This window comes from Nycticebus coucang, chromosome 10, assembly GCF_027406575.1.
Source record: "Nycticebus coucang isolate mNycCou1 chromosome 10, mNycCou1.pri, whole genome shotgun sequence".
Classification (NCBI taxonomy): Eukaryota; Metazoa; Chordata; class Mammalia; order Primates; family Lorisidae; genus Nycticebus; species Nycticebus coucang.
The window spans coordinates 114,419,055-114,554,719 of record NC_069789.1 but is presented as its reverse complement, the minus strand read 5'-3'; the positions used below and the strand labels follow the sequence as shown (position 1 = coordinate 114,554,719).

The 135,665-nt window shown below is 49.3% G+C and overlaps 5 protein-coding genes and 1 pseudogene across 14 annotated transcripts; 2 read left to right on the top strand and 4 right to left on the bottom strand.

Annotated features, from left to right (window-relative positions):
* Positions 1-30,066: 30,066 nt before the first annotated feature.
* SYT3 (synaptotagmin 3) lies at positions 30,067-45,883 on the bottom strand. Of its 4 annotated transcripts, none has more exons than XM_053607962.1 (11): positions 45,789-45,883; positions 45,025-45,156; positions 43,303-43,730; positions 39,276-39,798; positions 37,561-37,948; positions 37,201-37,419; positions 34,167-34,287; positions 33,818-33,989; positions 33,606-33,738; positions 30,812-30,880; positions 30,067-30,567 (listed from the first exon to the last, which is right to left on the bottom strand). In XM_053607962.1, the coding sequence occupies exons 3-10, from the start codon at positions 43,451-43,453 to the stop codon at positions 30,815-30,817; spliced, it is 1,773 nt and encodes a 590-aa protein (XP_053463937.1). In that variant the 5' UTR covers positions 43,454-43,730; positions 45,025-45,156; positions 45,789-45,883; the 3' UTR covers positions 30,067-30,567; positions 30,812-30,814. The 4 variants fall into 4 exon arrangements, with proteins under 4 accessions (XP_053463937.1, XP_053463936.1, XP_053463934.1 ...); XM_053607961.1 differs by having other exon boundaries at positions 43,303-43,473; XM_053607959.1 differs by lacking the exon at positions 45,789-45,883 and having other exon boundaries at positions 45,025-45,276.
* Positions 45,884-47,577: 1,694 nt separating this feature from the next.
* Positions 47,578-48,058, bottom strand: LOC128597485 (60S ribosomal protein L29-like; annotated as a pseudogene).
* A 5,062-nt stretch (positions 48,059-53,120) lies between these two features.
* On the bottom strand, positions 53,121-54,446 carry LOC128596242 (39S ribosomal protein L43, mitochondrial-like). The gene has a single exon (XM_053605861.1). The coding sequence runs from the start codon at positions 54,416-54,418 to the stop codon at positions 53,954-53,956; it is 465 nt and encodes a 154-aa protein (XP_053461836.1). The 5' UTR covers positions 54,419-54,446; the 3' UTR covers positions 53,121-53,953.
* A 1,440-nt stretch (positions 54,447-55,886) lies between these two features.
* C10H19orf81 (chromosome 10 C19orf81 homolog) lies at positions 55,887-64,188 on the top strand. The gene is made up of 5 exons (XM_053606822.1): positions 55,887-55,953; positions 60,530-60,602; positions 60,707-60,827; positions 62,968-63,107; positions 63,824-64,188. The coding sequence occupies exons 1-5, from the start codon at positions 55,887-55,889 to the stop codon at positions 64,017-64,019; spliced, it is 597 nt and encodes a 198-aa protein (XP_053462797.1). The 3' UTR covers positions 64,020-64,188.
* SHANK1 (SH3 and multiple ankyrin repeat domains 1) lies at positions 61,875-116,149 on the bottom strand. 7 transcript variants are annotated; one of them, XM_053606814.1, is made up of 25 exons: positions 115,752-116,149; positions 113,058-113,355; positions 112,620-112,823; positions 112,019-112,090; positions 110,826-110,934; positions 110,438-110,589; positions 107,779-107,946; positions 107,250-107,366; positions 101,129-101,206; positions 100,820-100,886; positions 100,210-100,540; positions 99,242-99,435; positions 95,711-95,824; positions 95,468-95,546; positions 94,982-95,008; positions 87,441-87,523; positions 87,086-87,210; positions 86,463-86,598; positions 86,133-86,213; positions 85,593-85,616; positions 85,332-85,400; positions 84,844-84,962; positions 75,178-75,274; positions 69,803-72,908; positions 64,595-67,514 (listed from the first exon to the last, which is right to left on the bottom strand). In XM_053606814.1, the coding sequence occupies exons 2-25, from the start codon at positions 113,310-113,312 to the stop codon at positions 66,797-66,799; spliced, it is 6,525 nt and encodes a 2,174-aa protein (XP_053462789.1). In that variant the 5' UTR covers positions 113,313-113,355; positions 115,752-116,149; the 3' UTR covers positions 64,595-66,796. The 7 variants fall into 7 exon arrangements, with proteins under 7 accessions (XP_053462792.1, XP_053462789.1, XP_053462790.1 ...); XM_053606815.1 differs by having other exon boundaries at positions 95,468-95,543; XM_053606820.1 differs by lacking the exon at positions 64,595-67,514 and adding an exon at positions 67,909-67,989.
* Positions 116,150-119,565: 3,416 nt separating this feature from the next.
* On the top strand, positions 119,566-121,830 carry CLEC11A (C-type lectin domain containing 11A). The gene is made up of 4 exons (XM_053606821.1): positions 119,566-119,896; positions 120,067-120,250; positions 120,526-120,717; positions 121,153-121,830. The coding sequence occupies exons 1-4, from the start codon at positions 119,750-119,752 to the stop codon at positions 121,596-121,598; spliced, it is 969 nt and encodes a 322-aa protein (XP_053462796.1). The 5' UTR covers positions 119,566-119,749; the 3' UTR covers positions 121,599-121,830.
* The last annotated feature ends 13,835 nt before the right edge of the window (positions 121,831-135,665 follow it).

The window sequence follows — 135,665 nt, the reverse complement described above, 5'->3', positions numbered from 1 at the left end:
GCACCTCTAGTCCCAGCTACTCAGGAGGCTGAGGCAAGAGAATCTCCTAAGCTCAGGTGTTTGGAGGTTGCTGTGAGCTGTGTGACACCACGGCACTCTACCAAGGGCGATAAAGTGAGAGTCTGTTTCTACAAAAAAAAAAAGAAGAAGAAGAAGAAGAAAAGAAAAGAAAAGAAAACCAAAGGGAAATTGTACATTTCCTTTAGGATGACATTTCAGAGGTTAACTTAAAAATCAGATTTCTCTGCTTTAAACTAACTAAACAACAACAACAGTGTGTTCACTGGTTGTCTTCTGATCAGAAGTTCTCGTTGGCAGTTAAGTATACTTTTTTTTTTTTTTTTTGCCGTTTTGGCCGGGGCTGGGTTTGAACCCTCCACCTCCGGCATATGGGGGCGGTGCCCTACTCCTTTGAGCCACAGGCACCACCCAGTTAAGTATACTTTTGGTATACTTTTGATAAATAAAATATGGAGCCAGTGCAGTGGCTCATACCTGTAATCCTCGCGTGCTGGGAGGCTGAGGCAGGTTCATTGCTTGAGCTCAGGAGTTCAAGGCCAAGCAAGAGTAAGATCTTGTCTGTACTAAAAATAGAAAAAGTAGCTGGGTGTTGTGGCAGGCACTTGTGGTTCCAGCTACTTGGGAGGCTGAGCTTAACTCAACTTAATGTTTAGTTTGCTCAGAAAAATCCCTCAAAGTGGGAATGCTGGGCACAATGGCTAAAGGAATCCCCACCACCTGTGTGTGCACATTACATTGCTAAGCCCTAGACCTGATCCCCAATTCTGACCATCAATATGTGCTATGATCTGAATGTGTCCCCCAAATTCATATGTTGGAATATAATTGACAGTAATAGTATGAAGAGGTGGGCTCTGTATGGAGTAATTAAGTCATGAGGGCAGCTACCCTTGTGCGTGGGATTACTGACTTTATAAAAGAGGCTGTTTGGTCCTTCTGTCATGTGAGGACAGTCTGTTGATACCTTGATCTTGGATTTCCAAGCCTTCAGAACTGTGAGAAAGAAATTTCTATTGTTTATAAATTCTCTGGTCTAAGGCATTGTGTTACAGCAGCCTGAATGGACTAAGACACTGTGCTGCTGCTGCTTCTTTTTTTTTTTTTGAGACAGAGTCTTAGTTTGTTGCCCTCTGTAGAGTGCTATGGCATCATAGTTCACAGCAATCTCAACTCTTGGGTTCAAGAGATCCCCTTGTGGCTCGGAGCCTGTGGCTCAAGCAGCTAAGGTGCCAGCCACATACACCTGAGCTGGCGGGTTCGAATCCAGCCCGGGCCCGCCAAACAACAATGATGGCTGCAACCAAAAAATAGCCAGGCGTTGTGGCGGGTGCCTATAGTCCCAGCTACTTGGGAGGCGGAGGCAGGAGAATCGCTTGAGCCCAGGAGTTGGAGGTTGCTTTGAGCTGTGATGCCACAGCACTCTACCCAGGGCGACAGCTTGAGGCTCTGTCTCAAAAAAAAAAAAAAAAAAAGAGAGAGATCCCCTTGCCTCCCAAGTAACTGGGATTATAGGTGCCAACCACAATGCCCAGCTATTTTTAGAGATGGGGTCTTGCTCTTGCTCAGTCTAGTAGTGAACTCCTGAGTTCAAGCAATCCACCTACCTTGGTCTCCCAGAGCATCAAGATTAAAGGCATGAGCCACCACCCCCAGCCTGACACTCATGCTTCTAATCCAAATCCTACCTAGCTATCAGGAGAGACAGGAAACCACTAAAAGGGGGAACACAGAGCTGGACACTCAGTTTTCACATCAAGGTAACTTTCATGTTGCCTGCTAGTCAGGTGTCTAAACCATCTGTATTGATCCTGAGTCAGTGTGACAGACTGCATTTCCTGGGAATGACTGCAATACTAGCCCTAATCCCACACACTCTTCTTGCAACAGGATACCTCAATGTGCATGCCTCTGGAAAGTGAGCGGGCTTCTGTGACTTTTTCAACCAATAGCCTGTAGCTTCCAAGTCTTTAGGTCATAAAAGAGATGCAGCTTCTGTTTTATTTGCTGGAATATTAGCTCTTAACCCTTTGGAAGCTATGTGAGCCACCTGATTGCAATGAGGCTGCCAAGCTGGGAGGAAGCTCAGACTACCCCATGTAGAGAGACCCTGAGAGAGGCGTTGAGACTCCATGGACAGAGAAGGCAGCTTGGCCAGCACACAGCTGCTCTTGCTCCCCCTACAGCAACCCTAGACACTATCTCACTGCATCCTCTTTAGAGAACCAGAGCCAGAACTGCCCCACTGAGTGCATTCCAAGTTGTTGACTCACAGAAATCTTAGATGAATAAAATAATTTTGTTACTTGGAGCCACTAAGTATTGGGGTGATTTGTTGGTCAGCATTAGATAACTGCAGCAGTCAGCAACACAGAACACTAGGGCTCAAGTTCTTCACCAGATAAGATACTCTCAATCCATCTACTTCCACCAGCTGTTGAAAGTTTGGCTGAAATAAGCATGCATGCCCATCCTGATCTTTGTTTCTAGATGTTAGTGCCCACTAAAAGGAACCAGACTCCTTGGAAAAATGGCTGCTTTCAGGTTTGGGGAAGGGCAAGTATAAAGTAAGCCTGGGCGAATTTTTTGTGCCAAAAAGGCAAGGCAGTGTTCAAAAATGAATAAGGTCATGTTAAAAGAACACAGGAGCCAGTCTGAAGGGGCTACTGCTGGCCAAAGTTGGGACAATCTGATCATAAAAAAAAAAAAGACTGTATGAATGGTGACACATTTTGTTTGTATGTAAAACATGCATAGGTGTGTATGTATGTGTAAAAATATATACCACATAAATGGACACGATAGACATAATGATATATGACAGAATGACAGTCGCTATTTGGAACCCCCAAATTCATCTCTGCAATGACCTCTGGTTACTCATATGTTGCCAAAGTCTCACCCTATCGGTTTCTAATTATAAGGGGAAAATACGCCTTTATATTGGTCACCATCTTAACAAAGTGATGAAACTTAACATCATCAATATGGGACAACCTGGCTTTATATGCCTCCTGATGTGATGCAATGTACAAAACACAGCATCACTTAGGAAGTTTTCGCACCAATAAAGTTTAAGGCGAATTAAGGCTTAAGACTCCTGGTTCCCAAACTGCATGCTGAGACACTGGAGGGGAACTATAGCAAATTTACAGCAAGGCTACCACAGTGCTGTGCTGGTAAATGTTAAACAATCAGTTCTCCGGAAAAAGTTGTCATTGAATTCTGTAATATCAACATTCAGCAGAGAAGACAGCCATTGTTCTTCCATCTTGGAAAGCCAGTATACAGCTCACACTGGGTATAGGATTTCTAAAATTTTCAAGTGAAACACAGTGATACTTGATAGCGATCAGATACCACTGTAACCTTCTAGCGCAGGGTAGTTCACAGTTTAACATTCAGTTGTGCTACGTTTGGGGGACGATACTATTTTTGTGAATCTGAATTTTTGGCAGTTCTGTCATTAAAAGCAAGCACTGCCCATTTATGGAGTAGGAGATGAAGGTGGTGGCATCCAATATGATTCTGAAGTTTCAGAGATTACACAAGGGCCCCGCTGGTGCACATACCCCATTAGTAAGCAATCAGTGACATTTAAGAATGAAATAAAATATTGTTTTCCTTCAACTTACGAGTTGTTACGACATAATACTTCTTAAGTCACACAGACCTAGCTACTTAATAACTGAAGCCATTAAGTATTTCTTTTTAGCCTAGGGACACCATAAAATAATTACACTAAAGGCACTGTGATCTGTGAACGTGGGGAACCTCTGCACTTGACCTTATCTCCATCCACAGGAACTAGGACAGAGAAACAAGTTAAAAGACACCATGGAGAAACAATCGGGCAAATCCAGAGCGTGAGGCATTCTAGGAGACAACAATAAGACGGGGCTCTTCAAATAGTCGATGTGGGGAAGGGGTGTTGGATAAGAGCCGTACAAGAAGTGTAAAAAAGAGAAAAAGTTGGAATGGTTGCTGTAGATTAAAAGAGACTAAGGCGATGTAACAGTCACATGCAATGCATGAGCCTTGCATGTGTCCTGATTAGGAACATTTTTTAAAAGTCCTAAAGATAATCTCTGGACAATTGGGATTATGTGAATTTGGACTTGATCTCAGAAACTTTAATAAATATTCATTTTCTTAGCTGTGATGTGATGTAATATTGTGGTCATGCAGAATGCTCTTATTCTTGGGAGAGTCAGGCTGAAGCACTTACGCCTGCAACTTACTTTCAAGCAAATATCAACAATGACTGAATCTAAATCAATGGGTATATGGATGCTCATTAATTTTTTTCAACTTTCTGTATATTTAACATTTTTCATAAAAAATATCGGGAGGAGTAGCTGAGAGAAGTGACATCTAGGGCAGGTTGTCATTTGCAATGAAGCCCCCTTCCTTCTGCACAGACCTTTCTCCCTGTCTTAAATTGGCATTTAAGGTTATTCTAGTATCACCCATCTAAAAGATCACCATCCCCAGCATGTCCTCCTCTGACACATCTCCCTGAAGCCACCACCCTGTTCTCTTACTCTCCTCAGCAAAACTTTTGAAAGGCTCATTATCTCCTCTCTTCAAAAACCAGCTGGGCTTCTGCCTCCCCCGCACCTCTCAGCTGACCTTGTCAAGGCCACTGGTGACCTCCATACTGAAAATCCAGTCGCCACTTCTCCATACTCATCCCACTTTCATTCAGTAGCACTCAACATATGCCTCCTTGACCTATTTCTTGTCTTGGCTTCAGTGATTCTGAACCTTCTTGGTGGTCGCCAATGGTGGAGTTACCTTGACCTACTTGACTGAGTCTTCTCAGACTCCTTAGCAGGTCTCTTCTTCTCTTGGTCCCTAAATGTGTGAGGGAGCCACAAGGCCCAAGCCCTCTTTGCGCTCTGCTCTCTGTCCCTGGGTGATCTCACCTGGTTCTGTGCTTTCCACTCAGGCAGCTCGTGACTCCTCTACGTGGGATTCCAGCCTTGACCTTCACACTGAGCTCTACCTACAGGCATATTAAGTGGCTACTCGACACCTCCACTTCTCCGGTGGAACACGGTCCAATGGGGACTTCAACTCCCACCCCACTGCCCACACACACCTGCTTTGCTTCCAGTCTTCCTTATCTCAACAAACTGTACCACTGTCCACTCAGTTGCTGAGGAAAGGGTGTGGAAATAGTTCTTGAGGGCACTCTTGTCCTAACCCTCCATATCCAATTATCCAGTCCTATGGGTAAACCTCCAAAATACATTTCTTTTCTTTTTTGAGACAGAGTCTCACTATGTTGCCCTTGGTGGAGTGCTGTGGCATCACAGCTCACAGCAACCTCAAACTCTTGGGCTTAAGTGAATCACTTGCTTCAGTCTCCCAAGTAGCTGGGACTACAGGCACCCTCCACAACGCCCAGCTATTTTTTTTTTTTTTTTTGGTTGAGATTGTCATTGTTGCTTGGCAGGCCCAGGCTGGGTTCGAACCCCCCGGCTCTGATGTATGTGGCTGGCGCCCTAGATGCTGGGCTACAAGCACTGAGCCATCAAAAATACGTTTTAATCACTCCCTTCTTTCCATCCTTTCTGCCACCATCCTGTCTCCTGTGGCCAGCTGAAGGCGTCTCCCCAGCCTTATTACTTTTGCTCTTCCCTTCCTACAGTCCATTCTCCACAGACTAACAAGAGTGAACTTGTTGAAAAGTAGGTCAGATCATGTTAACCCCTAAATTAAAACCCTCTGAGGACTAGCCACCATACCTGGAGTGAAAGCCACACTCTTTACTCCTATAAGGCCCTACGTGGTCTGGGCCCTGACACTGCCCCACTCTCATCTCTTGCCTCTCTGTCCTCTACTCACCATGCTCCAGCTTCTTCCACTACAGGGAGCTCATTCCCACTACCAGCTACTCTCTGCCCGAAGTGCTCATCACCCAGACCTTCACGTGCTCATCACCCAGACCTTCATATGCTGGCTTCTTGTTTTTAGATCTCATATCACCTCCTCAATGGAGCCTTTCTTGTCCTATTTGTGGTCCCTGTCTGTAACACTACAGTGCTCTATTTTCTTCACAGCCCTCATTGATAACTGAAATTGTCTTATTTGTTTCTCTACTACTCACTGACAGTCTTCAAACTCCGTAAAAACAAAGACCTGGTCTATTCTCAGTGATGACTACATTCCCAGTGTCTAGAAAATGCCAGGCAAATCGCATATTTTCATTAAATTTGTTGGGTTCATCCAGTTTTCTATGCACTTTAAGTGCTCTTCTTGAAATAGAATCATCGCTCAACATAACAAAACAGCAATTGTTTTTGTTGGTCTACTATGCAGTAGAGGAGCACTTGAGTTATCTATTGCCCTACCAACAATCCTGAGAGGAAGGTGCTATTATCCTCCTCATTTTACAGAGAAGACTCAACTTCAAAGAAGTAAAGTACTCATAGGAGGCCACACAGTAAGGAAGTGTTAGAGTTTGGATTCCGAAACTGCTCTATTTGATGACAAAGCACATGCTCTTTCTACTCTGCCACACTGGGACTAATTGAATCATAAGGATTTTTTCATTATGAACTTAATAAATTAGGAACTCCTGCTTATGGCCGTGATGGAGTAACTGGTACCAGATGTATCCTCCTGCAATAAATTGTAAACTTGGACAAAATAGAGGAGGCCACTGTTTTCAGGCATTGAAGAGGACTACGATCCTTGAGAGAAAGAAAATGCCAAAGGCAAGCCCTTCTGTTTTCCCAGGCTTCTGACCCAGAGCACCGTCCCGGCCAAGGTACAGGGCCATGGAGGTGAATGAAGCAGAGCCAAACCAAGAAGGCAGAGAGAGGGTTCATGGGGCTGCTGAAATGGCTGGGATTAGAGGGACAAGATAGGGGAGAAGAGGGGACTTCTCCCCTAGGCACCCAATAGTCTGTGCAGGGGTTCACCCCGGGTCCTTCTCTGGGGACTGGGTTGTCTGCAGAAGGCAAGACTCTACAAGGAGGTGCAGTAGGGATCAGCTGCTGCAGCATGATTTTTCAACTGTTGTGCCATGAAAGGATCTTAGGTGTGTCGCGAAAAATTTAAAAGATCATTGATTAAATTATTTTTGGAAGAACTTCAAAGCCCAGTAAGTATATTCTCTCTCTCTCTTTTTTTTTTTTTTGAGACAGAATCTCACTATGTGGCCCTCGGTAGAATGCCATGGTGTCACAGCTCACAGCAACCTCAAACCCTTGGGCTTAAGCAATTCTTTTGCCTCAGCCTCCCAAGTAGCTGGGTCTATAGGAGCCCGCCACATCGCCCGAATATTTTTGTTGTTGTTGTTGCTGTTGTCATTGTTGTTTCGCTGGCCTGGAGCAGGTTAGAATCTGCCACCCTTGGTGTACGTGGCTGGTGCCATAACCACTGTGCTATGGGCGCCGAGCCTATATTCTCTTTTTTTTTGATAATTTAAGTGTGCTACAAAAGTTTAACTATAGGTTCAAGTGTGCTGTGAGATAAAAAAGGTTGAAAAACCCTGCGCTACAGGGATGAGAGCTGGAGAGAAAATAAAGAGGTCAGCAGTGCCAGGAGATGGAAGTTAAGGTCCCAGCCTAGTCAGGGCCTCATTAAGCTCCCTGGCATTCCTCTGAAAACCTAGAAAGGCCATGCTTCAGCAGTAAGGCACACACCCCATAGGGCCACCTCCTGGGACTAAGAACAGAACTGAAATAGGCCTATCCGAATGATAAGTAAAAACCAAGCCTGAGAGGATCCAAAATGTCTTCTGGCAACTGCCTTCGAGGACAAACTCATCACTTTTTAAGGGGAGAGAGCACAACCCAGGTTCCACGGTACGCACCATTCACAATGTTCAACATGCAACTTAAAAAACACAAGCCTGTGAGACACAGAAAAATGTGCCCCAAAACACAGACAAAAAATGCAGTCAATAGAAACAGAACTGGAGATAACCCAGATGTTGGAACTGGGAGACAAGAACTTTAAATAGCTGTTATACATATGTTTGAGAACTTAAAGAAAAAGATGGTACAGTGAGTGAAAGATGGAAAATCTCAGCAGAGATACGGAAACTATAAAAAGAATCAAAGGGAAATTGTAGACCTTACACAAACGCAGAAAATAGAGGAGGAAGAAACACTTCCAAAATCATTTTACAAGGCAGCATAATCCTGAAAGCGAAACCTGACATTATAAGAAAATTATAGACCTATATCCCTTATGATCACAGATGGAAAAATATTTAATAAAATATTAGAAAATCAAAATAGTAATATATGAAAAGGTTAATACATCATAAGCAAGTGGGATTTAGATCGGGAAAGCTAGATTTGTTTAACATTCAAAAAGCAGTGAATGTGGCCGGGTGTGGTGTCTCATGCCTGTAATCCCAGCATGTTGGGAGGCTAAGGCAAGAGGATTGCTTGAGCCCAGGAGTTTGAGACCAGCCTGAGCAACACAGCAAACCCTTCTTTCTACAAACAGTAGAAAAATTAGCTAGGCATGGTGGCGAATGCTTGCCATTCCAGCTACTTAGGTAGCTGAGGCAGGAAGATCACTTGAGCCTAGGAGTTTGAGGGTTTAGTGAGTGACTGCACTCTAGCCTGGGCAATAGAACGAGACTCTGTCTCCAAAACAAAGAAACAAAAAACTCTAGTGAATGTGACAATAAAGGAAAAAGTTCTACCATTATCTCAATAGATACAGACAAAAACTGTGAAATGTTCTTTATTCACAGATAGCCTATATGTGGAAAACCCTAAGGAATTTAGAAAAACAATTTCTAAAACAAATATGTGAATTTATCTTGCAGTGTTGCAAGGTAAAAGTTTAATATAATAATTTTTAAATCATGTTTTTATACCACAGAGCAAAACAAAATATTTATTTATTTATTTATTTATTTAAGACGGTCTCTCTATGTCGCCCTTGATAGAGTGCCGTGGTGTCACAGCTCTTAGCAACCTTAACCTCTCAGGCTTAAGCGATTCTCTTGCCTCAGCCTCCTAAGTTGCTGGGACTACAGGTGCCACCACAATGCCCGGCTATTTGTTGTTGTTGTTGTTATTTTTGTTTTAGCAGGCCTTGGCTGGGTTAGAACCCACCAGCCCTAATGTATGTGGCCAGTGCCCTAACCATGGAGCTACAGGCACTGAGTTGAAAAACAAAAATTTTAAATTCCACTTAAAAGAGTATCAGAGGTCCAGGAGCAGAGGCTCACACCTATAATCCTAGCACTCTGGGAGGCCAAGTCAGGTGAATTGCTTGGCTCAGGAGTTCAAGACTGGCCTGAGTTAGAGCAAGACCCCGTCTCTAAAAACAGCCAGGCGTTGTGGCAGGCACCCATCGTCCCAGCTATTTGGGAGGCTGAGGCGAGAGGATCACTTGAGCCCAAGAGTTTTTGAGGTTGCTGTGAGCTATGGTACTATGGCACTTTACCGAGGGTGACAAAGTGAAACTCTGTCTCAAAAAAAAATATATATATATATATATAAATAAAAAATAAGAGTATTAAACATATAAATTCATAGGAATAACTTAAAAGATATGTAAGACTTCTTTGCTGAATAGTATACAACATTGCTGAAGGAATAAATAGGAAGCTATATTGTGTTTATGAATTAGAAGACTCAATATTGTTAAGATGTCATTTCTCTCCAAATTGATCTATAGATTCAATGCAATGTCAATCAGAATTCCAATGGGCTCTTTGTAGAAAGTGGCAAGTTTGACCTAAAAGTTACGTGGAAATGTACATTATCTTGAATAGCCAAAACAATCTTGAAAAAGAAAAACAAAGTTGGAGGACTCCAACTATCGAATTTCAAACTTACCATAAAACTACAGTAATCAAAACAGTGAGGTTTTGACATAAGAATACACAGTTAAGAGCAGAATAGAGACTCCTTGTACAGTGTGTTTGTAATCAAATGATTTTCAACAAAGAAGTCAGCAATTCATTGCAGAGAAAGGAATGCTTGGAACAAGTAGCAAATATATGGAAAATAATTACCTTCAACCCCTACCTCAGATCATACACAAAAATTAATTAAAAATTGTGGGGGCCAGGTGACTCACACCTGTAATCCTAGCACTGTCAGAGGCTGAGGTGGGTGAATTGCCTGAGCCAGAGTGAGACCTTGTCTCTAAAAATAGCCGGGCATTGTGGTGGACGCCTGTACTCCCAGCTACTTAGGAGGCTGAGACAAGAGAATTGCTTAAGCCCAGAAGTTGGAGGTTGCTGTGAGCTGTGATGTCACAGCACTCTACCTGGGGCGACAGCTTGAGGCTCTGTCTCAAAAAAAAAAAAAAAAGAACACCATTAAGTAAATGAAAGGGCAAGCTATAGACCTTTTGTATTTGCAATACAAAAATCTGATAAAGAAATGAATCTGGACTATATAAAGAACTTCAACAATAAAAGATGAACAAACCAAAAGAAATAAGGGCAAAATACTAGACATTTATCAAAGAAAGATATACAACTGGACAATAAGCACATGAAAAAATATTCAACATTATTATCCATCAGAGAAATGCAAATTAAGTAACATAATCAAGTGCCATTTTATATTAACTAGAATGGCTAAGATTAAAAAGATGGACCATACCAAATATTGGTGAGGATATGGTGCAGCCAGAATGCCCATATATTGCTGGTGGTGATATACAATGACATAGCCACTTGGAAAATAGTTTAGTTGTTTCTTTTACCCCCCCAACACGAAAACACATATCCACAAAATATTAGTCTAGGAATGTTCATAGCATTCTTGTTCATAATAGCCAAAACCTAGAGACCACCCAGGTGTCCATCAGTGGGAGAATGGACAAACTAATTGTAGCATATTGATACAAGAGAATGCAATAAAAGCAATAAAAAGAATGAACTACTGGCACACACAACAGTATGGATGAATATAACAGACATTATTAAGAAAATAAAAAGACAAAAGATTGTGAACAACATTCACATTACATATACAATCATCCCTCAATATCCATTGAAGATTGGTTCCAGGGCCCTACAGATACCAAAATCCACGGATGCCCAAGTCTCTTTATAAAAAATGACACAATATTTGTATGTATCCCACACACATCCTCCTGTATACTTTAAGTCATTTCTAGATTACTTATAATACCCCATACAATGTAAATGTTATATAAATAGTTGTTACACTGTATTTCTAAAAATTCATATTATTTTGTTGTTATACTGTTACGTTTTATTGTCTTTTTCCCTTCAATATTTTCAACCCATTGTTGGTTGAGTCCAGAGATGTAGAACCCGCAGATATGGAGGGCTGACTGTATTTGACAAAAGAATCAAAAGCAAAAAGTCTAAAGAAAATCTGCAGATCAAAAACAGAAAGGACAAACAACCTGTTAAAAAATAGGCAAAAGATATGAACAGACATGTCACAAAAAGGATATATGAACAGTTAGTAAGCATGTGAAACAACATTCACCATCATTAATCATCAGGAAAATGCAAGTTAAAACCACAAGAGATAGCAAATCATACCAACTAGAATGGCTGAAATTAAGACCATAACAACAAATGTTGATGAGGATGTGGAGAAACTAGAACTTTCATTCATTGCTTGTAGGAATGTAAAATTGTATGACCACTTTGGAAAAGGCTGGCATTTTCTGGCAAAGTTAAATATAATCTACACTATGACCTAGTAATTATATTCTTAGGTATTTACCTAAGAATATTTACTCTTATGTATTAAATGTACATATGTCTTCATCAAAAGACATCAGTAAGAAAGTAAAAAGGCAAGCCATAGAAAGGAGTATATGCTTATACAAAATATGTAAATAATTCCTTCTAATCAACAAGAAATATCAGACAAACCAATAGAAAATGGACAAGCTCTGTATGCGGCTGGTAGGAACACTGGTATAACTGCTCTGGAAAATAGCTTGGCAGTATCCCTTAGAGCTGAATATATCTGTGACTCCTAGATATATACCCATTGGAAATGCATACATATTCACCCAAAGACATAGACAAGGCCTTTCAGAGCACAGTTCGTAATAGCCCAAATCTGAAAACAACCCAAATGTATATCAACAATATAAAGAATGAGTAAATTGCAGTACGTTCATGAAATGGCATACCACACAGCAGTAAGAATGAATGATCTGCAGTCACATGCAACAACATGGATGGATCTCACAGACATAGTGAGTGGAAAAAGTCAATCACAAAACTAATCTGCAGGACTGAAGTTATAATGGGACGGTGAGCTCCCTTAAAGAGGGTGGTCGGAAGTAAGCATGAGAGAGCTTCTGGGAGGCTGGAAATGTTCTGTTTCTTGACATGGCTGCCGACATGTTTACTTTATAAAAATTTATTGAACTGGACACTTATAATTTGTGTATTTTTCTCTGTGTACATATATTGTAAAGTTTTTACTTTTTTAAAGTAAAGTAATTCATGATTGCATTTTCTATAGCTGCTATCACAAATCATCACAAACTCAGTGGTTTAAAACAACATGGATATGGTCCTTTTTTATTTTATTTATTTATTTGAGACAGGGTCTCACTCTGTTGCCCTGGGTAGAGTGCAGTGGTGTCCTAGCTCATAGCAACCTCAAACTCTTGGGTTTGAGCAGTTGTCGGGCCTCAGCCTCCCAAGGATTTATGGTCTTATACACATTGTTCTGGAGGTCAGAAGCCCAAAATCAGTCTTAATGGGCTAAAGTCCAAGTTCTTTCTGGAAGTTTTAGGGGAGAATCCATCCCTTTGTCTTGTCCAGCTTTTAGAGGCTTCCTGAATTCCTTGGCCTGTGGTCCCATATCCCAATCTCTGCTCACATGGCTTTCTCTGACTCTGATACTCCCATCTCATGATTATATTGGGCCCACCTTCACAACGCAAGACAACTCCCCATTTCAAGATCCTTAAACTCAGTCACATCTGTAGTCTCTTTTGCCATGTAAGATAACATATTTATAAGTCCCAGGGATTAGGACCTGGGCATCTTTATTCTGTCTGCCACAATGATTGCAAAAGAATAGGTGGAAGACAGAGAAAGGTAGGGAAAAAATGTCTATACTCTCACTTTCCAAATACAATCACGCCTCGACAGTTTGGTACATTTCCACTTAGTCTTCAAAAGCATAGCTAGATCCATACTTCATACAAAATGTTTGCATTTTGCTTTTTGTTCATTGAACATTACCTAAATATTCCCATGCTAATATATATACTGTTCAAAATGTCGTTTTAAATGGCTATGTAATATTCTATTCAGTGGATGTAAGATAGTTAACTATTCCCTTCTAGTTGGATACTCTGGCAATTTCATTGAAAAAAGCTATTGTAAATAACATTATGATGAACCTCTTTGTATATAAGTCTCTGTTTGACTGTTAGGTGGATTCTCAGGCATAGGAATCCACTGCATGTAAGGACATGAACATTTATCCTGTATTTGACACCTTCTACCAAATTGCTTTCCAAAAGGGTGGTAGCAATTTACATTCTGACAACTGTGTATCAGCATAAATGGCTGTTTTGTGGTGCCGCTCACTGCGTTCAGTAGAACCTTAAAACATTTGTTGCTCATTTGCTGGGCAGAGGAAAGAATCACTGAATTGTTTTAATGCTATGCCCTTGGGCTTTATGAAAAGGAACTAAGTAAAACTGTAAATGTGAAAATCACTTTAGCTTTAGCTGAAAAGTTTTGTTAATGACCCAGTAATTCAACTCCTAGGAACTTGTACCACATATTAAGGAAATAATCAGAGAATCAGATAAAAATACACACACAAAGGTATATATCAGAGAATAATTTATTATAGCCAAATTTGAAGAGTATGAGTGATTTTGGGGATCATGCTTTATCTACATTCTGCTTTCATTTCTCATCACCATAACCCTATTTATTAATCATTCATTCATCTCATATTTGTGCTGAGCTCCGTGCTTGTTGCTGGGAAATATAGTGATGGGTGAAACAGTGGTGAACATCAAGGCTGCCCTTGGGAAGGTTTATGAAGAAGTCTCCTAGACTGATCTACCTCAATTTTCCCATCTTTAAAATAGGGTAGTTGGGGGCAGTGCCTGTGGCTCAGTGGGTAGGGTGCTGGCCCCATATACCAAGGGTGGCAGGGTTGAACCCGGCCCTGGCCAAATTGCAACAGAAAAAATAGCTGGGTGTTGTGGAGGGTGCCTGTAGTCCCAGCTACTTGGGAGGCTGAGGTAAGAGAATCGCCTAAGCCCAGGAGTTGGAGGTTGCTGTGAGCTGTGACATTAGGGCACTGTACCGAGGGTGATAAAGTGAGACTGTCTCTAAAAAAAAAAAAAAAAAATAGGGTAGTTGGGGCCAGGTGCGGTGGCTCATGCCTATAATCCTAGCACTCTGTGAGGCCAAGGCAGGTGGATTGCCTGAACTCATAGGTTTGAGATCAGCCTGAGCCAGAGCGAGAACTTGTCTGAAAATAGCCCGGCATTGTGGCAGGAGCCTGTAGTCCCAGCTACTTGGGAGGCAAGAGGATTGCTTGAGTCCAAGAGTTTGAGGTTGCTGTGAGCTATGACACCAAAGCACTCTACCGAGGGCCACGTAGTGAGACTCTACCCCCCCCCCAAAAAAGGGTAGTTGGAATAGCTAGATTTAGTGCCCTTTCAAATCCAACTCATAAGTCTCCAGTTAATCTACTTATTAATCCCCTTGCTAGACTGAAATCTCCTTGAGGGAGTATAGTAGAACTCCATTGTCTTATTGGCCTAGCATGTCTTTCTTCCTCTTTCTGGTAATGGCACTGTAATTCTCCTCTGGGAAACTCTCCTTGTTCTCCTTTCATTCTGTGTAATTTTGGTGGGGTTATCTTGGGGAAAGTTCATGACCCAGGCCTGGTAATGAATTCTCCTGGACAATGACAATAGTTGACTTAATACTGGGGTTGGTTAGCTGGCAGAAGTGCAACCTGGAGCTGGCAGTCACCCTCGCGCTACACTCAGGGATACTGCTCACATTTGGGAAAGTCATGCTCTGCACAAATTCGGCCTGTGCTCCTTTTGCCAAACCATATAACCTGGATGCAGAACTATACCAGCCAGATGGAAAATTTAACCACCCAGTGTTAGTGATTGGGGACCCAAAGGTCTCTTTTCTTTGTAATTTGCCCATAAGGCCTGGTGACCCTGCCATAGTTGGGAAGAGGCTGCCTGAGAATGAAAGCAACATAGAGGGTTGCCAGGGAGAGACATGGTCCTGAGAGCGTCTCAGGCCTGATCCAGGCATTTCTGATGCTGACCTCAGTCCCGAACTTTTTAATTCTATGAGACAAGAAATACGTAGTCTCTCTCCTTTATTTGCTTAAACCAGTTTGCACTGGGGTTCTGTTACTTGCAAGTTTAACAGAAGTGACTGATACTGTTAGAAACTGCCTGCCAACTCTTGCTATCTTCTCATACTGCTCGGCACACTCTCGTCTCTCCTCTATGGGTGTCGGTACTTAACTCTAAAATGAAAGGATTGAATCAGCAGGGCTTCGTATTTCCACACTGACTGTATACACGTGATTTTAGAGGAAGCTCGCTACGTGAAGAAAGGAAAGCAGAGTTTACTGATACCATTCTACAGTTTAGATAATGGCAATTGGAAGAGGTTAAGTGATTTATCCAAAGTGACATAAAACAAGCATGTGGAGCTGCATCTTGGGCTATGTGGCTCTAGGTCCTATGCTGCATTTACAGACAGGGACTGTGTAGAGGAAGCTGTGTTAAAAATCACAGGAAGTGGCAGGGGTAACTGGTGCAGGCTCTTCTACCTGGTGCTTTTTCCTCTACATTGTGCTGACTCTTGAATGATAGTAGCTATAAGAGCATTTTTTGGGGGGGGGGAATCAGTGTTATTTCCCCCACAGGATTGACAAAAACTATGTAGTGTATTAAGTGTGTGGGGAAGCAGGTCTGCTGTTCCATCACTGGCACAAGTGAAAGCTGGTATGCCTATCAGTGCCTGCACACCCCTGCCAAGGCCCCATGGTAGGTGTAAGTATTTCCTTTCCCCTTCACTCTGTGCATTGTCAAATCACTTGCTTTGGCAAATGGCATGTAGATGGAAACAATAGTGTGTGGATTCTGAATCTAGGTTCTAAGAGGCCTTGTATATTGCCTCTGCTATCACCTTGAGAAGCTCTCCACAGTACCTGACCCTTCCACAGCCTAGGCCCCAGAATGAGACAGCTGGAGCAGACCAGAGCCAGCGAGACCGGCAGCCTTAGACAAGCCAGGCTAGATCAATAACACACAATTATTGCTAGAAGTTGCAGAGTTTTGGGGTATTTGTTAATATAACAATGATTGACAGTTTACAGAAAGTGTTTGTTAAGATTAAAATGAAAGTACATAACCTGACAACTCCACCTCTCTTTATGGACGTTAAGGAAATAGATATGTACCCATGGAAACATGTATAAATATGTTCATAGCAACTTTGTAAGAGCAAAGAAACCAAGAGTAAGCCCAGTGTCCAGCAATAGGAGAGTGGACGAAGAAATCCTGAGTTTTATGGAATACCACTGCAGCTCTTAAAAGGAATGGGACAGAGCTCTTTAAATAAATCTGGATAGATTTCCAAGACATACTGTTGAGTTAAAAAAACTGCAGAACAATATGTACTGTATGATCCCATTTATGTTAAAACACACTCACATGCTTGCTCAAAACAGAACTACTCATTTACTATACACTACTATGCATATACCATATTATCACACATACACACAATGAGACAAAGGTCTGGAAAGATTAACCATAAACTGATAACATGGAAGAGATACAGACTGGAAAGAGGTGATCAAAGGGAGCTTTAGCTTTATCTGTAACACTTTTTTAAGAGGCAAAGACAATCTATCCATACTTTACTTGTGCATTCACTAAGCCAAAGCCTAATCCAGAACAAGTCCTTAACTCTTTTCAATTCTATGAAGACTGAGAAAGGTGAGGAAGCTGCAGAAGAAAAGTTGGAAGCTATAGAGGCTGGTTCCTGAGGTTTAAGGAAAGAAGCCACATCCATAACATAAAATGCAAGGTGAAGCATCAAAGCTGCAGCGAGTTATCCAAAAGATCTAACTAAGGGAATGGATGAAGGAGGCTACACTACACAACAGATTTTCAACATAGATGAAACAGACTTATATTGGAAGAAGATGACAGTAGGTAGGACTTTTAATAAAGAGGTGCAAGGCAAGAACTGAGTTAAGGACCCAACTCCATGAAAGGAACAGGATTAGCTAAAAATATGATAATAATTAGTCACTATCCATTATCGCTACTCTGGAATCACACAGTGGATAGTTATAAAGACTCTTAACTCTCTCCATAGATAACATTATTCTTCTGAAACCTAAATGTAATTTGTGAGCTATCTTCAAGGTCCTATATTCCAGTAGATTGGCTGACCTCCCCAGACCAGTGAGCCATACTAAGAAACTGATTCAACTGGAATTGTGACCCCAGGAACTGAATTCTAAACTCCTACAATTTTACACTGAACCTAGCTAATTAGCAGACCTAATTGCCTAATCCTTGGCCCACCAAACTATCCTTAAAAACCCTGTCTCCCAAATTCTTGGAGGGGACAATATGAGAAATTCCTCCTATCTTTCTACTTAGTGCTATACTGAATTAAACTCTTTCTTTGCTGTAAACCCTGCTGTCTCAGCGTATTGGACTCCTCTTGGGCAGCAGGCAAACAAATGTGGTTGGGTGGCAACAACAGCTGGTGAGAAGTCAATGGTTGGCTTCAAAGCTTCAAAGGACAGGCTGACTCTCTTGTTAGAGGTAATGCAGCTCGTGACTTTAAGTTGAAGCCAATGCCCATTTACCATCACCCAAACCCTAGAGCCCTTAAGAATTATGCAAAATCTACTCAGCCTGTTCTCTATAAATGGAACAAAGTCTGGATAACAGCTCATGTTTTACTGAAAAAAAAAAAAAAAAATTTTTTTTTTTTTTTTGAGACAGAGTCTTACTCTGCGGCCCAGGCTACAGTGCCATGGTACCAGCCTAGTTCACAGCAATCTTAAACTCCTGGGTTCAAGCCATCCTCTTGCTTTAGCCTTTGTAGTAGCTGAGATTACAGGTGCCCACCACATGCCCGGCTAGTTCTTCTATTTTTGGTAGAGATGGGGGTCTCACTCTTGCTCAGGCTAGTCTTGAACTGAGCTCAAGCAATCCACTTGCCTTGGCCTCCCAGAATGCTAGGATTACAGACATGAGCCACCACGCCTGGCCTGATTTACTGAATATTTTAAGCCCACTGTTGAGACCTATGGCTCAGAAGAAAAGATTCCTTTCAAAATATTACTGCTCATTGACAATGTACCTACTTATTCAACAGTTCTGATGGAAATGTACAATATTAATGTTATTTTCATGCCTGCTAACACAACATCTGTTCTGCAATCCATGGATCAGGGAGCAATTTCATCTTTTAAGTCTTATTATTTAAGAAATACATTTTATAAAGCTATAGTTGCCATTGATAGTGATTCCTCTGGTGGATCTGGGCAAAGTAAATTGAAAACCTTCTGGAAAGGATTCACCATTCTAGATGCCATTAAGAACATTCATAATACTGGCTCGGTGCCTGTAGCACAGTGGTTATGGCGCCAGCCACATACACCGAGGGTGGTGGGTTAGAACCCGGCCTGGGCCAGCTAAACAACAATAACAACTGCAACAAAGAATAGCCAGGTGTTTTGGCGGGCACGTGTAGTCCCAGCCACTTGGGAGGCTGAGGCAAGATAATCGCTTAAGCCCAAGAGTTTGAGGTTGCTGTGAGCTGTGTGATGCCATGGCACTTTATTGAGGGCAACATAGTAAGACTCTGTCTCAAAAAAAGAACATTCAGAATTCATAGGAGGAGGTCAAAATATCAAATTAACAGGAATTTGGAAGAAATTGATTCCAACCCTCATGGACAACTTTGAGGGGTTCAAGACTTCAGTTGACGAAGTAACTGCAGATGTGGTAGTAATAGCAAGAGAACTAGAATTAGAAGTGGAGCCTAAATATGTGACTGGACTGCAGGAATCTCATGATAAAATGTGAATGGATAAGGAGTTGCTTCTTATGGATGAGCAAAGTGAGTGGTTTCTTGAGATGAAATCTATCTACTCCTGGTCTTGAACTCCTGAGCTCAAGCAATCCTCTTGCCTTAGCCTCCCAGAGTGCTAGGATTATAGGTATGAGCCACCACACTTGGCTCCTATGTACTAGTTTTTAAGAAATAAATTGTATTTTAGTAATTGTCCCAGAAAGTAAAACTTTCAAACTGTCTTAATGAAGCCTAAAATAAGCCAATATCTTTACTAACCTCTTAGACAATACAAGGACTTTAGAATCCTTTAACTCTACATAACTCTTCCTAACATATATTTTTATTGTCATATGATTACATTCTACCTTTCTTTAACAGTATGTCCTCATTATTGTTCTTGTTTTGCACAGCCAAAATTCATCTCAACTTGTTAATATATCTATTACTTTCTTTGTTTTTTATTTTTTAATTGCATCTCAGATATTACATCTGGGAGTACTTTTTTTTCACCTAAATTATATCCTCTAAAATATTTAAGGTAAATTCTCATTTTGTTTATTGCAAAATGTATTTTTACATTATTCTTGAAATATATTTTTCAATGAACATAAAATTGACAGTTATTTCCTATCAGCACATTGATTTATTTTGGCTTCCATTGTTACCACTGAGAATCCAGTTGTTATTCAAACTATTGATCTTTTGAAGGACATCTGTCTTTTTTCTTTAACTGCTATTGGAATGTTTTCTTTGCCTTTGGTGTTCTGTAAACATACACTGATGTTTCTTTTCTAAGTATAGCTTTCATTACCATACATGTGACTCATTAGTTTCGTTGAATCTTTGAATTAGATTCTATTATCGCTTTATGAAAAATCCACCAATATGTCTTTACACATTCCTTTTGCCATATTCTCATTCTCCCTTCTTGTTTTTTGTTTGTTTGTTTTTTAAGAGACAAGGTCTCACTCTATCACCCAGGCTGGAGTGCATTAATTCCTACTGATGGAAATTACCTAAAGTCCATGTGGGGCCCTGGCTTCCCAGGAGAAAGAATTCAAGAGTGAGCCAATAGTATAAAGCAAAAGCAAGTTTTATTTAGGAAATATAAATGACCCACTCCCCAGACAGAGTAAAGGCTAGTTCTCCTTGCTAAGAGAATAGGACCTTTGGTTTTTTAATTTTTTTTTTTTTTTGAGACTGAGTCTCAAGCTGTGGCCCTGGGTAGAGTACTGTTGCATCACAGCTCACAGCAACCTCAAACCCTTCGGTTTAAGTGAGTCTTTTGCCTCATCCTCCCAAGTAGCTGGGACTACAGGCGCCCCCCACAACACCTGGCTATTTTTGTTGTTGTTGCAGTTGTCATTGTTGTTTTAGCTGGCCCAGGCAGGGTTCCAACCCTGGCGGTGTATGTGGCCAGTGCCCTATCCACTGAGCTACAAGCACCACGCATTTTTAATTTTTTTTTAATTTTAGCAATGGCTTAATCATAAACTGTGCAGAAGAATAGTTACATTTTTTTCTTGATTTACTGAAACTGGGAAACCCCCACCTTTTTTTTTTTTTTTTAACTTTCTAAAGTCCCTCACAGGACTGTCAAGGTGTCAGTGAGTGTTTCTTTTAGCATGCTAATATATTATAGCAAGGTTAAGCAGTGGCAAATTTCCTTGCTATCTTGGTTTTGACCTGTCTTAACTTGTTCTGTCACCACATCCTGTCTTTGATCGGTATGGTTTAGGGTTTTTTTTTTTTGTTGTTGTTTGTTTTTTACTCTCTGTTGGCTGGTGCCTGTCAGTTTCCTAACACATGGAATCATGGATCATGGCTCTGCAGCCTTTAACTACTAGGCTCAAGCAATTCTTCTGCCTCAGCCTCTTGAGTAGCTAGGACTACAGGCGTGTGCTTCTGTGCCCAGCTAACTTTTTAATTATTTTGTAGTGATGGGGGTCTTGCTGTTGCCCAGGGTGGTCTCAAACTCCAGCGCTGAAGTGTTTCTCCTGCCTTGACCTCCCAAAGTGCTCGGATTATAGGCAGGAACCATCATGCCCAGCCATTCTCCCCTCTTTATGGGACTCAGAATAAATATAGAGAAAACCCTCTCAACTCTATTCTCCATGTCACTTAAGTTCTTTACATGTTTTCTGCCTTGTCTCTTCATGATGAATTATGAATAATTTCTATTGATGTATTTCCATTGATGTACTATTTATTTAGCTATTGCTTTTATTTTTAATTCTATTCACCAAATTTTTCATTCCTAGAACTTTTGTCATTTTCAAAGCATCTAGATAAAGTTTCTTAGCCTCTGCAAAACAATGAAAATCTTATATGATATATAAACAAAGCATCCTGTTTTATATTCACCTCAAATTCTAATATCACAAGTACTAGTGGGAATGTTTTTGGAATCTTTTGCTAGTTATTACTCCTGGCACTTGGTGTCCTTGGTTATATCTAACTGTGTACTATCCCCTTTCCTTAAAAACAAAAATATGTTTATAAGAATAATTTCGGGCCTTTAATAAAGGTTCTTTTTACCATAGAGAATTGTGTGTGTATGTGCTATTGTCAAGAGCTTAGAAACACTTTCAGCCTGAGACTTTAAATTCACAACTTGAGGTCTTTTGAACCATGCAACTAATAGGCTGCAAATTCACAAACAAGAGCCAATTACTTCTAGTTTCCCTTACCCTGAAGGTATAGTTATTGCTTTCCCAGTTTAATATGGACTCTTCAACTTGGGTGGGCCATGAGCTTTTATTTTTATTCTCTTCATCTAAGAAGCCATCCAAATAAAAATCCAAATTTGCCAGGATTGTAAAATTCTCTCAAGGTAGAAGTACTCTGATTACATCTCTGAGTTCTTGATTTCCCATTAGTTACAGCCTGATAAATCTTGGGAGCTTTTAGTGCTTTTTTTGGTTCAATTTCAAAAATTTATTTCTACAGACAGGGTCTCTCCATGTTGTTCAGGCTGGAGTGTTGTGGCCATTCACAGGCACAATCATAACGCATCACGGCCTCAAGCTCCTGGGCTCCTGCAATTTTCCTGCTTCAACATCCGAAGTAGCTCGGACTACAGGCATCGGCCACTGTGCCCAGCCAAGGCTTTTAAGATGAAAAAAAATCACCTAGCATTTTTAGTTCTTTCAGGGGGAATGTTGGTCTGAATAATGCAGCTTGGCATCATCAGCAACCTCAGTTTCTCTGTCCTCTCAGCTTTGCTTAATTTTTCTTTTTAGCAATTATCACTACTTGACATTATATATTTATTTGTCCACCAACTAGGTTGAGAGCTGTGTGGGCACATGTACTTTTATTTGTTCACTGCTGTCTCCTCGGCACTCAGAATAGTGTCTGGAACATGGTGAATACTCAATATTTATTGAATGAATGAATGAAAGAAGAGTTGTTTTGCAGACCTCTTTGTGCTGTGGCTACAGTGGGCCAAAGAGAGAGGACTGGGGGATTCACAAATCTAGAAACTCACTTCTAAATCAAGGTTACAACTTACCAAAGTGGCATAAAAAAGACCTTCAAGCGTTCTTGGTTGTCAGTACTTGTCAGGATCAAGCGTAAGGCTGAGTGGGGAGACTTGGTATCTGTAGGTTTTAGTGTCTCTTTTACTCTCTTTGGGTCTTTCTTTACTTCATCCATCTTTGCTTTCGTTGGTCATCCTCACCTCTCACCTAGTCGCTGGTGACTTTGACCTTCTCATTTCCTCCCTCTTTGCTGTCTCTGTTCATCTCTGTGCCTCTGTCTCTGTCTTAGTATCCTTATCCTTCTCTGGGGTGTGTTGGTCATATTCTCCCTGTTTCTATCCTCCTCTGTAAGGTGAGCAATTCCAGCTCAAAATTCCAGTTTTTGACACTGCTTGAACCCCAACTCTCTAGATTTATCTCCAGGATGTCTGCAAAGCCAACCTCTATGGCTACACCCCCACCCATCTGGAGAGGGAAACAGTGCCTTTCTGTTTCTCTCTCCACTTTTTGTCACCGTCCCTTCTGTCACCCTCATCTCTGCCTCCATTTCTTCATCCCTCTCTGTGTCATTGAATGCGCTCTATTATTCTCACCCTGGTACTGTAACCATGATTGCCCTGTACTCTGGGTGTGTGCACACTGTTGCTTTTCCCTTTCGATCTGTCTCCCTCCCTCTGGCTCCTGATTCCTTGTCTCTTCCCTCTGTGAATCTTCCACTTCTGACCCTCACTCTGCTTGTTTCCTTTATTTCTGTCATGGTTCTCTCTGTCTCTCCCCTCCATCTCTCTCTCTACCATTTTCTATCCTTTCTCTGTCCCCTGTGTATTGGTCCACTTCCTATCTAATATTGTTTTCTGAATTTCTGACACTGGTGCCTTTATGTCTGCCCCCTCTTTCTGAATTTGTTCTCTTTGCCTCAGTCACTGTTGCCTCTAACTTTGTCTCTGGCACCTTCTCTATTTTCCTCTCCTCTTCTTTCCTTTCTTTCTGTTTCTTGTTTTTGAGACAGAGTCTCACTCAGTTGTCCTGGGTAGAGTGCTCACAGCAACCTCAAACTCTTGGGTTTAAGTGATTCTCTTGCCTCAGCCTCCCGAGTAGCTGGGACTACAGGCGCCCACCACAAGCCCAGCTATTTTTTTTTCAAAGACAGGACCTCACTCTGGCTTAGGCTGGTCTCAAACTCCTGAGCTCAGGCAATCCGCCTGCCTCAGCCTCCCAGAGTGCTAGGATTACAGACGTGAGCTACCATGCCATGCCCTACTTTTCCTTGTATTACATTTATCTGTTATCTCTCTTCTCTGTCACTGTCCTCTGTATCTTTATGGCCTCTGAGTCTCTGTCATGTTTTCTATATCTGCCACTGACCCCTTTATCTTGCTGAGCTCTATTCTTTTGGTCTGTCCTTTCTGTCACTGTCCTATCTCTGTCTCCATGACACAGTCTTTTCTGTCTGGATTACTGTACTCTTTGTCTCAGCCACCCCCCCGTTTCTGTCTCCATCTCCTCTCAACTTTTACCCCTATTTATCTTCTCCCCTTTGCCTCTGTCTCTAACCTCTCTGTCATTGTTTTCACTTCTGACACTGTCCTCTCTGTTGTTGTCTCTCTGTACTGTCTCTGTCTTCACTACCCCTGTCCACTGGGGCCCTACAACGGTGCCCGCGGGCTCATTTGCTGTCCCCTCTGTCCCTCTGACAAGCCCCTTCTGTGTTTGGGATCACCGTCTCTCCAGCGTTCCCCTCCTCTTGTCGTGATTTTCCTTTCACTTTCTGCTTCTCCTTCATCGAGGCTTTCCTTCCACCTGAATCGTCTCCTGTTCTTGTGACTTGCCACAGTGGGAGCGGGAGGTGTCTCTGACCCCTGGAGTTGTTTCTGGATGTTTTCCAAGGGGCTGCAACCTCTCAGGCCTTTTCTGAAAAAGAGGGGTTTACAGTAAGATTCGTCAGTCAAGTCAGTCCACCTGACGGACCCGGTCCAGCCTTGAGCCTCACGCCTCGCCTCATGCTCTTTCCCGCCCTTTATCTCTTCCCTTGAACTTAAAAAAAAAAGGGAAAAAACACCAGCGCATGCGCACCAACCGCCACTCTGGAAAAGGTGGGCACGACTCGCTTGCTTACACGCTCCGGCAGCCGGCTCGGCAACTAGGGACGTCACAGAGGCTTGGCCCCGTCTTATTGGCTGCCTTCAACCGGCGCGCGCTTGCTGGAGTAGATGGCCACGTGTTGTCAAGCGCCAGGTGGCGCTCGGCGCTGGAGCTCGCAGATCCTGGAAATCCCTTAGAGGGCCTTGTGTAGTCATGGCAACTCTGCCCTACCTACTTGGATACCTGAGCTATTTCGTTGGATCCACTAATCTGATTGGATATCTGTCGAACTAATGCTTGTTATCTGATTAGATAGCAGAGAGTTTGGCTCTTCCTTTCCTCTAGCATTTCTGTCTCCCGGCCAGATTTCTTCCGCAAGCGCTGGCAATACCGAGATGGAAAGTGAATCTAGTCGCCAGGTGGCGTGAGGAGTGTTAAACTTGGCGCCGGAATGCTGCGGACTAGCTTGGGTCTCAGACGCTCGCTCCCTTTCTTCTCGCCAGAGGCCGCCACAGAATGCTGTGCCCTCGGCGGCCCTGGGGACTGATGACATTAAAAGCCATCCTCTTTTGATTGGCTTACCCCTCTCCCTGCAATAGCAAAGTCAGAAAGGGAGACCTTGAGAGTTTTATCCCAGGAAGAAAGAAACTGTGTGTCCGGGAATTATGACAGTGTACGCCAACACTTCAATAAGCAAAGAGGATTTGCCTTTTTAAAAAAATCTCTTGTACTCTCCAAAACTATGCCCAAATGAGCAAATCGTTATTAGAAGGGACATTTAGTGCAGCTTGGATCTATAAAATGGACACCTGTTGTTTTTGGCTGCCTGAAATGTGTTGTCTATGATTTTGTTTTTCACTAATAGACTTCGGTTTTGGTCCCGCGAGGTGGCTCACGCCTGTAATCCCAGCACTCTGGGAGGCTGAGGCAGGTGGATCGCTTGAGCTTAGGACTTCAAGACCAGCCTGAGCAAGAGTGAGCTCCATCACCAGCTACATGGGAGGCTGTGGCGAGAAGGTCGCTTCAGCCCAAGAGTTTGAGGTTGCTGTGAGCTATGATGCCATGGCACTCTACCAAGGGTGACAAAGTGAGACTGTCTCAAAAAGAAAAGAAAAAAGTACAGAAGAGTTGCTGTATAAGCCATCATAAGCCCCCCTTTTCCCCATTGTTAACATCCTGAATTACTGTGGTACATTCATTACAATTACTAAGCCAATATGGATGCTTGTTAAAGTCTGTGGTTTTGATAAGGGTTCACTCTTTGTACATTATACAAACTACAGTTTTTCTAAAAAGTAGACTTTATGTTTTACAGCAGTTTTAAGTTCACAGAAAAAATGAGGGGAAAGTAAAGACATTTTCCATATATGCCCTGCCCTCACAAATGAACATCCTTCCCTGTTAACTCCACCCACCATGCTGGTGTGTTTCTTACTATTGACAAACCTACCTTGAGACATCATTATTATCCAAAGACTGTAGTTTACATTAGAGTTCTATTTTGGTGTTGTATAGGCTGTGGGTTTGGACAAATTTATAATTACATGTACCCACAATTATAATCTCATATAGAATAGGTTCATCGTCCTAAAAATCATCTGGGCTCCATTGATTCATTCTTTCCTCTTCCCAAATCCCTGCCAACTACTGATCTTTTTTACTATCTCTATAATTTTGCCTTTTTCAGAATGTCATACAGTTGGAATCATACCATGTGTACCTTGTCATATTAGCTTCTTTCACTTAGTAATATACATTTTAGGTTCCTTCATGTCTTTTCATGGTTTGATAGCTCATTTCTTTTTATCACTGAATAATGTTCCATGATATGAATGTACCAAAGTTTTTTCAATTCCTGAGGACATCATGGTTACTTTCAAATTTTGGCAGTTATAAATAGAACTACTATAAATATTCGTGTTCAGGTTTGTGTGGACGTTAATCTCCCAACTCACTTGGGTAAATACCAAAGAGTGTATGACTACCGCACTATATGGAAGGTATGATCTTGAATAAATAGGGCTAGGCTGTGAGCCATCTAACCTCTACCTCATGAACACAAACATTGATTATGGATGGGTTGTAATGTAAATGTTAAAGCTTTAACAATAAAAATTCTGGAACACTGGTTCTCAACCTGAGGGTCGTGACCCACAGGAACTGTATTAAAGGGCCACTGCATTAGGAAGGTTGAGAACCACTGCTCTAGAAGAAAACATTGTAGATTATCTTGAGAACCTTCAGGGTAAGAAAAGACTTCTTAAACAAGAAATAGAAGACAACTGTAAGGGAAAATATTAATAAATAAATTCATCAAAAATGTCATTAAAAGAATGAAAAGATAAGCCACAGGAAGGGAGAATAATATGTAGTCTAACAAAGGACTCACAGGGGGATTACATAAAGAACCACTAGTCAATTTGAAAAGGCAGAAAACCTAATAGAAAAATGGACAACTGGCTGGGCATGGTGGCTCACGCCTGTAGTACCAGTGCTGTGGGAGTCTGAAGCAGGTGGATTTCCTGAGCTTGGAGGTTCGAGACCAGTATGAGCAGGAGTGAGCCAGATGAAACCCCATCTGAATCACTAAAAGAAGAATGGAAAAAAAAGAAAATTAAAAAAAAAAAACTTCAAACTAAGAAGAGTAAAAGCCAGCTAAAATTGAAAGCAAAATTTTTTTAAAAATTAAAAAAAAAAAAGAAAGAAAAATGGACAACTGATGGGCCAGGTACAGTGGCTTACACCTGTAACCCTAGCACTCTGAGAGGCCCAGGCAGGTGGATTGCTTGAGCTTAGGAGTTCGAGACCAGCCTGAGCAAAAGCAAGACCCGGTCTCTACTAAAAGGAGAAAAAAAAAAAAAACTGATGTAAGAGGATCGCTTAAGCCCAAGTTGGAGGGTGCTGTGAGCTATGACACTATAGCACTCTACCCCAGGGCAACAGCTTAAGATTCTGTCTCAAAAAAAAAAAAAAAAAAGGACAAATGATGTGAATTTATATTTCACAAAAGATATCCAAATGGCCAATAAATATTTTTAAAAATGTCACATTTCATTAGCCATTGGGGGAAGAGTAAATTAAAATCATAATAAAACACTGTCCCCCAACCCCTGCCACCAGAATTACTAAAATTAAAAGCCCAACAATACCAAATATTGGTGAGTAACTGAAATCTCAGAGACTGTTGGTGGGGGGTATAAATGGACACAATGACTTAGGAAAACTATTTGGCAGTGTCTATTAGAGTGGAATATACATACATCCTGGCACCCAACAGTTATACTTCTAGGCTTATACCCAACAGAAATGCCTACATATGTTCACCAAATGCAGTGTTCCTAGCAGCACTACAAGTGATAACATCAAACCAGAAACCACCTGAATGTTGGTCAACAGCAGAATAGATGAATAAACTATGATATATTCCTAAAATAAACTCTTATATAGCAATAAAAATGAACAACCCATAGCAACCAGCAACAATGTGGATGAATTCCACAGACACATGCTGAATGAAGGAAGCCAGACACACAAGTCTACCACTGTAGGATTCCATTCAGTGAAGTTCAAAAACAAGGCAAACTGCCTTATGGTGTCAGATATCAGGAAAGTAGTTAGTTTTCAAGTGAAGGAGTGACCACCAAGGAGCACGAGGGGTCTGGGGAGCTGGTCATGATCTAGTCCACGACCTAGGTTCGTTGTACTTCTCTGTGCCACAAAAAAAGGCAATTTTATGTCACTTGCAGGTTGAAGAGTCCTGACAAAACAGTAAATGATCATACTATTTTGTTCCTAACGCTGCCAATACCTTCACTGCAGATTTCTGGGCTCCAGGAATGTGAAAGAATAAATGTCTGTGTTTTCAGCCCGCCAGTCTGTGGCAGCCCTAGCAAACCAATACAGCTATTGTGCCCATTTTCGGGTAGGAGTATTTTTTTTTAATGGTGCGTATGGAAATGTAGGTGTGAATTAATGCAAAGAGCAGAATGTAGAGGACACCTGCTACTTTGAGGGACTGCCCCTTGCCCCACTGCCGTGTGATCTTTGTGACTGTTAATCAAGGGGCTTTATGTTCTCTACTAAAAATGTCATGACTCGCAGGAGCTGAATTCACCGTTCAGCAAAAAGGGATGAGTTGTGGTGGGGGTGCGTCTGGGCCAATCCTGGGCAAGATAGGCAGGGGAGGAGGAGTCAGCAAGCATGCTAGCGGAACTGGACGCAATGATTGGCTTGAGGCGGCCATCCGAGGCTTGAGCAGGACCAATCAGGCTGAGGGAGAGGGCATGCATCCTCATTTTGCTTAATCTGAAGTTATCTGCTCTGAACGCAAATACGAGTCCTGTTAATTTTTTGCAGTTGCTGCAGATCCTGCTAATTCCCCACCCAACCGTCGTTCCCCTCTCTGTACTTCCTTGTGGCAAAGCCTGCACCTCAAGATAGGGACTATAAATGACAGATTGCCTTGTAACTCGGGATGGCCATAGAACTAGGTTCTAGCAAGAGAATAAGGGGAATGCTTCTGGGGAGGAAAAAGAGGAACATATAAGGGGAGGCCTATCCTGCCACTGTGTGAAAACATAATGATCCGTGCTGCTTCAGACAGTTTGTACTCAGGAGGAGAAGGAAAACCCAATCTCAGAGATGCCAACCTATTGAGTAGCAGAGTGATTTTTTATGTGAATACAAGAAATCGCTATCATTTAAGCTCTTTCAATTGGGAATTGTTTTCTGCAGCCTAAGGCATCATTATAGATACAGCATTATAAGCTTGGAGCTCTGATTTTACTACTTCATTACCATTTCATTACCATAGCAAAGACCCACCTGAGAATGAAGTTAATAAAGAGAAAAGCAGAAATGAAAGAGTCACTAGAACACCTGCATCTAAAATCCTACTGTGTTCTCAAAGTGTACAGAGTTCTGTCAATCGTGTTTGTGGCTTTGGGTTGCATTTTGTGTCCTATAAACACAATGGTTCTGGCTAACATAATTTGTAGAAACTAAGGCTCAGAGAGATTAAGTTGTCCAAGCTGGGGGTGGTGGCTCATACCTATAATCCTAGCACTCTGGGAGGCCAGGGCAAGAGAATCATTTGAGCTCAGGAATTCAAGACCAGCCTGGACAAGAGTGAGACCTTGTCTCTACAAAAAGTAGAGAAATTAGCTAGGTATCATGGCAGGCGCCTGTAGTCCCAGCTACTCAAGAGACTGAGGCATGGGGATCACTTGAGCCTAGGAATTTGAGGTTGCAGTGAACTCTGATGACGCTACTGCATTCTAGTCAGGGTGACAGAGTCAGATTCGGTCTCAAAAAAAAAAAAAAATTATGTCTCCCAGCCAGTGAATGAAACACAGATTTGTCTGAACACAGAGCCAGCATGTCTCAATCCAACTTCCCAGTCTCAGAGAGGACAGGAGCCCCAGCTGGAGTGAGACCCACAGAGTGTGTTTATTCTGGCATTGATAGTAGCAGCAGTGGGGAGATTGGCCAGACGCAGGGTGGGGTGAACAGAATGGGTGGACACAGGTGTGTGTGTGTCTGAGGGAACACAGAGGATTGGCCCATTGATATTCAAGGAGAGAACCAGGGTCAGGACACCAAGTCTTAGACAAACAGCAAAGAGAGACAGACAGAGGGTTTGGGGGCAGGGGTCCCCCAGACATGCATGGCCCCTCACCTTGAGGGGGAGCCCCAGGGAAGAGAAGACAGACACAGTGGAGGCTGAATGCCCCCCACCCTGAAACAGGGCACTGGGCCCACCTGCCTCCCACACTCTTGTCCCTGGGGTAGGAAGGGCAGGCCCAGGGCTGCCCCGCACCAGCAGCTCGGACATTATGGCTTCGAGGAGGTGAATTCACGGTGCAGGCAGGAAAGGATGGGGTCCTGAGGGGACCTGGTCCAATCCTCGGCCTAGGCCAGACCTGTCTGATGGGACAGGGAAGAAGGGGTCATCAACAGCAAAGAGCAGAGCAGGGCCATGACCTGCTGTAGCAGCATCACACCCAGAGACCTGGCAATCTTGGGTCCCAGCCCCTTCTCCCCCAGCTCTGGGAGTCCAAGTCCCCAGCCCCTCCTTCCTCAGACCCAGGGGTCCCAGCCCCCAGCCCCTCCTCCCTCAGACCTAGTGGTCTGGGCCAACAGCCCCTCCCTTCTGGTCTGGGTTCCTCACCCCTCACTCTGAGTTCTCTTTTTCTGATAGTCCTTTGCTGCCTTTTGTGAAGCTGGTCAAAGTCTTTTCCTGCAGGGAAAAACCCAAAAGGTTCAGGAGTCAGGGGCAGAGGAAAAACAACTGTTAATATCCAAGAAGAAGAGATGTCAATCCTATCTCATTATTTACAATGCTCTTTTTCACTTGGCTCTGACATGACGGGGCAAATGGTATTACAATCCCATTCTGCAGATGGGGAAATTGAAGCACAAGAAAGCGAAGTGTCTGCAAATGTGAGGAGAGATGAGGAGGCAGGGGATGAGTGGAGCTGACCCTGCATAGCCAAGGAGGAGCAGGCACTCTGTCCTGGGAGCAATGGAAAGCCATGGGAAGGTGGCGAGCAAGGGAGGGGCCAGGGCAGCTTGGATGTAGAAGGACCCTCTGGAGCCATGCAGCAATATGTGCTGAATTCGTGGACAGGGCCTGGACTCTACCCAGCTTCTCTCTATGCCTCCAATATTGCCCAGCGTGGGAGTTGGTGCACCACAAAGTCCTGGACAAGTTTGTGGAATGAATGAGTGAATGATTTAGGAGCAGAGTGCTGGAAAGAGGGAGTGGCCTCCATCTTCTCTACCCAATTAAAGTCACAGTCCTTTCCAATCTCAAATCTGAGCTCTGTGCCCAGCTGTTGAAGTTCTTATCACCACTGGAAAAATGTCCAAAGCAGGGGCTAGATGCAGGGGAGGTGAAATTTTCACTTCAGTACTAAATTTAACAGTGTGCTCCAAACTCATCAGTAAAGATAAAAGAATATTTTAGTGCAATATTTTTTAAAAACAAAAATAAGTGCAAAAAGATTTCTATGATGAACAAAACATCAAATTTTAAATACAGGCAAGTCTCATGCCTTATCAAACTGGCAAGGATTGTTAGTCCAAAAGGAAAGGATGTGCCCTTATTTACATGTTTTTAGGGGTTTTTTTTGTTTGTTTGTTTTGTTTTTTTTGAGACAGAGCCTCAAGCTGTCGCCCTAGGTAGAGTGCTGTGGCATCACAGCTCACAGCAACCTCCAACTCCTGGGCTCAAGCGATTCTCCTGCCTCCACCTCCCAAGTAGCTGGGACTACAGGTGCCTGCTACAATACCTGGCTATTTTTTGGTTGCAGCCATCGTTGTTTGGCAGGCCCCGGCTGGGTTCGAACCTGCCCGCTCAGCTGTACGTGGCTGGTGCCTTAGCTGCTTGAGGCACAGGTGCTGAGCCATTTTTAGGTATTTTTTAATGGTTAAAATTTTTTGAGTGTTAAACAGCTGAAAAATACTGGAAAAATGAAGACTAAGTGTATTTAAAATCACAGCATTAGTCCTTTATTTATACCTTAAACAGAATTTAGTATAAATTTGCTTTCTTGGTTTTTATTTTTATTTTTATTTTTTTGAGACAGAGTCTCACTTTGTCACCCTTGGTAGAGTGCTGTGGCATCATAGCTCACAATAACCTCAAACTCTTGGGCTCAAGCGATTCTCTTGCCTCAGCCTCGTGAGTAGCTGGGACTATAGGTGCGTGCCACAACAACAATCTATTTTTAGAGACAGAGTCTTGCTCTGGCTCAGGCTGGTCTCAAACCGGTGAGGTCAGGCAATCCACCCACCTCCTAGAGTGCCAGGATTACAGGTGTGAGCCATTGAGCCTGGCTACTTTCTTGGTTTTTAATAAAAGCAAATTCATCTTTAATATTTTCCAAGTCTACTTCTTTGCACTTCTTGTTTTCTCACGAGAGAATGACCATGTTCGGTGATTTCTCTTGACGAATTTTATTTTATTATTATCTTTTTTGGGAGACAGAGTCTCACTTTGTCACCCTCGGTAGAGTACTGTGCCGTCACAGCTCACAGCAACCTCCAGCTCTTGGACTTAGGCGATTCTCTTGTGTCAGCCCCCAAGCAGCTAGGACCACAGGTGCCCACCACAATGCCCTGCTATTTTTTGGTTGCATTTGGCCGGGGCCGGGTTTGAACCCACCACCCTTGGTATATGGAGCTGGCGCCCTACTCAGTGAGCCACAGGTGCCGCCCTCTTGACAAATTTTAAATAGTTATGATCATATGACCCTCCACTTCTTCCCTCTGTCTCCTGGCTTTGCCCATGTTGTCCCGTAAGCCCAGTCCTCAACCTTCAGGCCTCTGCTCAAATGTCACCTCCTCAGAGAGGGCCTCCCTGATGCCATCATCTTTAAAGGGCACCCTCCAAAACCCCATCCAGATTCCCTCTACTTCCCAGACTCCGAAACTTTCTGGACCACAACCTACAGGGAAAAACAAGCTGACACTATGATCTTTACAATGGGTGCAGCATTATGAAATTTTCTGTTCTTTTTAATTTTAACTTTATTATTTTCTTCTTACATTTTAAAAATTTGCTGATGTCCACTCAATATACTATTATCAACTAATTTTCACAGCCTGCTCAAAACAAACCAACAAAAAAACAAACAAAAAAAATCCCTTGCTTCATCTTACCACCCAGTTTCCCCCTCTTTATTTTGGACTTGGCATGGAGGGTAATCACAGCAGTAGTGTACCGTTTCACTAACACTTAACTCACTGAATCTCACGTTTGTCCTCACGTACATGCTATCGACCTCCTCATTTCCCAGGAAAACAAGACTCAGAGAGGGTATGCAACCGTGCTCTACATCGCACAGCTAAAATTGGTGGACCGGTATTCGAACCCAGGGCGTCTGACTCCCAGCCCAGACCCCATGCGCTGCACGAATGAAGGAGCCGAGAGGGCGCAGCGTGGGGGGCGCCCCACTCACCTCCACCAGCTGATGCCAGTGCTCCACGGGCTTGCGGGGATTGGCCAGCATTTCCGCCCAGTGCTCGCGGCCATGGGGATCTGCGGCGTCTGGGCCCACGCGACAAACACCGATCACTTCATTGTGCCCGATGCTGGGGGTTAGGGGCAGTGAGCACCAGGGCAGCGAGACCCCCACCTCCCTGCGTCCCCCACCCGGGCCGCGCCCCTCACCAGTCGTAGTCAACCACCGCGATGCTGAGCCCCACGTTTTCCACGCTCTCTGGGGCGACGTCGAACACCAGCGCCTCGTTGTACGTGGGGTTCAGCGTGTTCTTCTTGATGGATGTTTTCCGCTTCTTCAGACGCCGCCCCTCGCTGATCAGAGAGGCCTTCACGTAGGGGTCTGAGGGCAGAAATTAAGTATTGAACAGCAACTCGACTTGGTAAGACCCAAGAGTCTTGGCCTCCAGCTCCTTTGCCCTCAGGCCGGGGTCAGGTCCCCAGCCCCTCCTTCCTCAGACCCGGGACGCAGGACCCCAGCCCCTCCTCCCTCAGTTCCCACTGCCAACCGGGGCCTCACCTGAGAAGCCAGTGAGGTCCATCGCTTTGAGGTTAGAGGCTTTGATGATGGTCACGGTGAGGCGCCCAGCCGTGGGGAGGTAGCAGAGTGAGAAATTGAGTTCCCCAAGATCTGCCTTTTCCTGCAGTTGGGAAAAGGGTTTCAGAGATATCTTGCCTCAGTCTCTCCTCATCTCTTCCTGATTCTTCTGTCTTTCTGAGCCTCCAACTCTCTACAGCTCAGATTTCTGATCCACTTAAAAATCTGACTCTGGGCCAAGGCCTGGTGACTCCCTGGTCACAGCTGCCCATGACCATGAAAGCCTATTTGTTCTGCAAGGAAGCCTGGAAGAGGCATGAGTTAGGGGGAGAGAGAGGGAGACAGCGGGAGAAACAAGAACACAGTGAGGAACAGACAGAGATAGAGGCCAAAATGCTGAGAGATACAGTTGCAAAGACAGACCCACAGAGTTCTAAAGGAAGAGTGACAGAAACCCAGAGAGAGAAGGAGGTATAGACCCAGAGAGAGTGGGGGTGGGACAGTGATCCGGAGATAGAGAGGGACAGAGATCCAGAAAGTGAAGGAGACCCAAAGAGAGACAGAGGGATAGAGACCTAAAGAGAAGGAGGAGAGTGTGACTCAGAGAGAGGAGAACAGAGACCTGAGGTTGAAGGACAGACATGGAGGCAAGTATGAACACTCAGAGAGAGTGACAGACCCAGACTAAGAGTGTAGGGGCAAAGATCCAAAGAGTGACAGAGAAATACAACCTAAATGGAGACCCCCCCCACTCCCTAAAGAGACAAAGAGTGAGAAGAGGCCAGGCACAGTGGCTCATGCCTATAACCCTAGCACTCTAGGAGGCTGAGGCGGGTAAACTGCATGAGCTCAGGAGTTTGAGACCAGTCTGAGCAAGAGTGAGACCCCATCTCTATTAAAAATAGAAAAACTTTAACAATATAAAAAAAAATAAAAATAGAAAAACTAGCTCAGTGTGGTGGTGGGCACCTATAGCTCTAGCTACTCAGAGGGCTGAGGCAAGAGGATTGCTCAAGCTCTGGAGTTTAAGGTTGCTGTGAGCTATGATGCCATAGCACTCTACCCCAGGGTGACAGAGTGAGACTCTGTCTCAGAAAAACAAACAAACAAACAACAACAAAAACTGAAAAGAAAAACAGAAGTCAGCCTTAGAGAGGGTAGGAGATACACCAAGACCCAAAATGAGGTTTCCAGAGAGACAGATACTTTCAGACCAACACATACAGATAGACTTGGAGCAGTGGCTGGAGCTTGCCAGGAGCTGTGACCTCTCCTGTCTAGCCCTGCAGCCTCTCAACCACACTGACCCAGGTCCCTGGATACCGCACTCACTTCCATCAGGACTTTGCCCAGGCTGTTTCCTCTGCTTCAAACACCCTTCCCTCCCCACCTCTGGGCTCCTCCTTGGCCTTCATGCCTGTGCTTCCTTATCACCTTGTTCCCCAAACTCCTTGCACCCCTGCAGCCCTGAAAAGATGCTCCTCCTATTCCCCCATAACACTGGCTCCTGACATCAATAGTGTGACAACCTAGACTTGGAGCTCCTGAGGGCAATCTGGGAGCCCTAGGTCCTGATCCTGAAAACACAGTGGTTGAATGAATGAATGAATGATTAGGGCCACAAGTGATGAGATGGATGCAGGGAGAGGGCTTATGCATGGGGCTGCCATGGACAGTGACCAGCAGTGGGGTTGGTGGGGCAGACAGGGATCCTGGGGACAGGGATCCTAGAACTAGGCACATAGATCCCAGAGGCAGACTTAGGGGACCGAACAAGCAGGGGAGAGCCTGTGAAGGGACTGTAGGAAGAGCTACAGGCCCCTGCCCAAATGTGCCATCAGGGAAACAGAAGGTTGGAGAGGTATGGACCTTGAGGGTGGCCATTAGGTAGGCAGAGCTGGGCCTCTCTTGATGTAAGGACAGCTCCCCACCCCCATGGCCACCCTACATTGGCAGGGAACTGGAATGCTGGGTAAACCACAGATTGGAGTTAGGTGTCTGAGGCTTGGAAGGTGAAAGGGTTCAGGGCACCCAACAGAGACCTACGAATGGGGCTGGGGGAAGGACCAAGCATACAGGAGAGTGAGGTGCCAGGGGCGGGGTTGTTGGGAACAGGAAGGGAGCATTGGGACATCAAGGTCTCAGGCCCTACAGTCTAGATGCTGGGAGAATTTCCAAGTGTCAGGATATTGGGGGTCCAGTATGTCTGAGGCCTGGGAAATCAGACCATCATGATGCAGGTGGGGGCCATGAAGAAAGAGGAGGTCAGGATATAACAGAGTTAGAAGGCCAGGGATTTGAAATATTAAGGAGTTCAGAGATTAGAGAGGGATTGGGGCTTCTGGAAGTCTGGAAACTGGGAAGTCAGTAGGTTAGAAGGAGAAGGAAGTTGGAAAAAACAAAAGTCCAGGAACTCTGGGGTCAGGAAGTTGAAGGGTCAGAAATCTGGGGTCAAAGGATAGAAGTTATCAGATATCTAAGTGGGTGAGAAATTGAGAAATCTGAGATCCAGGCACGATCCCAATGTTTGATGAATTTGGAGAAGATATGGAGGCCATTCTGTCATTCTCTGTTCTTGCATGTTTGCAATATTCCCAAAGACAGCGCATTTAAAAGAAAATCTGGGCACAAGAAATCAGAAGGTTGGGCTGGGTGCAGTGGCTCATGCCTGTAATCCTAGCATTCTGGGAGGCTGAGGTGGGCAGACTGCTTGAGCTCACGGGTTCGAGACCAGCTGGAGCAAAAGCAGGATCTCATCTCTACTAAAAATAGAAAAACTGAGGCAAGAGGATCGCTTGAGCCCAAGAGTTGGAGGTTGCTGTGAGCTATGATGCTATAGCACTCTATCCAGGGCAACAGCTTGTGACTCTGTCTCAAAAAAAAAAAAAAAAAAGAAAAGAAAAAGAAATCAGAAGGTTTATGAAGTCTCAGGGAAAGGAGGCTGCAAACCAAGGGGTTTCAGTCCCCCAAGAATGGGGAAGCTGGGGAGGGAAAGAAAGAGGATGGGGCCACTGACCGAGCCACCCTCCATGATGTCCCTCCAGAGTGGGCGGTCGGGGGGCTGCTCTGCCAGCTCCAGGAGGTTATCCAGCACCACCTGGCCGATGAGGTCATGCCGTGAGAAGCGGTCAAAGTCATAGACACTGAAGTGCAATTTGCGCTGGGCCAACTCTGCCAGGGGCACCGAGAATTGAAATGTCTCATTGAAGACAGGATTCAGGGTCTTCCTGTGCACCTGGCGGGAGGGGCGAGACAGGGAGACAGACACCATGCCCATCAGCCCCTGCTCCCAGGACCCAGGAATCCCAGCCCCTCTTCCCCCAGCCCCTCCTCCCTCAGATGCAGGGGGCCAGATGTCCAGCCTGCCACTCCAGACCTTGGTCTGAAACTTTTTCTTGCGGTCTGGAAGCAGGTAGATCTTGACATAGGGGTCTGAGAAGCCATTGGAGTCCTTAGCGGGGAGGTCCAGGGCCTGCAGGATCCGCACCACCAGCTGGTCAGAGCCATAGAGGTATCGCAGGGCGAAGCTGATGCGGCCACAGGGGGCCCCTGCACCCGCCTCTCCAGCGCCCGGGGCCCCTCCTCCCCGCCGACCACCAGGTCCAGTCCCCTGGTACAGCTCTGGCTTAATCTGCCCGATGAGTTTGGCTTTTTCCTCGCCTCCTGGCAGGGGTAAGGGTAGGGCGGGTGGCCGCTCCTCACTGCTTGGGTCCGCTTGGGAGGTCAGAGTCTGCTGGGTGAGGGGCCGGGGCAGGGCTGGGTACCTGGAGTGGATGGGGGAGATCAAGGTAGGGTCAGTGGCTCCTGACTTTGAGTGCATCCAAAGACATGGGAGATTCCTTCCTGCCTTTTCCTTAATCCTCCAGCCAGGTGGCCACAAACCCCTGGTTTGCTCACTGTGACCTTGAGCAAGCCACTTGTACTTTCTGAGCCTCAGTTTCCTCATTTGTATTCGGAAGGTATCCCCATTTCTAAGCTAGCTCTAGCCCAGACTCAAAGCTAATGCACCAGCTTCCAGAAGCCTCCTCTGGACCTCAAACAGATGACCCAGAATAATTTCTCCATGGACCACTGAGGCCTAACAACTCAGACCCTCTTCAAATGCCCTTCTGCCCTTCTCTAAATCTTCATAACCCCCTCTCCTCTCTGCACCCACTGTGCCAGCTCAGGCCTTGCCCTTTCCTATCTGGACTCTCTCAGGGCCTAGTCTCTCCCTCTATTCCATACCCACACCACCCCAGAGAGCTCCTTCTATCCCTAGAGCTGACCCTACTTTTCTCCTGCTCACAAGTCTCCTGTGGTTCCCTAGTACCCCACAGACCAAGTCCTAGCCCCTCAGCCTGGTGCTGAGGGCCTTGCATAGTCTGGTATCTGCAGCCACATCACCCAAGTTTTCTTTTTTCAAACTTATTCTGCCTTGGTGATTCCTGGCTGCTCCCATGCTGTGCTAGGATCTTCCTCCCCTCCCACCTTTGCACAAGATGTTCCTTCACCAGGAATGCCCAGGCCATACTCCTGCTGCTGGGCCTGTCTAACTCTTCCTCATCCTACAGAGAGCCTTCAGCCTCCTCCCAGACAGGGATCAGAGCCTCCTTGGGACCCCCCTGTGTAGTCCCCTGAGCTGCTTTACTGCCTCCTCCAGACTGTGAGTGACATCAGGGCAGAGTCCAGTGTTTTCCCAATATCCAGCTTAGGCCTAGTTCATGTTAGATGCTCAATATATGTGTGCAGAATAAGGGAAAATGAACGAATGAACTCCAGGTCCCACTACTAATCCTGGCTTAGATGAAAGAGATGAACAGCCTTATGCCTTAGGGACTTGAGAAGCCAACCATCATTCTCCTCCACTTTCCTGAACCTGGAGTCCTGCCTGAACCCTCCTCCTTACTCTGGACCCAAGAATCCAGGCCTCCAGTTCCCTCCTTTGGGTCTAAGGAGTGTGGGGCCCCAGCCTTCTGTTTCCCCAGGATCCAGAAGTCAATATCCTAGTCCCCCTTTTAACCTCAGAACTCACAGAAGCTATATGGGAAAAAGACACAGAGGAGGAGCAGAAGTTCAAGAGGGCACCCTCAGTCCAGCCGCCTTTCTCACCTGGTGGTGGGTGCCAGGCTTGTGACCTGCTGATGCGACTGGGCACTGGGCAAGCCCCCACCACTGGGGGGCAGTAGGAGTAGCCCTGAGCCTGCCCCACCCTCAGAGGGCAGCTCGGGGGATGTCTGGCTCGGTTTGACCCCAGCGGCTACTGCAGCTGCAGCCTCTGGATATGAGTCCATGTCCAAGTAGGAGGGTTCAGGAGTGTCAGAGCCCCCCAGACTGCCTGGTTCCAGCAGCTCAGCAAAGGGTGGATGGTGGGCAGTGTGGGCATGGTGGTGTGGGCCACCCAACAGAGGATGGCCACCGAGGCCAGCCCCCAGGTGGTGCCCGCTGCCGCCTACCAGGCCTGCTAGCCCGACCCCAGGGCCTAGGTCTTTGCGCAGGGGGCCACCGCCCACTGCTGAGCCTCCCTTGTCCCGCCAGGGCACCCAGCACAACTTCCAGGACACGAAGAGGGAGACACCCAGAAGGACAATGCCACAGAATGTCACGATGACCGACAGCAGGCTCACGGAGATGTCTGGAGAGAGTGAGGACAGAGGTAGGGGTCAGGCTGAGGTCAGAGTATCCTTCCTCTACTGTCCAAAAAAACTAGCAATTAGTATTTGCCATATGTTTTCCCAACCACTTTACCACTATTGCTTAATTTACACATCACAATTCTGCAAGGTATTTCTATATAACCATTTTTAAATTTTGAAATAGAGTCTTCTTCTGTCACCCTGGGGTTGAGTGCCATGGCATCATCATAGCTCACAGAAACCTCAAACTTCTGGACTCAAGCCTCTTGCCTCAGCCTCCCAAGTAAACTGGGATTATAGGTGCCCACCACAACACTTGGCTAATTTTTCTATTTTCGGTAGAGATGGGGTCTCACTCTTGCTTAGGCTGGTCTTCAACTTGCTGAGCTCAGGTGATCCACCCACCTCAGCCTCCCAGAGTGCTAGGATTCTAGGTGTAAGCCACCATGCCTGGCCTATATAACCATTTTAAAGATGAGGAAACAGACGCAGAGGGGTTGAGTGATTTATATAAGGTTTCAAAGGTAGTAAAAGATAGATCTGAGATTTCAATCTCACAGTCTGTCTCCAGATTTTATTTTCTTAATCGCTACCCTATGCTGTCTCCTATAAGAGGACACACCATCTGAAGTAGGACTGAGATCTCCCAAAATGCTCAGACATGATCAAGAAAGCTCACAACACAGTTAGGTAGGTCAAGGTTCAAATCACAGTTTGCTATGTGGTCTTGGAAACACATCTTAACCATTCTGAACCTCAAACTCCATATTTGCCAAATAGAAACAACCAATACTGCCCCTTATCAGAGTTTGAAGATACCACATGAGTTTGACAACATGATTAACCCTGTTTTCCATGGAAAAAAAAATCTGAAATCAACAAAGTCACGTGCCTAAAGTCTCACAGCTGGTAGGTGGTGGAGTCAGGATTTGAGCCTGCATTCACTGTTATACTATCATACCTCAAAACTTCTCAATTAATGACAGTTCAAGCATGACTTTTTATTAGAATAATAAACTATATTGCTACACTACCAGGTGCATCCAGCACCATGACCACCACAGCTACATACTCTGAGTGCAAAATACATGCTGATAAACCGTGTAGAGAAAGCCAAGTACAGCCTAGTTCTAACAACAAACAGTTTTTGGTGTATTCAGTCATTTGTACCAGGAATTGTTTTTTTTTGGAAAAGACCCACAAGGAAAGGAGAATTTATTTTGCAACGACAGAGAAAGTGAACAGTGGATTATGGTGGGAAAGCAGGTACTAAGCCATTGCTAGCATGCACAGTGGATGGAATGTCCTGTTACATTAGGGACACTTAGCAGGAAAGGGATGCCTCTGGCCCTGTACTGCCCAGTGAAGCTAAAGGAATGGCTGATGTACATCCTTATGACACTGTGTAATCTAGGGATGGTGTATCCCATTTTATAGGTGAGAAAACTGAAACTCTGAAAGTGACCCTGCAGGGCCATATATGAGAACCATGAATTTCCTACTGGCTCCTCCTCAGGATGTTCCTTTTTTTTTGGCTTTTTAAAATTATTATTAAATCATAGCTGTGTACATTAATGCAATCATGGGGCACCATACACTGATTTTATAGACCGTTTGACACATTTTCATCACACTGGTTAACATAACCTTCCTGGCATTTTCTTAGTTATTGTGTTAAGACGTTTATATTCTACATTTACTAAGTTTCACATGCACCCTTGTAAGATGCACCGCAGGTGTAATCCCACCAATCACCCTCCCTCTGACCATCCTCCCCCCTCCCAGGATGTTCCTTTTTAAGTGACCAACACCTGCTGAAAATTCTGGAAGTGTGTTAGAAGCCAGAGTTATGGACTTTATTAGCCTCCTGAACATGGGAGGAATTGAGAAAATGGGGTTTCTTGGGAGAAAAATTAAATGTATGCTTTCCCCCACTGCTAGCTTGACCCAGATCCTGTCCAGGTCAAAACACAAATCCTCCAGCATGGACTAAGGAACTATTTGGATTTGGAGAAGTGGTGTAGTTGTGCAGTAAAAGGTTCACTTTGCCCAAAATAAGGTCTGGGCCTCAATCAGCTCCTAGGAGGGAACCTCTAAGCCCTTGGAATATTCCACCTGATAAGTGTCTTTGTTTACCTGGGGCCTTGGACCATGCTGTGGACCATAGTCTGTGCTAACAATGTGATTTATGGCCTTCGGTCATTAACTTGACTTCTGGAGGGGCTGGAGACTGAGGTGAGCCACATGGGCAATCAGCCATGCCTACATGACCAATTCCCAATAAAAACACTGGACACCAAGGCTCAGGTGAGCTTCCTAGGTAGGCAATACTCTGTTCATGCTGTCATACATCATTGTGGAGAAAATGAAGCACTGTCCATGTAACTCCACTGAGAAAGGACAACTGAAAGCTTGTGCCTGGCCTCTCCTGAACTCTGCCCTGTGTGCCTCTTCCCTTTGCTGATTTTAGCCTAGATCCTTTCACTGTGATAAACCATAACCATGAGTATTATAGCTTTGCTGAGCTCTGGGAGTCCTAGCAAATCATTGAACCTCAGAGTGGTCTTGTGGATCCCTCTCCCAAGCTATAGTTCTATGCTAGACTATCCAGAATCAAATTCGGGCTCTGATACCTACAGGCTGTGAGACTCTGAGCTAGTGACTGCAGGTCTCTGGACCTCACCCCTCATTACTGTCACCTGGACATCCTACACACAACATGGCGTGCGCTGCCCTGGTGCTCGGCAAGGGTGACTGTTGTAGTGTCCAAGCTCATGCTTCCTCCAGTTAGCATTTCCTTGTCTGGACAGTAGCACTCATAATATTTCCTAGTTCTTAGAACAATGCTGCTTCCCAGCTGTATGACCTTGGACAAATCACTTCACCCTTCTAAGCCTCAGTTTCCCCTGTTGAAAATGGGGATTATATGTACCATAAAGAGATACTGTGAATAGTCAATGAAATATGCAAAGGACCTCACATGTTCTCTGTACCAGAGTTGGTACTTAACAAATAAATCCCAATATTCATCGAATGACCACCATGTACCCAATGTTGTTCTAGGCACTTCATATACGTTAAATCATTTAAGTCTCTTGTCTGCCCTTTGAGGTAGTCACTTTTATTAGCCCCATTTTCCAGATGAGGAAACTGAGGCACAGAAAAAGTCACTTACCTAAAGCCATCCAGTTAGGGGGAGGTGGAATTTGAACCCAAATCAGACAGTCTGACTCAAGAGTCTGAGATTCTAACCTTCTGTGAGGTGCACAAAGATATCTGAAGGGGATATTTGGTGGTAGTCGTTGGGAGAGAGGCCCACAGGGTAAAACTCAAAAAGTCAGAGGTCAAGTGGGCCACACAACTCCTTTTCCTTGAATCAGAGGTTTTAGGGAGGGGAGCAGCAGCAGGCAGCATGGAGGAAAGACTCTAAGATAGATGGGCCCCAAGGGAATAGTGGCTATAGTGCAGGCAGGAGGCTGGCCAAGACAGCTAGGGGTACTGACCTGCATCTGGACCCCGGGGATAGCCTCGGATTCGCAGATCATTGAACTCCTGGCATCTGTCATTGGTGTCAGCATCTCGGACCCGTGCACAGAGGTCTGAAACCAGGATTAGTGCCCGTCGGCAGAGATCATCCTCGTAGTCTCCTGACATGGTGGCTGTCCTGCCTAGTCCTGTGTGCAGGAAGGTTGGGGCAAGGGTGCAGATAGGGAACAGAGTGGGGGACAGGGTGGGCAAGGTGAGAGATAAGGGCAGAAAGAGAAAGAGAGTGAAGGAAGGATGGGCAAAGGGGACAGAGATTGGGGGAGATGGATTAAAGACAGAGATTAGAGGAAGAAGGTCAATGGGACAAGTAAAGGGAGGTATAGACAAGGAAAAAGAAATTAGGAACAGACAGACAAAAGGATAGGCAAGAAGACAGTAACAGGGACTGGACAAAACAAGGGGACAGAGATAGTATGAATGGAGAAGAGGACACAGAATAGGGACAAATGGACAAGAGAGAGGAGGAAAAGGCTGGGAAGACCAGCCAAGGGGCCAAGAGTCAGGATACACAAATAAGGGGACAAACAGAAGACACAGAGATCAGGGGTGCAGATGAAGGGACAGAAGTTAGGGATGAACTAACTAAGTGATAGCCGTTCATCATTTATTCATTCATACAACAAATATTCACTGAGCGCCAACTATACACTAGGCATGGTGCTGGCTGTTACAGATCCAGCAGGAAACAAAGTACTGGAGTTCCCTGACTTCCTGGTGTCAAAATTCAACAAGAGGAAACAATGAGTAAACAAGTAAACAAAGATACATAAACAAGATACTCTCAGACTGGGACAAGCATTCTACCAGACACAGCTGGAGGATGTGCCACAAAGGAATGGGGATGGGGACAGTCAGAGAGGGCTCCTGAGGTCTGAAGGAAGAGGCAGAGCCAGCCCTGGACAGTGGGCAGTGGTAACTGTGGGCAGTGTAAAAACATTTTAAGCAGCAGGAACAGGGCTTTAGGGTGAGAAAGCACTCGGAGGGTCCAAGGAAGAGGAAAGAGGCCAGACTAGAGTAGACACAGGGAGGACCAGAAGAGAGGATGGATACAGGTAGAGAGATAAGAAATGGATATATGTGGTGGTAGCTGGGACAGGATGGAGATGCAGAGATGGGGACCAAGTCGAGGGAGGGAGAGATGTGGGGAGAAGAGACAGATAAGGAGAAGGGCAAACTGAGGCCCAGAAGAGGTGAACAGGCAGACAGACAGAAAGTCCAGATTGAGACTTTGGATGGACAAGTGATCAAGAATGAGCTGGTGTGTAATTCCTGGGGGCTAGAGAGATGGCATACAGCGGAGCAGTAAGGAGGGGCAGAAATATCTTTGAGAGAGAAGCAGTGGGAGGGGAAGGTGGATGAGGTGCATAAATAAAGGACAGGCAGAGAGATAATGCCTGGAAATCACAAACAGACAAAAGACGAGAAGAGGGCTGGGCAGACAGACGTGGGTCCAGAAGGGAAGATTGGATGGAGAACATTAATGAGAAGGGGCCAGGAGAGAGAGGTGGATGTGGGGAGAGAGGGAATTAGTGACACATGGCTTGGAGCCAGGCATCAAGATGGGTGGATAGGGGGATGCCAGGGAATTAGGAAGAGACAGAACAAGGTTCACAGATGGACAGGTGTCGTGGGAGTGCTGCAGAAGGCCAAGACTCCGAGACAGGAATGGTCAGACTCACCTGCGCTTATCCCTGCTGTGTCCTGGGTGGCAGCCGAGGCGGCGGCGGGCGGCAGCCCATGGGGGTTGGTAGAGCGGACAAGGGGCTGCGGACCGGTCCCCACGCGCCGGGTGGTGAAAGGAGGTGTCTGATCTGGAGGCCGAGGCCAGCATGAAAAGCTCAGCCTAAACTTCACATCTTGCCCTATTTGGGCCAGCTGCCAGACCCCAGGCCACCCCCAGGAGGGGCCGGCCACCCCCTCCCACCTCTGGGGCCCCAGCTCCAGTTAAGAGCTTGGAGACTACAATTCCCGTCAGGCCTCATGCTCGCGCTGCTGCCACTTTACAGACCCGGCGCTGCAGCGGCTGCTGGGACTTGAAGTTCTTAATGCCTCTCCAGGCTGCAGAGAGGATGGGAATTTTTTTTTTTTGGATGTGGGGGGGTTTAAGATGCTGGGGTCCCAAGACACTGCAGGGGAGGGGAACGACGTCCAGGACCCCGAAAGGCCACGGAGTTCTGTATTTAGGGACCATGGAATGGGTAAAGGATCCCCATACCCTGGGGATCGGTAGGCGAGGGGTGGGGTCCGCCCAAGTGTTTCGAGACCCCCTTCCGGGGCTACGTGCCCTCCCCCCGGTGTGGCCGGCGAGCAATGCAGCACTCCGGTTCCCTGGCCCGAGTCCTCGTGCCATTGCATCTACCCCCGCCCCCACCCGCCGGGGCAGTCCCCCGGGATCGGGCTGGGGCGGGGGCTGTGGCTGGGGCAAGGGGAGGAGCAGACTCACCCGCAGCAGCCGCCGCCGCTGCCGCCGCAGCTCCGCGCGCCAGCCGCGGTGCCGGCTCGGCTCCTCCCCCCGGCTCCTGTCGCAGGTCTGCGGCTCCTCCCTCCGCACCCGTTCCCTCCTCCCCTTCCAACCAGTGTCCGGAAAGCCAGAATCCGCGGCGGCAGCTAGGAAGGAGGAAGATTTCTCTCAGCCAAGGTGTCAGAGACCCAGTGCACTCCCACATGGGGGGATCCAGAGATCTGGGATCATGACGCGTTCCTCCCCCAGGGTTCAGGGACTCGGTCCTCCGGCCATCTCTCAGACGTAGAAGTCGGAGACCCCAGTACCCTCTTCCTAGTACACAGGACTTCAGGTCCTCCCGTTTGAGCAGTTCTGAGGGCTGGTGGTAGGAGGGTAGATCAAGACTCGGGAGTCAGAGGTACAGAGTCACAGCTAGAAGAGGTACAAGCAGGGACCTGGGTTTGAATCTTTCCTGGACCAGCTCCTGCCTGTATGATTGTATACCTCTTGCTCTGAGCCCCAGTTTCCTCATCAGCAAAATAAAGACAATAAACTCATTTCCTAAGGGATCCACGGTTTGTTAAACCAGTCAATATCGACAAAGCATTGGCACCAAGTAGGTGCTTAATGAATATTTCTTAAAAGCAGCAAGTAACAGTTTCTGATCTATTAATAGCAGGTAATGATAATGCCACTATAAGTAGCAATGTGCCAAGTGATTTGAAAGCACTTTTAATTTTCACTTTGGCCCTATGGCTGCAATTATGTTATTCCCATTTCACAGAGGAGATAGCCAAGGCCCATGGAAGTTAGTTAAATCCCTTGGGTAAGGTCTAGATCTACATAGCTATAACCCCAGAGCTGAGAGGTGGCTTGGAGGCCTTTCAATCTCCCTCAGTACTGATGCTCAACCAGTGACACCCAAATAAATACACTGTGGTTTCTAAGTGAAAAAAAAAAAAAAAAGAATTGGTTCTTCTGCAAACACAACTTTAAGACAAATCTAGGTTGTCTCTCTAACTGGATTACCCTCCACGCATCTATTACTGCCTGTGTGTACCTTTTGCAGTCATCATCATACTACAGAATCCCCCAGAATTCTAGGTGTTCCAACCTCTTGTCTTCTTGAATTCTTTCAGATGGATTTGCATTTGCACCCAAGGAAGCTTGCTTGGGTGTACATCTATAAGTGGTGCATGCAGGTCCCAGATACCCACTCTCAAAGTTAGAAACTTGCACCCAGCTAAGACTGCCCAGAGTCCACAGGCAGCTATGTCCCACAGGGAGAGACATAGCGTGATGCACACATTCAGAGATGTGTAATGCATATGGGCTTGCCAAACTGCCATGACACATTTCCAAAGAGATGCTCAGATTTTGAGGCTGCTCAGGCACTGGAAGGCAGCTGCCATGCACTGGCATCTGTGCGACGTTGGGAGCAGCACACCAGGATTCATCTCCCAGTGCTGCTCTCCCTCACAGTGCAACCTTGGTGGATTCTCTATGCCTCAGTTCCCCTCTGTGTAAGTGAGGATAGTAGTAATTTCTTAAAAGTCAGGTTCTGTTTCATTGAGTTATTTTGAAGGTGAAATTCACAGGAGGAGCTTAGGAAAAAATGGTTAGTTTTTAATGTTGTCATAACTAAAAATTACATGCATTTGCTCATTTAAACTTTTTTTTTTCTGCCCCAAGTTTATTTGTACAAATAGCACAGGAGGACCCCAGCCCCATATAGACAGAAGCCTAGAGGTCACACCAGTCCTTTTGTCCTCATGGCAGACAGATGCCTCTACTCTGGAGCCTTCACGGGGGCCTGGGCACCTTTGGGAGCCTGAACTGGAACTGAAGCTGGAGCTGCAGATGAAGCAGCAGATTGGGCCTTCGTTTGATCCTTGGCCTTGGCCTTTGGCCAGCAGAGCCCGAGACCCTTGGTAATGCGTGCACGAGCACGCTTCCCAAGCTTGGGGTGGGCGATGTAGGAAAGTCGACTGAGTTCATGGCTGGCACCCTTTGGAATCTTGGTCTTAACCTCCTTGAGCTTTACAAGGGCCTTTATAGGTTCAGCACGTGTACTCACAGCCTTGGCATTGTTGGCCTGCATCTTCTTCAGGCCCTTCTTGTTTGTGCTTCTTGGCAAAGTGCATGTTCCTCAGGAACTTGGGATCTACCCCCTTAAGAGATTCATATCTTTGTGATCAGGGTTTCTTGATGCCATTTCTGTGCCACTTTCGAGACTGGTTGTGTGTGGTGTGGTTCTTGGACTTGGCCATGTCTGCACCACGACTCGTGACGGCCAAAGCGCCTACGACTGGACCTCATTTAAACTTTAACTCCATTTGACAAGTGAGAAAATTGAGGCTTCAGTGAGGGGATGTGCTGTGCCAAAGGCCACCCATCTGGGAAACATTAAAGTGAAGACTAAAAACCACGTGGATCTGAATCTAGAGCTCTGGTTTTAGCCACTATGTTTGCATCTAGATGTTTGAGGACCTTGCATGACATCACTGCTAGAAGCATGAGATAATATACAGAGACAGGGAACCAGGAAACAGAGATAGTCCTTCATATTCATTCAATTCAATTCATGCAGTCATTTGAGAAATAGTTTCTGAGTACCTACCGTGTGCAGGGCATTTTCTAGACACCAGGGATTCAGCTAGGAACAAAACTGACAAAAATGTTAGCCTTGCGAGGGTTCATGGTCCCGTGAAACAGAGAGACAATAATCTAATAACTGACATACTGTGATCTTCAAACTAGAACCAATACTGTGAGGGCAAGTCCAGTGTGCTCTGTGTTTCAGGAAAAGGTCAGGGCTTTCTTCCCTAAGTGGCCTTTGAGCTGAGCTCAGAAAGGTGAATACAAATAAGCCAGATGAAGACAGGGGAGAGGCGAGGAAGTGTTCCAGAGAGAAGAGCTCCAGTAGTACCTGAGGGCAAGAGGGAGTTTGGCACACTGAGGACTACTGAGTGCACAAGCTCCATGCAGGTGGCACTTTGTTTTGTTCATTGTTGTGTCCCAGTTGCCTGACACAGTGACTGGCACATGGTATGCACTCAATAAATGTTGTGCTGTTGGCTCAGCACCCATAGCTCAGCATCTAGGGCGCCAGCCACATACACTGGAGCTGGCAGGTTGGAACCCAGCCCGGGCCTGCCAAACAACAATGAGAACTACAACCAAAAAATAGCCGGGCATTGTGGTGGGAGCCTGTAATCCCAGCTACTTGGGAGACTGAGGCAAGACAATTGCTTAAGCCCAAGAGTTTGAAGTTGCTGTGAGCTATGATGCCACAGCACTCTACCAAGGGCAACATAGTGAGACTCTGTCTCAAAATAACAACAACAAAAAGGGCCGGGCATGGTGGCTCATGCTTGTGATCCTAGCATTCTGGGAGGCTGACGCGGGTGGATTGCTTGAGACTAGCCTGAGCAAAAGTGAGACTCCGTCTCTACTAAAAAAAAAAAAAAGAAAAAACTGAGGCAAGAGGATCACTTGAGCCTGAGTTGGAGGTTGTTGTGAGCTATGACGCTACGGCAGTCTACCCAGGGTGACAGCTTGAGACTCTGTCTCAAAAAAATTTTAAAATAAATATTGGGTTGTTGAATGAATGAGTGAACAAGTGGATGGATAAATGAAGGAATGTATGGATTTATAGATGTACTGATGGGTGGCTGGATGATTGGATGGACACTGGAGGGACAGGTGAAGTGTTGGATGGATAGATCACTTGTCCAGATAGATGGATAAGTGAACGCAGAGATGAATAGTTGGATGGAGGATGGCTGGATGGATAAGTGAGTAAATTAATGAGGTTTCGCAAATACCTACAGATTCACAACAAATATGTCTGGAAGTAGATGCGGACACACATTGGTGACATGCACACACATGTGTAAACACAGATTCATTTGTTCTCCTGGTGCTCCCCTGGAGAAAGCAAACACTGAGCAGAGAGGGAGGTCATAGTGGCCAGGAGCTACGTGGACAGGGAGGTGGGAAGGCAAGCTCTCCAGCCAGGGCTACAACCAGCCCCAATGCCACCGCAGTGCTGACATTATTTCCAGAATTGCAGGGAGATGCTGATTCAGTGCTGTGTGTCCCACGCTGGGTGCCAGGCCACGAAGCGGGAAAGGGATGGCCCAGAGAGATGAAATGAGTGGCAGGGAGAGGCATGTAGGCATAGGAAGAGAGCCAGGCAAAGAGATAGAGAAACCGAAACCCAGAGAGACCGACAGATGGGGACGTATAGTGATGGAGACAGAGATGAGAGAGAAGAGAGAAAGAGAGGGAAAGAGAGATGGAGACACAGAGACACAGAGAAAGGTACGGAAGAGATTGGTCACGTTTGGGGTGGTATGACTATAGACGAGAGGTTTAGAGATGCAGAGACTGAGAGACACAGAAAGGCAGAGATGTGCGATGCGGTGGGTCAAATTCAGACACAAAGAGATGAAGGAGGATTCCAGAGACAGGTAGAGAGAAAGAAAGAAAGATAAAGACACACAGAGCAATGGAGGCGCCAACGGTGACATCCAGACCCAGACCCCAGAGGAAAGGAAAGGGGGGGAGGCAAGTGAGAGGAAAGGAGGGGAGAGGAGAGGCAGAGAAGGAGAAAAAAGACACCCAAAGGGAGAACTCCAGAAGCAGCAGCCAGAGCTAGATTCAGAGACAGAGTATTGGGAAAGGGACAAGCATCGGGTGAGTGCCTCCTCTGTGCATGGCTCAGGTCTAGGGGTGTTGCTGCACCTTGCTTCATTTAAGCACCAATAACCTGTGAAAGTAGCATTGAGGAGGACAAGAGATGAAGAAATCAATGCTCAGAGAGGGGAAGATATTTGCCCAATGTTGCACAGTCTGAGAGCAGCATTCAATGCTGGTCTTTTCGACTCCCGAGCCCACGTTCACTCCTTTCTTCTTTCCTTCCTTCCTTCCTTCCTTCCTTCCTTCCTTCCTTCCTTCCTTCCTTCCTTCCTTCCTTCCTTCCTTCCTTCCTTCCTTCCTTTCTTTTTTGAGACAGAGCCTCAAGCTATCACCCTGGATAGAGTGTGGTGGCATCACAGCTCACAGCAACCTCCAACTCCTGGGTTTAAGCGATTCTCTTGTATCAGCCTCCCAAGTAGCTGGAACTACAGGTGCCCGCCACAATGCCTGGCTATTTTTTGGTTGTAGTTGTCATTGTTTGTCAGGCGCAGGCCAGATTCCAACCTGCCAGCTGTGGTGTATGTGGCTGGCAACTTAGCCACTTGAGCCATAGACACTGAGCCCCGTGTTCACTTCTTCACCCTGTGTTGCTTCATGAGGACATGGAGTGACAGCACAGATTGGATTAGGGACTGCTGAATGTGGGTCGCATAAATAAAGGGAAATAATCAATTATTTATTCACTCAACTCACATCTTCTGAACTTTGCAGAGGTCTGGCCCTGTGGAGGGTGATGCTGGAGAACCAGAAATGAGTCAGGGAACAAAGTCCTGAGCAAGATAGATGAGTGACAGTGTTCAGAGACCTAGAAAGGGAGCAGATAAAGAACAAGCAGAGGGAGGAGACAGAAAACAGAACAGATAGTGGGAGAAGTCAGAGAAGGCTTCTTGGAGGAGGAGGCATTTGAGCTTCCTATTAAAGGCTGAGGGCATTTGGGCATGGGGAAAGGGGGAGGTTAGAAGAGGATTATAGGCATAAGGCACAGTGTGTAGAAAGAGTGGAGACAGAAATGGGGTGAGATGTGTGAGGGGGATTAATTAAATAAAACAATTAATACAATGTGCCTGGAGAATGTTTGAAGAAGTGAGGTGAGAGAGGAAAGTAGGACTAGATCATGCAGGTCTTGAATGCCCCGCTGGGGGCTGAAAAGTTATCCAAAGGCACTAGGGAGCCATGGGAGGGCTGTGAGTAGGGGATAGACACGTCAGCTCCAGGTACAGAAACACCCTTCTGCAGCCTCGCCTATAGGGAAAGGAATGAGGACAAGAGACCGGAAGACGAAAGGAGAAGGAGCAGCTTGGGGCAAGGGTCCCCAAAGAGAAGACAACATCTGAATGGCTGCCAGGAGCACGGGAATGGAGGGAAGAGACAGCAGCAGAGAAACATGAGAGGCAGAAGGGATAGAGTTTGAGCCTGGTGGGCTGTGCGGGCTAGGTGTGCCCGTGCTCATGGCAAGCAGAGGTATCACCTATCTACAGATATGGGAGTGGCAACCGGAAATGGAGAAGGACAGCTTGATGGGTGAGAAAGAGATGTGAAGATGCAGGGAGTGAGGGCTGCAGAAGAACTAACTGAGGGAGACTATTTAAGTCTGGACTGTTTTAATTGCGAATGACAGATACTCAAATTGAATTGATCTAAGCATGCGAGGAAATGTATTAGGTGGATAAGGACGCCGGGCACAGCTGCATGTTACTGCCCAAGCAGGTTTGCTGCTCACTCCCAAGAGGGAGCCAACACACTGAGACAGCAGGTGTTACAGCAGAGAAAGAGTTTAGTATCACAGGGCACCTTCTCACTCTGACCTGTAAACAAACAAACAAACACGAAATAGTTAAACACACACACACACACACACACACACACACACACGAAGTGAGGAAATGAGAGGGATTTCTCCCTGAAAATTTACGGGCCAAGGTTTTTAAAGACAGTTTGTTAGACAAAGGACTAGGAAATTGGGTCTGCTGATGGGCTGGGGATGAATTCACAGGGTTAGGAAGTAGAAATTGTTTTCTTGTGCTGAGTTAGTTACCAGTCAGAGGGTTGCAAGATTAGTTGAGTCAGTTAGTTGGTGTGGGTCACTAGTTGGGTCAGTTGGTCCACTGGAATGCAAGATGTGGAAGATATCTCAAAGACCAGCCTTAGGTTTCACCAGGGTGATATTACCTTATGAGAGCAATGAAGAAAACTAAAAATCTTTATGACCATCAGCAATGTGACTCTTGAGTAGTAAGCAATTATAGAAAAACAACCTAGGAAACAATGAATGATTCTTTGTATATATATATTTAAACTATGCCTATACTTTTATAGAGTTAGGCCTCTACTACAGTTCCCACCTTATGGCGTTTTATTAATTTTATAAAGGGCAGGTTCAGATTCAGGTGTTCAAATCATCAGCAGGAATCTGTCTGTATCTTTGGGCTCTGCTTCCTTCATGGCATCTTTGCTCTCAGGCAAGTTCTCTCCCTGCATGGTGACATGGCGGCCCCTGGCATCTCCAACCTTGGCTCTGGACAGCCTAGCAACTTCAGTGGAAAAAGAGAGATCATCTTTTCTAACAAGGCCAGGAAAAGTCCAAGAGTTGACTCAAGATTGAGTCTTTTTTTTTTTTTCATACAAGAGTTTATAGATTTTTTACTTCCTGACTCTTATTTCTTCCCCACCCATCCCTTTTTAAAACTAAGCTTAGAACATAATCATTTCTCTCTTCTCCTTCTCTTCTTCAAGAAGCTTTTCAGAGCACCCACCCACTAGCCCAAAGGAAAACACGGATTCATTTCTGTACAAAGAGGTGCCTAGAGAAGGGGAGTTCTGCAGCCGGATCAGGGAAAGCTTATTACCAGGGATGTGTTCTGAGAATCATTCCCTCCAGGGGTCAGGCCTATATCAATCATATGGCTGTTGATATTAACCATCCCAAAGGGATGTTATATATTCTACTAGTCTTAGAATAATGAAAAATGGCTCTTATGCTTAGAATATGCACGTTTTGAAATAAGACATCAAGCATGACTGCAGGTCAAGTTTGTTAACCTAAGTTTTCTAATCTGTACACAGTCACACAAAATGAATAGCACAATGCCAGGCTCACAGCACAGAACTAGCTCTCTCCAGCTCAATGGTTGTAGCAGCAAAACCAGCAGAGATTTTTCAAAAGCCAGCCCTGACACTCCTTATTGTGTTTTGAGATCACTATTATTAATTTGGATTTCAGAAAACAAATCCTTGAAGGTTCTCTCAGCTCATGTTTCAGAGATGTCACTGGTTAAGAAGTAGAAGTGGGCCCTGGAAAGAAAACAGGCAGCTCTTCTTTAATCCAAACAATACCTCTGGTGTCAACTTCTCTTTTGTCTGCCTAGGGTTGGAATCCCAAAGAGGAAGAATCAGCTCTACTGAAATAAAGGTCCATAGCCTGGGGCTGTAGGTGGTGGGACAACTCTTCACTGTGCTTGCACCTATTCTGAGGCAGGATCCGGGACCTCTCGGGGGCGTAGCCCGCCAAACGTGGTCGATTTGTTGGTGAAGGGGTGCCACTGGCCCTGGATGCTAGGGTTGTCTGTGTGGAAGGGCTTGCGGATGCGGATCACCTCCAAGCCGGACTGGTTGGCCAGCTTCTGCACGAGCGTCACGATCTCCTCCACCGACTTGCAGTGGATGCTCTCCTCGCGCACAGCCCCGTTAAGGTATTCTGCCACTACTCGGGGCACGCAGCAGGGCCGCGTGTTCACATATATCACGACTCCAGGGTTCCGTCGGGCAAAGTCGGTCACCTCCTGTTCCACGAACTCCCTGGCACCGCGGGACGAGGCCCCGTCGCGGCTGAGGGTGAAGCAGAGACGCTGCAGTTGCTGCACGTAGCGACCCAGTCCGTTGTGGAGGACACTGGCCAAGAAGCGACTCGGAGTCCCGCGTCCAGTCATAACTACAGATCAGAAGCTGCGGACCCAAGACAAGATTGAGTCTTAAGCTCGGCCTGAACAAATCATTGAGGTAATCAAAGTGCTACTACCTAGAAAGCAGGGAACTGATGCTTAGCAAGCAGAAACAATAGTCAATGGGCAGCTCTTGCAGCTCAGTGGGTAGGGTGCCGGCCACATATACACCCAGGCTGGCGGGTTCAAACCCGCCAGGGCCAGCTAAACAACAATCACAACTGTAACAAAAAAAAAAATAGCTGGGCATTGTGGCGGGAGCCTGTAATCCCAGCTACTTGGGAGGCTGAGGCAAGAGAATCGCTTAAGCCCAAGAGTTCGAGGTTGCTGTGAGCTGTGATGCCATGGCACTCTACCAAGGGTGACATGGTGAGACTCTGTCTCAAAAAAAAAAAAGAAAGAAAGAAAGAAAAGGAAAAGAAATGATAGTCAAGGTAGAGACTGTCTGGATATGAACAGAAAAGGAGAGGAATACAAGTAATTGTGTCCAATTAATACTTGTAATCTCTGATACAAGTAACAGAGACAGAGACCGGGAGGACAGATGAAATAACTAAAGAAAAGTCCAGATTTCTCTCCCACAGTTTCTGCTATCTCTGCAGACACAGAGAAAAGGATGCCTAATGGGCATCTTTGTGGCTAGACCCCTCTGCTCTAGCACTTAAGCCCCAGGAGCTCACAGATCCAAAAGCCTAGGCCTCCAGTCCCTCCTTTCTCAGACCCAGGAGTCCAGGCCCCAGCCCCTCCCCCCTCTCTAGAGGTACCATGGCAACAGACCCCCAACCCACTGTCCCCTCCCCCCTAGAGAATCTAGTTTCTGTTTGAATCTCACCTGTGTCAGACCAGTTACTGGGTGAGGCAGGGATGAGCAGAGGGCAAGTGGGAATAGAAAGCCGATGACCAAGGGGAGGAGGCCCAGGAGGGTAGCAGAGGCAGCTATGAGAGGAGAGAGGTGGAACAAGGAGATTGGGTAGAGAAGGGGAGAGAGATGGAAAGTGAGAGGGATGGTTAGAGAGAGGCTGAAAACTATACAGAGAGGGAAGAACAGGGTGCTGGGGAGATGCTGGGGAAACCGATAGAAAAGACTGGAGAGAAGGAGGGAGGGAAGAGAGAAGTGGGGGGAAATAGGGCAGAGAAATCAAGCAAACAAGGGGAGGAGAGTTGGGGAGAGAGGGAGGAAGAGAGTTGGAGAGAGAGGTATGGGGAAAGGGACTTCAGGAGGCCAGGAGAGATAAGGGACAAAACAGAGAAATGGGAAGGAAGGAATTGGGGCATAGAGAATATTCTTGAAGTTAGGGGAACCCGTGTTTCCTTGTGGTCTCATCCTGCCAGTTCGGTATTTTTTCCTCGGGCCTTCAAAGAGAAGCAGAAGGAGGGGAGAAGGAGCTGGGGTGGGTGGTCCTGTCAGAGCCCTTCTTCCCACCGTCCTGAGACATCCCCCACCCACCTTCCCAGGATGCAGCCAGAGATGGAGCCCCTATGCTCCCCCACCGTGGGCAACTCCAGCGTACACAGGGAGGCAGGTACTGAGTGGTCTGAGGAGGGACGGGAGGATTCCTTTCATCTAGGCATTGTGTGGTAGCCCCGGCTCACCGTGCGCCCTTAAGTGAGTCACTGGCATTCTAAAGTGAGAGCCACTCCAGACTCCTAGTCACCAGATTCCGGACATTGGCCCTTTGGATTTCATACTACATTTCCCATGAACTTCTGCAGTTCCTTGGCCAATACTTTGGACCCAGAACTGTATTTCCCATGAACCTTTGGGGCTTTACCAACTTCTCTGCAGCCATTATTCCCCAGCACTAGACCCCTTCACTCTCCTTGTCTCCCACACTAAGCTCAGCCTCTTTCCCCTAAGTTGCTCTCCTCTTTCCAGTTTTTCATTTCCAAATGACCCTACTGCTAACCCAGTCACTGGGCCAAACCTCGGGTGCCACCCCTCTACTACAGTCTTCCTCACAGCCCATTACTCCCCATCTTCCTGCCCTTGACTCTCTCTGCCCTGTTTCTTCCTCTTGTCCCCACAGCCCTGGCTCAGATCTTGTCTCCTTCCATAAAGACCCTCTCCTCACCTCCTCCCTGGTTTCTAGTTTCTCCCCCTAGCCCATCCCAGCTCCTGGCTGTCCCTTGCTCATTGCTACCCCTGGCTTCCCATCATCCCCAGTGAAAGGGGTTACACAGTGTACCCAGAAATGAGACCAGGAGAGGTTCAGGCCAAGTTTAATGAAAGGGGACTAAGATTTGCCTGGGCAAAGGTGGCAGCTGCACCGAGAGTGGTTTGGGGCTTGTTTTTATACTGGGAGCTGGGGGAGGAAGATTCCACAGGTTGCTGGAAGGCTTTAGTGGGCTAGGATCTTTCTGGCAAACTCTTGGGGTGGGGCCAGGGAAGCCTGTTGTTCTGGGAGGGGAGGAGGGGGAAGTGTTTTGGCCCTTATCACCCAGGATAAAGTCCAGCCCCTCAGCCTGGGTTTTGAGGCCCTGTATGGTCTGAGGTCTGCTGACAGCCTCAGGCTTCTGTCAGCATTGCATCCTTGCACTCTGGGTTTAGCACAGTTCATTCATTCATTCACTCATTCACTCATCATTTATGGAGTAGTATCTGGGTAAGGATGAATGTGGCTGCAGGCAATAGAAAATTGAACTTAGTGTGAAGGGTAGGAATGTTATTATCTCACCCTCAAAGAAACCCAGAACTGCGTGTCGGGAGGTTGGATTTAGTTGAGTCAGCAGCCAACAGTGTAATTGAGGACCCAGTTTCTTTCAATCTCTCAGCTTTTGGGTGTGGGATATGTCACTGATGCACAACTTGCTTACCTCATGGTCACAAGATGGTTGCCACAGTTCCAGGCATCACCTTGAGAGCCCCCAAATGACCTCTCCTCACATATCATTGGCTAGCACTCAGTTACCTGCTCATTTTTACCACAATCCCTGGCAAGAATGGTATTATCATGATTATGGTTGCACTTCAGGTGGAAATGTTTAAAAGAAAAAAAAGAAATCAACCTACACCTAACTCTACCTCAGACTCAGTGTGTGTGTGTGTGTGTGTATATATTTTTTTTTTTTTGCAGTTTCTGGCTGGGGCTGGGTTTGAACCCACCACCTCCAGCATATGGGGCCGGCATCCTACTCCTTTGAGCCACAGGCGCCGCCCAGCATATTTTTAAAGAGACAGGATCTTGTTCTGTCACCTAGGTTGGAGTGCAGTGTCACAGTCATAGCTTACTGCAGCCTCAAATTCCTGGGCTCAAATGATCCTCCTGCGTCAGTCTCTTGAATAGCTAGAATTGCAGGTGCACACCATCACACCTGGCTAGTTTAAAAAAAAAATTATTTTAGAAATGGGTTCTTGTTAATTTGCCCAAGTTGGTCTCAAATTCCTGGATTCAAAATGATCCTTTCATGTTGGCTTCCCAAAGTTCTGGGATCATAGTTATGAGCCACCATGCCCCGCCTGCATTTTCTGAATGCTGGCCAGGTGGTTCTGCTGAATAGCAAGAGTTGGGAGACATTGGTTTAAACTGGATGACATCCCTGAGGAAACCAGGGATAAAGGAACCTTCCCTGAATCTCATATGTGAAGAATGGACCCTCTTAAAATAGGGGAAGAAGGTTGGGACTGGCTGTTGGGGTCTCCTGTCTGGATGTGTGATATAAGTACCTGCTCTGTGCCAGGTGCTATGCTAGGCATAGCAAATGTCCTGGTGGTGGCAAAATGGACATTGTTTCTCTGCCCTCAGGACTCTCTTTTAGTGCTTTTAGAGACATGTTTCCTTGGGAGACCCTGCCCCACACCATCTCTTACCTAGGCTGATAAATATAATTTATGTATATGAGGTCAAACAACTAAGTTTGTGAACTTGCTTGAGAAAAAGTGCTACATATCTCATTGCTGGATATCACTATGGTCACTTTCAAAGTACTCCCCTTGGCCATCTGGTGACATTCAGCAATGCGGTATGTAGTACTTATTCTAGTATGAGTTCTCAAACTAATTGTCAGACCTCGTACAATGACATCTCTAATGGCCATTCCAGAAAAAAGAGTTCCAAAATTGCTTTGAAAGGACAAACTAGGCACTGGCATCAGTGCGTAGCTTCCCAAGGGGAGTACTTCCAAGGTGAGTGTATTATTGTTGAATACAATGAGGTAGCTCTTTTTCTAGGATGAGTTCGCAAACTTAATTGCCCAACCTCTTAGCTCTAGAAAAGTTGAGCAGAAATGAGTTTCTCAGTTTGGCGGGTTTTGTAAATTAACATTCATTCATTTCAATTTTGCTGTTTTCTTTGTAGCATTTTGGAACCAATGACATTTGTATTATTAGTTTGCAAACTTCATCACAGATCATTAGAAAGCCCTGTGGCATACCAAGCATTTTGCCCAGTGCCTAATGGAAGAAATGGCCCAGCCTGTTCTCAGGCAGGAAAAACAGACATGAAACACACCACCTCACAAATAATTAATCACCTACAATTGCAATAAGTGCTCCTTAAGGTCTTGGGGCTGGAAAGAATTTTAAGAAGTTCCTGTAGATGACCTGCTTAAAGACCTTGGCCCATGCTGGCCCCTCCTCATGAAACATCCTTCTTCCTGTCACCTCTTTATTTGGAAAACTCTTTCTTATCCTGTGAGAACAACACCTCCAGGGAGTCTTTCCTGATTGCCTACAGACTGAGCTTCCCCTCCATCTTGTGACAGCTCTACTGAAGTACATACTGCCCTTGATGATGACTGCCTTCCCCACTAGACTGGGAGTCTTGGAGGGGAGAGGAAGGTTTGATTCATCTTTTGGTCTCCAGCATTCTTCAGGGCACACAGGAAGCCTCTGAGATGCCTGTTAAAAGTTTGAAATTGTGTTTACCAGTTGTTCAATAAGAACTCATTTTAAAATGTATGCTTTTATTAATTCACTTACACATATACATTTAAACAAGTGTATTAAAATTACTGCTATAACCTAGAAATATTTATTTCTGGTGTCAGCTCTGAGTCAGGAGGGGATTTTGGCCGTTTAGGGAGTTGGGACAATGTCTGTTGTTTTGTTATGTTTGTTATGTTAATGTATGATTCGGCAGTGGTCTGTTTTTTTGTTTTTTATAAGTCCATCGTGATCACCGAATGGCCTTACCTGATGTTGGTTTTATGGGAAATTGTTTCTATTTAGCAGGAGAGCACCGAGCCCTGGCTGCCAGGGGACGCTTTCCTCTCTTTCTGCTGCTGTAACAAAGAGACTCCAAAACACAATAATGTAAAGAAGACAGAAGTTTATTTGTCTTTTGTGTAATGAATGGGATGGAAGTGTGTGGGTTGATGGGACGCTTTGGCTCCACGAGAGATTTAGGGACACGGGTTGCACTCACATTGTTGCTTACCATACTGCAGTACACTTAAAGCTACATCCACATTCCATTCCAAAGTTAAGGGTAAAATGCCCAAGACAAGCAATTTTCTTTTAAGCAAATGACTCTAAAGTCGCACCTCTCAGTCCTGCTAACACTGTATTGGTGACAGTTTTGTCACATGATCACACCTAGCTGCAAGGGAGGCTGGGAACTGTTGTCTGTAGCTGTGTGATGAGGAGTAGGAAAAAACTTTCAGGATTGTAAAGCAACCAGCAGTTGGCCATAAAAGAAATATCAATTAGATGGCAATGTCAAGAAGGGACTAGATTTGAGAACTGCTATCCAATCAGGAGGCTGTTTCTGAGATTGTTGGAAAAACTGTAAATTGGATTTAAATGTTGTCACTAGGCTGAAGTGACACTGCTATAGTGAAGAAGCAAGGTGACTACAAGATGAAACAAACAGGAGCAAGTCCCTTCTGATTCCTCTCACCTAGTGGGCTCCCTCTGGGTCCTGCTTTGGGCAGGGCCTAATGGGAACCCAGATGTCAAAGCAGAAATATGTTTAGAGACCCAGTCCAGGCACCACAGAGCCAGGATAGATGGGTGGAGTTTGGAGCTGAGGAATAATATCTCAATAACTGGCATATGGTCTATTCTGGTGGTGGCATAGACAGCACTTGGTGATGCCCATTTAAGCAGAATTATGACTGAGGAGGACTTGGGGCAGCTGACACTGGGTTCTCTGCCCCCAGGAGCCCTCCTTGCAGACCTGGAGACCCCAGAGGAGATGCAGGCCCGGAGCCTGGGAAGGACTGTCAAATCCTCGTGAGTGGCCCCAGGCCCCATGACTTCTGACCTCAGCTCCCACAAATGTGATGGCAGTGACCCCTGAACTCACCCAGGTCCCTGCCTGCTCACTCTCTCCCCAGGAAGCAGTACCTGCGGCAGGTCATTGCAGAGTATGAGGCGCTGGACCGAGACCTCCCATGCATCCGGAAGTTCCCCACACCACCCACTGCCCAGCCCCTCTGCCTCTGCATGGAAACCTCGGTGAGTACCCTTTGCCCCAGTTGCCCTAGGCCCTTGGTTTCTGCACAGTTTGGGTGAGGTGGTGGAAAGGCCACAGACTCAGAGCAAGGTGGCTGGGGTTTAAATCTAGGCCCTGTGGCTTACCAGCTGTGGGCTTGACACCAGGACAGTTTGCTGAAAACTGATCATGAGTTTGTCAAAGGATCAGTTGTTAAATTTATCACTGTTCATTTCAGAGAGAAGACTCGGGGGCAGAAACAGGGTCAGGGATGAGGGGAGACTGAGGACAAAAGGAGTCCTAATAATCTATCAACTATGAAATCCTATACAGTTTACAAATTAAAGAAAAAGGTCATAAGAAAATGCCCACATTTTTGATATGTTCAGCAAATTGGTCATTCAGTTTATGAATACCTCAACAATCCCTGCCCTCGGCTGGGTACGTGGCTCATGCCTGTAATCCTACTACTCTGGGAGGCCAAGGTGGGTAGATTTCCTGAGCTCACAGGTTTGAGACCAGCCTGAGCCAAATTGAGACCCCATCTCTAAAAATAGCTGGGCGTTGTGGAGGGCGCCTGTAATCCCAGCTACCTGGGAGGCTGAGGCAAGAGAATTACTTAAGCCTAAGAGTCTGAGGTTGCTGTGAGCTGTGAGCCACAGCACTTTACCAAGGGTGACAAAGTGAGACTCTGTCTCAAAAAACAAAACAAAGCAAAAACCCATGCCCTCAGTTCAAAGAGATACTTCAGCATCCCAAGTGCCTGACAATTAAATGAGAAGGGCTGGGCGGCGCCTGTGGCTCAGTCAGTAAGGCGCCGGCCCCATATACCGAGGGTGGCGGGTTCAAACCCGGCCCGGCCGAACTGCAACCAAAAAATAGCCAGGCGTTGTGGCGGGCGCCTGTAGTCCCAGCTACTCGGGAGGCTGGGGCAAGAGAATCACTTAAGCCCCAGGAGTTGGAGGTTGCTGTGAGCTGTGTGAGGCCACGGCACTCTACCAAGGGCGATAAAGTGAGACTCTGTCTCTACAAAAAAAAAAAAAAAAAAATTCCTAAATGAGAAGGGCTGATGTTAATGGATGCACCTCTTCCAGCAGCCCTCTCAGCTTACCTGTGTGACCTCCACATGAGTGTGTGTGTGTGGGGGGATCACTGTCCTCATTCTTCAGGATCAATCCCTACGCAAAACCCTTCTTTGTAGCTTTGAGAAAACGACTCTCCAGCCTTCCCCCTTACTCCACCAGAGGTGAGCCTTTCTGGAGGTGACCAATGTCATTTCATTTTAGTTCCTCAGCAATTTTATATGCTATGACAACTGTGTATCACCTTCCACATGGTAACCTTGTGCTGAAACTGTGGTTAGCAATCACTACATATTTCTGAATGGTAAATAGATTGACAAGAAATCACCCCCCATGATCTTTATCTTTTGGCATATGAACATTCTTTAAAACGCTTATATCAATATAAAAGGGAAAGTGTACAACTTAAATCCTGGCAGAAAGCTTCAAGAGCTTTTAGCACCACGTACTACAAGTGGCTGGGAAAGTTTTTGGTAGGTTGGTAAAGTTGGCCAAATTGGTGAATCATTCAGCCAACTGTTCATTGACTTTCGGCAAACTAGCTTGGTGAAAGTCAATTTTTGGCCAGGGGTGGTGGCTCACGCCTGTAATCCTAGCACTCTGGGAGGCCGAGGCCGGTGGATGGCTTGAGCTTGGGAGTTGGAGACCAGCCTAAGCAAGAGGGAGACACCATCTCTAAAAAATAGCCGGGCATTGGTGGCAGGCGCCTGTTGTCCCAGCTACTTGGGAGGCTGAGGCAAGAGTATCCCTTAAGCCCAAGAGTTTGAGGTTGCTGTGAGTTATGATGCCACAGCGCTCTACCAGGGGGCAAAAAAGTGACACTCTATCTCAAAAAAAAAAAAAAAAAAGCTGATTTTTTGGGAGAATGACCTGGAATGACGTAGATTCTTTTCCACCTGAGAGATACCTGTCGTCCCTCTTTAACGAGAGCAAAGGAACCCTGGGATCAGGTGGGATCCCTACCCTGCAAATGCCACCTGTGAATCTGGAAAGTTCTGTAGGTGGGGTCTAGGGTCTAGACTTCTGAAGCCAGAAGGAACCAGGGCCTCATGGGCTTAAGTTCTCTCTTCAACACCTCTAGCCCGAGGAGGATTTTACCCACTTGGAGGTGCTGAAGGCGCTGGAGGTTGAGTTACCCGGGGCCATGGAGAGCGGGTTTGTGAGCAGCATCCGCTTTGAGAACATGAACGTCATCTGTGGGACTGCAGGTCGCCGGGACAGGTGAGCCTGCGGCGGGGGCGGGGCCTGGAGTGACTGGGACCGGCCGGGCTGAGGGGGAGCGCGGCGAGGGGCGGGGCCAGGGCGACTGGGAGGGGCTAAGCGGTGGTGAGCGCGGCGAGGGGAGGGGCCTGGGATGATCAGGTAAGAAAAAGTTGGCTGTAAGGACGCTGAAGGGTGATGCGGTGGTGAATCTGCGGGGCCAAGAGTGATCCCAGTGAGGGGCAGGGGTGGATAAGATCAGAGAGAGGGCAGCATCTAGATTGAATGGGTACCCGGACTTTGAGCGACCCAGGTAGTGACGGGGATAGACAAGTCCGACGTGAGGAGTTTGAACCTGGAAAGGCAACTCTGAGAGGGCAGAGTGGACTGAGCACATAGTAAGCGCAAGGGTAACCAGATGCGATAGGTCGCGAGAAGCCTAGGTAGGAGAGTGGCCTGAAGTGGCCAGGTGAGTGTGGGCCCAAGAGCGGTGGTTTGAGATGAAGCCTCGACGGATGGTGATTAGGAGGGAGAACCAGATTGAGAAGACGGAGCCTAGAATGACTCAGGTGAGGGCACAGGGTTCGGGTTGACCTCGGTGAGAGGGTCGGGCTGGAGTTTAGGGGCTGTTGAACTGGAGGTAAAGAACAAGGCCCAGGTAGGGACTCTTTGACAATCAAAGGCTGGCTAAGACCATCAAGGAGTTCCCCTTTCGTCTCCGCCCCGCACATTTGCAGGTGGCTCATCATGGTAGCGGATTTCCAGACTCGCTCCCGTCTGCTGCGCTCGGGTCTCAGTCCCCGAGGGCTTCCGCACCAGCTGGTGCGCCACGACGAATTGCTGCTGGGCGATTACCGCCTTCATCTGCGCCGCTCCCTGGTCCGGCGGCGCATGCTCGAGGCCCTGGGGGCGGAGCCAACCCAAGAGGCCTAACCCATGGGGGCGGGCCCCGGCTGCGCTTGCGCACTGCTCAGCAGGTTCGGGCATCTACCCAGAGCCCGGAAGAGAAGTGGGCGTTGCCTCCCCAGGAAGGAGGCGGGGCCGGCTCGAGGGGGTGGATACTGTGAGTTTAATTATAAAGAATGACCTGGTACAAAAGCCATTTCTCTCTGCAAAATCTTGGTGGGGAGTCAGGGGGAGGGAGGTGCTGGGGGGTAGGAATGAACCCCCATATTGTAATCCCGCCTCCCTAATCTTCCTTCAGTCCCTGCAAGTGGACGCCTGTGTCCCAGTTCCTTGAAGAATGAACTGAGGCCCACGAAAGGGAAGACTTGGGCACCGAGGCTTTCAACGCTTTGCGGAGCCCTGTATCAAGGAGAACCAGACATCCTCATCCGCCCCCCTCCTCTTCCTCCTCCCACCCCCCTTGGAAGACAATTCTCGAGCTTTTATTTCAGGTTTTTTTTCTGGGTTTTGTTGTGTGTTCTAGGGGTTTTGGTGTTTTGTTTTTGTATTTTCTTCTTTTGTTATTGTTTCTTTTTGCTTTGTCTCTCCTCTCCAACCCACGCCGCCCCCCCCAATCTGATCCCTTCCCACTCCCCACCCCAACCTCTCCTCCCTCCTCCCCACCCCCTACACCCTTCCCAACCCCGCAGCACCCATCCAGAATGAACAAGCCCTTGATAGACAGGCACCGCGCAGGCCCCCTGCGGACTGGGGGCATCCGACAAGGGGGAGGGGGCGGGTAGGGGTCCAACACGACCTCTGCCCCTTTTCTCACTATCCCTCCCCCCTCCCACAACCCTCCCACGAGGTTCCCCGCAGATCCCTGACATGGTGAGGGGAGGGGCCTCACCCCCTCCCCTCATGGACGGAGCGCCCCCCCCAGGGGGTAGGGGCAGCAGAGAGGGAATGGGCTTGGGGGAAGGAAGGGGAGCTCCCTTCTTTGGCAGCTGAACATGGGGGGACCTGAGGGCAATGCCCTTCCCCCTTTACCCACAGCAGGGGAGGGGGCTTGTTAGAGGGAGGGGTGGTTTAAAATTCCCAAGCCCCAGGAATAAGGGGAGAAGAGAAGCGTGCGGGAAGGAACAGCCATGCCAGAGGGAGGAGTTTCTTAGACAGAAGGAAAGGTTAGAAGAGGGGGGTCTTCGTGCAAAGGAGATGGACAGATGGCCCAGGAAGGACAAGGAAGAAAGAGAGGAGGGAGGATGTGAGGGAGAATGAGGGCTAGAGGCAGGGAGAGAAGGCAGTGTGGAGCATGGTGAGCAGGAATTGAGTGTGCATAGGGTCTTCTCACCAGGAAGAGAAAAGGGCATAAGGAGGTAAAAGAGTAAGTAAAGAGTGAGAATGGCTGCAAGAGTTGCTCCTTGGCAGGAACAAAAGATAAGTGTGTCAGAAAAAGAAACCAGTTACAGCCGAAGAGCATGTGGAAGGAGATCAGTGTGCAAAAGCAAAGAGGTGGTAAGTTCTCATCCAGCTAGAAAAGACAAGAAGGCATGTGCAGCGAAGTCACGGTGTGCAAGGACATTATTGGGGAGGAAAAAGGCTTCCAGGGAGCACTGACAATGCTGGGGAAGGTGTGTGTACAAAAGTAAGTGTGCAAGAGAGGGCTCATGAAATCAAGACTAGAGATAGGCAAAGATCTGAAAGAGAAGGGTGCAGGGGAGTGGGAGGCTGGCAAAGGGAGGAATGAGTATTTGTGAGAAAAACACAGTTCCTGGAAGGCAAATGTGCAAAAGTGTGACAAAAAGTGACAGTGCAAGAGAGGAAGCTGGGGGTAGGAATGTCATTGTAAGAGGGAGAGGTGGACAGAGTAAGAATTTAGGGCTCAAGAATAAGAAGGAAAAGTGCTTCAACTTAAGAACTTGGAGGTAAGAGTGTGCCAGGAGGAGTGCACAAAATAGTGTGCAAGGGTTGAACAAAGAGAAGGGTACTCCAGAGAATAAATACATATGCAGGGTTGGTGAATGGCAGAGGGAAAAGGTGTCCCAAGTGTGTCTGCAGCAAGGGTTCAGAGTGAGCGGAGGGGGAGGAGTCTGGAGATTTTATGGCATGAAGTGTGTAAGGGATGGTCACAGGAGAAACATGTAAGCAAGAGAGCAGGAGACAAAAGAAATGCAGCGTGTGCAACGAGAACAGAGTTTGTTTGAGGGCTGGGAGGGACTCACAAGCTGGAAGCAAAGGCAGAATGTGCAAGACAGAGGGCAAATCTGTGCAAAATTGCAGCCTGGGGAGAGGAAGGGCGAAGAGAGAGGCGAGCAGGCGTGCAACAGAGCAAGCGTGCAAGAGGCTGAGGGGCAGCTGTGTGTGCTGGGAGAAGGGAAGTGGGGAGAGCTGAGGGGCCTGGAGAAGGGGGGAAGGGTTGTTAGAGGGGCAGCAGGTGGTGGAATCTGAGGGCACCCCCTTCCCCTGTGGCCTGGGGGATGGACCCCATCCAATTAGGCTCAGGGCTGACCCTCTATGGCTCTGTCTGTCCCCTCCCCCCAGAATGGGCCCTTCCCTCCTCTCAACCCCCCTCTGTAATTTCTTCTATTCACCCCTTTGCTCCCCTTTTCATACACACAGTCTCTTGTCAGCTGCCCCCTCCTGTGAGGTGCAAATGTCCAGCCTGGATCAGGTCACCTGGTGACCTCCAGCCTTGGGAGATAAGGACAGGGCACAGTTAGAGCAGAGTCCCTGGCCCAGGGAGGGAATGACAGTCAGGGGTCAGAGGTCAGGAGGCCAGCAGGCTCAAGGGTTCTATGGACGGGCTGGTCCGTCCAGGCCAGCCATCACCTCTCCAGGAAAAATTTGAGAGCTCGGTCAATGTTCATGCGGTGGCCCACCCTGGTCACACCCAGATCCACATAGTCCTCCTTGGTCAAGGCGGGCAGGTGGGAGCCATCAATCTCGTGGTCCAGGAACTGGGCTCGGTGCTCAGCCAAACCCAGCCACTCAAGCCAATCAGCCACATCAAACTTGGTCCAGAACCCCAGAGGTTTCGCGCCAAAAGGCTTGTCCGGGGGCAGCGAAAGCAGGCGGGTTGGTGAGAGGGAGCGAGAGGCCCCTGACAAGGCTCCTCCAAGTCCCCCAGATATCCCTGGGTGTGGTGGCACAAAGACAGGGGCGAATGGGTCTGCCGAGCCTCCTGCTCCTCCAGTGGGGGAGCTGCGGATGTCAAAGAGGCCTGGATAGAGGGGTCCAGAAGGCAGGATGGGCAGGGATGAGGGCCTGGGTGCAGGGCTGACCTTGTGCTCCGAGGTTGGCAGCAGCGAGGGGCTGGGGGCCCGGCGGAGCAGAGGGGGCCGCATCTCGAACTCTACACCCTGGAGATGGCGGGCAGACGTGGAGGAAGAGGAGGCTGAGGGTGAGGTGGCCCCTGGGGCCGCAGCGGCTGAAGGGGTGACCCCAGTTCCAGTGGGGAGCGGTGGCAGAGGTGGTTTGGACCAGTTCTGAAACAGGCTGCTGACAGGTTTGGAGAGGAGTGAGGACTGGGAGTCTTCAGAGAGTCTGGAATGTGACAAAGGGGCAGGGGTGGAGGAGAGGAGTTTAGGGGGTGAGGGCAGGGATGAGAAAGGGGCAAAGGTCAAGATATAGGGAAAGAGGAAGAGAGACATAGGGTGGGGGTAGAGATGGAGAAGAATGGAAGGAGCAAGGGGGTAAGAAGGATGTCAGGACAGAAATGAAGGGAGAAAAAGATGAGAGGATAGGGAGAGGGTGACAATCAAGAGAAATGAAAGAAAAAGAGACATTAAGTGATAATAGTAATTGCCACCACTTATTGATGCTCATGTGTGCCAGGCATTGTTATAAGTGCTTTGCATATTGCATCTCAGTTTAATCCCCATGACAGCCCTGATGCAGTTTACTATTATTATCAGCACAGAGAGGTTAAGTAACTTGCCTAAGGACACACAGCCAGGAAGTGGCAGAGCCCAGTTATATGGCACCAAAGTCTGAGCTCTTAACCACTATTCTATACTGCCTTTCAGGTTATGGCCAGTCATAGCAAAGTGAAAGAGGGGCAGACGGTGCAAGAGAAATAAAAAGAGAATGGGTATCCAGGGAGAGAGATGGTAGGGAACAGGGGACAGAGAGAGAGAGAAAGAGAGAGATGGAGGTGAAAGAGAGAAGAAACAAGGGGAAAAAAAGGTTCCCCTCATCCCTTTAGCTCCCTCCAGCATGGTCACACCTCAGGGCATTTGAACTGGCTGTTACCTCTGCCTCCCTCCATCTTTCCCCAGGTAGCCTGTGATTTTGCTCCCTCCCCTCCTCCATTCTCTGCTCACCTGCCAGTCATTTAAGACTAACCATCCCGTTATTGTCATTATTGTATTTTTTTAGGGTGATTGCAATTACAATAGAACCTCCATAACTGACTGCTTTCTTAAGTTGACCTAATTTTCATAAACCAAACAAGTATCACACGTACATATCAGTACAGTAAGCCTCATTCCTTATGCTGAACAGTCTCTTGGGTGGTCAACTTACAGGGGTTCTACTGTATTTTGCAACCCCTGCCTCAGTAACTATAAACTTTTCGGGGGCAGAGTTTTGCCTGCCTTGTCGGTTGTGGGGTCCCAAAACTTAGATGGGCACCCAGCATACAGCAAGTGATAAATTAGTAACTGATGCATTTGTTGACTGAGCATCCTCTCCTCTACTCAGAATACTTAAGAATAGTCAATGAATTGCATTAAGATCTAAAAGGCCTAATAAGCCCACATTTGAATGTTAACCATAAGGATAGCAGACTCTCAGAATTAGAGTGAACCCTGCAGATGGAGGAGCAGATTTACAAATCTTTCCCTACTCCCATGTGTCTGAATCAGGAATGTTAACCCTCTCTAACACTAGGTCTTGAAAGGGCCTGAACTTTGGCAATCCCAGCTAACTAGCTGCTCTGGGAAACTTCTACATCATCTCATATTTCCCTATCTTGGCATGCCTGGGCTCTTGTAAGAGGCTTTGCTCCTTCCCCATGGGTCTCATGCCTTAACAATGGTCCACATTAAGTCCTCTCAGAATCTTTTTGTGACAATTTTTTTTTTAAGACAGAGTCTCACTATGTCACCCTCAGTAGAGTGTCGTAGTGTCACAGCTCACAGCAACCCCCAACTCTTGGGCTTAAGCGATTCTCTTGCCTCAGCCTCCCAAGTAGCTGGGACTACAGGTGCCCGCCACAATGCCTGGCTATTTTTTGTTGTCATTGTTGTTCGAATCCAGGTCTGGGCTGGATTCGAACCAACCAACCCCAGTGCATGTGGCCGCTCAGAACCTGTTTGGACTGATAGCATGCTGTTACCCTTCTACAGAAAGGTGGATTCTTTTGCCTAAGATCACATAGCTAGAAAGTACAGGGCTGGGACTAGAAGCCAAGAGGTGGGTTCCAGAGCCATACCTGGAGCCACTGTGCCCTAAAGCATTATGTATTGAGCCACACTGGGTTCAAGGCATTCACAGATTTCAGGGACCGTCAGAAAGAACTGACAACCCAGCAAAGAAACACATCAGCACGATTTGACCTAGCCTCTTTTGTTAATAACTTTGTCCATCACAGGCTGTGGATTGTGATGGTGATGGGAGGAGACCACAGGAGCTACTGAGATAAAGGGAAGTGAAGGTGTCTGTGAAGCATGAGGGCAAACTTCTGCAAGCCAGCCTGGTTTTCTTTTCTTTCTGCCACCCTGAGACCTTAAAGGGACACAGCAATGGGGAAGGTGGACTCTAGTAACCACCAACCACATCAGGCCCTCAGTCCCTCTGGCCTCCCTTGCCAGCTTCCAGCCCCTGCTCACCTCTGCCGCTGCAGGGAGGAGGTCCTCTCAGGGACATAGCTGGATCCCCCATGGTGGCTGTCCCCGCTTCCCCCACTGCCTCCTCTGGCCCAGGGCAGAGGGCCGCCAGCTGCTGAGGAGCCCCCAAACTGCTGAAGCTTGGAGCTTAGTTCACTGATGATGCTGGCTTTTACTGTGGCCAAGGCTGAGGCCTGAGGTTGGGCCAGGGGCCCGGGCAGGGGTGGTGGCGGGGGACCAGGGCCCTCTTCCCAGGGCAGCAACTTCCGAGGCAGGGAGGAGGCCGTGGGCAAGGGCACTGGTGGGACTTCTGGCTCTACAGCCACTGGACCCCCAGATACTCCTGCTGTGGAGGGTCCTGTACAAGCACTCAAGGCCAGTAGCCCATCGGTTCCAGCCCCTGTCACCGAGACAGTGGGGCTAGTGGGGGTGACAGGGTCTCGGAGTCCCCCACTGGGGCCAGGCCGCAGGCCTCCGCTGGCTCCCAGTGCCCGGCCCCGGAGCTTAGAGGGAGTCATGAGCTGTGGTGGGTACGGTGGACCAGGAGTACTGCTCCCCCCAAAGGCCTGACCATCCAGGTAAGCCACATAGGTGTCCAGAAGCTCTGGCCCACTTGCCACACCAGCTCCACCGCCACCGCCGCCCCCTGCACTGCCACCACCTTCAGCAGACAGGCTGCTTAGCGTGGATGCGCTGCTGATGGTCTCCAGGGGGTGGTCGCTGCTGCTCCGACTGTCCACCTCCTCAATACCAGAGTCTGTGCCAGGTGGAGGGTCTGGGCCAGGCTGTGCGGCAGGGGGAGGAGGCAGCGGTGCTGCGGGGGCTGGCGGGCCTGGCGGAGGAGGGTCTCCAGGAGCTGCAGGGGACCCCTGTGTCAGCGTGGCCACTTCACTGTCATAGGATGTCAGGCTGGATGCGGTTGAGTCCAGGGTAGGAGGAGCGGTGGCCACAGCTGGAGGTGGCGCAGGGGGGAGAGGGGTGGCCGCAGTGGGGGGATCGGGCAGCGGGTGGGGAGGCCCAGGCGTGAGTGGCGACTCAGGCTTTTCGAAGCTGTTGGAGAACTCCAAGGGAGGAGGCAGCGGTTCCACAAAGAGGAATTCGCCATCTTCCACGTCCACCGAGGGGGCGGGAGGCGGCAGGACTAGCAGGGGAAGCCCATTCTCTTCGCTGCCCCTTGGGGAGGTCGGAGACGGGGGCACTGATCGCCGCGGGCTGGGCGGCGGGACAGCCGGCCCGTCCTCGGAGGGGGGCCCCCTGCCGGTCGCCGCTGGGGCTCGGGGCTGGCAGTTCTCGAGAAACCGCACGTGCAGGGGCAGCCTCTCTGGCTCTTCAGGGGCTCCAGACCTCCAGGCCTTGCTCACTCCGGGGTGCGGGGCCGGGGGCTCCGACCCCAGCTGCAGCAGGAGGGGCCCAACCCCGGGAGCTGTCGGGGGCAAGCGGTGCAGCAAGGAGCGGCGGGCAGCTGGTGGGCTGGCCGGCAGGGACTTCTCCTGGCTGCTTAGCCCTGCCCGGTACCCCAGCTCGCGGCGGGCGGGGTCCGGCGGGGAGGCCCCCCAGAGACGCAGCACTGGCTCATGGTGGGCGTGGGGCGAGTGGTGGTGCGGGGTGGGCGGCGGGATCTCGTAGCGGGGCGATGGGGGCCTTGGAGGGGGCTGGGGTACCCCACCGCCCTCCGAGGACTCCTTCAGCGCCCGCTCTCGGGCGGCCAGGGCCAGCCCCAGCGGGGAGGCTGGATCCAGGGCCTTGCCGGTCAGCGGGTGGATCAGGGGTCGCGGGGGCAGAAAGCTGGTGAAGGCGCTGCTGCCCCCGCTGCCCCCGTAGGCTCGGCTGCCCGCTCCGTAGCCGCCGTAGCCCGCGCCACTGCCCGCGCCTGCAGACTCGAGCCGGAGATAGGGCTCGGCGGAGAACATGCCCTCATCGATGGATTTGGAGTGGCGTAGCCGGGGGCCCGGGGCTGCCCCTGCGCCCAGCCCGCCGTCGGCTCCATCCTCTTCCCCTGCGTCAGTGGAGAGGAAGAGTGTGGACCGCCGGCGAGCTTCGTTCTGCCAGCCCCCTTCTCTCCGAGTCGCCCCTACCAGGGCTGCTCCGAACTGGCTGGTGAAATCGAGAGTGGCTGGCCCGCTGGGCGAGGCGGGGGTGGGCACGGGCGAGGGGGACGGTGGCACCGGGGACATGGCCGGGGCCGGGCTGGGCGAAGAGCCGCCGCCGCCTGCGGTTTCAGGCTGGCTGGGGGGCTCCGCCTCGGTGCTGCTGCCCTGGCTACTTCGGCCACTGCTACTGGTGGATGGAGCCTTGATGATGATGGTGGGGATGGGGATGGAGTTCTTCTCCGAGGGCGGGGCCGCGGCGGGCGGTGGCTGCGGGGAGGCCGGGGACGTGGGCGAGGGCGCGGGCGGGAGGCCACCGCCCTTCTGGGGCTCGCCTTCGACTTTGGTCTGCTTGACCAGCGGGCCCTTGCGGCCGCGGCCCGAGCGGGCTGGTACATACATGGCCGCACTGGCCGCCCGCGGGGGCAGCTGGAAGTAGCGCAGAGCCGGGGCCTGGGAGGAACCGCCGCCCGCGCCCCCGCTGCCGTGATGAGATGGGGACGGGATTCCAGAGGTCGGGCTGGGCCCGCCGCCCCGCCAGCCTCTAAGGCTAGGTTGGGCTCCCAGAGCCAATCGGGGTGGGGGGTCGTCCGGAGAGCCGCCGGTCTCCATCTCTGGGGGATGAGGAGGGTGGGCGTGGTGGTGGTGGGGCTGAGGGGGCGGAGCGTGGTGGTGGTGGTGGTGGGGCGGGTGGTGGTGGGCAGGGGGTAGGGGGCCGCTGTGGTACAGGCTTTTCTCACGGCTCCCCATACGGGTGTCCCGGGTGTCTGGAGGGGAGGGCCCATCAAAAGATGAGGGGGAGGAGGCGGGAAGGGGGCCACCTGAGCTGGGGTTGAAGGGGCCTCCTCTAGGGGAGGGGGTGAGGCGGCCTGAGGAGGAGGGAGCTGGAGGTGTGCTGTAGGGTGGCTCCGGTGGGGATGTGGTAGGTGGCGGGGGTATGTCCTCAGAGCCAGGCACAGACAGGCTGCGGCTGAACTTCATGGCTGGGGGTGCTAGGTAGGGTCTGTCATCTTCTGCTGCCCCTAGAGACAGAGCATTGGGAGGGGCTTGGGGAAAGGGTCTCCCTGCTCCCCCTATCCCACAGAACATGTAGCAGTAACAATAATAATATGATGATGATGGCACCCAATGTATACTAAGAGCTTCACATGGATTAGCCCAGCACTTCCCCAGCGGCTTCATACAGTGAACAGGCTGTGCACTGCACAACTGCAAACAGCATAAAAAGGAAAATCGGGGAAAAACTAAACTTCCTCCCCAAGCCATAAGGAGGCGCCTTTTCCCCAATTTATGAAAAGGCTCAGTGAATGCTAGCTGTGGTTCAGGGTGAGCAAGAGTGGCTCCAGCTGGGGAGAGATCGTCATATTTACGTGTATAGTTAGATGGTTCTGCTCACGTTTGTGCAGGAAAGAAAGGCAATGAGCAAGTCAAATCTGTGATTTTTACACAGATGTGCTTAGGATGCGGCTATTGTTAAAAGAGGGAGCTGATTTCTAGGGAAGATACTAGGTAAATGTTGAGATACAGGGAGACCTCACACATTCAAGGCTCACCCTGGTGGACTGTGAACACAGGAAGCCGAGGAAAAGCTGGATCCAACTGGCAGAACAACTCCAGGTGGCTTGGGGAGTTGTCTTTGCCTACTTCTCAACTGTCAGGGCTCATAGGTTTGACCCTTTTCTCCCCTCTGACTATTCTCTCAGCCAGTGTCCAGCTGCATTCAACATCTCTGTTATTAACTCCCACGTCTGAGGCCCCATCCTCCCCCCACTCCCAAGCTCCAGATGCCCCACAAGCATCTCAGACTCCAAAGGCTCCAGATCAAGCTCCTGATCTCCCCAGATGACTCCTCCAGCTCACTGCAACCAACAGCAGTTCCATCCTTCAAGCTGCTTGGACTGAAAACCTTAACCTTAGATTGCCACCAAGGTTGGTGGCTTTCTTCCTCACATCACTCATACCCAGTTCACCTGTTACTTCAAAACATATCCAGAATCCAACGTCTTCACACCCCTCCAGAGTCACCACCCTGGGCCAGCCAACATCATTGACAACTGGACAGCAATAACTGTCACCTCCTCTCTGGTCTCCCTCCCACTCCCAATCTAGTCCCCAGATGGCAACCAGAGGGATTCTGTTAAAGTTAGCTCATGTCCTTCCTCTGCTCAGAGCCCTCCTGTGAATCCCACCTCACTCAGAGTAGAAGTTGAAGTCTTTGACATGGCACATGAGAACCTGTCCCCTCTCTGCCTTCCTGCCCAGTGCTCACTCAGCTCAGGCCACAAACCTCCCCATTCAGTGAACACACTAGGCTCACTCTGACTTCAGGACCTTTGCACAGGTTGTTCCTGCTGCCGGGAATGCCTTACCTCCCCCATCTCCAGATATTCCCATGACCCCTACTTAAATCTGCCTGCTCCCAGCACTCTTGATCTCTTACTCTCTTCTTCCTGTAGTGCTTACCCCTGCTAATATACTATATGATTTTCTTGCTTATCGTCCTTAGTATCTATTGTCTGTCTTTATGTGCTAGGAGCTAAGCTCCATGAGGGCAGGACTCTTTAGTCTGTTTTATCCACTGACATATCCCCAGCAGCCTAGAACAATTCCTGGCCCATGGAAGGTGTTAAACAAACATTTTTAGAATGAATGAATGGAAAACCAGGTATAAGAGAGAAAAAAACCAGGGTGGTCTGTGGTGGGGGCTTTGGCTCACTGAATCCAGGCAGAGGCAATAATGTCCTCATTTTCTAGATGCAGAGCCCACCCAGAGAAGTGAAGCCACCTGTCCCAGGTCACATAGTTGGGGGAAGAAAGGAGCCAGAATTCACAGTCATGTTTGCCTAGCTCAAAAACCTGAACTCACTCTCTCTCTGTCTTTCTCTCTCTCTCTCTTTTGTGACAGTCTCACTTTGTCCACTGGGTAGAGTGCTGTGGCGTCACAGCTCACAGCAACCTCAGACTCCTGGGCTCAAGTGATTCTCTTGCCTCAGCCTCCCAAGTAGCTGGGACTATAGGCACCCGCCACAGCACTGAGCTATTTTTAGGGGGGGGTCTCATGAACTCATGAGCTCAGGTAATCCATCTGCCTTGGCCTCCCACAGTGCTGGGATAACAGGTGTGAGTCACACTGCCCGGCCCTGAAAGCCTGAACTCTTTATGGAAGTATGGTCACACATGGAAGTAGAAAAGAACATTTCTAAACCTCCTTGCTTCCCCTATAAATGGTCACCCTCCCAACCTTCCCTAACCCCCAGATCCCTCATACCCACCCTTCCGGCGGTGACATACCAATAGATTTTTGCCGGAGCATAAGCCCAGGTCCAGGAGGCAGGAAAGAAGGACGCTCATAACTTGGCTGGGAGCGGTGGTGGGGATCAAAGCTCGACTTTAGGGCAGCGGTCAGTGGGGGAGGGAGAGAAAAGATAGCAGAGAAAGATCAGTCAGGCCTGAAGTCTTGTTGTGGCTTCACCATTTCCTTGACAAGCCCCTGTAAGAAGGGAGAGCTGTGTGACGGAGGCAGAAGAGTTCTGGGGGAGGGGAAGGAGAAAGCAGACTATCCTCCACCTTCCTGCCCCCACCTCCTGGAGCAGCCCTGAGCCCAAGACAGATGATTCTGAGGCACAGAGGCATGGAAGCGCACTCCAGGGTTCTCCATGGGATCAGGCTGGGGCGGACACCAATAGGGCCATGTCTGCTGACCTTCTTCCCCACTTCCCAAAGGTTCTCCCTTAGCAAACCCTTAGCATCTCCCACTCTGCGAAGCCCCCTGGCTCCATCTTCCAATTGCTCCCTCCGTTCTCCTCAATCCCACCTCCTCCTACTCTCCCCTCAGCACCATCAGCATTCTCAAGTCCTGCTTCTTCTTTTTGCAGTGGTTTTTCTCTTTTTTGTCACAGGCGCCTTCTCATCTCTAAGTTTTGCATTCAGATGCCCCTCCTTAAACTTCCCTGCCTGTCCTGTCACTGCCTGCCACATTTCCCCGTCCCATTTTCTTGCAGAGCATCTATCGGGGTCTGAAACTCGATTGTGCTCTATATCAGCCACTAGGTTGGAAGTTGCCCCAAGGCAGGGCAGACTTACCCTAGGCCCTGAGCTACAGTGCCTAGAGTTCACCATACATTTAGAGGAAATGTTTTCTTTTCATAGTAAAGGGGGAGGGGGGGACAGAATATAATCCAGCCTGGATAACATTCATCTTTGCACTAACAGATTCATAAAATATAAACATGTCTTTGTACCAAGAAAATCATAAAATATAAACTTCAATTTTTTTTCTTTTTTGGGGAAAGGCAAAAGTGGCAAAGGCTCACAGAAGTTCATAATGAAACCTGCCTGTGGGTGGCAATTTTCTCTTTCTTGTTTCCTGCTGATTCTCCAGTCTCCAAACAGGGCCTGCCCTTCCACAATCTCATGCCAAATGAATAAGTGAACAAGAACCTGCCAATGTCAATCACTGCTAAGCCCTGAAACCCCACCTCTGCCAGGAGACCTTATTTGTCTCCCTTCTCCATCTTTGAGATTAGAAATCCAGAGAAAGGAAATGAGGTGAGGTCCTGACCTTTGGGATGGGCCCCTCTGCCTTCTCTTCCTCTCCTGCCGTTCCCCCCAGCTATTCAGACCATTCCCGGGTCCCTGAATTTCTTGTGCCAGTTTCTCATCTCTGAGCCTCAGTATGTGCTGATCTCTCTGCTTAGAACACCCTCTCCCCACGCTGTGCTCTGCTTTGGAACATTCCTTGTCACCCTAGCCACCCACCCTTCCCTGACTGCCCCTTTCTTTAGGCCTTCATTGACCCATACAGTGGCCACTAGCCATTCAGATGTAAATTTCAACTAATTCAAATTAATTTAAAAATCCCATTCCTCCATTGCACTCACCACATTTGAAGTGTTCAATAGTCACCTGCAACTGGTGACTATTGTATAGATGTGGAATATTTCTGTCATCACAGTAAGCTCTAGTGAATGGTGCTAATCTAGACCTTTTCACTGCACTTAGCTCCCTGGATTGGGACTATTTCTACATGTATCTCATTCATTCATTCCACAAATATTTATTGAGTACCTCCTCTGTGCTAAGGATGTTTTAACTGCTGCAGATGCAACAAATTAGACAGACGCTCCAGCCCATAGGAAGGGCGGGTAGGCCATAAACAAAATAAATCAGTAAAATATAACATGGGTCAAATGGAGGTAAGGGATGGGAGAGGGGGGGCAGTATAATTTAAAATAAGGTAGGCAAGGAAGGCCTCAATGAGAAGGTATTGTTTGAGCAAAATTCTGAAGGTGGAAAAGGGAGCCATACAAATATATATATATATATATATATGTAGAATGTTCTAGGCAGTGGGAACAGTAGGCGCAAAGGCTCTGGGGTGAGAGGGAGCCTGGCATGCTCAAGGAATAGTAAGGAGGCAAATGTGTCTATAGCAGGGAAACCAGGAGCTGAGGGATGGGAAATGAGATCAGATAGAGAGATTATAGAGAGGTGGGATTGGGTAGGGTCTGCAAGTTTCAGGTTTCCTTCAGATGTTGGCCCCAAGGTGTCCTACCTGGAGAGGCTTCCTCTGGTTACTCCATCATAACTATCTTAACTTAATGCCATTTGGAGTCATCATAATCATTTGCTTGCTTGTTTACTGTCTGCATACCTGGGCATGTGGCCTAGCAGTGACCATTCTACTCTTCTTCTTTGGTGGGAAAACACTAATCTCATTTGGCACAAATCTTATTTGTATTGAGAGACTACATTTTCCAGCCTCCCTTGCAGCATGTGATGGAGGCCAGCCCAGATACATAAATGGAAGTGCTATGTATTACCTCTGAGAAGACTCAGAGGAAACCCAAGAGGCAGCAAGGTGCCCTCTTTTGCCCTTCTGCCTTTCCATCCTTTCTTATTCCTGCTACCTGGAATACTAATGCAATAGCTAGAACTTCAGTAGCCATCTTGGGCTATGACACCACTTTGTGGTTGGAAGGAAGGCTAGGATGGTGGAGCAGACATTGAGAAGGATCCTAGGTCTTCGTGATCATGGAGGCTGCCAATCTGCTTGAGACTCCCTATCCCAGACTACTTTAACATGAGAGTGATAACAGGATTTATCTTGTCCAAGCCACTATTATTTGGGTTGTTTTTCTCATGTACAACAGAACCCAATTCTGCTACATTTCATTCCCTCAAATGTAAATTCTCTAAAGGAAGTGACCTAGTTTGAGTGGTTCACTCCTGTACCCTCAGAGCCCAGTAAGAGGTCAGTATATAGTAGGTGCTTCATAAATACTTGTAGACTAAAGCACTTGCTAGAAGAGAAACCATGAAATATATGGGGAGGACCCTGAGGGCAAAACCCCAGTCCTGTTCCTCTGAATATTCTCATCAAACAGCACAGGGCCAGCTCAGTGAAGGTGCCAGGAGGTGCCTCCTAAACACACCCCCACTCTGGCCCATTTCCTGCCATTCTCCTCTTTTCCAGAGTTCCAGCCTGCCCAATTCTTCTTGACTTTGCTCAATGTTTCTCTCCTCCTCCTTCTCCTTAAGTCTCAGCCAAATACCCTGCTGGGTTTTCTGTCCTGTCCTGCAGCTGTGATCAAGGAGAAGAACCCTGCAAAAGATAAAGGCAGTGTGCAGAGAGGAGGAGCAGGGGAGAGAGGCATCCCATTGGAGCCACCTTGCCTGCCGCTCTTCATGTCTGGCCACACTGAGTCCTCAGACAAACCTGTGAGTTAGGGCTGATTATACCCATTTGGGCGATAATGAAACTGGCTGTGGTTCAGAAAGAGAAGGTTCTTGTCCTAGATCAGTCAGTGAGTAAGGAGAAGATGAAAGAGGCATCAGAGAAAACAGACCAGAGTGGCTAGAAAAATCCTAAGATCAAATGAAAGGGGAAAAGAAAGAGTGTGAGGAGGGAGGGGAATGGGGCGGGACCAGTCAGAAGGCACTGAGCTGCTGGGATGGGAGGCTGAGAGGAGAGTCCAGCCTGGGAAAGGAAACAGGGAGAAGGGGAGGAAGGAGAAGGAAGAACATCTAGGCATGGGAGAGGCGATGGGAGTCAGAGGGACTGGGGGTGTCAGGGTGATGGGCAAGGGGCTAGGTTGACAGCAGAGGAGTGAGGGTGATGGGGAAGGCTCAGGTTGACAAGGGAAGGGTCAGAGTGACAGGACAGGGATCAAGGTGACAGAGAGGGATCAGAGGGACCTGGTTAGAGTGACAGTGGAGCAGTTAAGAGCAACAGGGAAGGCTGAGAGTGAGAGAGGTGGGGTGTCCCCGACTAAAGGTGGTGACAGTGATGAAGGAGGCTTAGATATGCAAACTGACAAAAGACACTTAGATGTGGCACAGGAAAGGTCAAAAAATGGGTTATTTTGACACAAGAAGGGTCAGATGGATGGAGGAGCCATAGCACCAACTGAAACTGCCTGACCCCAGAGGGGACCCACAGACATCCCCAACTACTGGGAGCATCCTCTCCCGCGCAGAGGAAGTAGCCAATCAAAGTGAGTCAACTGCATGTGACATCACTAGCTGCTGGGCAGACTTCCCCTTAGTGAGCCGTCCTACAGGCCTGGTCCCCTGTCACCTCCTCAAAAGCTACCAGCCAGGATGTTAGAGTGTGGGATGACAAAGGGTTGGGACATTCCTGCTAGAGAGACAGCCCCTGAGAGAGACCGAGGGAAAGAGGGAGGGAAGATAGATAGAGGCAGAGAGGGGGACGCAGAGCCACAAGTGGGGAGACAGAGAGAGAGATGAGGGGACAAAGACAAGGACCCAGAGATAAAAACAGATGAGGAGAGAGTGATGAGGACTCAAAACTGGGGGAAAGAGACAGATAGGGAGATATACAGAGATGGATACAGAGACAACAATGGGGAGAGAGAAAGTTGGGGACAATGAGAGTTGTGGAAGAGGGAGAGATGGAAGTGGGATGCACAAGAGGGAGGGACAGGCAGCTGAGACACAGAAGGGGAGGTGAGACAGCCATAGGAAGCATGAGGGGCCCAGAGAGACAGGGAGGGCAAGACAGTCCTGACCCTCCCTGACAATGAGAGAGCCAGAACAGCCCTAGGACAGCAGAGAATGCAACCATGGAGTAAAAAATTCCCAGACTGGGTGGGAGACAGGCTGAAATGGGCACCCATGCACAGACTTGGGGGACAAGGAACCCTTTGGGTGTTAGTAGTTAGGCAACAGAGATGGTAGCTGAGAAAGTCAGAGCCATACAAATAGGACAGACAGACAGACAGCAAAGCCCTCGGAGGAGACACAGACCAAGAATGCCTTGCCCTATAGTAGATCTGCCTGGGCTCTGCACCACACATTGTTGCCATCAGCAGGTCTCCCTCCCCACATCCCTTAGGTGATAGGCAGAAGTGTTTGTCTTTATGGAGGGCTGAGACCTCCCAGTTTCCAAGTCTTTAAATAGGGGCAGCTTATGCAATGTTTTGCTTTTGTTCACTATTGTACCTAACCCAGAAGCTTCAGGTGACAATGTACTCCCGCACTGCCCCTGGTCTAGATGCAGAGGGGTCCAAGCAGGAGAGGGAAGATGGGAGAGAAAGCAAAATAAATGGGAGATATAGACACAGAGGAGAATGAGACCAGATGCTGAAGAGAGGCCACCAAGATGCAGAAACCTCTCAAAGGGGCCTCTGCAGAGGGTGAGAAAGATGGCAGATGGGCAGAGATGGGCAAAGAGAGTCCCCAACATGAGAGTCAGGGCTTAGGAGCCACCCAGGGACAGATCCAAGAAGTGGGAGAGGAAAGGGGGACATTTCTTCAGGGCAAATGACTACTGGTCTCCTGGACACAGAGGAAAAGGTGAGTGAGTGTGAGTTCCATTTCTAGGAGGTGGGGGTAGCTGGTTTTATTACTGGCTGATATGTGGGCCCATCTGGGGGGCTCTCTGGAGCTCAGAGAGTGAGTTCCATGAGTGCCAGGATGTTGGCTGTCCTGCAGCTGAGTTTACACAGGGAGGACCTAACACTGTGGCACTTCCTGGGTGCTCTGTGTATCTGCCGAATAAATGAAAACAGGGCTTACTCTAATCCAATCCAGCGGTTCTCAACCTGTGGGTTGAACCGTATTAAAGGGCTGCGGCATTAGGAAGGTTGAGAACCACTGCTCTAATCTGTTACCGGGGATTCTACACTCCGTCTAATATGCTGCTGTGGGGTCTCCTATGAAGGCACCACACATTTCCAGTCAATACACAACCTTGTTTTATGTGTTTTTGCTGAAAGACATCTTAATGTGTATCAGTGATTCAATAACATGGAGCTCATGGCAACAGCCCTTTAATTTGCTGAAGGAAGCTTATCTAACACACATATTTTCACTACAAGGTACATCACAGCCTTCCTATGCTTAGGAACACTCTATTGCACTTCAGCGCAATGCTTGGGGGACATTTTAAACATTGAAATCACTAATAAAAAGCCCAAAATGCAAAAAGCACAACACTAAATAGACCAAGAGAAGGACTGTGGTTCACAGTGTAAGAGCTTCAATGAGAAGGCAGAACTTCACCTTATTCATCCTCATCTGGGAATGAGCACATAGGGTGACTCAAATTTTCACTGGTGTGCACATGTTCAGGAGTAACCACAAAAAACTTGCACGTATTGATTTGGTGGTACAAATAAATCTTAGTAAGTTAATTGGCAAAGACAGAATTCAGACCAACTGTGTCAACAGTGTGGATATTAGAAATCTTGGTGTAGGCCAGGTGCGGTGGCTCATGCCTATAATGCCAGCACTTTGGGAGGCCGAGGTGGGTGGATTGCTTGAGCTCTGGAGTTCGAAGCCAGCCTGAGCAAAGCGAGACCCAGTCTCTACTAAAAATAGAAAAACTAGCTGGGTCTTGTGGCAGGTACCTATAGTCCCAGCTACTCAGGAGGCTCAGACAAGAGCATCATTTGAGCCCGAGAATTTGAAGATGCTGTGAGCTGACAACACAGCACTCTACCCAGGGCACAGACTGAAACTTGAAAGAAAAGAAAAGAGAAAAGAAAAGAAAGAGATCTTGGTGTAGGGGAAGGAGACTAGGACTTGGTTCTGTCTGATGAGATACACACTGTTGAGAGACCTCAGGCAAGTGAAAATCACTCAAATCACTGAGACTGTTTTATCTTCTGTAAAATGAGGATGCTGTCTCTCCCTCTCCTGGTCCTCCCTCCTTCCCAGGTGAGTGTCAAGAAGTTTTCTGAGGACTGTTAGGGGGTTCTGGGGGGAGAATGAAGACAGAAGAAGATCCCAGAAGGAGAAAACAAGGACAAAAAAGCAGGAGCCCATGGAACATAGCTTTGGGCTCCATGTAAGGAGGACCGTTTAAAAGTCCATCTGCATATAAAATAACTACAGCAAGACATGGTGAGCTCCTTATCTTCAAGGGCATTCAAGAATAGTCTGGAGGAAGATGAGAGAAACAGGCAGCAGAAGGGATTAAGAAGAAAGAAGTGCTGTTTGGCCTAGATTCCAGCCGATGTCCCCAGGTGATGGCCTGTGTGTGTGTGTAACTCAGAGCCAGATGCGACGTTTTAGGGGAAGTGTTTGGGGGAATGGGGAAATGACTTGGCTCATATCGGAGGGCACTAGACAAACATCTCTGAGACTAAGGAAATGGGGGAAAGAAGGAAGAGATTTGTTGAGGGTCTGTTGTGTTGGGAGTTGGTCTCATTTAATCCTCCTACAAACCAGCAAGGTTGGCTTTGACTCTACTTTAGCGCAGGAAACTGAGATACAGAAAATTAAATAGCGTGGTCCAAAATGACACAGTAAATTAGAGGCAGTCAGGATTTGAAACCATGTCCTGCCTGGCTCTAACACACTCAGGTGCTTTGAATTCTTACACTGAACCTGAGGGGAGGTGGACACAGAAGATGACCCTTAACAGCCACAGAGATTTCAAATTCCTTGAGAAACCAACACCCAGTACAAAGCGAGGGCCTGTTGCCTGCAGGGCACTCTGCCGAGTCCTGAGAAGTGGCCGAGGACTCGCTGCATTAAGTCAGAAATAAATTCCAGGAGTCCCAATGCAAAATTTGTTTCTAGTTCTTGATTCTTATAAAAGTGCAAGGCCCTCTGGGCGGCGCCTGTGGCTCAGTGAGTAGGGTGCTGGCCCCATATGCCGAGGGTGGCGGGTTCAAACTCAGCCCTGGCCAAACTGCAACAAAAATAAAATAGCCAGGCGTTGTGGCAGGCGCCTGTAGTCCCAGCTGCTCGGGAGGCTGAGGCAAGAGAATCGCTTAAGCCCAAGAATTAGAGGTTGCTGTGAGCCGTGTGATGCCACGGCACTCTACCCAAGGGCGGTACAGTGAGACTCTGTCTCTATAAAAAAAAAAAAAAAAGTGCAAGGCCCTCTAGAGGCAGGTAGGTGGTCTAATCCTTGGGGGATGGGAGTTGTGGATTGCCTGTGCACATGGACAAAAAAAACACGTCTTTATTTTCATTATCCTCCAATGAAAATTGAACCTTTCATCAATTCAGTATGTGAGAAACAAACCCCACTAGTCTCAGCAGAACCCAGGCATATGCCTTCAATAGACACCACAGATATTTCTAGGTGGCATCAGAGTTTTCAAAATAGTGTTTATGTTCCTCAATACTTTGAAATGAGAGCAGTTAAGACCCACTGCCTGATCTCACTGTCTAACATGTTGATGAAAAGCTGATGATATTATGACATCCCCAAATTTTGATTTTTTTAAATATTTTGATAACCATATTTTAGTGTCATTGGCTTCTTTTGTTACCTTACATGTTTTACTTGATGCATTTATAAGCATTATTCTGAGAAATACTATGACAGCCAGTCAAAGGGGTCTTTGGCCTCCTAATGCCCCCCAAAACCCAGTTTTCGAGTAAATGGCCCCTTGGCCACTAGGTGGTGGGTTTGGCCAGAGCACAGGGCCTGGGCAGAAAAGAAGGAAGTGCTAAGGAGAAGTAGAGCAGAGTGTGGCCTCTGGAGGAGATAGCTTGAGATGGGTGGTGCTTGCAGGCTTGGTGGAGGATGTGTTCTGTGAAGGGGTACAGCCCAGTCAGGTAGATTCCAGGAAGGGGCTGGCAGAGCCCCACTAGAATAGCCAGACTTTGACCAGCCCACAGATTCAGAGGCCTGACTGCTTGAATTGAAATCCTTGCTCCTCTGAGCCTTAGTTTCCCCTTCTTGAAATGAGTTAACAACTGTGCATACCTCGCAAGATGACTCTAAGGAATGAATGAAATAATCTGGGTACAAAGCAGTGTCTAGATGGGTGCAGTGGCACCCACCTGTAATCCTAGCACTTTGGGATGCTGAAGTGGGAGGACTGCTAGAACTCAGGAGTTCAAGACCAGCCTGAGCAACAGAAAGACCCCATTTCTACCTAAAATAGAAAAACTGAGGCAAGAGGATCACTTGAGCCTAGGAGTTCGAGGTTATAGTAAACTATGATGACACACTCTACCCAGGGTGACAGAGTGAAACTCTATCTCAAAAAAAAAAAAGGCAGGTTCCAAAAAATGATTAACACCCATTACGGATTAGCCTCTTGTGGGAAAAAGCAAGCGGAGTGGTGACAGAGATGCTAATTAATATTTTGATATCTACCACATGCTGAACACCTATTATTACCCTGGGGGTGGGAGCTCCATCTATGACATCATTTTGCCTTCCCTGAGACCCTTTGAGGTAGGACAGAGAGGGACAGAAAGAGGTGGGACAAGATAGTCAGCGTGAGCAGGGATAGGAAGTGGAGTGGAGAGAGGAAAGGGAAGAGACGACATCTGAGGGCAGGACATAAGGAGGAAGAGGATGGGACCCCCACGATGGGGAGAAAGGAGGCAACCCAGGAGGTATGCCACCTCTCCAGGACTAGCATGAAGCACAGGACAGGTCAAGAAGGATTTTGGTAAGAGAATGGCTCCAGGGTGGCATGTGCATCCCCATCCCAAGTATCCTCCCCACACCAAGACACCTACCTCAGTGGCAAAGAAGCCTTTGGGTCGGTGTTTGCCCAGGGACGCGAGGCCACCAGGCCCAGGACTCTCACTTGCACTGATGGTCTGTTGAGCTGCGGCCAAGATTTCATCCAGTTTGTCTAGGGGGAGGTAAATGGGTGGGAAGACAACAAATGAAGTTTGCTCTGACTGGCAGCAGAGACAAGAGCTGCCCCTGGGAGTTCAGAAGGCACCTGTACAACCAGAAAAGGGCAGCCCTGCCTTCCCCCTGGTGGACCGGCAATCTAGCTTGGAGACAGCATCCAGGGACGCCAGGGGGTTAAGGGCCAGCCGCCCTGGGAAGGGGTTAAGGGAGAGTGTGGCCTCCTGGGATGAGGATGAGGACCTCTGAGGTGGCCCGAAGGGTGCAGGCTGGAGGAAGGGAAGGGGGTGGAGTGGATGCAGCACCCCAAGGGCCGGAGACTGGGGGGGAACCCGGCAGCCCAAGAAGCAGGGCTGGGCCGTCTTACTGAGAGCCATCTGATACACGGTCCGCTTTTTCTCCATGCTGGGTACCGGCGCAGGCTGCTGCTCGTACTCTGTGGGCAAAGGACACGGCTGAAGCCCTGGGCGCCTTGGTGGGGCAGGGCTGAGTGGGCTCAGCCAGCAGGCGTGGCTGGTGGGAGTGCGCAAGCCCAAGTGGGGTAGTGAGGGGCCGGGGTCGGGAAGGGGCGAGTCCGCCGGCGGGATCGGGAGACTGGGGCCCTCCCGCCAGTCCTGTGCCCACTCACCACTCTTCTTCTTCCAGGGGGAGACTAGCCCGAGGGGGAGGCAGTAGAGGAGCCAAGAGTTAGGACGTCAAGGGAAGGCGAGGGGCCCCCTCTCTGGAACGCCCGCCTCCCTCAGGGCCCCGGGGGTGGGGGCGGTCAGGGAAACGGGACCCCCCAGGTCGACTTGGCCTCGAGGCTGGGGCTCACTTTCCTCTGTTATTGGGGACTTGGGGGAGCTAGTGAAGGGAAAGATGGAGAGTGGGGATGGGAGTGAGGTGGGACAGAAGGAAGGAGCCGGCAAGACCCGAAGAGTGGGTCACACACAGACTGTGAGAGAGACCCCAACAGAGAAGTAGATACAAGAGCACAGAGGAAAGCAGGCTCTCAGCACCCTTTCCCAGCAACACACATGCAGGCCAGAAACAGTCCCACCCATGGGTGGGGGACAGGATGAGGACAAGGACCCCTGGTCACTAACAACACTAACAAACTCAAGGGAAGGTCCAGCCCCCCTTGACCTTTCCCTCCGGCCCCTCTGCCCCAGCACCCCCATAGGCTCACCCATCTCCTCCAGCTCCGAGGTCATAGACTTGGACCGCAGGGAGATAGTTGGGGGTGGGAGTCGCTTAGCCTGCTGGGGTGCTGAAAAGGTGATAGGGAGGCATCAGTATCATTGTGAAGAAACCTTCACAACCCTTCACCACCACAGTGCTCCCAGAGGTCATGGAATAGCCACCACCAATATACTGACCCCTCCCTGCTTCAGTTTCTTCCCAGAAGGGTCATAAACAAGCAGACTAAGGGAAGGGAAGGCCTTGGGTGGTGGGATCCTGAGGGTCTTAGTCTGGTGACAATAGGCTGCCCAGGTCTGGCCCTGCAGTGGTGGAGCACCTTTCTTATGAACTGCCTCATCCATGTCCGGATGCCTGGTGACCATCACCACCTTGACCATCAGCGTGTTGCCCCCTTGGCGTATCATGTTCACCACCTGTCGGTGGCCCACCTTCACCACATTCTGCCCATTCACCTGTGGCACAGACACCCCCAAATGACACAGAGTAGATGAGAGGAGGAGTGCTTTCAGCTTTAGAGTACCCTGTGAAGTGGCCTCCTGCCTTGTCCTGTCCATGACCCTCTGACCCTTCATACCATCACCTCCCTTTGCAAGGCCCAGTCTCCCCCTCTCGGTAATTCTCCAGGCCCTAGGGTTGAGGAAGAGATTCCTCCCACCACCCTACTCACTTTTCCATCCCACTTGTCCTCCAGAATTGTGTGTGTATGTGTGTGTGTGAGCACACAAGCTAGGGACAGCTGAGGAAAGCTCTGTACCACTCTTGTGAGGTGCTTCAGAAAGGTGCTTTAGATGGAATTGAGGAAGAAAGCAGAGGCTGTCTGGAGGGTGGGACAGGGGGCTGGGAAGCCTCGTGCCAAAGGAGAATCTGGAGGTGGGCAGCCAGATCCTGGCCTGGGGTTTTGTTACCAGGGGTCCAGGAAGAGAGGGGGCCAGGACTCACCTCGATGAGGAAGTCTCCCATTCGCAGTCCAGCTCGCCATGCCACACCACCCTCATCCACTGACTCCAGGTACTGCAGTGCCGGGAAGGCTGGGGTGGGGGTGAACTCCTCGATGGGGGTCTGCGCTGCAGACAGGGAGGATCCGGCGGGGTCGGAGGGGAGGGGGTGGAGAGGCCGAGCAGGGGATGGGGCTCAGACCCAAGTCACGGAGGCCTCACCGTAGCTGAGGGACCAACACCCCAGGGTGGGGTGGTGGGGTGATGAGTGGGCTGGGGTCCCTTCCCATCCCCCCAATCTGGACCTGCTTCCGGGGTCAGAGAGCCCTTCTCCCATCCCCTCCTCAGCTGCCACTCACCCTTGGCCCCCCGAAGCACGAACCCAAACCCCTCACTGTCCTTCTTCTGCAGCAAGACTGTCTTCTCCTTAATGATGTAATCACTGGCAGGGAGGCAGGAAGGATGGGGGTTGGGGGTGGAGAAGGGATCATGAGACAAGAGAGCCAGTGCCCCACAAGGCAGCCCAGTGCCCTGAGCCCCTGCACCTCCTAAGCTCTCTCTCACCCACTCTGTGTGTGTATGTATGCTTGCAGCAGCCCTGACAGGCCTCCTCCGCAGAGCCCAGAGTGCTCTCTCTCCCACTCGCTCTTCCCTCATTCATCCATCCTCGCATCCATCCCCCCATCCATTCAGCAAGTAGCTACGGAGCCCACCATGTGCCAGGCACAGTGGGAAGGACGGGAAGATACATCTCCAGGATTACCAGATAGCTGGGCTTGGGTCCCTGCTAGCCACTTCCTTTCCGTGACCTTGAAGCCCCAACTTAAACTTTTCATTTTCTCATCTATAATGATAGACGATCACAGACCTTACACAATGGGGCTGCTGTGGGCAGGATGACACGCATAGAGTATTTAGCAAAGTGCTGAGTAGATAGTATGTGCTCAGTAGGACTCATTCACTGTCCTTAGATCAAAGTATTAAGAGGACATGTACTTCAGCCCTCCAAACTGCATATATATATATATGAACAGTAACACCTCCCATGGTCCCCAAGTGAATCATAATAGTGCTTATTCTGCATTCTCCAATATGGTGGCCCCTAACCTCAGGTGGCTATTTTTAGGAAAGTTAATCACAATTGAGAAATCCAGTTCCTCAGTCACAGTGGCTATATTTCAAAGTACCCAGTAGCCACATGTGGCTGGTGGCTACCACACTGGACAGTGCAGATACAGAACATTTCCATTACTGCCAAGTTCCAGCAGACAGCACTTTGACAGTTTCTGTATTCCCTGCTACATCTCAAATATATCTCCTGTATGCCACCAGCATGTTCTAGTAAAATGCAAGCTACTCATGAATATGTTGATAGTCCCTAGTGAAGCCACCAAACCCCACCAGCTCATTTGGGTAAGGCTCACATACCCAGTAAATGTCAATGAAACTCAAATACATTTCATTTATCCCAATACTTGCTCAAGCTCGTTGAGACTTCAGCACCAAATGCCTGACGTCACCACTGTATACCTCAGAATCCACACCCATTCCATTCCAGGAGGATCAAGAACACGCAAATACACTGGCTCCAACCCTGCTGCCTACAGAATACTCAAGAATACCTGAGAGCCACCAGAATGCATCCTGTAAGGTGTGAAGGCTGTCCCAGGGCATGCTTGTAGCAACCCTGGCCCCTCCCCCCCCACATCCTGGCATATTCCAACAATCCCCAGAACTCAGTAATATCCACATGGCCCTAACATACTCCAATAATAGCCAGGCACACTCCTCAATTACCTACCCCCACAAATTCAACAAAACATCCCTCCACGAATACTCCAGTATATTTCAGTAACACCCCCACACATCCCAGTATGCTCCAATAATAACTCCCCCTCACGCTGATCTCACTATATTCCCATAACACACACCCTGAACTCGTCCCAGCACATGCTGATGATACCTGATATTCGCCTACTGTATTTTGGTACCACCCCCCACAAGCACCCCTGATCCCACCATAAAATCCATACATTTGTACCATGGTGACAGTGTTCTGGACAGGCAGGCATATGCCCTCCCTGCACCCCTCATCATGCCGGGCATGCTCAGCAGCACACGTGCACACATGTACCTCTCCCAGCAACTGTCCTCGCTCAGAGTGCCTCATGGTCTGGTAAACACACCCACACCATACCCGTATCTTCCTCCCCCTGCTTTTATATTCAGCCCAGGGGTCAGCTACCTTAGGAACTGGGTGGAGTGGGTGTTGGCAGAGAAGGAAGGCAGGAGTTGAAAGGGGTGAATGAGAGAAGAGGAGGGAAGGGAGGAATGGAGGCAGGAGGTCTTTTTTTTTTTTTTTTAGAGACAGAGTCTTACTTTGTTGCCCTTGGTAGACTGCTGTGGTATCACAGCTCACAGCAACCTCCAGCTCTTGGGCTTAGGTGATTCTCTTGCCTCAGCCTCCTGAGTAGCTGGGACTACAGGTGCCCACCACAATGCCCAGCTATTTTTTTGTTGCAGTTTGGCTGGGGCCCGGTTCAAAACCACCACTCTTGGCATATGGGGCCAGTGTCTTACTCACTGAGCCACAGGTGCCACCTGAGCCAGGAGGTGTTGAGCAGTGAGTGGACAAGGTCAATGGAAATTGGATCAGAGGTCAGAACTGCCACTCCCAACCATGCATTTTATGACGTCCTTGTCCCCACTTTTGGAACCCTGAGGACCTCCTCAAGCCCTCACAACTTTACCACTCCCATACCTCTTCCAGGATTCCAGCCTTCCCCAACAGCCAGCAGCCCTTCCTCACTGGTGGTACTCAAAGCCTTGCCATTTCCCCATCTTTCACCCACCCCCTGGAATCTCTCTTTTACCCCCACATCAGCCTCACACCCATTAATAAGCCTTCCCCGATGTCACCCAATATAATCAGTAAAACTCCTATGTCTGTGATATGCCAAGAAGGAGCACTTGCCATGGTCTAGGTAGTATTTGAAGCCCTTCACAGGTAAATATGATACTGTCTCCTCATAGCCAGCCTCTGAGGTAGGGACAGTACTAGTTCCTTCCACCTTCCAGGTGAGGAAACAGAGGCATAAGAAGGTTAAGTAACTTGCCTGAGATCACACAATAACATTCTTCAACAATACCAAGAAAAAACCTGGGTAACTATAGTAATAACATCCTTTACTCTACAGCACCCAAATGCCTTGATGCTATATACATAGCATCTGCACCAAATTCACCACGGGCATGCCCCTCCAGCACCTGAAATTCACTCCAGGTATAACTGAGAATGCAGCGACGATGAGGAACACTGACTGAACTAATGCTGAGTGCCAGATACCACTCCTAGCACTTTACATTTACTTATTCATTTAATCCTCACAACAGCCCTGGGAGGAAGGGTTATTCTTATTGTTCCCATTTTATAGATGAAGAAACTGAGGCACAGAGAAATAACTTGAGATCTCATCAAGTAGAAAACTGTCAAAGCCAAGATCTGAATTCTCTAAGGCAGCCCTATACTCTCCTTGCATATCCACACACCCCCAGATCAGAATAGCATCCCGTCTCCCCCCTTCTCAAACCCCCATCTTGTGCAAGCTCCTCTTACCTTTTCATCACTGTCTCACTCTGTCACCACCTTCTCCTTGAACTTCCCAACAGCCTTCTTGCCCTCATAGCCTCTGTACCTCTACACTCCATCTGGCTCACTTCCATGCACCCCTTCTCCTCTCTGCACCTCACCCCACCCCCCACTCCACCATACCATCAAGAAGCTCCACCCCATCAGCCCTCACACCTCTGGAACATTCCTCCACCTACTAGGTTGCCCTGACACACACCACATCCCTTTCCTCAGCATGTCCTCCATGACTTCTATGACCTGGCCACCCCTGCTGTGCCACCTCTCCCCCGTCCCTTTGGCTCCATCCTGTATGTAACTCCACTGGCTCCCCACAGTGCTCCGGCTCCTTTCATACTCCCCAGTCATCCCCTCTCATCTGTGAAAACTTCCTACTTTTGCACCGTCTGTTCACTTCATCACACACCCTCCCTCCGGCCTCCTTTTACGTGCAGCTGCATTTCATTTACATTCCCTGCAGCCTCTCTGTGCTCTCTCCACACTGCCCAGTCCCCACCTCCAAATCCTCTTCACATTTCCCGCATTCCCTCCTCATTCCATTTCTCTTCTCTGCACCCTGCATGCTCCAGCATCCACCCCTCCCTCACTTCTGTATCCCTCCACTCTCCCCTGTTCCATTCTCATCCCTCCACCTCCTACCTAGACCCCTCTGACCCCCTCCCCCAATATCAGCCGCCTCTGCAGCAGCACCCCATTCATACTCCCTACTGCCGACTACCTGCCCTGCAGGAGCTCACACAATGCTCTCCCCCAGGCCATCCCTCAGTGACACAGAGCGGCCTCTGGAGCTCAGCAGCCAGCTCTTGTTCCCGGATCCCACACACACGGAGACTGCAGCGGCGTCCACTCCCTCCCACCCCCCACTGTCCCTCTTACATGCCCAGGATCCCACAGCCCAGAGCCTGCTGCTGTACATGGCGCCCCCTTGGGCACTCAGCTCCTCCCCATGTACTCAGATCCATGGGCCTCTCCATGGCTAGCCCAGAGGCCCCCACACAGGGAAGCCAGTCCCCTCCCATGCTTAGAAGTGGCACACACAAGCAGATGCGGGCCCCATGCAGCTCAGCCCTGGCTCAGCACACATGCCCTACAAGGGATGGGGCAGAAGCAGTAGCTCAAGTGGCCCCTATACCAATGGGCCCCCTGGGGGCAGCGAGAGGGGCACACGGAAACAGAAACACCAGAGACTGGTGAAGAGGGGCCTGTGGGGGAGGGGAAGACCAGGCATGGGAGGGTGGGTGTTGGGAAGCACAGCCGCAGTCCCTGGGACAGACCCACTACACACACACACACACACACACAGAGTCCCTAGACAGCCTCGCTGTCGCTCCAAGTCACACACAGAGACAGACACTGTCAAACAGGGACACACAGATGGACACAGTTGGGGGGTGGGCTGAGAGCCCATCATCTCTCCATCTCTCATCTCTCTGATACACACACACACACAAACGTGCGCGTGCGCGTGCATGCAGCTGCAGACAGTCACACGCACATCCACACAGCCACACTGACACACGCACAGTGAAACGCAGCGGAAAAAGAGGAGGGGAGGGGAGGCGGGGGCGGGACGTGTGTGATGGAGGGGGTTTGACTGTGAATGGAGAGAGGGGTATGAATGGGGGGACTTGCCAACTCCGTGAAGAGGTGTGGGGCCTGAGAGATGGGGGCCTAGGAGGTAGGCACCTGAGGGGAAGCCACTGTAGCTTCCCACGGGGAGGGCTCCAAGAGTGGGGGTGCTACGGGCGCAGAAAAGCAAGTACGTTCCAAACCCTGGAGGGTCAGTTTGGGGGCCTGGCTGTGGGGGAAGGTCTTGGAGGAGGAGCTGAAGGGGGCCTGGAAGGGCCGTTGGTGGTGTAGAAGAAAGGTTCCTAGGGCTGAGGAGTGTGAGTGGGGGGTCTCGAGGAGAGGGGCCCAAGGAGGGAGATGGAGAGAAGGGCTGGGAAGGGTCTGAAAAGAGTATATAGGGCTGAGAGGTTAGGAACGGTGGGGAGGGGGCCCTTTGGGTGAGGAGGAGGAGTCGTAAGGAAGGGGGATTAGCGGCAGGAGAGGGTCGTAACAGCAGGCCGGGGCCTCCTGGCTTGACCGCGGAAAAAGGGGGCGGCGCGCTCGGTTACCTGTAGATGTACCAGACGCTGCGCCGCCGGGGCCCCAGGGCCGGCCAGCTAGAGGAGAGCGCGGGGGGCGGCTGCGGCAGGGAGCCCCCACCGGGGCCACCCCCAAGACCCCCGCCGCCGCCGACCGCAGACAAAGCCATCGCCACCGCAGCCCCGGCCCCGGTCCCGGTCCCGGTGCCGGCCGCCCCCGCCGCCGCCGCCGCCGCCGCGTCCCCGTCCCCGCTCGGCCGAACCCCCGTGTCCGGGCCCCCAGGCCCCGCCTCATGCTGACCCGCACCAGGAGGGGGAGGGGGAGGGGGCGCGCACCCCCCCGCGGGAGGGAGGGCAGGGCCGGGGGCTCACATGCCGGAGGGGGCGCGGGGGCGCGGGGTCGGGCAGCGGCGGTAGCGCGAGGACCGCGGACGGCGCCGGCTTCAGCACCGCGGACAGCTCCGGAGGCGGGCGGCGGGCGCAAGGCTTAACCCCTTGGCGTCCTGCGCCGGGTTGCGGAGGGGGCCGGGCATGGGGGAGGGGACCAGGAGGGGAACGCGGGGGCCCCCTTGGCGGGAGAAGGGGGAGGGGCGAGGCGCCGGGGGGAGGAGAAGGGGGAGGCACTTCCGGTCTGGGCCCCCTCCCCCACTCCCCCCTCCAGAGCCCTCTCGCGCAGGTGCAGAGCGAGAGAGCGCGGAGAGAGGGACGCACAACATCACACAAGATGCCTCGCAACCGCGTGCAGGAACGCACGAACTGAGCCCCACTACCGGGGCAGGGACACCACAGAGGAGAGGGGCTCCAGGAGGGGACACACAGCCTACGACCACAGACCAACACACAGCGCACCCCAAACAGTTAAGGACCCACAAAGGAAGGCCAGGGCATTTAGATTGGGCCCCGGGATAGCGAAAGACACCATCCCCACCCCCACCCCAAAGTAGCCCACAGAATAAGGCGGAGCAAGAGGAGAGAGAGTGGCCCACGCCAGGAGGGGGTACACTGGGCAAGATAGCCCAGCTCCTGCAGGGATGCTGGGGATGAGCCCTGGGCACGCAGCACAGTGAGCTAGGCCACCAAAGACCGGGTCAGGGAGAGCAGGAGGAGGGGGACGTTTAGGGACACCACAGACAGAACTTCACAAGACAGCCAGCAAGAGGAGTGGAGGAGAGGAAATACAGGTGACAAGACAGGGCCAGGAGAGGAGGAGGAAGCTGTGGGTGAGAAGAACCACCCCCATCCACTCTCAAGACCAAGGGCTAGGAGAGACCCAGAGAGATGGTGCAGAGACAAGAAGTAGAGGCAGACAAGGAGACTTGGAGTTGGGGGGAACCTCCATACTCACCCAGTGCCCAGAGCCAGAAACGTGCCAAGCGAACACGCACAATGGTCAAGCGCCTCAGACACTCGGGGCGCAGGGTGGCACCCCAGCCCCACTCTCTCCCCATGTTGTCATTTCTCTCTCCTCCCATCCCTGACCCATCCCCACTGGCCAGAACACAGACACAGGTTTGGACACATTTAATGGAAGGATGCTATGAACAAGGGGGGCCGTCCCTAGATGGGGGAGGGGACCCGGGGAGGAGGGTGTCATTTTTCAGACACCAAATTGTGACCCCTCCTCCCCCACAGCCCTGTCCTTCCCAAAACCCAAGCCCTGAAGTCCTCTCCTCCTCTGCCCTTCCCTCCTCCCAACAGCTCAGTTTCTGAATTCCAGTCAGACAGATGCAAATGCATGCACACACGTCTATGTGCCAATGCACACACAGAGTGACATGCACAGAGAGGGACAAGTGTATGCAGAGACCCACCTGTCCATGTGTGTGAGTGGACACACTGACATTTCTGGCAATGCTTGCCCACAGGTTCAGAGAAGCACAGATGTGCAGGGCCAGCCTCACGATTAGCATAGCCACAAAGCTACTCATATACACAGAGCAGGGCAGACCCCCTGACCAGGGCACTTGTGCAGAGATGTACATCTAGTGGCCTCTAGCCACACATGCACACAAATGCGTGTCATGCACACCTACAGAGAGACGTTCACACATCGGGAAACCTCAGCTCTGGTCGTGCACACGCTCCCACACGTTTATACACCCCCACAGGCACCCCATCCTTCCCATACTGACCCCGTCCTCCTCCCCCGCCCCTCCCCTCTCACCTCCCTGGGCCAATCCCATCCATTAAGCTTCCGAAGCAAGTCAGCCAGCAGCCAGGGAGGGGAAAGGTATCAGTGCACCCCTCTCCTTGCTTTCTTCCCACCCAGCCCTGCCCCAGCCCCAGCCACGCCAGTGCAAGGCATGGGATGCACACACTTCTGCTGCGCATGACTGCACAGATTTGGGGCACATGAAGGCAACAAGGGCCTCCAGCCAGCCACACACAGGCTTCCCGAGCCCCCAGGCATCCCCACCCCACCCTGACCACCTCATTAGTCTCTGGCTACCCCAGAGCTGGGCGGTTGCAGTGGTTGCCAAAGGTGGTTTGGGGTTGGGCTGTGTTGTCTGAAGCTAACTCTGGTCTCTCCCACCCCTGAATCAAATGTTAGAAGGAACAAATAAGAAAGGGGGCTTAAAGGAGGTTGAAATATTTAAAGGTGTGGAGTGTGATGGTAAGTTGGGGTGCCCAAGCGTGTAAGGATATTTACCTTGGGGCATCAAAGCTGTCGTAGGAGCCCACGGTATAATGCCGGAAGAGCCTCTTTGCCTTGTCACTGCGGCTTTCTGCTGGAGGACAAGGGACAACCTTGGACCCTTATTTTGGAAACCATAAACCCACCCCCAGGGTTCCTGGCCCAAGCCTTTTCATCTACCTCCCAACACCATGAGGAAGGGGAAAAGAAAACATGGATTCCTAAGGTATACTCAGATGGTTGAGGGTCCCTCATTACCTTGCTTTCCCTCCTGAGAGCGGTTCGCCACCTCTTCCAGGCAGTCAGAGGGGAACCAGCCGATGCGACCTTTGACCTGGCCTTCCCAGAAGCCTCCTTCCCCGATGCTAAGGACTGGGTGGGGAATAGGGACATAGAAACATTTCTGCATTTCTGCGCTGCCACCTTGTCACAGGCTTCCTGCACTTCCCAGCAGCTGGCCCCAGGGCATCCTTATCAATGTGTGAGAAGGTGAAGAGATTCAGGAAGAACCAAAGCACCTCACTTTTGCATTCTCACTTTCTGGATCAAATGGGAAGATCAAGAAGCACTGGGGAAAAGGACTGTTCTGTGACCTGGGTTAGGGGCAGGTCCACAAATGGTCCTTTTCTCCTCTGGTAACTGGTCACAGCTCAGTGGTGTCATTTCCCTAAATCTTCCTAGGTTCTGCAGACTTAGATTATAATTGAGGGGGAGGAGCTCTACCCCACCTTCCCACCCCTGCCCCTTTTACCTCCCAAAGTCTTCTTGCAACTTGACCTTTTGTCATGCATCTCCACACCCCTCTCTCTGCCTCCCTGGCTCTAGAAGGGAGGAGAGTTAGGAATTGCCCTTCTTCCCACCACTCCTCCTGGAGGGAGCTTCCTCTCAGCCCCACCTTTTCGCCATTCCTCACACACTAACTATAGCCTGTGCTGTGTCTGGTGCTAAGGTATAGAGACATGGAGCTCTCATCTGAGCCAGAATCTGAAGAAGGGGCACCTTTATTATCCCCATTTTACTGAGAGACAGACTGAGGCTTAGAGAGCCAAGGTCATTTGCTCAAAGTTACCAGGATGGATTTGAACATAGTTCAGTTTGTTTCCAGAGCTAATGCTTTTAATCACCAATGTGTTGCTACCTGTCCATTCAAGGGCTTTGCTGCTGCTAATGGCAACAGTGACAAACATACAGCCCTCCGTTTCTCCAGCACTTTTCACATATTTTCTCTCCTCGCTCAATCCTTATACCCGCCTTGGGTAGGTAACAACTGGTTTCCCATTTTATAGACAAAGAAGCTGAAGCTAACACATAAAAGCTACTCTGGTGGGTGGGAGAAGGGGAAGCTCAAGGTCATGGTAGAGAACAGGAGACAAGGTATCAAAGGGTCTGTTTTCTTACTCTGCCTGCCTGGCTGGATGGTCTTGTAATCATTCATTCATTCAATGAACAAATACTTGTTTAGTACTATTATGAATCAGTGTCCAGCATAGACACTATTGAACACAATCAGTGTGGTTCCTCCCTCTATGGAGCTTCCAAACCAACAGCCAATAGCAGCGTAATTGCACGAGTGACTGTGTGATTGGAAATCGAGGTCAGCACTCAAGGGAAAAGAAAGGGGTTTTTAGAGAGAGGCCAAATGGGAGGATATAAAGTAGATGGCAAAGGAGCACAGAAAGGTGCCCCTGAGGATGTGATAGAGAGGCTGAGATCTGAAGGATCCTAAGAGTTGAGGACACAAAGAGAAGTGAAGGGTTTTCCAGCTGGATGTAACAGTATGTTCAAAGGGTTTGGTGTAAAAAAAGGCTTGGCGTGTCAGAGGAATGGAGAGAAGGAGGAGGTCCTGGGAACCTCGAGGAGGGAAGGAAAGGTAGAATGAGATGATGTGGGTGAGATGGGCAGGGGTGTGTTTTGGAGGATGGGTTAAAGCTCTGGGCTTTGATTCTGAGAGCAGAGGGAGCCTGCTACCTCATCAGGTCATGGTGAAGCTCAGTGACATTGTGGATGTGGACATGCCTTTAATGAAAAGTCCTTTTTAATGAAAGAGTGGAGTAAAAAACAGAGCAGTATGTCCTCTCCCTTCATGGACATACTGGGCTCATAGTTCAGAAAGACAACGAAGGGTACTGCCCATGGCCCTCTCCCTGCACAGAGGGTCCCTCACCCAGCTTCTTCTTTCTCATGTACCTCCCACCCCCAAATTCCCAGGCAGCTGGTTCTGAAGGAGCTGCACCTGGCCTCCAAGGTTAACACCTGCATTTAGTCATTCATTCACTCAGCAAATGTGCATTGAAGCCTCCCATGTACTGAGTCATTAAACTGGGCCCTAGTGACCTAGAGACCAAGGACTGGTGACCTTGCCTATAGGAACTCAGGCTAGGGGGAGACAGACTACAAAACGGATGGAGTTATGCAACCCACCTGATGCTCTGATCCCTGAATCCCCTTCAAGACCCCACTCGAGTTTATCCCCTGTGATAGGACCTGTCCTGTTTATCCAGGCAACCCAGGTCTCTTTCCTCTAAGCGCCTGTGGTAGGGGCTGCTTACGACAGTGATGGCTGGCCCTTGTACAGCGCTTATTATGTGCGAAACAACAGTCTGAGTGCTTTACATGACCTGACTCCTTTAATTCTCACAAGGGTCCCATTTTACAGATAAGGAAACTGAGGCCGAGAGAAATCACTAAGGTCACCTGGCTAGGAAGTGGTGGAGTCAGGATTTGAACCCATAAAACCTGGTTCTCAACCTCTATATTGCTTGGCTCCTGGGAAGTCTAGAGTCTGGCAAAAAATTGCACCTCTGCCTGGTAACAACTACCACATCTGCAGCATGTTGCCTTGCCTCCAAAGTGCCCTTCTATCCAAGAATACATGCCCTGTGATGTCCAAAGCCAGCTTCATTTTCCAGGAAGGAAAGAAGGAAGACAGGAAAACACAGGGAAAAATGTTCCCCACAACAGCAGCCATTGTTTAGGGAGCTCACACCTTGGGCCAAGTGCCTCACGCCTGTCATCTCATCAGAGCCCTGAGAAGTAAGCACCTGCCTGTCTCTCTGGAGAGAGCACCTGTCAGAGGCAGGACAAAGTCAAGGCTGTTTGGTCTCATGCTCATACCAGGTAGCAGGCAAGACCATGGTCTTGGACTGGGGACTTTGGGGAAGTCCTTTCACTGTGAAGCTCTGTCCCAGCAACTATACAGTGGGGCTCATGACAAACACCAGGAGTCTGTGAGAACACACAGGGAAAGGCACCAGCCACAGCCAGCTTGGTGTCAGTGTCTCATGAATGCTCACTTCTCTTTTGCCTCAAACTGCCTCTTTTTTGAGTCTCGCTCTGTCACCCCAGCTAGAGTGCAGTGGCATGATCACAGCTCACAGCAACCTCAAACTCCTGGGCTCAAGGGATCCTCCTGCTTCAGTTTCCCATCAATCCGGGACTATAGGCACTTGCCACCACGCCTGGCTAATTTTTTCTATTTTTTGTAGAGATGGAGTCTCACTCTTCCTCAGGCTGGTCTCAAACTCCTGGCATCAAGGGATCCTCCTGCCTCAGCCTCTCAGAGTGCTGGGATGACAGGCATGAGCCACTGTGCTGGCCATTCAACACAGCCTCCTGACTTCATCTCGGCCATGCTTTAGGCTCCTACAAAGCAGAAGGGGCCTTTTGGGGGCCCTCGGAGGGCACTGGGGTACACTGGGTATTCCAAGTGCTGCAGATTTGTTGGCTGCTCCTCTCTTGCCTCCCAACTCCCAGCCTGGGCCTTCACAAACCCTCGCCCCCACCCCATACCTTTGATCTTCTCCCCCTTGCTCAGGGAGATCTCCCCCTCAGCTTGGGCCTGGTATGATTTCACAGCCATGAAGGAGCGTCCAGGTACTGCTGAATAGAGCTTCCTCCGCCTTCCTCGGCTGCCCAGGGAGCCCCCGGGGCCCCCAGAGCCTCCTGTGCCCCCAGCTGGCCCTTCCCGGGGCGTCCCACTGGAGCTGCATACACAGAGGGTACGAGAGGCAGGGGAGAGTCGAGGGAGGGGGCACTTCTGGGAGAACAGGGGTCCTTGGGTGGGGTAGGAGGATGGAGCATCAGGGTGGGGTAGGGGTTGAGTGCTTTCCCAGCTCTGGCATTCTTAGAGTAAGAGGACATTTTTGGGCCTCATCTGGCTGTCTGCTGCTGCCCCCAGGCCCCCTCCTGCCTTCCAGCTTCGGGCTGTGTCCCCTCCCATGGTCCTGCATGTACAGCCTGATTCAGCTTTCTGAAGCTGTGCTAGGACTGTGTCATCCCTCTGCTCGTGAGCCGTCCATGACTCCCAGCTCCCTCCTGGGTCAGGTCTAACTCCTCTGCCCACCACTCCTAGCCTCTCCCCTATTTCCTTGGACATGACAGGCTGGCCTCCTTACCCCACAGTATCCTGTGACTGTCCTCCCCCTAGTCCCTGCTTACCCCTCTTCCCACTGGGCTTCCTCCACCTCACCCCATCATTTATTCTGTCTGGCCTCAGGGGCTGGAACTCACATTTGTTTTCGGTACCCCCTGCCCCAGGTCCCTCCTGGAGCTGGCACTCAGCTAAAATTTGGTGCATGGGGGGTGGAGTCAGAAGAGTACCTCACCATGTCCTTACTGCCCCCAGGGAGATGAGGGACGTGGTGGTAGGGGACCTACAAGAGGCAGGCAGCTGTGCTGGCCACGGGGGAAGATGTAGCTCTGAGGAGGGGATCCAGTGAGATTGGGCACTGCAGGGCCAGGACTGAGTCCTCCCCTACCTGGGCCGTCCTCGGGGCTGCCTCTTGGCCTCCTCTGGGTGCCTTCCTCGGGATGGGGAGCGGGCCCGGGCACCCCGGGGGCTGCTGGCACTTCGGAGGGTCCCACTGCTTAATTTGGAGGTGGGGGCCGAGGGCTGCGACTGGCCCTGGGACCCTGAGGTAGGGCCAGAGGCCCCAGAGGATGAGGCCCCTGGGGCGGAGAACACCATCCAGTCGGGTAGGGCCATGCTGGTGTCGCTGTTGGCCCGCAGCAGCGCCGGGGGCACCGTCAGCCCTGCACCTGGGGGTCCTCGTCGCCGGGCTGCGTACTTGGGGGACTCCTGGAAGGGCACTGCGAGAGCACAGTGACGAGGGTGGGGGCAGATGGAGAGGGAGACAGGCAGGCAGGGACCATTCGGTCAAGGGATGGTGAGGAGAGGCATGAAGAGACAGAGAGCTGTGAGAAGCAGCAGGAGCCTGTATCGCTCCTTACCCACCTCCCAAACATTTTTTTCTCCAGAGTTTTCTCATTCCCTTCCTGGTCCCCAAGTCAGGCTCCTCCACTCCTCAGTCCACTGTGAACCCCAGTTGCCCCAGGAACCCCGCTTAGCCCTAGCTCCTTCTTACTCACCCACATCCTGTTCTCGGTGGTTTCGGATCAGCTCCCCCAGCTCAAAGTTCCCAGCAATCACTGCCACCTGGAGGGAGGGAGCACAGGCAGGTAAGGTGGCCCAGGCAGCCACCAAGAAAGGGCAAAAAACATTGTGAGGGCCCTCCGGGCAACCCCCTAGCCCCCAAAGCCTGCTCTCCCTCCTCTCCCAGATCACAGCCTCCTAGCACTCTGGTACTCTATCCTCTAGTACTCTACCCTAGTACTCTACCCTCCTAGTACTGGGGACTGTCCACTTTTCTCTTTGTCACCCCCTCATCAGCCGCAGACCTGGAAGGGGGTCTGTCCATTATTGTTCTTCACATCCTTGTTGGCCCCTCGATAGAGGAGAATCCTGGCACAGGTTTCCTGAGGGCGAGGGCCATGAGTGGCACAGGACCAAAAAGGAAAAAAAAAAAAAAAAACAGTTAAGATCACCATGAGGTGATACAGGCACTGTGCTAGAAACGTCAGTAATAAATAATTTGACCTAACCCTGCACTGCTCAGAATAGCAGCCAGGTAAGGGGGCCCACACCTTGTGGCTCACAAGAACTTTATGGCTGGTCCAAACGGAGATATGCCATGTGTGTGAAATACACGCTGATTTCAAGGACATAGTATGGGGGAGGAGGGCAGAAAGAAGTTAAACATTTATCTTAATTTTTATGTTGATTTCATGTTGAAACGACAATATTTTAAATACACTGAGTTCAGTAAAATATGTTACTAAAATAAATGTCCCCCCATTCTTTTTCTTTTCTGTTGATGTGGCCACTAGGACATTTAGGACATATGATTTTTGTTATATGTCATTGGATAGAGCTGATCTAAACCAGTTTTCCCATTAGCCGGGTGTTACGGTGGGCACCTATAGTCCCAGATACTTGGCAGGCTGAGGTAAGAGGATCTCTTGAGTCCAGGAGTTTGAGGTTGCTGTAAGCTATTGACTCCATGGGACTCTACCCACCAGGGTGACAGAGTGAGACTCTGTCTTGAAAAAACAAAAATTAAAACTAAAACTCAACCAAAATAAACAAATAAGACTGGGCATGATGGCTCACATCTGTAATCCTAGCACTCTGGGAGGCCCAGGTGGTGGATTGCCTGAGCTCGGGAGTTCAAGACCAACCTGAGCAAGAACAAGACCTGGTCTCTAATAAAAGTAGAAAAACCAGCTGGGTGCTGTGGCTCACACCTGTAATCATAGCACTCTGTGTGTGGATTGCTTGAGCTGCTTGAGCTCATGAGTTCGAGACCAGCCTGAGCAAAAGCGAGACCCCTGTCTCTACTAAAAATAGAAAAACTGAGGCAAGAGGATCACTTGAGCCCTAGTTGGAGGTTGCTGTGAGCTATGACACCACAGCACTCCATCCAGGGTGACAGCTTGAGACTCTGTCTCAAATAAATAAGTAAATAAGTACGTAAGTAAACAAAATAAAAGTAGAAAAACTAGCTGGGCATTGTGGCAGGCATCTATAGTCCCAGCTACCGGGGAGTCTAAGGCCAAAGGACGTCTTAAGCCCAAAAGTTGAGCTATTATGCTACAGCACTCTACCCAGAGTGACAAGAGGAGTGAGACTCTGTCTCAAAAACAAAGAAACAAATAGGTTGGCATGTTGGCTCACACCTGTAATCCTAGCACTCTGGGAGGTCGAGGCAGGTGGATTGCTTGAGCTCAGGAGTTCAAGTAAGAGAGAGAGACCCTATCTCTAAAAAAATAGCCAGGCATTGTGGCAGGTGCCTGTAGTCCCAGCTACTTGGAAGGCTGAGACAAGAGGATTGCAAAAGCCCAAGTGTATGAGGTTGCTGTGAGCTATACCACCAGGACCCTCAGGGTAATTGAGTGAGACTCTGTCTCAACAAACAAACAAACAAACAAACAACCCCCTCCAGTTTTCCCCAACTTCTGCACTACTAACATTTGGGGCCAGAAGATTATTTCTTGTGTGTGGGAGGGGGGAGGGGGGGTTCTGTGGCTGTGGGACCTTGGGCAGCACCCTGACCTCTACTGTGGGAAGCCAGTAATACTGTTTCTCCCCAATTGTGACAATCAAAACATGTCTCCAGACATGGCCAAACGTTCCAAGGATAAAGGGCAGAAGTACCCAGGTTGAGAACCACCAGTCTAAACCTCATGGAAGGCTTACAGTGCAGTGTTGCCTGCCAGGTGCCCAGCACTTTAGAGGCAGAAACTCACTGAATTGTCCAATAATTCTGTGAGACGGAAATTATCGTCTCTATTTTATAGAGGAGAAACTAAGGTTTTCAAAGGCACTCAAGGTCAAGCAACTGGTGACTGACAGTGCTTGGATTTGAACCCAGGTCGGTCTAACTCCAAAGCCTTCGATCTCAATCACACACGCTGCCAGACCCAGAAGGAAGGGGGCACAAGTCATGGGGGTGGGGGTGCCAAGACTGGGGCAGCAAGGGCAGGGATGCCATCAGCTAGATGATTCACATCAGTTCCTCCCAGTGTCAATCCCATGTGACTCCTCATCACTCTTTGGGCTAAATCTAACATCTTTGCCCTGGCCAAGAAGGGTTATTAGCTGAGCTAACCTGAGCTGCCAGCCCTGCTGCCCCTCGCCCCCGCCACCCTTGCCAACTTCACTTCTGCCACCGGAGCTTGCTCCCCATGCTCCAGCCATACAAGTTTTCTCCTTCCTCAGACAGCCATGCTTCTGACCCAGGACATTTGCACCTGATACTCTCTCTGGGGTTGGAATTTACCCCTAGATGTCTGTGCAGCCTGCTTTCTCACTTCTTCATTCAGAGAAGAGGCCTTCTCTGGCCACTCTGTCTAAAATACCCTCCTTGTCCTGTCCCTTGCTTTATTTATTTATTTTTTTTTTTTTTTTGGCGACAGAGTCTCACTATGTTGCCTTCGGTAGAGTACTGTGGCATCACAGCTCACGGCAACCTCAAACTCTTGGGCTTAAGTGATTCTCTTGCCTCAGCCTCCCAAGTAGCTGGGACCACAGGCACCCGCCACAACGCCTGGCTATTTTTGTTGTGGTTGTCATTGTTGTTTAGCAGGCTCAGTCCGGGTTTGAACCCCTCAGCCCCTGTTCATGTGGCTGGTGGCTCTAACTACTGAGCTGCAAGCGCCGAGCCTCCTTTATTTTTTTATATATGTCTCTTGTATATGTGCCAGGCATTCTAAGCCAATGTTAACTCATTTTCTTCATAACATCATCTCCCTGAAATTCCATTTCCTGTCAATTGTCTCTTCAGTGTCTCTTCCTGTCTACATGGTAAGTTACACAGGGGCATCCATCACCTGGAATAGTACCAGGCCCACAGGAATTATTCACTAGGGGAATGCGCTCTCCCCTTTGTCTTGGCCTGGGGAAATCCAACCTGTCCTCCAGCTCAGCTCTTTCCCAGCTCCCTCTAATGCTATTCTAGCCAGCATTCCTCACAGACCTCCTTGATCTCACCCTTCCACCTGACAGACTCACCAAGGATGCTTCTATAGGCTCATCCTATAAGACAAGCTCAGAGAAGGTAAATCCCATGCCTAAGGCCACACAGCCAGTTCACGGAGCAGTTAAGATTTGAACATGGCTTTCTGAGCCTATCTCCTGTCTCCTATGAATAGAGGGATGACTCTGATTGCCAAGGTCATTCATTAGATAGCAGTCAACCCATTAATGTTCTGGGTGCACTTGTGCAAAAGTGTGTGTGTGGACACATGCATGCCTGTGTAGCCACAGGCTGGCTCCCAACTAAATTGTTAACCACTGCCACAAGTACTATTGCACATTTTCGCACATCTAATCCCCACAGGGCCAGAGCACAGGCCCTAAGCTCCTCAGCTCATCCTACTCTTTTTTTTCTTTGAGACAGAGTCTTACTTGGTCACCCTTGGTAGAGTACCATGGCAGTTTAGCTCACAGCAACCTCAAACTCTTGGGTTCAAGCAATCCTCTTGCCTCAGGCTCCCATGTAGCTGGGACTATAGGCACCTGCCACAATGCCTGGCTGTTTTTTAGAGATGGGGTCTTGCTCTTGCTCAGGCTGGTCTTGAACTCATGAGCTCAGGCTATCCCCTCACCTCGGCCTCCCAAGTGCTGGGATTACAGGCATGAGCCACCGCATTTGGCAGCTCATCCTACTCTTGCAAGCCCAGAAGGTGTCCAAGTCTGAGTGCGTGGCTCTCCCAGCAGGGCACAGATAGAGCCTTGTATTTACCAGTATCCTGGCACTTATCTCAGTGTTGCTGTTATTTGTTTACATGGCTGCCTCTTTGCCAGACTGTGAACTACCCCCCCACACTCTTCCCAGGGAAGGCACCCTGTCTGATTCATCTCACATCCTCAGTGCCTGGAGCCGGGCACATAGTAGGTACTCAAGAAATGTGCACGGAGAGAATGAAGATGGAAGAAGATGTGGTGTTGAATCAGTAAGAATTCATTTGCTCAAGACATTCATTCATTCTTTTGCTGAGTCAGTCAGTGTGTTGAAACAAGCAAACATATCTGTTGAATGTTCTGAGCAAAGCACTGTGCATAGTTTTGGCGGAAGTCCAAGATGGCTGACCCATCATTCATTCACTCACTCATTCACTCATTCAACAAAGATGCCTACTATGTGCTGGGGCTTTGGGACAGAGCAATTCATCAGACTCAACCTGCACCCTTGATAAGCTCGCAAAGTAGACATGGACCCAAACTTCATGACCAAAGACTAAACAGGCATGCCAGGAGCCAAGGAAGCAGAGAGCTAAAATATGTCAGACTCAGCCCTGGCTTGTGGGAAGCTTAAAGCCTGGGAGGAAGATGAGGGGAGAAACGTAGAAAACAAGCTCACATTTGTTAAGCATCTGTTTGTCAAGCACCATGCCCAAAGCAAGCAAAATGTGAGCCCACTCAATCCTTTTGCACAGTGGGTATTAATTATAGACCCATTTCACAGATGAGAAAGAGGACTCTCAATAAGGGGAAATGACTTGCTCATCTGACCGGCTCATTTTTCATAGTGAATTTTCCCTGTTCAAATGAAAAGTATGGTGCCTGTCACCTGACTGGACCCTGACTGACATTGTTAATGATAATAACAGCAATTATTACCATGACTGCCTTCTTGGGATGAGCATTTAATATACATGATCACTCAACCCCTTTAATCAGTTGACATTATTATTCCCACTTCAGAGAGGACAGAGCCCAGGAGAGGGGGAGGAACTTGTTTGCCCCCTTCCTCCATCTGCATGAAGTCTGGGACTTCTTTCCTCTCTGCTGCCCCACGGGCCTCCGGCCTCAGAGTCATAGGATCTGGTTGGGAGTCAGAGAGCAGGAAAGACAGAAGCAGGCAGGGAGGGAAGAGCCGGCACCATGTTGGTTTGGTTTGACAAACACTGAGTCCTCCCTGGGCGCTGAGCGTACTGCTGGCTGCCACAAGGCGGCCGTGGCCACCTGCCAAATCCCTAGCACTGCAAGTTCTCATGAGGCAGAAGGGACTGGGGCTGTTTTGGAAGATGTCCTGGAGGAAGGGGACTGACAGGCCAGTCTGTCATGCCAGGCCCTGTCCTCCTAAGTCCCCATAGCAGCCCTTCAAGGGCAGGAAGCATCCAGAAATGGGGGCCTGGCTTGCTCAGGATCACCTGGAGCTCAGGGTAGAGGTGAGTGAGGAAAGTTGCCAGGGGTCATGAGGCCAAATGCCCCAGCCCTTGCCACCTGGCATCACAGTGCGGCACCAGCTGGTTACCTGGGCCCCTCACCTGCTTTTTACTGTCCACCTGAAGCAGCAATGTCCATACAGCCCAAATTGCTACAACTCCCAACCCACCGTCATTCCCTCCCGGGGCTTTGGCCTTTTCTCTGTCTTCTGTTGGGCCCCCACGCAGTGTCTGCACACACTGTGGCTGAGTGGAGACATGTTGGGGACGAGGGCCCACTGAGCTTCTTTCTCTTGCTCTCACAGGCTTAGCCTCTCTCCCCTCTGTTTTTTTTTTTTTTTTTTACACACGCTGTCACATGCTGTGCCCTCTGCCTGGAGCAGCCTTTCTCCGCCCTTCTACTCAGCTAACTCTGGCTTTACATTGGATCCACCCCCAGGGGCCCAGGCCCAGATGTGGGCGCCCACAGGAACCTAGGTTCCCATGACTTCACTTCGAGCACTCTAGACTATAAAAACAAGGTATGCCGTCTTCCCCCCTCCATGCCACAAGCTTAACACATTGTCCCCGGAACCCAGTGCTGGGCCTAACACCGGGCATGCTCTCCTATACATTTGTTGAATGAATAAGTGAATGGATGAATGAATGGATGAAAGAATGAAAAGAGTGATGGAGCAGAGGGTGCAGAGGCTGGGAGGCTGCAATGCAGAGAAGCATCTGCATTTGGCACTGAGGAGGTAACTAAGGGGTGGGACGCAAGGGGCCCAGGGCAGGCACTACCAGGGCAGACCTTGTTGTAAAGGGCGCAGATGTGGAGGGCCGTGTTCCCCGAGGCGTTCTGGGCACCGGGCTCAGCTCCGTAGAAGAGCAGGTGTTCCAGATGCTGAGAGTGACCCCGCTGGCAGGCCTGCAGGGGATAGGAAGCCAGGAGGCTGGATCAGACCGGGCCTGAATCCTCCTAGGACTTTCTCCCTTGGGGCTAAGCATCTGTCTGTGATGTCCTTCACCTCAAGTCCAGAAGCCTCGTATGCTTCTGGCTCCCATCCCTACTCAAGGACCCAGGTTCATATGTCTGGATGGTTAGTCATTCCAAGGTCCAGGAGTCCAGGCCAGCCCTGCCATTCTCAAGGATCAAGGTGTGCAGTTCCCCAGCCCAGGCCACTTAGGTTTCTGGTGCCTAAACACCCATCTTTTCCTCATACACTCTCATACACTCTCCCCCATGAAGACCCAGCACCTGGATCCCAGCTCAGCCCCTTGGATGTCTCAGGGCCTGGGCACCGCCCACCCCAGCCCCTGGAGGCCTGACTTGGGGGCACCTGGTGGATCTCCTGCCAGCCGTTCTCATCAGCTATGCCCAGCTGGGCTCTATTGTACAGAAGCAGCTCACAGCATCGGGGGTCACCCCCCACCATAGCCGTGTGGAACAGAGGAGTCAGGCCCCGGCGGTCTTTGTAGTTGGGGGAGCCTCCAAGATCCAGGAGGGCCTAGGAACAGAGAGACCAGGAAGAAAAGGTAGATAACGGACACATTCTGAAGGGTCAGAGGTATATTCTGAAGGGCCCAGATGACCCACACTGGCCTATGCCAGTCTCAGTTCTGCCAGGACATCTTTGTGTGACCTTGAGCCTGGCCCTTACTATCTTGGGGCTGTTCGTATCCCCTGTGAACAATGGGGGATTGGGTAGATGCCTCCAGAGGACCCTCCCACTCTGACATCTGATCCAGCCTCTCCCCTGTCACCTCTAGGTGACCTTGGAGAAGCCATCAAAGGATGTCAGTGGCCTCAGTACCTGCCTCCGCCACCTACTCAAGGGACAAACGAGAGAACAGAGTCTGGATACAGGAGGGCCACCGGCCAAGTTGGAAGTGTTATTAGGACCAGGTTCCCAAGGATAGGGCATGAAGAGGCCTGGAAGAGGGCCAGCTTGGGTGAAGGCAAGTGTCTGGCCAGGCTCATTGGGGCTGGCAGCTGCAGGGGTGGGAAGCAGCCCCACTTGAGGGACAGCTCTCAGTGTGAAAGGCTGGTGGCATCAAGTATTAATATGTAAACATGTTGGCTGCAGCGCCAACCAACAGAATATTAGGCCATGAAGGGGACAGTCAGCAACCATGCTATCCTATGTGGTAGCCACATGTGGGCTATGAACACGTGAGTGTGGCTAGTGAGCCCAAGGAACGGAAACCTTAATTTTACTTCACTTTAATTAATTTAAATAGCTGCATGTAGCCAGTGGCTACTGAATTAGACAGTGAAGGTCTGGAGGCTTTGGGGGGAGGGACGAGCAGGATGTAGGTTTTGGGGTGAGTGCACTCTGGTACATAGAGGTAACCCTGGGGTTTAAGGCAGATCTTGGGGCTCCTGTTTGACTGCATTAAGGGCTCCTCAAGGCTGGGTACAGTGGCTCACGCCTATAATCCCAGCACTCTGGGAGGCAGAGGGTGGGGGATTGCTTGAGCTCAGGAGTTTGAGACCAGGCTGAGCAAGAGCAAGACCCCATCTCTACTAAAAATAGAAAAACTAGCCAGATGTTGTGGTGGGCAACCTGTAGTCCCAGCTAGCTACTCAGGAGGCTGAAGCAAGGGAATCAGTTGAGCCCAAGAGTTTGAGGTTGCTGTGGGCTAGGACTCCAGGGCACTGTACCCAAGGCACAGAGTGAGACTCTGTCTCAAAAAAAAAAAAAAAAGAAAAGAAAAGAAAAGAAAGACAGAAAGAAAGAAAAGAAAAGAGAAAAAGAAAGAGTTTAGAGAAAAAAGGGGAGGAAGCCCCATTCATCCACAGCATCTATGCACGGGATTGTTTATCAATGGCTATCTTTGGGGACAGTCTATCCTGTATATGGAGAGGAATCATTACCCTGGTGGGAGCAGGAAAAACAAAAAAAAATAATATTTTAAAGTAAGACTGTGCAAGGCGACTCAGTAGGTATTTTGTGGTTGTATGGGTCTATCTATTTGGGAAAGTGTGTGTGGGGTGCTGGAGGAGTGGCTACGTCTGCATGTAAGAGGAGGGGGTGGATGTAGGGGTGAAGTGCCAGGCTTGGGAGGGTAGAAGGAGGGGCTTTTTCAGGGTGTGTCGAGAGAGGCTCATTCTGTATTTTAAGGAATTTTTCACTTTGAGGAGACAGAGGCAGGGTTGTTACTGAGCTGGGTCAGAGGGAAGGGAGACATTTGGGGCATTCAGGTGAGGAGGCTGTACCCAGATGTGTGTGTGTGGTGAGTGGGTCTCTAATTCAGTCAGAGAGTGACAATAGAGGCTATACTCTTGTCAGTCCATGGAAATGGGCTTGTACTAGGGACATGAAGGGGGGTGTTTTTCTTTTTCTTTTTTTTGAGACAAAGTCTCAACCTGCTGTCCTGGATAGAGTGCCATGGCATCATAGCTCACAGCAACCTCCAACTTGGGCTCAAGCAATCCTCTTGCCTCAGTTTTTTTTATTTTTAGTAGAGACAGGGTCTTGCTTTTTGCTCAGGCTGGTCTCAAACCGGTGAGCTCAAGCTATCCACCTGCCTCAGCCTCCCAGAGTGCTAGGGTTATAAGTGTGAGCCACCGTACCAGGCTTTTTTGTTTGTTTGTTTTGTTTTGTTTTTGAGATAAAATCTCTCTGTTTCTCAGGCTAGAGAGCAGAGGCATGATCATTGCTCACAGCACCTCAAACTCCTGGGTTCGAGTGATCCTCCTGCTTTAGCCTCCAGAGTAGCTGGGACCATAGGCACCTGCCACCACACCTGACTAGTTTTTCTATTTTTTTTTGTAGAGATGGAGTCTCACTATGTTGCATAGGTTGGAATAAACTCCTGGCCTCAAGCAGTCCTTCCACTTGGTCTCCCAAAGTGCTGGGATTACAGGTGTGAGCCACTGTGCCTGGCCAAGAGGGTCTACTTTTAACAGAAATGAAAGAACTGGGGTTTGAGAAAGGACAAAGGGAAAAGGAGAGATGGTCCTAGGGTGGGAGCGAGGGGTCCTGGCCGTCTCACCGTGAGAGCAAGGCAGTGCCGGGCACAGGCGGCCTTATGCAGTGCTGTCATGCCATCCCGGGCCCGGAAGTCAATGTGGGCCCCACCCAGGCACAAGGTTCGAATCACCTCTACGGAGCCTTCTGTCTGGGCCGCCAGGGTCAAGGGGGTCTCTGCAGGGTGGGAAAAGCTGGTCACACGCAGATTCTTGGGCTCTAGCCCAGACCTTCCCACTCCCCAGATGTCACATCTGACCTCCCCCACCTTTGGCCCCGAGACCTCCCTGTCAGGAGAGTGACATGTTGTCACTGACACCAGTAAGGAATGATATGAGTGTAGACAGCATTCTTGGCCCCACGGACCCTGTCCTGGGCCATTTGGTCCACCATTATGTGTGCTTCCTCCTTACCTCCAGAATCCGAGTCATGGTAATTGGGGTCCAGCCCCTTGTCTAGCAACCGTGCCACCTTGTCAGATGTCCCGAGCTGCACGTACTCCAGGAATTTCTTCAACCCCGTCTGAGCCACGGACAGAGAGAGAAAGAGAGAGAGAGAGTACAGGACCTTCAGGAAGCAAGGTAGAGAAGCTAGGGTCTCCAGCAGCAAGGTGCAGCAGAAATATACATGGATCCCCAAATGCCACTTATAAGTTTCTAGTAGTCACCTTAAAAAAGAGAGGAAGGGTATCTGTCAGTTGTGTTGAAATTAATTTAAACAATAGATGCTCTTTAACTGACAGTTCCACAATATTACTGTTTCAACAGGTGATCCCAGAGGAAAATTATTAATGAGATATTTAGCTTTTTTTTTTTTTTTGGTACTAAGTCTTCAAAATCCTGTGTGTATTTTACACTCACAGCAGACTCGGTTTGGACCTGTCACACTGCAAGCACTTGGGAGCTACATGTGGCCAGCTGCTCCCAATGTGGACAGGACAAGTCTGGAGAGACAGAACACAATGGGAGGAAACAGTAGGATGTGTGGGTGGTGGGGAGAAGGGGTGGGTAAGGAGGGCTCAGGAGGCTTTTCTGCCCAAGGGTCAAGAATCTTCCACCTCTGACCAAAGCAGTCCCCCAACTTCTTCCCAGTGTGTACCTAGGTGAGCAGGGGAGGCAGAGGGGAGCTATGGTGTGAGGACTGGAGGGCAAGGTGCCGGGCAGGGTGCCAGGAGATAGATACGGCTGGAGAGGAGGAACCATCCTTAGATTTGGTAGAGATTTAGGTTATGAGACTGGGGGAAATAGTCCTTAAGCAGAAGGACCCTGAATGACAGAGTCCAAAGTCAAGGTGAGGAGTACAGAGAAAGCAGAGTGGGTTTGGGGAGGATTCAGAGGAAAAGAAGGAGGAATCCGAGGAGCCAGTTTGAAATGGTGTGGGCCTGGGCAGGGCAATGAGGGGCAAAGAATGGGTAAGAAAAGGTTTCAACAGCAACAATGGGTGTATTTGGGGTTGTCCCAAATGTGACACAAGACCCCAAGTGGAACTGGGGAACAGATTAGGGGATGTGGAGGGCTGTTAGGAAGAAGTGGGAGAGAGAATGGAGGCCCGGCATGGGGTACAGGTAGTGAGGGCTGTGGGGAAAATGCCAGTAGGGTCCTCTCACCTTGGTGTGCAACTTGGCCAGCTGCTTCTCATCCAGGTTGGTCTGTTTGTAAACTCGGGTCTTGTATCGGAACTGAGGCAGGGTGAAGGAGGGGGAGAGACACAGAGACTTGGAATCAGGGGCCTAGGGAAGAAGCTTGGGCTGTGGGGGAGGGTCCCAGCCCCTTCTAATCTTCTGGGGTCAGCTCAGGGTTGGAGGGGAAACAGCCCTGGAGCTTGGCTGGGCAGGAGGAGAGAGCTGGGTCATCATGGTTGGTGTATGTGCACTGTAGCCCCAACTCGAAGGAGTCTGGACCTCGCAGGGAATGTTCTAAAATGCCTACTGTAATTGGAAGTCCTTCCCCAGCTGCCCAACTGGACAGATGAGGAGAAGCTTGGGGAAGGGAAGTGACTTGCCCAGGGCCACTCAGCTGGTCAGAGGCAGCATAGATGGTAATTTGAGCTCAGGCCCCTCTGACTCTTTCCCAAGATTCTTAGGTGGTCTGGAATAGCCCATTGGGTTCTCCCTTGTTAAGGTCTTGGGATAAAAACAGGGGGTAGGGAGTATCAGATGTATTGCCCTCTCTTGTCAGTGAAAGGCTCAGGAGAGCCGTGGGCCTTACCTCTAGGTATGGCACCCCCTTCTCAAAGGACTGGGGGTACTCCCGCAGCAGCCGCTCCTCCTCCAGGAAGTTGGCATCACGGCCTGAGGTGGCCGGCTGGAACAGGCCATAGTTGAGCACATCCTGCAGGCTCTCGCTCAGGGCACAGAGCACCTGCTGCTTGGCTGTCCAGATGGTGGCATCTGGGTTGAAGCGCAGGCATTTCTGGTAGGGGAAGGGACAGTCAGTGGCTAGGGCAGGTCAGGGGTCAGGGAGGAGCCTAAGGTGGGATGGAAAGGGACCAGAGAGCTAGGGGTGGGGGTGATTCTGGGGACCGGAGGGGGAGATGGGAAAGCTTGTAGAAATGGGGCCAAAGGGCTTTCTGGGAGGATGCTAGGCCTCCTCATGCCAGCTGGGGTCCTGTGTCCTCACCCCACCAGCCAGTAAGTGGTCACTTACTGTCTGGTGCAGGTCCGGGATGCCAATCCTGAAGACCATCATGCTGAAGTGGGCGTCGTCGGGGACAGACATGGAGCGGCCCTGGAGGCCTCTGACTGAGGCCAGGTTACCAGGTGTCCCGCTGCCCTGGCCCCGGGTCCCCCGGAGGCCTTGCCCTGGCCCGTCTGGGGAGCTGTCGGATTCTGAGCCCCCTTCGCGACACTCGCTGGCACTGTGGCGTTCCTCTTCCTCGCTTGTCGCGGGGCTGTGGGTCATTGTGGGGCCACGGGGCGACGGGGGACGGCAGCATCACAGGCAGCTGCAGGGGCAAGAGTGGCCCTCAAAGTAGGAGCCCAGGACCCCTCAGAGGTCACAGCCACTACTCAGCAGACAAGGTAGACAAGTAGTCAAGGGCAGCCTCCCCTCACTGCCAGAGAGAAGCAGGAAGGAGGCTGGTCACATCCTCAGACCTGCTGCCTCCTGGTTTGCAAGCACATACCCCTGTTCTGACACGCTTCCTGCACGTGTCTCCTTCCCTGCCCTTGGCCCTGCTTGCAGCCCCCGGCCCCCCTGCGCCCCACTTTGTCGTTGACCCAGCGTGGCCGTGTCCCAGAAACCGCAGAATCACCGCGGGAGCTACTGGCCCACTTTGCCAGGCCACAGAAAATGCAGCTAAAATTAGCTAAGGACAGACAGGTGGACCAACTGACAGCCATCCTGCCCTCCTGCCCCCAGCCTGGCTCTTCACTCTGGGTGGGAGACTGGGGCTGAGCTGTAGTAAGGGGAGATGAGGCATAGTGAGCAGGGGCGGCTGGAGTATGCCTGGGAGTGGTGGAGCTGGTGACTTTACTCAAGTGTATCTGACAGTGTGTGCAAAGAGCTGCCAGGGAGTGGCCACATCAGGGAGCAATGGGCACCGAGATGGCGGTGCCAAGGGCAGAGCATTTTACCTGGGGTATTCCCAAGGGAACAGCAAGAGGTTGTCTGTAGAGGTTGTAAGGACATCTTGAGAGGGCAAGTAGGTGGTGGGGAGGCTGGCCTGGGGAGGACTGTCCAGGGGACAGTGATGTAGAAACCTGGGCTGGGGTGGGGTGGCTATGGATGACCTGTGGGCCTTTGTCAGACTGGTGCTGGGTGTGGGGTGGTGGCATTGCCAGGTGCTGGTAGTTCCACTGTGAGGACTGTGGGGCTAGGAGGGAGGCTGAGAGATGAGGTGAGGTCTGGGGACTTGGGTGCTGGTCATCTCCTGAAGCCTGCTGTTCCCTGAGGTGGCCTTACGAGGGTGGGTCCCTTCCAAATGGGGTTCACCTCCTTCCTGTTCTCCCCTACTCCCACCCCAGCACCGGAAACCAGAATGTCTGGTCTGGTCCCTCCCCCCCCCCCACACCAGGCCTGGCTCCTGTACAGTTGCCATGGAGATGGGAAGCAGCAAGGGTACTGCTGACTTTGGGGGAGTGGGGATGGGCTAGGGGGTTGGGGAAGGGAAGATTAAATGTGTGTGTGGGGAGAGGAGTTCCAAGAGCTGTGGGCGAGCGAGCATCTAACCAGCGGCCGGCCCCTCCCCCACGCGTGGCTAGAGCTTGGAAGCCCCCTCCCCCTCCAGGTACCCAGCCGCGCTACCCCACTTTGCCTTTGGAGACCCCGGCCTCCTTCTCACCCCTCTTTCTGCCCTACCCCACATCCCACCTCCCAATCTGGGGCCCGCAGCCACTCCCCCTCAGGTGACCCTGGCTGACCCCCCGCGCACGGACCGAACCGGGTAGCCGGTGGAATGAAAGAAAATCTGGCCCCGGTCCCCCGCAAGCACGGCTGCCCCAACCCTCGGGACCAACTCCGGCCCCTCCCCCTCAGGCCTCGAGGGAGGGAGCGGGCACACTCCGCCGGGGCGGCATGAATCAAACGCTTCGCGGCTAAGAATAGCTGGCACGCAGCTGGTACTGAGACCGGCTGAGGAATCGGCTGGGGGGGGGTGGAAAAGGGAGAGAGGGGGTGCCCTGGGAGCCTGCGAGGGGGCAGGGGGCGGCTGGCGTGGCCGGGCCGGGAAAATGAATGGAGGCGGAGGGAGGCGGGGAAAGAGAGCCCGGGCGGAGGCCGGGAAACTGGTGGGGGAGAGCCCCGGGCCGGGAGAGGAGGCGGGGGCACCCGGGAGCCGGACTGGGGGCGGGAGTCGAGGGGGCGCGCCGGCCGGTGGAGAAGGGACTGGAGACGGGTGGGGATGGTGAGAGCTTGGGCAAGGGGTGGGAAGGGACTGGGGGAGCCTGGAAAGAGCAGGAGCTACAGGGGGTCAAAGGGGGCGGAAGAGGCCAAGGCCTGGAACCCCGTAGGAGGGGAGTGGGCTCCAGGGTGACCTGGGGGAGGGGCCCAGGTGCGCCAGGCTGGGAGAGGCGGGGGAGTGGCCGGGCAGCGCCAGGAGGCTGCCCGCGACCTAGCCCTTTGCCCAGACAAGCCGGGAGGCGGGTTCGAGCTAGGGGCTCTGTTGGCAGGAGATGGGGGCTACACTCCCATCAAGGTTTCGATCTGAAACGGGGCACCGGGGACTGGGGTGTAACCCAATTTGGTGTCGCCTGGGGCAACCTTTCCACTCCTCACCCGCACCACCCACTGCACACCCAGGCCCTGGCCGGCGCTGGGCCAAGGACATCCGGGGCGCCTCCGTCCCCTCCCGCAGCCCCGACTCCAAGCTCCCCTCAAACCCTGTGTTCCCAGTCCCCTTACCTGCCTGGCGGGGCTGCTGAGTCCCGGTCGGCGGCGCCCGCGGCCCCTCCCCCCTCCCCCCACCCCCCACCCCCCCGGAGACGGGGGACCCTCAGGCCATGCCCCACCGCCCCGGAGGGCGAGCGGGCCCGGGGAGGGGGCGGGCGGGGGCCGGGGGGGAGGGCGGGAGGGCCGAAGACCTCACCCCCCCAGCGGGCCGGGCCTGGCCATCCGCAGAGCGCCCCCCCTTCTGCCGCGGCCGCCGCGCCCCTCCTCGCCCGCCCCCGGCTGGGTCCGGCCGGCTCCGGGCGCCGCGTCTCCGCCTGCTCTTCCTCCTCCTCTTCCTCAGGCCGCTGCCGCCGCCCGCTCCGCGCCTCCTCTGCCACCCTTCTCGCTCTCTCGCTCTCGCTGTCTCTCCCTCACCCTGTCTCTCTCTCCCTCCCTTTCTCTCTTCCTCCCCTCCCTCCGCCCTCTCCCCTCCCTCCCGGAGTCGGCGGCAGAGACATCGCCCCTCCCCGCGCCCCCAAACCTCGCCCATCCCCCTACCGCCGACTCCGCCCCCTACCCCTTCCCTCCCCCACGACTCGTCTCCACCTCCCGGTCCCCAAATTCTGACTCCACCCTTGCTTGCTCTCATACTCCAGCGAGGGGGTCCAGCCCCTCTAAGGGTACCTCATAAACACCCCAGGACTGCCCCCTCCCAGAGAGCTTCTCACCTCTACACAGGTGGGGTGCAAGAAATATTTGTTGCCAGACTATACACCCCCAAATTGGATCATGAGGGCTATAGATTCCTGTCCTGATCCCCCAAACAGACACACACACACACACACACACACACCTTTCACCTAGGCACAGGGGCAAGGCACCCATGGACACCTCTGGGACAGGCCCACATTCTCCTGAGACAGATGCACAGAGTCACCAGCTGGCACAGCACCTGCAGACATCCTCCCACATACACACTCTCCAGGGCATGCACACCCAGACATGGTGCACCTGGAGGCACACTACCATGTACATGTCACACCCCTGCACCAGGGCATACATGCAGCACAATGCAGGTATTTGCCTGCTACACACAGTATGCAGGCAGGTACACATACTCATGTCTCACAACCCTGATGTGGACACCCAGCCCTGCAGGGAGGCATGTTCATACCTTCCCACCACAGGGCCCACCTCACTGTCCATCATACCAGTATGAACACTCCTGTGTAAATGCACAACCCTGTGCCAGAGCTCCCCACAAAGATGGTGATTGCTGACACTTCTGAGCACCTTTATGTGCCAGGCCCAGGGACATTTGCTATTCCCATTTTCTAGAGGGCACAGAGAGGCTAACTTGGCCAAGGTCAACCAGCTATTAAGAGGTGATGTCAAGGGAAGGGAAGGGCAAGCTGGCTTCAAAGACTGCTATTGTGCACTATTGGGCGCCCCCATAGTTGTACCTCCTTGTTCAGACATCCCCAGCCATCTCCTCAGAGCTCACCCATGTGTGTATGCACATGCACGTGTGGCCAACTGTATGCAGACAGCTCACTCATACCCAGGAACATCCACAGAGACAAGGCAGATCCCATAGGGCAGCTGTTAGTGGACCCTGAGTCCAGACTTTCACCTTCTCCCAGTCCCAAGGGTACCTCCAGGGCCTCCAGCCCAGCATAGGTACCTGCAGGAGGCAGTTCTGGGCAGCCCCTGGGTTCCCCTTCAGCTGCTGGCTCTCCAGGGTACCCTGGTGGGAACTAGAGCAGGTGCTTACCCAGCCTGGGGTGGCCTCTGTCTTGATGCACACCCACAAGCCCAGGTGGTAAGCAGCTGGGCCTGGAGAGAGAACAGTTGCCCATGTGGGTGCCAGCAGGGAGAGAGGCTGTGCACCCCTCCCTCTATAGTTTACAAGGCCTTTTCCAACCTATTCATTATCTCTCAAAGTCTCTAACCCCCTGATGCAGGGCCCTAGAGCCTCCAGTGGGCACCTAAGAGGCCATGAGCAGCCTGCCCAAGGTCACTCTGCCCTCTGTGTACCAGGCTTTCTTGGAAAACAGAAGGCTGGATATGTTGATTTCCAAGGCCCCTCCTGGGGCATCAGGCATTCAAGGGCAGATGTCCTGCTCTTGCTTAGAGCCAGAAGCCTTGGCTAGCTGCCTTCACACTGGTGACCTCCAACAGGCTACACTGTCCCCTCTCAGAACCTTGGTTTCTTCATTTGAAGAGCAGACCCAGTGATGCATGGCTGGTGAGCTCCATACTCATTGGCACAACCAGCCAAGCCCAGAGGAAAAGCCCTGTGTGACTCATGGGCTTGGGACAGAGGGGAATGGCATGCCCTCCTGCTTCCCTTGTCTGCAAGCCACTTCCTACCTCCCTTTACCACCTCCACACTGGGAACTAGGCTGCCACTGTCAAGCCTCTGGGTCTTTGATGAAGCCTTTATCCACCAGGAATGGCTACTTCCTCCCACAAGAGTGATTGGGCACCTACCAAGTGTAGGTAGGTCTGCTCCTAGCTCTGGGAATGCAGCAGGGCAGAAGAACCCCTGCCTTCACTGGAAGGGGACAGACACAAACATCCAAACAAGATCATGCCAATCTTGATTGTGTCAAAAGAATAAAATGGGGCTTTTTGATAAAGTAACTTGTGGAACAGAAGCTTCTTTAGAAAAAGTGGTTGGGGAAGGCCTCTTGGAGCTGAGAAGGAGCTGGGAGAAGAAGAACCTTCTAGAAGGAGGAAAGGGCTAGTGCAAAGGCTCTGAGGGAGCAATGAGCTTAGCATTCAGGGAATGGAGAAGAGGCCAGGGAGGACAGGGGGAGAAGGGAGGAATGAGGTTGCAGAACTGTGAGGGGTTCCTCCCTCCCAGCCCTGAGCTTAGCCAGGCTGTGCTGACTGAGGGCAGGGTTTGGCTTCCCTCCTGCTTATGATGGGAAGGTGGAGGAACAGGGGAGTGGGGAGTGATGTGATCTGATTTATGGTTTGGAAGAATTGCTCTGGCTGCAGCAAGCAGCAGGGATTGGAGGGGCTCAGGAGGAAGGAAAGAGGGGGAGGGCAGGGAGACAGCAACTGCAGTGGTCCAGGCTGGGATGAGGCAGCTGGAATGTTCAGAGCTCTCTGTGTACTCAGAGCCTTCCCTGATGGCTCTGCCCCACTCCCGCAGCCTGGGGGCCTATCTGGCTGCAGGTCTGCAAACAGCTAGAGTCTCCAACATCACTTTGCCCAGAGCCCCACCTATACAAGACTTCTAGTAAAGTGAAGCCAATGAATCCTGGAGATCCACCTTTCAGGGCTGTGCACACACACACACACATGCTCTTCACATGTGTCCCCACAGACATGCATACACACTCACTCACATCTCAGAGAAAGGGTCTGGAGGGCAGGATGGGTGATCTGGGGGCAGGAGGCACCTTGGAACCTGAGAGTGGAGAAAGAATCTTCCCTACATCAGGGTGTGTGGGCGATAGTGGCCACAGAATAATTACAAGCTCAGTGAGACCTTGAGGTCTGCCCCCTCCTTAGGAATGGCAGAGGGGGGAATGCAGAGGAGCAGGGCTGAGCCCCTACACCCCACTATTGCCCAGTTGGTCCTAAGTTGGTTCCTGGGTTGAGGCTGGGGCCTGCTGTCCCCAGGATTTGTTGGAGAACCAGCTCCATTCTCTTCCTGACCATCTGAGCTTTTGGCCACTGCAGAAGGAAAGAGCAGGGCGGAAGTGAGCTCTGGAAAGTGGAAAGAGGGGCGTGTGTGAGAAGACCCAAGGCGGGATCCAGGCCTTGGAACGTTGGAGGTTTCCGGCCACAAAGGCAGGGCCTCCAGGGAGCCAAGAAGGGCGGGGAGAGACACACTCAGAGGAGCAAAGGAGACCAGTGGACTAGACCAACACAAGAGTCGGGAGGAGAGGGACAGGAAGAAAGAAACTGGGATAGCCAGAACCAGGGGTGGCTAGTGATCTACACAAAGGGCAGGGGTGCTTGCCAGTCCCCTGAGAACAACCTGTTTCCCCAGACATCAAGACATCTGTAACCTGATGCATGCAGCCTGGTTTTGGGGGGCCTTGGTTATATCCCAGCTCTTGGGCTTTGACCATGGGGCTAGGGGAGCTGAGAGGGAATGGGAGGGAGGCTGGGGAGGCACCCTGGAGGAGGAGCAGGAGAGGGAGTCCCTGATGCTGAAGGTGAGCTGTGGTGTGTCACATCTCTGGGGAGCTGTTAGCTTGGGAGAGGGTATTTCAGAGTTAGGGTAATGGGTAAGGGGGAATGAGACAGGTTCAGAGGATGGGGCACAGAGTGAGTTTAGGAGGACTGGGGAGGCAGGCTGGAGCTAATCACCCGTCCCCAACCCCAGCATTTGCAGGAAGCCCTGGGACTGCCTGCCAGGAGGGAGGAAGAGAATCCTGTTGGAAACCCTGAAGGTGAAGGGATCAGGGACACCGAGGACGACCAGGGGGAGGAAGAGGAGGAAGTAACAACAACCCCCTTCTCCAGCCCCAGCCCCTCTCCCACCCCTGAGGACACCGTCACTTATATCTGTGAGTAACCAGAAGTCCTACCCTGCCCCCAGACCTCCCCGATCACTTTCACGAAAATGAATCATCGGTTCAGTAGCCTTTCAGTTGCCCACCACCCAGCCCAGAGCCCCCACATCCCTAGGGGTCGCAAGAGCCAGGGCCACCCTACCTTCCAGGAGTCCTGGTCTCCCCCAGCCCCGCCCTCAGGAGCCCTAGGTCCCGGTTCCCCCAGGTACTCGGGTCTTCCAGATACACTCCCAGGGTCCCCCTCTAACATGAGCCCGGTCTGTCCGCAGTGGGTCGCCTGGCTGGCCTGGACGCAGGCCTGCACCAGCTGCATGTCCGTCTGCATGCCTTGGACACTAGTGTGGTCGAGCTGACCCGGGGGCTGCGGCAGCTGCGGGAGGCGGCGGGCGACACCCGCGACGCCGTGCAAGCCCTGCAGGAGGCGCAGCGCCGCGCCGAGCGCGAGCACGGCCGTTTGGAGGGTGAGTCCACGCTACGCCGAGCGGGAAAAATGGGATGATCTGGGCCATGTGGGGGACTGGGGAGTGGACTGACACCCGAGAGATCTGAAGCGAGGTGAGGACCCTCAGTGTCAGGGGAGAGAGAGTCCCCGAAAAGCTGGGTGTATTGGCGCATGGGGAGGGTGAATCCGGGAAGCAAGGCGGGATGTGGGGGAGGCTCTCTTCTTGCTCCCAGCCGCGTGGACCCCACTGGAGCCGCGCCACGCCCCCTAAAGCCCCGCCCACAAAGTATGGCCTCACTGCTCCTGGAAGTTCTGGCTCCGCCTCCTCCCAGCCCGCCCCTTGGAGGCCCTGACCCCGCCTCCTCCCTAAACTGCGGCTCCCGGCGCCTACTTCTCCCCGCCCGGGAGAGCCCAGAGCCTGTCTCCTGTTCGCCCCGCCCCGCCCCGCCCTCAGGTTGCCTAAAGGGGCTGCGCCTTGGCCACAAGTGTTTCCTGCTCTCGCGTGACTTCGAGGCGCAGGCTTCGGCGCAGGCGCGGTGCACGGCGCGAGGAGGAAGCTTAGCACAGCCGGCAGACCGCCAGCAGATGGAAGCGCTAGGTCGCTACCTGCGCGCGGCGCTCGCTCCCTACAACTGGCCCGTGTGGCTGGGCGTGCACGACCGGCGCGCCGAGGGCCTCTACCTCTTCGAAAACGGCCAGCGCGTGTCCTTCTTCGCCTGGCACCGCGCACCCCGCCCCGAGCCGGGCGCCCGGCCCAGCGCCACGCCGCACCCGCTCAGCCCAGACCAGCCCAACGGCGGCACGCTGGAGAACTGCGTGGCGCAGGCTTCTGATGACGGCTCCTGGTGGGACCACGACTGTGAGCGGCGTCTCTACTACGTCTGCGAGTTCCCCTTCTAGCTGGGCTGGTCCCAGGCTCTCCCACCACCCAGCTTTTGCCTGTGCCGTGCACCCACCACCCTCCGAGAACACCCTTTCCTCCCAGTCCGTGGGTGGACGTGTGTCCCCCGCCCTCCGCCTGGGCACTCCCGGGAGGGCTCCTGGGGGCCTGAATCCCTCCGTGGCCGTGCCGTTACTTGAAGCGGCGGGCACTAGGGTAGGTCCGGTGCCAATAAAGCCTTGTGGAATCTGACTTGAGGGGCAGTGGAGGCGCTTTTGGCCTTTTAACATGCCGCTGGGGAAGCTAGGAATGGCCAGACCCTAGCCTTTGGGTGCCTGTCCTGTCCTGCTTTTACAGATATTTGAGCCCCAGACTCAGAGTGATGGAGAACACGTGCCTACGGATATACGGTCATCTCCTTTGCACTGATGCCCAGAGTATACACTTGTACACGCTGCAAACACTTTAACCTTCATGGTGCCCCATCTCTTGGCCTTTGGGACCCAGGGCCTGTCAATCATGGTTCTATGCCTTGGCTTTGGTCCTGGTCAAAGAGATCTGGGAAACATGAAAGAGTTAAGGGCTCTGACAAGTCCTGCAAGAAAGAGTCCATTTAATTTTGTTTAGTATGTCCCAAACTTGTTTTCATAAGTGGTGCCATTTCATGTGATATCAGGCCGTGGTCTGAGATGCTGGACCCTCTACTCCCTTTCCTCCCCCCCAGGACCATAGGTGAAGACACAGACTTAAGGACCTACCTAACCTTGAAGCTTATGCTCCAACCCAGTACTCCGTTCTTTACTTTCTCCCTGTTTGACCATGAGCCTGAGTCTGTTTCCTACTTTGTATGGCTCTTGAGATATTCAGGTAAGGCCAGAGAAATATGCATTTGGGAAATGAGCCACATGCTACCTTCCTCCCTCTCTAGTGTTTATATTTATTCCCTGGAGGCATTGAAGACTGTCCCAGGAGTTGGGACAGTCTGGCCTCAGCATTATGGACAGCACTATTGGGGGTGGTGGTGGCATCATGAAGCCCAAGAATAGGGATGTTACCCTGTCTGTCCTTATATCATTGCCCCTTCTTGTCCTTTAGCTGTGGCGCCACCTCCTAAAGCATCACCATTGAATCCACCTGTGGGAGGAGCTAGCCATCCCTATCATTTTGAGAAGAGATCACTTACCCTGTTCCTTCAGAAATCATTTCTCAGCCTCACAGCCTCATAGGAAGTACAGGATTGGGCTGGAGGGAGGGGCTGACTGTGGCCTGTGGTCAGAAGAGCTTCAATCTGGGGACGGAAGACCTTGCTTAACATTCTTCCCACTCTAAGCTTCAGTTTTCCTAGGGTGGAGGTGGGCAGCAGGACATCTTATAGCCAAACAGAAGATAGGTAAACACTGATGAATACCCACTATTTCCTGGAAGGGTCCCTGGCCTCACAGAGCTTCCATTCTAGAAAGTTTGCGGAAAGGAAGCATGGTACTTACCTCCCTGGACTCTGCAGCCAGATGATCCAGGTTCTGATTCTACCTCAGTCACTTATCTACTGGGTAAACTTGAGTGAGAAATAACCCTGCTAATTCTCAGTGTCCCATATGTACAATAGGCATAATAATATCCATCTCGTAGAATAGTGTCCAGCACGGAGGGGGTCTTTGCAATACTCAGCAATTCAACCTCACCTTCCCCTCTGCAGGCTCTCTCCTGATATTGTGCATTTGCACATGCAGAGATCCTTGTCCTCCCCTTCTCTATGGGGATGAACACCCACTTCCAAGAACTGGCTAACATGTCACTCCAAACAACCTTTAACCCCATCCTATAGGGTTAGGGTCCGCTTTGGTGTCTCAAAACTGCTGGCTCCTCTCCTGACCCAGCTCTGATTAGTCAGTGTGGGGGACACCCCAAGTGGGGATGGGAGACAGGACTGGGTATGACCAACTCCATGTCCGCAACATCTGGCAATGGGAGCCCTTTGGATGAAGATGCCTGTGTGAGGCACATGGGAGCCCTTTGGATGAAGATGCCTGTGTGAGGGAAGCTGGGGGCAGTGAAATAAGTCAAATCTCTTGCTTTTTCTCCCTGGCCTATCCCAGGCTGAGGTCAGACACTCTTTTGGTTTCCCACAGGATCTGGAGCTTTCACATCGCTTTAGGTGTCACTGTCTGGTTAATCTATGTCTCCCTGTACAGGGCCCAGGGCTACCATACCAACTCCAGGGACAAGGTTGTGGGCTTGCAGAGAGGTCCAAAGTAGGGAATGGAGATCGTCTGCAAGGGCTGTTCATACACCAGAACAGCACACCCATATATGTGCAGCATTCCGTGTTGATTCCTGACTCCAGTCTGCGTGTGGGAAACCTATCCTCTTCTCTAGGAAGACTTCCAGGCCTCCTGTGATACTGAGATTGCCAATGCTCCTTCCCTGACTCTAGGAGCAACGCCTGCGGTTTGCGAGGCTAGAGCCATAGACCAGGGAAGCCTCAACAGCTGATTGGGATCGATGTGTTAAAGGACCCTAGGGAAGTAATAAAGGAAGGCTGGAGATGATCCAACGGAGAAGGAAGAACCAGCGGCAGCATGGGCTTGCAGGACTACAAATCCCAGGAGGCCGAGCAGCAGGCTTCTTACTCCACCCCCACCCCCACCCCGAGTCACGTTTTTCTGCAATCATCCAATGACTGAAGTCATCTCGCAAGCTCCCCTCCCTCCTTCTAGGTGGGGTTCGCCTACTTGTAGCTGAAGCCTGAATGCCACGCCCCTCGCAGTGAGGTCAGAGAGCCGCAATCTCCAATCAGCACTCAGTCCCCGCCCCTCCGTCATGTGGTCTCGCCTGGAGGTACTTTGGGAAGTGTAGTCCGGTCGCGTGGCCACTGGTAGGAAAATCCAAAGCCCCCTGGTCTTTAACATTCTCCCTACACTGTAATCAGCACTTCGATCTTTGAGGCAAGTTTTTCAAAACAGAGTGGATTTCCATGGGTAGATCATAACTTTTTAAAAATGTGAAATAAAGTCACAAAAAGAATCAGTATGCATTGAAAACAGAAACATTTCTCAACACTGGGCATCTTGAGTATGTACTGAATTAGAAAGTACAGGCGCCTGAGTTTACCCAGTAGGAAGTGACTGAGGTAGGATTAGAACCTGGATCATCTGGCTGCAGAATCCAGTGAGGTAAGTACCATGCTTCCTGCCCACGGACTTTCTAGAATAATAAGGGCTGGCATGGTGGGCTCACTCCTGTAATCCTAGGAGGGTAGATTGCTTGTTCTAAGGAGTTTGAAACCAGCCTGAAAAATAGCTAGGCGTTGTGGCAGACGCCTGTAGTCTCAGCTAGTCGGGAGGCTGAGGCAAGACAATTATTTGAGCCCATGAGTTTGAGGTTGCTGTGAGCTATGATATTAGAGCACTCTATCCAGGGCCAGGAAGTGAGATGCTGTCTCAACCCCCCCCACCCCCCGCAAAAAAAAAACAACTCTAGATAAAATGTGTTCCTTTGCCTGGAAAAAGTTCGTTAAACAGTGGTTTAAACCAACCTATAGTTCTTTTGTTTGTTTTTTTCTTTTTTTTTAGCCAGAGTTTCACTATGTCGTCCTCGGTAGAGTGCTGTGGCATCACAGCTCACAGCAACTTCAAACTCCTGGGCTTAAGTGAGTCTCTTGCCTCTGCCTCCCAAGTAGCTGGGACTACAGGCACCCTCCACAATGCCCTGGCTATTTTTTTGTTGTAGTTGTCATTGTTGTTTAGCAGGCCAAACTGGTTCAAACTCACCAGTCCTGGTGTATGTGGCTGGCGCCCTATCCACTGAACTACAAGCACTAGCCCAACCTAGTTCTTAAAAAATAACAAAAAACAAAGACAAAATTTTTTTTACCTGGAAATAATTAATTTTTTTTATAATCTGCACAAATATAAACACTATAGCCCACACAAATATTCTTTTTCTTTTCTTTTCCTTCCTTCCTTCCTTTTCTTTCTTTCCTTTCTTTCTTTCTCGCCCTCGATAGAGTGCTGTTGGTGTCACAGCTCACAGCAACCTCACAATCTTGGCCTTAAGTGATCCTCTTGTCTTAGACTCCCAAGTAGCTGGGACTACAGGCGCCTGCCACAACGCCTGGATGAGGACTCACTCCAGTTCAGGCTGGTCTCCAATTTGTGAGCTCAGGCGATCCACCCGCCTTGGGCTTCCAGAGTTCTGGGATTACAGGCATGAGCCAATGTACCTGGACCCACACATTTTTTTTTTTTTTTTTTTGTAGAGACAGAGTCTCACTTTATGGCCCTCGGTAAAGTGCCATGGCATCACACAGCTCACAGCAACCTCCAGCTCCTGGGCTTAAGCGATTCTCTTGCCTCAGCCTCCTGAGTAGCTGGGACTACAGGCCCCCGCCACAACGCCCGGCTATTTTTTTTTTTTTTTTTTGGTTGCAGTTCAGCTGGGGTTGCGTTTGAACCTGCCACCCTCGGTATGTGGGGCTGGCGCCTTACCGACTGAACCATAGACTCAGCCCCACACAAATATTCTTTACCCGAATTTATTTGTTGGTAACTGTTTATCCCACTGCTTTGGCTTTATCATTCTACATATCTACTCGCCCGCCCACCCACCCATTCTAGCCTAATCACCAGGGACAAACCAAAGTCAGATTTGTTCACCCATTGCAATAAGGGAGACCATACCCCAGAAGAGGTGCTGTGATTGAGTTATGCGAGTTGGAGGAAGAGAGAAATTTGGGTGAAACTTAACTGAAACAGGCCAGGTGGGCCTCATGCCTGTAACCCTAGCATTCTGGGAGGCGGAGGCGGGGGACAGCTTGAGCTCCAGACCAGCCTGAGCAAAAGTGAGACCCCTTCTATACTAAAAATAGAAAAACTGAGGCAAAAGGATGCTTGAGCCCAAGAATTGGAGATTGCTGTGAGCTATGACGCCAGAGCACTCTACCCAGGGCAACAGTTTGAGACTCTGTCTTAAAAAATAAAAAAAAGAAAGAAAAGAAAGAAACTTAACTGAAACAGCGTTTTGATGGGTTCAGAATAAAGCGGGAATGTATACAAGTGAGTCAACATCAGGTTTGAACTGCAAAGTGAACCCAGGGTTTTGCTTCCTTAGAATGTTAATATAAATATGGCATGTTGTGCCCAGATACTCTTTATTTAAAGCCTGCACCAGGGCTGGAAATTGAAGTTTCTTAAGTGTCAAAGTGGCTGAGATCTTCCAGGCAAGAAATAACAGGCTGTTTGATTCTCATGGATATACTTTGAAACAGCAAAGTTTCCAACAGTCTGTAATTTTAGAGGAGAAGGTTTTTCAGTGAGTAAAATGTCAGTAGCTACTTACAAAGCTGCTTAACGTCCTTGGGTGAAATGTTTCCTGGTAACTTTACAGCTGCCTTTATCTGGGCAGATTTTTAAAGTATTAGCTGGTTTTAGTTCAATATATACACACATTTCCTGAGGCATTTAAGGGTTAGTTACACACACCGTGCCCCCCCCCCCACTTTCTTCTGTGTGTCTCTCCTAATAGAGAGATTCTCTTGTGTAACCATAGTAATCAACCTCAGTACATGTAACATTTATGCAATGCTTTTATCTAATCTACTGGTTGTATTCCAATTTTGTCAGTTGACCCAGTGATGTCCTTCATAGTACTTCCCTCTCCAGTTCAGGATCCAATCTGAGGTCAGGCATTGCATTTAGTTGTCACATCTCTTTAGCCTCCTTTACTCTGGAATATTTCCATATTTATGATGTTGACATTTTGGAAAAGCAACTCCTCTCTCTTTTAAAAATAGAAGTTCTACATTTTGAATTTGTCTGATGTTTCCTCATGATGATTAGATTCAGGTTATACATTCTGCACCAGAATATAGGAGGTAAGGAATGTATATATTCTTCCTTAAAGGTATTCCATCTGGATACAGTCAACATCCAACTATCCCTCATCTGTAATGTTGGTTTTGATCACCCAGCTGGTGATATCCAATTCCTCCACTGTGTAATTCTTCTTTGCAATTAATAAGCAGCCTATGGGCAGATACTTTAACATCATGCAAATATCTGGTTCCTCATGAAAAATTTCCCCCCAGATTTAGCATCCATTGATGGTTCTTCTTTTATCCCATATATACCATGATGGTTGCAAAATGATGATTTTCTAGCTCTGGTACCAAGATCTCTGTGCCAGGCATGTCCAGTGCCATTCAGCCATCTTTGCTTCTCGGTCTTTTTAGGAGACCTAGCAACCAGGCTTCTTTATGGAGGCAGGAAGACTGAGGTTATGAGAAGGGTCTGGGATGCTTTCAGCAAAACACTCTGTGTTAAGCCAAATGGCTCAAATACTTATTGGTTAAAGCAATTCAGGATGGACGAAGCAGGCAAATCCACCAGGCAGACACCCATCTGGGCATTAGGAGACTCAAAACCCTTCCACTGAAACTGAACCCAAGAACATCCTGCTGCAGGAGGAAAGGAGGCAGCCAGATGTGCAGAAGCACTTCCTAAGGAATTCATGAGCATCCTGGGTCCAAGAAAACTATCCATGAGTTTTTGCTTTTCGTTTTCTTTTTAGAAAAAGTGAAAGATGAGTTCCAGAGAGTAATTCAGATAATTTCTTTTCTTCTCTTTTTTTCTTTGAGACAGAGTCTCATTTTGTCACCCTTGGTAGAGTGCCGTGGCGTCATAGCTCCCAGCAACCTCTAACTCTTGGGCTCAAGTAATACTTTTGCCTCAGCCTCCCAAGTAGCTACAGGCACCCTCCACAATGCCCGGCTACTTTTAGAGGCAGAGGTCTTCCTCTTGCTCAGGCTGGTCTTGACCCATGAGCTCAGGCAATCCACCTGCCTTGGCCTCCCTGAGCGCTAGGATTATAGGCATGAGCCTCTGCGCTTGGCCAATTCAGATAATTTAGGCAGGGGTGCTCAAACTTTTTAAACAGGGGGCCAGTTCATTGTCCCTCAGACCGTTGGAGAGCCAGACTATAGTTTAAAAAAAAAAAACTGTGAACAAATTCCTATGCACCCTGCACATATCTTATTTTGAAGTAAAAAAACAAAACAGGAACAAATACAATCACACCACCTCATGTGGTCCGTGGGCCATAGTTTGAGGACCCCTGAATTTTAGTGGCACACACAAATGCCAGCAAATATCAAGCCTTTGGAGGTCTTTGTGGGGCCATATTTCCTCTTCTTATAAGGATACAACTCAGATTGGATTAGAGCCCACCTTAATGAGCTCATTTAACCTTGATCACCTCTTTAGAGACCATGTCTCCAAATATAGGTACATTCTGAGCTATTAAAAGTTAGGGGCTTCAGGGCGGCACCTGTGGCTCAAAGGAGTAGGGCGCCAGCCCCACATACTGGAGGTGGTGGATTCAAACCTGGCCCTGGCCAAAAACTGCAACAACAAAAAAAAAGGTTAGGGCTTCAACATGAATTTTGCGGGGGATATAATTCATCCCATAACCATGTCTTACCGTATGCTGTCTGCAGCTTGCTATTTAAAGACAAACTTACATTACTAAGATTGTTCACACTGGTGCTTATAGCTATGGTTCATGTGTTTTCACAGTGGTGTGGTAAGAAAATGATAAAAAATATAGGGAGAAATAGATGAAATGAATGGGAGAAGAAAAGAAGATTAACAACACCAAAAGCTATTTTAAGATAGACTGACTTGACAAAACCAATTAAGGAAAAAGAGGCTGCAAATAAAATACAAACTATAAAATGATGAATAATTATAGCCAGTACAGAGATATAAAAAGTAATGAAATTATATCATGGCTAACTTTGTGCTAACATTCAAAAGCCTAGATGAAGTGGTTAAATTACTAGAAAAATACAAAATGCTAAAATGACACAAAATTAGAGAACTTGAATAAGTTGGTAAGTATTCAAATATTTGAAGTTACAGTCAAAGATTTCCCCTCTCCCCAAAAGAATCCCAGGCACAGATGGTTTTCTAGGCAAGTGATACCAAACATTCAAGGAATGTTTAATTCCTGTCTTATACGAATTATTCTAGAAAATAGCTGGAAAATTATGTAATGGCTGCTTGAATCATTTTTAGATGTTAATGCGATGTCGATTCCAAAACCACATAAGGACAAGAAAAGAAACTTGTAGGTTTATTTCATTTGTGAAGGACAATGCAAAAATTCTAAATCAAGTAATAACCTGCTAAATCCAACATACCGTAATTCATCACTATCAAGTAGGATTTAGCCCCCTAATGCAAAGATGGTTTAAAATTGTTTTTAAACAATCATTCAGTGTAAATCACCATACCAATAGATGAGGGAAGAAAATATGATTTCAATTGATGTGGAAAAGTAGTTTGATAAGGTTGTATGTCTATTTATGATTAAAAATTAAAACACTTGGAGCAGTGCCTGTGGCTCAGTGAGTAGGGTGCTGGCTCCATATACTAAGGGTGGCAGGTTCAAAACCTGCCCTGGCCAAACTACAACAAAAAAATAGCCTGGCATTGTGGCGAGGTGCCTGTAGTCCCAGACACTCGGGATGCTGAACCAAGAGACTCGCCTAAGCCCAAGAGCTGGAGGTTGCTGTGAGTTGTGATGCTATGGCACTCTACCGAGGGTGACAAAGTGAGACTCTGTCTCTTAAAAAAAAAAAAAAAAAAATTTAAAACACTTAGCAAACTAGAAAAAAGAGAACTCTCTTACCTTCATAAAGTTTCCAGCAAACACCATAGAAGTTTTTTTTTTTTAAGACAGAATCTCTGTTGCCTCAGGCTAGAGTACTGTGGCCTTAGCCTAGCTCACAGCAACTTCAGACTCCTGGTTTCAAGCGGTTCTCCTACGTCAGCCTCCTGAGTAGCTGGGACTACAGGTACCCACCACAATACCCAGACAATTTTTCTATTTTTAATAGGCATGGGGTTGAACTTTTGGTCAGGCTGGTCTTGAACTTCTGAGCTCCTGAACTCAAGTGATCCTCCAGCTTCAGCCTCTCAGAGTGCTAGGATTATAGGAGTGAGCCACTGCATCCAGCCTACCATAGAAATTTTGGATGCCTTTTCTTTTAGGTCAAGGACAGACTAGGATGTCCTCATCATATAGTCCTTTATATAGGACTTAACATAGGACTGTATGTAAGTTCTGAGTGATGCTTTATTGAAACAGAAAGAAATAAGAGGTGTAAAGGAATTGAGAAAGCTGTCATTATTTGAACATGACATAATTGTGTACCCAGTAAAACCAATAAGTTAACGGACAAACCTATCAGAACAGCTTAGTGCTGGTAGCTCAGTGATTAAGGCGCCAGCCACAGCCACTGGGGCTGGTGGGTTTGAACCCGGCCTGAGCCTGCTAAACAACAATGACAACAACAACAACAAAAAATAGCTGGATGGGCACTTGTAGTCCCAGCTACTTGGGAAGCTGAGGCAAGAGAATCACTTAAGCCCAAGAGTTTGAGGTTGCTGTGAGCTGTGACGCCATGGCACTCTACCGAGGGTGACATAGTCTCAAAAAAAACCTATCAGAGCAAATAATAAGAGATATTGACAAGGTCTCCAGTTAGAAGATTAACCTATAAAAATCATTATACAAACAAGCATAAAATATTAAAATATACCATACATAGGCACGGCTAAGGCGCCAGCCACATACATTTGAGCTGGTGGGTTCGAATCCAGCCCAGGCCCACCAAACAACAATGATGGCTGCAACCAAACAAAACAAAACCGGGCATTGTGGCAAGTGCCTGTAGTCATAGCTATTTGGGAGGTGGAGGCAGGAGAATCGCTTGAGCCCGGGAGTTGGAGGTTGCTGTGAGCTGTGATGCCATAGTACTCTACCCAGGGTGACAGCTTGAGGTTTCAAAAAAAAAAAAAATATATATATATATATATATATATATACCATACACAATCTTACCAAGAGGTAGAAATCCTGTAGAAATGAGCAAAGAAGAATACATAAGAATTGTGGAGAAAACAATCTCAAGAACCTGGAAGATGATTTTAATAAAAACAAAGACATTGTCTGTTCTTGCGGTGCCAAAACCTCATAAATAGATTTAATAGTGTTGCAAGCAAATTTCCACTTGCTTTTATTTTTAACAACTTTAGATCACATAAAATTCATACATTTAGAGTATACAATTCAGTGGTTCTTAGTGTATTCACATGTATGTGTAACCATCATAGCAGTCAACTTTAGAACATTCTCACCACCTCACAAAGAGGCCTGGCACTCTTTAGCTCTCATCCCTCTCTCTCCCCAGTTTCCCTCACTCTGCTCCAGCCCTAAGAAATCACTAATTTACTTTTTGCCTATCATGAACATTTCCTGTGAATGGAATCATAAACTCTGTGGTCTTTTGAAACTAGCTTCGTTCCCTTAGCATACTGTTTTCAAGGTTCATCCATGCTGTAGTGTCTATTAGTACTTCTTTCCTTTTTTTTTTTTTTTTTTTAGACAAAGTCTCACTATGTCGCCCTTGGTAGAGTGCCATGGTGTTTCAGCTGACAGCAACCCCAAACCCTTGGGTTTAAGTGATTCTCTTGCCTCTGCCTCCCAAGTAGCTGGAACTAAAGCTGCCCGCTACAACGCCCGGCTGTTTTTTTGTTGTAGTTGTCGTCATTATTTGGCAGACCTGGGCCAGGTTTGAACCCTCCAGCCCTGGTGTATGTGGCCGGAGCCCTAGCCTGTAGCCCTCAGCTACAGGTGCTGGGCCAGTACTTCATTCTTTTTTGTGGCCAAATAGGATTTCATTGTATGAGTAGACCAGATTTTGTTTATCCATTCATCAGTTGATGGAAATTTGAGTTGCTTTTACCTTTTGGCTATTACAAATAATGCTGTTATGAGCAGCATGGACGTACGTATTCCTTCCTTTTAAGTATGTACCTAGGATTAGACTTGCTGGATCATATGGTAACTCTATATTTAACTTTTTGAGGATCTGCCAGACTGTTTTCCAAAGTGGCTGCACTATTTTACATTTCCACCAGCAACGTATAAAAGTTCCAATTTCTCTACATCCTTGTAGAGATAACTGTCAGTTATTATCTGACTTTTTATTCGAACCATTCTGCTGGGTGTGAAGTGATATCTCTTTGTGGTTTTTGTTTGCATTTCCATAATGACTAATCTTTTTTAGAAAATGTCTATTCAAATTATTTGCCCTTTTAAAATTTAGGTTGTGCCCCATAATCATATCATTGTATACAGTTATGATTTAATAAAAAAAATTAAAAAAATAAAATAAAATTTAGGTTGTCTTTTTATTAATGAGGTGTAAGAGTTCTTTATACATTCTATATTTGTAGTGTTGTTTTAAGGTTTATATATGATATATATTTTAATTTATCAGAATCAGTTTCAGACTTGTATTAGTTTAATTTCAATGAGATATAGAATGATTATTACTATATAGGTCTATTTCCTTTCCTTTCTTATTGTGGTATTATTGTTATACACATTAATATTTCCAGCCCATTTTTATAACTATTACTTTACCATCTGTCATGATTTCCTTAACTGAATAACAGCAATAAATACATTTGCAATAAAATATATTACAAACACATAACATTTATATGCTATACATCCAACAATAAATTATACATATTTTATACAGTTGCTTTGGAAATCTGTTACAGGTATGAGAAGAAAGGAGATATATATGCCTTTTATCTGTCTTTTATAGTTACACAATTACTTTTACGAGTATCCTTTTTTAAATGTGGATTTGGATTCCTATGTTAATGTGAATTTGTGTTTTTTGCTTTTACCCTAAAGAACTTTCTTTAGTATTTCTTATAAGGTGGATCTGTTAACAACAAATTCTCTGTTTTTGTCTATCTGGTAATGTCTTTAATTCATTTTCATGTTTAATTTTTTTTTTTTTTTTTTTTGAGACCGAGTCTCAAGCTGTTGCCCTGGATAAAGTGCCATGGCGTCATAGCTCACAGCAACCTCCAACTTTAGCTAAAGTGATCCTCTTGCCTCAGTTTTTTCTATTTTTAGTAGAAATGGGGTCTCTGGGTGGCACCTGTAGTTCTAGCGGCTAAGGCACCAGCCGCATACATCAGACCTGGTGGGTTGGAATCTGGTCTGGGCCTGCCAAACAATGACACCTACAACCAAAAAATAGCCGGGTGTTGTGGTGGGCACCTGTAGTCCCAGCTACTTGGGAGGCTGAGGCAAAAGAATCGCTTAAGCCCAAGAGTTGGAGGTTGCTGTGAGCTGTGACACCACGGCACTCTACCCAGGATGATAGCTTGAGGCTCTGTCTCAAAACAAAACAAAACAAAAAATAGGCTCTCGCTTTTTTGCTCAGGCAGGTCTTGAACTCGTGAGCTCAAGCAATCCGTCCGCTTCAGCCTCCCAGAGTGCTAGGATTACAGGTGTGAGCCACCACGCCTGGCCCACTTTCATGTTTGAAAGACAGCTTTGCTGGGTATAGGATTCTTAGTTGATAGTTTCATTTTTTGTGTGCTTTGAAAATGTTATCCTCCTGCCTCTCTGGCCTCCATTGTTTCTGTTGAGAAGTCCTCTATTAATCTATTTAGTTTCCCTCGTATGCAAAAAGTCATTTTTCTCTTTATGCTTTGAGGATTTTTTCCTCCTCATATTCTCCTCCACCTGGGGCTCAGAGCATCTGGAGACAGGTGAATGATAACAGCAATGAACTGTACTCTCTGCATAGATGAGGCCAACTGAGAGAGCACAGTGTCTACAAGGCCATGTGCGGATGGGCTGTCTTACCTGCAGCTGGCTGGGGGGTGTCTGCTCCTGCCTTCCTGGGGGTGTTTCAGTACAAATTTGCACATTAAAAAAAAAGAGATAGCCTTGTTCTGTCACCCAGGCTGGAGTGCAGTGGCATCATCATAGCTCACTGTAGCCCCAAACTCCTGGGTGCAAGTGATCCTTTTCTCTCAGTCCCCTAAGTAACTCCTGCCTCAGTGTCTTAAGCAGTTGGGGCACAGGTGCACACCCCCATGCTCAACTAATTTTTCTTTTTTCCCTTTTTTTTTTTTGGCCAGGGCTGGATTTGAACCCACAACCTCCAGTATATGGGGCCAGTGCCCTACCCCTTTGAGCCACAGGTGCTGCCCATTTTTTTTTTAAAGATTTGTTTTATTTTTATTTTTTGAGAAAGAGTCTTACTTTGTCACCCTCAGTAGAGTGCCATGGTGTCATAGCTCACAGCAACCTCCTACTCTTGGGCTCAAGTGATTCTCTTGCCTCAGCCTCCCAAATAGCTGGGACTACAGGCACCCACCACAATGCCCAGCTACTATTTTTTGTTTTTAGCAGGCCTGGGCTGGATTTGAACCTGCCAGCCCCAGTGTATGTGGCTGGCACCCTAACCACTGAGCTACGGGCACCCAGCCTCAACTAATTTTTCTTATATTTTTGTAGAGATGGGATCTTGCTGTGTTTCCCAGGCTGATATCAAACTTGTAGCCTCAAATGATCCTCTTGGCCTCCCGAGATGCTGAAATTACAGGTGTGAGCCACTGTAACCAGCCAGCAGTTTAAAAATGAACATTTGACCTACCAATTCTGCTTTTAGAGATTTATTCCTTAGGGATATTTTCTCAATGGGCCAATAATCATGATGGCTCACAGATAGTGCTTCTTGTTTTCCAGATAGTCTGCTAAGAATTTCACGCAGGTGCTGTCATTTAAACCTGGTGACAACTGCCTAGGTAGGACAAAAAGGTGCTGAGTGAAATTAAGTTACTTATTCCTGGTCACCTACCTAGTAGGCAGCAGGTGAGAACCCAAGCACTAAGATAAACAAACAGTCTAGCCTTAGACTGTCCTAGGTAGCCACAGGCCACATGTGAGTAAGGAACTGAATTTTAAAAAAGAAACAGTTTTATTAAGACATAATTTACGTACCATACAAATAGCCCATTTCAAATGTTAAATTCAATGGTTTGGGATATATTACATTATTCATTTAAAAAATTATGCTAATGTCTATGTGACATAAAATTTCCATTAATCCATTTTTGAATGTGTAATTCAGTGGCATTAATTACATTCATAATGTTGTGTAATCATTCCCACTATCTATTTTTAAACGTTTTCATTGCTCCAAA

Bases quoted from the DNA above. Each gene is read 5' to 3' on its own strand.
- SYT3 (XM_053607959.1), bottom strand. From the start codon at position 45,176: ATGCTGGCCTCGGCCTCCAGATCAGACACCTCCTTTCACCACCCGGCG. The intron at 39,799-43,302 runs GTCAGTACCCCT...CACTCTCTCCAG, and splicing joins TCCCCGGGGTCCAGATGCAG to ACATCTCCGTGAGCCTGCTG. The intron at 33,990-34,166 runs GTGAGGCCCCGG...TTCTGCCCTCAG, and splicing joins GGACCTCACTGGCTTCTCAG to ACCCCTACGTGAAGGCCTCT.
- LOC128596242 (XM_053605861.1), bottom strand. From the start codon at position 54,418: ATGACTGGACGCGGGACTCCGAGTCGCTTCTTGGCCAGTGTCCTCCAC.
- C10H19orf81 (XM_053606822.1), top strand. From the start codon at position 55,887: ATGCAGCCAGAGATGGAGCCCCTATGCTCCCCCACCGTGGGCAACTCC. The intron at 60,603-60,706 runs GTGAGTGGCCCC...CTCTCTCCCCAG, and splicing joins GGAAGGACTGTCAAATCCTC to GAAGCAGTACCTGCGGCAGG. The intron at 63,108-63,823 runs GTGAGCCTGCGG...GCACATTTGCAG, and splicing joins ACTGCAGGTCGCCGGGACAG to GTGGCTCATCATGGTAGCGG.
- SHANK1 (XM_053606814.1), bottom strand. From the start codon at position 113,312: ATGACCCACAGCCCCGCGACAAGCGAGGAAGAGGAACGCCACAGTGCC. The intron at 85,617-86,132 runs GTGAGCCTATGG...CCCTCGGGCTAG, and splicing joins CTCGGAGCTGGAGGAGATGG to TCTCCCCCTGGAAGAAGAAG. The intron at 84,963-85,331 runs GTAAGACGGCCC...ACCTCCCCCTAG, and splicing joins CGTGTATCAGATGGCTCTCA to ACAAACTGGATGAAATCTTG.
- CLEC11A (XM_053606821.1), top strand. From the start codon at position 119,750: ATGCATGCAGCCTGGTTTTGGGGGGCCTTGGTTATATCCCAGCTCTTG. The intron at 120,251-120,525 runs GTGAGTAACCAG...GTCTGTCCGCAG, and splicing joins GGACACCGTCACTTATATCT to TGGGTCGCCTGGCTGGCCTG. The intron at 120,718-121,152 runs GTGAGTCCACGC...CCCCGCCCTCAG, and splicing joins CGAGCACGGCCGTTTGGAGG to GTTGCCTAAAGGGGCTGCGC.